Genomic DNA, 132,528 nt, shown 5'->3' with positions numbered 1-132,528 from the left:
TTTATTTCACCTTTATTTAACCAGGTAGGCAAGTTGAGAACAAGTTCTCATTTACAATTGCGACCTGGCCAAGATAAAGCAAAGCAGTTTGACAACATACAACAACACAAAATAAATAAAATAAATAAATACAGTAGGGGAAGAGGTAGTAGTTTGGGCTAAATTATAGATGGGCTATGTACAGGTGCAGTGATCTGTGAGCTGCTCTGACAGCTGGTGCTTAAAGCTAGTGAGGGAGATAAGTGTTTCCAGTTTCAGAGATTTTTGTAGTTCGTTCCAGTCATTGGCAGCAGAGAACTGGAAGGAGAGACGACCAAAGGAGGAGTTGGCTTTAGGGGTGACCAGAGAGATATACCTGCTGGAGCGCGTGCTACAGGTGGGTGCTGCTATGGTGACCAGTGAGCGGAGATAAGATAAGATAAGGGGGAAATCTCTAATATCAAAATACTTCTCTGCAGCTGCCAGAGATCTACGTTCCATTTCTGCAGTACAGTTGATAACCATTGCCATGAACGCTAAGAAGCCAACCTTATTGAAGAATATATCACTCGTTGGCCTATCCCTCTGTGCTGGCACAGATCTACTATTCACATGGATCCTCTCATGATCCCTCACACTTGACCCATCCTCCTCTACTTTCTTCACTGCCTCAGCATACGACACCTTCTGCACAACTACTCTAGCCACCTCAAACTGCCTCTCTCGCACCGGACACTTCCGATCCCCAGCAACATGGAATTTCAGTTGACAAGCACAACTTTATCCACTGAAACAACACAATTCTCTATCCAGACAAATGGATCCGCCAAAAGGCAAGAATCCACTTTCTTCAAAAATCTTACTCCTACTTGACCAAATTGTTCTTTATCATGCCCATTGATGGCAGGCATCGGTTCCGAGCTCTTCACCACACATAACACCTGACTTAACTCGCCCTCATTCACTTTCATTTCACCTCCAGAACTCGGTCTGGCGCACTACTCACTCTGTTTGCGCTTGACACCAATCTTCTTCGACACCCCATCTCCATTTTTATCTTCCTCAAATTCAAATCCAAACTCTGCTTTCCTCATTCTCTTCGACCTCTTCTTCTCAACTCCATCTCATAATCGTCCTGCTCACCTCGGAAACATGTCTTCTCTGGGCCCAGACATTTCGAGAGCATGAGCAGTGGCCATACAGAAAAAAAGTATTCTCAAATTCCTTTCCTCACTAGTTAGTTAAACGTGGAAAAGCGTTGAATAGCCTATGCAAACCATTTAATGGGGGTTTCCACTAGATAGCGTAGCCAAGGTCAAACTTGGCTAGGCTCTATCGTAAAAATGTATGTAAACAAAAATGTGCTATTTGGTCTTAATTTAAGGTTAGGGTTTATGCATAAGGTTTAGTGTGGTTAAGGTTAGGGTTAAAGTTAAGTAAGTTTAAGATCACATTTTAAAAAGATAAATAGTAGTAATAGACAGGGTTTATGACTTTGTGGCTATGGTAACTACCAACCCAAAGATTGTGCTGTATCGCCTTAGTGGAAACCAAGACTGTTCTCAGGGCAGGTCTGCCGGTTTCAACCAACAGAAGCGACTTTTCGTAGCAGGTTAGGAGGAGACGGTTCTAGCCTTTTAGGGGCCCTAAGTGAGATTTGGTTGGGGAGCCCCCCCCACCTCTCTGCAAAACATGATCACATGATGACTGAATTGCGCATCGCAAAGTTTTAACCAAGACTTTGAACAAAACTTTTTAAAATACCTGGTTTGAATACCCATTGTTGTCTTAGTTAGCATTTACAGATAAATATCACAAGTTGAAACGTCTTTCCTACCCTACCGGCTACCGATGTCATTCAATTCTGTAAGCTGCTCCATGCTACAACCAGTTGAGATCTGCTAGCTTTTGCTGCCTTATTCTGCAGAAATTTGTAAGGCGTTATACGTGCCTATATCTAGATGTAATATTCAACTAACAACTGATAAGGCAATGCCGCCATAGAGTGATTATTGGAAGAATCAAACCATTCATGCAACGAGAACTGGAAGCACCAACTGCTAGGAAAGCAACCTGGTCTCAGAGCATTTCGTATTATTCTGTACATAAGTCCGAGCCACTTTATTTAGTAATATGCAGTATGTTACGTTTTGTATGGTTACACAAGACAGATGATTACTTAAGGCAAAAAACAAAAGGAGGATGGTTGGTCGGTGTATAACGCATACGTCTAGCAACCCAAAGGTTGCGAGTTCAAATCTCATCACTGACAACTATAGAATTTTTGATAATTAGCAACTTTTCAACTACTTACAGTTAGGGAAAAAAGTATTTGATCCCCTGCTGATTTTGTACGTTTGCCCACTGACAAAGAAATTAAAAGTCTATAATTTTAATGGTAGGTTTATTTGAACAGTGAGAGACAGAATAACAACAACAAAATCCAGAAAAACGCATGTCAAAAATGTTATAAATTGATTTGCATTTTAATGAGGGAAATAAGTATTTGACCCCTCTGCAAAACATGACTTAGTACTTGGTGGCAAAACCCTTGTTGGCAATCACAGAGGTCTGTCTCTCACTGTTCAAATAAACCTACCATTAAAATTATAGACTGATCATTTCTTTGTCTGTGGGCAAACGTACAAAATCAGCAAGGGATCACAAACTTTTTTCCCTCACTGTATGCGCAAAGCAAGATACAGGTCTTTCCCAAAGTTGCGTCACAAGGAGTGCCTGCTCCCTCTGATCTGAAGAAACAAACAAAAATCACAAGTCCACTTCAGGTTACCTTCACCGACTCAACAGCACCCACCATCTTTTTCACTCAACCTGAAACCACCCATGGATCAGCCAAACGGCCTGTTTCCACCCTCTTCTTCTCACTCCCACTGGACCAAACGTATCATTATCAGAATCATGTCCATCAACGCAAGGCTTGTGCTCCGAGCTCCTCACAACACCGTCTACCCATCCATTTCACCTCCAGAGCTCGAACTAGCATCCGGCTCACTCTGTTTGAGATTGACACCAATCTTCCTCAAACATACCCTGTCTCTTGTTACCCTCTCTCTTGTTAACAGATTCAAACCCATCCTCTGCCTCCCTTAGTCTTTTCAACCTCCTGTTTCCTCCAATCATCCTCCCTTAACCAATTACCCGACTCCTGAAAATATTCAACTTTTCCAAGCCGAAATCTCCTTTTAGCCTCCACTTCAAACTCAAGCCATCAGAATCTTCGTTGCACCACCATCCACGCAACCTTCCATAGCAGCCTGGTCTCATAGACTAGATGTAACATAGTCAACTTTAAACTGGGACACTGAAATTAGTATGATATGTTAAGTTTAGTATGGTTACATAAGCCAGATGGTTACGGTTGGCTTATAACCTGAACGTCTAGCAACCCAAAGGTTGTGAGTTCGAATCTCATCATGGACAACTTCAGCATTTTAGCTAATTATCCAGTTTAACTACTTACTACTCTTTAGCTACTTTGCAACTACTTAGCATGTTAGCCAACCCTTCCCCTAACCCCAATCTTAACTATTTTAGCTAACCCTGACCTTAACCCTTTAACCTAACTCCTAAACTTAACCCCAACCCCTAAGCCTAACCCCTAGCCTAGTTAACGATAGTCAGCTAGCTAACATTAGCCACCAGCTAGAATTAGTAACATATCATGTCACGTCTGCTCCCCCTCTTCCCCCCCTGGCGCTCGAGGGCACCAGGCTGCTCTACATCACGCACTCCTGCCATCAATTACGCATACCTGCCTTCCCTCGTCACTCACATCAGCGATATTGGACTCACCTGGACTCACTCAAATCACATGTTTATTACCTCCTCTACATTTGTCAGTTCCCCAGCTCTGTTCCCCGCTGCTGCATTAATTGTTACTTGTCTTCTGACTCTGTTCCTGTCTCGTTCCATGTCCGTTCCATATTAAATGTTTGACTCTCCAACCTGCTCCACCTCTCCAGCGTCATCCCCTGTGACATATCATACGTTTAGAAAATTCGTAACATATTGTACGTTTTGCAAATTCTTAATATATAATACGAATTGTAATTTGTAACATCTCATACGAAATGGGTGATGGACATCCACAAATTAATACCGTACAAAACGTAACATAAACTAAGTGGAATGTCTAGGATTTGCCTACAGAATCATTTGAAATGCTCTGAGACCAGGTTTTCCATAGCAGTCTGGGCTGTAGTTAAATATTGTGCCCCCCTCTCCCTCTCATACTAGTTGCTAGAATGAGAGGGAGAGAAAGAATGAATCTGAGGAATAACTTAGCCTCACATGGTATCTGATTATCACAATACTGTAATTTATGCATGGAAACATGTCATGACATATTCTTCTAATGAGATATAGCTAAGTTGACAGTTGTGTGTCTGTCTGTGTTATATCTTTATAGTGGCAGATACCTGAGCTGATTCCAGACCAGCTGGACAGGACATACTCCAATCAAACTTCCAGGGGAACCCTTTAGCTTTTGTCAGTTTACACACACAAGGTTACAACATGCCTCTGCATCATAAATTACAGTGTGTTCCCCAGCCCGGTCTAGTGACCACCATCCTCTGGACTCATCCTTCCTAAACAGACAGGTATACCCATCACTGGGACATTGTCATTATATCATCATGACGGACATTACCACCTTATGTAATGGTGGATGTGTACTGTTGAGAAGAGCCCATGAGTAAGTATTTCACTGCAACGCTTAGCCTACTGATATTCAGTACAAATCTTGATTTCCATCTTTCCAGACACAATACTAATTGTATTGTGTCTGTATCTATGTTGTGTAGCACCAGATTAGTATCCAGTGAGCCGATGTGAGATTGACAACATAAGAAGAGGTGTGCTTAAGGAGGATGGAACATGGAGGAAGTTCAACATGAGGGCCATTTCCACAGGAGATACACACACACACACACACACACACACACACACACACACAGTTTACTGGGTTGACACAGAAAGGTTACAGTACTAATGATTTGAGTCACGTGTGTGTGTGTGTGTGTGTGTGTGTGTGTGTGTGTGTGTGTGTGTGTGTGTGTGTGTGTGCTTGATTAAAGAGGAAGAAGCTGCTGACACTTGATGAGCTGCGGGTCGTATTAATGATGTGTTATTGTTATATTCTTTAATCACTTCTTCGATTTCGGTTTTAATTATTTCGGTTGAATACTGTAACACAGAATTAAACAATTAATGAAAGTCCCATGATGGTAATGACTGCCCATTACTGCTTCATCACTTATTAAACATTTATTAACATTACTTTAATAAAATATTTCAGTTGTTGTGTATATTACATTTGTTTTATTTGATGACTTTTTTATTTAATTCCAAGTCAACATCTCACCTCTATAGAGCTGCTGCCTATGTTTTCTGACAAAATCACTATTTTGTAGTTCTTCAAAGTAAATAAGGCATACTTTTTTGACTGCTGAATTCCAACTATCAATCAGTTAGATCATGTATTTTCAGGTAGAGATACCTCAGGAAGCAAGCTCTCTATATCCCCTCACAATCGTGCATTCTTCTGCCTCTTCTGTAGCAACACAGAAGAAGCACAGACATCGGGCAAGTAGATGCGCAATGGATTATGGTCATTGTAGTTAATTACCTCATTTTATACCCTAAACTATTGGTTAAAAGCTCAGCACGAACAAGTGGAATACTTAATCACCTGCAAACTGCATCCAGAATAGCTGCCAGGGTAGGAATAATTAGGTACTGAGATTACCTCAATCATCTAAACTGGAACAACCATCCCAGTAACGGGTGCAATAAATTAAACTATTACCAGATTTAATTAGTTTAGAAAAATGTATCTTATTTATCTTTGTGTAGCATAAAATTAATTAACAAATCAATACAGATATTAAAACAAACAATTTTGAAAATCCTTCTGCAATAGAGCACGCTGGGATATAAAATATATATATGGCTCAATTTAGAACCCTTTTCGCCTTCCAAAGAATCCTTCTTGGCTTCCAAAAAAGACAACAAAGAACCATTTCTTCCAAAAACGGTTCTTAGGATGCTAAAAGTTATAGGTAGAACCCTTTGCCTTACAAAGAACACTTTTGGAACCCTTTTTTCAGAGAGTGCATAGATTCAACATTTGGCTAGCCTGATCCCAGATCTGTTTATGCTGTTTTGCAAAGTCCTACTGTCTGATTGTTACTATAGGAGTTTTTTACCTAGGTAAATGTTTTGGGAAAGCCTGGCTTCTCTTGGCATCCATGAATACACACCATTGGTAGGCAGAGACGAATAGAGAGAGATGGGAATAGTATGTGCTTCAGTAAAGTGGGTTTCTTAGCATCCAAAGCCATGTTTGTCAACTGTACTGAAGAAATGGAACGTAAGTCACAGAAAATAGAGGTTCTGGTGGCAGCTGCAGAGAAGATCTTGGGATTGCGAGGTTTTACTGCAGAGGAGTTGCAGGGGGTGTTGAGTGGTAGTGTTCTGTCCTCCAATACCTAATCCTACTCCAGACAGGGTTAAATCATTTAATGGGTGGTGATTTTTGTGTGAGGGCTAATAGTTGGCAAGGTCATTTTCTTTGTTCACAATTTTGTCTTACCGGAATGTAATGTAGGTCAGTGGAGGCTGCTGGGGGATGATGGCTCATAATAATGTCTGAAACAGAGCAAATGGAATGGCATCAAACACATGGAAACCATATATTTGATACCATTCCACTTATTCTGCTCCAGCCGTTACCGCGAGCCAGTCGTCCCCAATTAAGGTACCACCAACCTGTGATGTAGGTAGGCCGTGACTAGCCTCACACTCCAGTACAGTAGATGGCGTGTATGCAACAAAAAGTTGGATGCAATTCGCCAACCAAATCCCAAAGAAGAAGAAAGACGGTGAGGGCAGGTGTTTAGTAGACGGGAGCGAAGGACACAGTGTTTTACCTGATTCAGCTAGTCCTAAGGAGGACTCCGGTACACAGCAGGCGGGGGCGACGCCGTGTGCTAGTACTGCTTTCTAGTTAGCACACCATGTCGCCCCAGCCTCCCGCCTGCTGTGCTAGCGGGAGGCCGGGACTACCGGTTGACAGTGTCCTTCGCCCCACCTGTCGAGCATGATTTTCTCCGGTACACAGCAGGCAGCAAGCTCGTTAGCACACGGTGTCACCCCAGTCTTCCGCCTGCTGTGCTAGTTCATGAGGGAACCAATGGGATGCTCGAGTGGGGGCATTCCTGCAGATGCAAGAATGCTCACATGCAGGAATGCCCCGAATTGCAGGCTGCAGTTCCACACTATTGGATTGTCACGCCACTCTGCTCCTGTGTCCCTTTGCCCAAGGCTTTTGTACCTTGGCAGTCTAGGTTTTGTGTTTATAACTAGCAAAATAATTTAGCAAATATATCTTTCTTTTTATAATGGTAACACCTGTGAGAATATGTTCATGACAACAGTTTTGAAAAAAGAACTAAGAAAATATCCAGAGAAAACATCAGTGAGTTTACACAGCCAGAGCTGGCTACAATTTTGGCTAACTAGCTACACAACTACATTTTTATCTGAGGAGAGTTAGTTAGCTATCGATCTATTTATAAAATTAGATAGCTATCTGAGTGTTTAGCTTTTAACGCTACCTGTGTTTGGTCTGATTTTACTCAACCCATCCTGCCAAATCATCAGCAGTACATCAGGGGTGTATCGATTACGGCGATTCTGTTGCAAAACATTTCGTCTGTTGCAGAAACCGTTTACTCCAAATGGTAAACGCAAACGAGAGTTTCTATTAGACAAATTCAGGTAGGTCCCTCCCTGTTTTGTTCTGTTTGCTACTGTTTAACTTAATGTAGCAGGCTTAAAAGAAAAGCCTGAAACTAGATCCCCTTCATCAGCATTTCACAAACTCTGTGCATGTTTTGATTTTTGCCCTAACACTACACAGCTGTTTCAAATGATCAAAGCTTGATGATTAGTTTTTAGCAAAAAACAAAACGTGCACCCTCGGGGTCCCAATGACCGTCTTTGGGAAACCCTGCCCTACATTACAACCCAAAGATTCCTTGATGCCCTTCCAGACTCCCTCTGCCTACCCAAGGACGTCAGAGGACAAGAATCAGTTAACCACCTAACCGAGGAACTCAATTTAACCTTGCGCAATACCCTAGATGCAGTTGCACCCCTAAAAATTAAAAACATCTGTCATAAGAAACTAGCTCCCTGGTATACAGAAAATACACGAGCTCTGAAGCAAGCTTCCAGAAAATTGGAACGGAAATGGCGCCACACTAAACTGGAAGTCTTCCGACTAGCTTGGAAAGACAGTACCGTGCAGTATCGAAGAGCCCTCACTGCTGCACGATCATCCTATTTTTCCAACTTAATTGAGGAAAATAAGAACAATCCGAAATTTCTTTTTGACACTGTCGCAAAGCTAACTAAAAAGCAGCATTCGCAAATGGAGGATGGCTTTCACTTCAGCAGTAATAAATTTATGAACTTCTTTGAGGAAAAGATCATGATCATTAGAAAGCAAATTACGGACTCCTCTTTAAATCTGGGTATTCCTCCAGGGCTCCATTGTCCTGAGTCTGCACAACTCTGCCAGGACCTAGGATCAAGGGAGATACTAAAGTGTTTTAGTACTATATCTCTTGACATAATGATGAAAATAATCATGGCCTCCAAACCCTCAAGCTGCATACTGGACCCTATTCCAACTAAACTACTGAAAGAGCTGCTTCCTGTGCTTGGCCCTCCTATGTTGAACATAATAAATGGCTCTCTATCCACCGGATGTGTACCAAGCTCACTAAAAGTGGCAGTAATAAAGCCTCTCTTGAAAAAGCCGAATCTTGACCCAGAAATTATAAAAAAAACTATCGGCCTATATCGAATCTTCCATTCCTCTCAAAACTTTTAGAAAAAGTTGTTGCGCAGCAACTCACTGCCTTCCTGAAGACAAACAATGTATATGAAACGCTTCAGTCTGGTTTTAGACCCCATCATAGCACTGAGACTGCACTTGTGAAGGTGGTAAATGACCTTTTAATGACGTCAGACCGAGGCTCTGCATCTGTCCTCATGCTCCTAGATCTTAGTGCCGCTTTTGATACCATCGATCACCACATTCTTTTGGAGAGATTGGAAACCCAAATTGGTCTACATGGACAAGTTCTGGCCTGGTTTAGATCTTATCTGTCGGAAAGATATCAGTTTGTCTCTGTGAATGGTTCATCCTCTGACAAATCAATTGTAAATTTCGGTGTTCCTCAAGGTTCCGTTCTAGGACCACTATTGTTTTCACTATATATTTTACCTCTTGGGGATGTCATTCGAAAACATAATGTTAAATTTCACTGCTATGCGGACGACACACAGCTGTACATTTCAATGAAACATGGTGAAGCCCCAAAATTGCCCTTGCTAGAAGCCTGTGTTTCAGACATAAGGAAGTGGATGGCTGCAAATTTTCTACTTTTAAACTCGGACAAAACAGAGATGCTTGTCCTAGGTCCCAAGAAACAAAGAGATCTTCTGTTGAATCTGACAATTAATCTGGATGGTTGTACAGTCGTCTCAAATAAAACTGTGAAGGACCTCGGCGTTACTCTGGACCCTGATCTCTCTTTTGAAGAACATATCAAGACTGCTTCAAGGACAGCTTTTTTCCATCTACGTAACATTGCAAAAATCAGCAACTTTCTGTCCAAAAATGACGCAGAAAAATTAATCCATGCTTTTGTTACTTCTAGGCTCGACTACTGCAATGCTCTACTTTCCGGCTACCCGGATAAAGCACTAAACAAACTTCAGTTAGTGCTAAATACGGCTGCTAGAATCCTGACTAGAACCAAAAAGTTTGATCATATTACTCCAGTGCTAGCCTCCCTACACTGGCTTCCTGTTAAGGCAAGGGCTGATTTCAAGGTTTTACTGCTAACCTACAAAGCATTACATGGGCTTGCTCCTACCTATCTTTCCGATTTGGTCCTGCCGTACATACCTACACGTACGCTACGGTCACAAGACGCAGGCCTCCTAATTGTCCCTAGAATTTCTAAGCAAACGGCTGGAGGTAGGGCTTTCTCCTATAGAGCTCCATTTTTATGGAATGGTCTGCCTACCCATGTGAGAGACGCAGACTCAGTCTCAACCTTTAAGTCTTTACTGAAGACTTATCTCTTCAGTAGGTCCTATGATTAAGTATAGTCTGGCCCAGGAGTGTGAAGGTGAACGGAAAGGCTGGAGCAACGAACCACCCTTGCTGTCTCTGCCTTGTCGGTTCCCCTCTTCCCACTGGGATTCTCTGCCTCTAACCCTTTTACAGGGGCTGAGTCACTGACTTACTGGTGTTCTTCCATGCCGTCCATGGGAGGGGTGCGTCACTTGAGTAGGTTGAGCCACTGACGTGGTCTTCCTGTCTGGGTTGGCGCCCCCCCCTTGGGTTGTGCCGTGGCGGAGTTCTTTGTGGGCTATACTCGGCCTTGTCTTCGGACGGTAAGTTGGAGGTTGTAGATATCCCTCTAGTGGTGTGGGGGCTGTGCTTTGGCATAGTGGGTGGGGTTATATCCTGCCTGTTTGGCCCTGTCCGGGGGTATCATCGGGTGGGGCCACAGTGTCTTCTGATCCCTCCTGTCTCAGCCTCCAGTATTTATGCTGCAGTAGTTTATGTGTCGGGGGGCTAGGGTCAGTCTGTTACATCTGGAGTATTCTCTTGTCTTATCCGGTGTCCTGTGTGAATGTAAATATGCTCTCTCTAATTCTCTCTTTCTCTCTTTCTTTCTTTCTCTCGGAGGACCTGAGCCCTAGGACCATGCCTCAGGACTACCTGGCATGATGACTCCTTGCTGTCCCCAGTCCACCTGGCCATGCTGCTGCTCCAGTTTCAACTGTTCTGCCTGCGGCTACGGAACCCTGACCTGTTCACCGGACGTGCTTGTTGCACCCTCGACAACTACTATGATTATTATTATTTGACCATGCTGGTCATTTACGAACATTTTAACATCTTGACCATGTTCTGTTATAATATCCACCCGGCACAGCCAGAAGAGGACTGGCCACCCCTCATAGCCTGGTTCCTCTCTAGGTTTCTTCCTAGGTTTTTGGCCTTTCTCAGGAGTTTTTCCTAGGGAGTTTTTCCCAGCCACCGTGCTTCTTTCACATGCATTGCTTGCTGTTTGGGGTTTTAGGCTGGGTTTCTGTACAGCACTTTGAGATTTCAGCTGATGTACGAAGGGCTATATAAATAAATTTGATTTTGATTTGATTTGATTACATACTGGTCTTGATGAGAAGAAAAAAAGCTGTCCGTCGAGGTTCTCTTCTGCACTCTTCAACCAATTCAATGATGTATAAACTCTGGAATGCTGATGCTATGTTTTGGCCATGGAGAGGATTTGAAGCCACCGGTTGGCGATATTGGCACTCTTCAGAAAAGCAGTCCTCCATAGGAATGAATTGAATTCTTCAGTTTTTCATTCAGATGTTTCAAGGAAAAAATGACATGTATTTAAGTATTTTTCTGTTGTTGTAGGAAAATATTTTTATAGAATTCTTGAATTTGAATTTGTTATGTTCAGCTCACATAACATAATATAAAAGTATGCATTAAGGTGTCTGTAATAGAATAAATGTGGCAAAAAAAAATGTAGACATTAATAAATGCATTTCTATAGCTTCCAAAATATTTTTTACAATGGTGGGGGAGTGCCAAGATGGAGGCGTGGTGGCTTCTAAACAGCGCCCATCATTCATCTAGTGTATATAAACCATTAAACCAATCCAATAAATGTGGAGGAGGAGTTACACCTTGAATACACTGACAGTCATTGTGTTTTGGTACACCGACAGAGTCATTGTGTTTTGGTACACCAGAAGTACATTCATTTCCAATGGAACGCTGCAAGGCAGCATCGTTACAGAGGCAGTTGCAGTGCGTTCTGTGTGGCACATACGTTGGATTTATCGAACATATGCATCAAATTGTATGTGTATATAGACGGCTTAAAAAAATAAAACAGAAATGTAGATTTTTGAAATTGGCTTGTTTAAGATACATTTCAACCCTGTTACATTATTTGGCACCTAGGCCTTGCAGTCCACCTTTTTGGTATTTTGTACCAGTTTTTGTTTCTGTACAAAGGCATGGTCTTCAAGCTATGGAAGATGTCAAAACATGTAATAATAACTGATTGGACTTACATGGATGCCACTTTTCTAGACACCCAAATCTCTTTACAGTGTAAGGGGAAACTCACCACCCTAATCCTACTTACATACTCTTTATTTGTATTTATTTTATTGGCCCATCAACCTCACTCTTCGGAGGACAAAAGTAACATAGTTTTACATTTTTTACATTTAAAAAATATATATTTTGTTACTTAGAATTATTCATACACTTTACATACATGGTACTTTTATACACAGTATTACATGATAGGAATACAGTTTGAAATACTGTACACTGAGAGTACAAAACATGCTCTTTCCATGAGACTGACCAGGTGAATCCAGGTGAAAGCTATGATCCCTTGATGTCACTTGTTATAAAACGCATCTAGACATTATCTCACTTTTTTTTTAGACTAACATTTCGTTTTCAACAGTAGAGATTTGTATAAACCTGGATTTCTGTCTCTCTGACATTTGCAACATTGTTTCAATATTCAAATTCGATCTCCAGCTGTCCCATAGTAATGAATGTGTCGGAAGTCGGGATGAGACAGTCAGACAGGCATGCAGTTTTTCTCAGCCTCTCTAAATCATGAATCAGCTGGCATCATTTTTATGGATATATACAAGGAATGTAAATTGAAAAAAGGTCAAACGAAACGAAGTGCAGCTAGTTTGCAGTCTTTCCAGCTTTAGTTTGACGTGATTGTGTTAACTGTGTTGTTGGCCAACTCCTCTCAACAGTGTCCTGACAAGTGAGCACATTTTCTATGCCAGGTGAAATGGTGCCTCATAGGCTCATGGTTATGGATATATCCATATAAATGTCAATGGAAAACAGCATAAACAAATGCAAATGCGGCTACTTTGCTGTTATTCTGGCTTTTTGACGTGACTGTAAGTTAGTCGTAGTTGACTAGCTAGCAAGCAATGTATAAGAACGTTGCCAGCCAGTATGGCAGTGGAACATTTAGAACGAACGTCTGGGTCGCATCCATAGATGCAGAACAAAAAAGACTAAACGACTGGGTTGCATCTCTAGCAACCGAACCGATAGAACGAACAACCAGCCAGCTTGGGTAGCAACCCTAGATTTGTGTCTGGACTATATCTTGTGGAAGGATGAAATAGTATGAATAAATTCCTCAAAATCAGTGGTGTAAAGTACTTAAAAATACTTTAAGGTGGATTCCACGAGTGTTAGCTGGCTGTACTACAGACACTTGTACTCGTCGTGGGAAAGACTCATTGTTATATTTTCGTAAAACAACTGGTTGCAGTAAAGAGCCAACCTGGATACTAAGGAGATCCTGAGGGAAATCGACGAGTACCAACAGCTTTACGCTATGGAGGAACAACATACTCCATCATGGAAAGATCCGACTACCTCACAAAATAACTTTAACCAAACAAAAAAAAGAAAAATAGATTAATCTACTGACACAGACGATTTACTTACCGTTGAAGTAGAGGCTAGTGCTCTGGCTGGAATCCATACCACACTGTAAAAGTTGTGTGAGGAGGTAGCAGGGCTGAGGGGGATTTTGGAGTTTAGCCAGAATGAAATTCTCATGCCCCAAGGAGAGAACAAGGCACTCACAGCCAAGTTAAAAATCCACGATTCCAACATGGATTGTCTACTCAGGGAAAACAGGGTGAGGAAGGAGTCGCTACTAGACATACAAAGTCGTAGCATGCGTGAAAATATATATTTTTTCTGGGATTCCTGAGGACGCATCCAATAATCCAGAGGGCGTGATCAGAGAATTCATGCAATCCACCTTGAAACTTCCTATAGAGACCGTAAACAAGGTGGCTTTCCACCGAGTACACGGACTTGGAGCTCGGAGTGACAAGACCAAGGGTATCTGACCGATCATCGCAAAATGTGAACACTACCAACAAAAGGAGCTGATAAAAAGCAAGGGAAGGGAGCTTAAAGGGACCAAATTCGGTCTCAATGACCAATTTCCAAGGGAGATAAATAAACATTATAAGAGACTGTATCCGGTACAGAGGCAACAGAGGGAGAAGGGTAAGCGTGCCTTTCTCATTGTGGACAAACTCTTTATAGATGGACAGCTATTCAGAGACAGCTCCATAACACCATGGCTGTATTAAATTCTACAGGGACTTCAGGTTACAAAAAAAAGAAAGTATGGGAACTGTAAAAATATCTGAACACTATGAAGGGATATGAACACACACATACTCAATTACATGCTCACTTAAACATACGGACTTATACATATACATACACACCTGATCTCGCTCTCTTTTCTCACTCTCTCTTTCTCTTTTCTCTTCTCTTCTCTCTCACCTCTCTCTATTGTCCAGAACTGTTTTATAATTTAATGTTTCTTGTTTGTCTATCTTTTTTATGTATTTGTCTATATGTTTATATATGTTTACAACAAGCAAGGGGAAGATGAATGGCTGAAAATGCATAGAATTGATCTAAAATTGACCCTAGAAATAGTACTGTTAGGAGATCTGGAGAGGCTGGGTCAGTCGATCGCTAATATACTAATACTCTTAGTAAAAGTTTTTATCTTCAACTCGCAATCTGTGGATTCTCTTTGATTAGATAGATTGAAATTGTACGTTTAACATCACAGCATAGTTGAAAGATATACACTACCGTTCAAAAGTTTGAGGTCACTTAGAAATGTCCTTGTTTTTGAAAGAAAAGCTCATTTTTGGTCTATTAAAATAACATAAAATTCATCAGAAATACAGTGTAGACATTGTTAATGTTGTAAATGACTATTGTAGCTGGAAACGGCTAATTGATAATTAAAAAACCCTTTTGCAATTAGCACAGCTGAAACAGTTGTTCTGATTAAAGAAGCAATAAAACTGGCCTTCTTTAGATTAGTTGAGTATCTTGGCTAAACAACAGTTTCAGCTGTGCTAATTGCAAAAGGGGTTTCTAATGATCAATTAGCCTTTTCAAATGATAAACTTGGATTAGCTAACACAACCTGCCATTGGAACACAGGAGTGATGATTGCTGATAATGGGCCTCTGTATGCCTATGTAAATATTTCATTAAACATCAGCAATATCCACAGCCACAATAGTCATTTACAATATTAACAATGTCTACACTGTAGAAGTTGTCTATTAATGGACAAAAAATGTGCTTTTCTTTCAAAAACAAGGACATTTCTAAGTGACCCCAAACTTTTGAACGGTAGTGTATGTTGTGTAGAAATCCGAAGAGGGTGGCCAGCAGAGATAGGTGGGATGGGCTGATGGAAGCTGAGGATTGAGATGTGGAATTGGAGACAAGTTGGAGTGGAGTTGCTGTGCGGGAGATAGAATGATGGTCAAAGAAAAAAGTTAAAAATGAAGTAAAAATTAAACATAATAAAAACTAAGTTTGAATGACAGAGGGGAATTATTTTTTACAGCTAATGCCGGTTTGCCTGAGGCTGATGCCATGCAGGTGTTTGTACACATACATATGCACACACTCTCATTGAAATACACGCATACACGGACACACACATATGTAATAGTGCCAGACATGCACTCAAACATATACAGTTGCCATTGCTGTTATGATTTTAGTTGTCCTTGATGTCCTCTTTTTTTTGCATTGTTGTTTGCTGTTTTTTGCTGTCTTTTTTTCTTTCTCATTAGTTAATTTTCATGGTTGTTGGTGCATTGGGGGTTTCTTGGGGGTGGGGAATGGAATTAATTGTATTATTATTATTTCTTTTTTCTTGGGGGGGCTGTGGGAGGCGTCTCGTATGGTTGAGGGACAGCTATTGGGGAACTGTGGGGGGATCTTGGAAGGTTTGGGTTCACGTTTTTTGACCTGGTGGGAGATCTGTCAACGTGCCCTTGAGCAGGAGAGAGAATACAGTAGACGGCACGCGTCAAACATTTGATTTATGACCCTATGGCCGGATGACGTGTGCATGCCCAAATTTGGGCATCCGGACAGGACATCCTGGCGAGAAGTTATCACGTGGTTATGCCCATATAAGGGCATCCTGTTCCTGTTGTCACGTGTTAGAGTGTGTGTTAATTTATGCATAAATTGCATCTATTCCTTTGAAGTTGTCATGATGATTGATGTGTAGGCACCTCGTTGAACTGGGGGGTATGTGTTTGAACATTTAATTTGAACACACCCCCTATTTTATTGCCCTTAGGGCTGTTGTCTATGAAGCAGGAATGTCCAAGGGTATTGTAGGGGGCAGATGCATTATAAATAAGACCCAGAACAACACATGCGGCCCCAGAACACTAAACAAGATTTTAAAAATAAACCCAGAACATTAAACAGAAAATGATTTCTCCTAGGCCAATTCTGGGGGTACTATGCGCCTCTTATCAAGAACCCAATGATAAAAGCATCGAGGACATTTTGTGTGAGGCCCCTGAATGTTTTAAAGGAGTTTTGGATACGAGTGATGGACATATGACTTACATATTCCAACCTGAGGATTCAACTGTGAAGATTTTCACAGACAGTGGTCCCAACCCCCTTTATCATGCAAAACCCGGGAGTTTTTCTCCTGCGCTGCGTATGAGAGAATGGCTTAAGATACGGCTAGCGTTATGTCAAATTGAACAGGCCCTGAGTGGTACATCCCTACCTGGCTATGCTATGGAAGAGCTGGTGTGCGGGCGTGATGATTTGAAAGCCATAAGAATCTCTTCAATGGCGTATAGCCCCAACTCCAAAGTCTGTCAGTTCATATGTATTTTCCAACGCCTGCAAGGATGTAAACTTTTTTATGCCAGTGTTTAGCTTTAAATGGCGTATTTACCATATATTCATAACCATGATGAAAAAGCTGGACAGTCTTTTCCAAAATCGTGAACAATTACGTCGCTGGCCGCTTCTATCCTTAAGACATACCCAGGGTCTACATGCAAGACGTTTGATGTATCCATGGAGTGAAAACTTACGGAACCATGCTGGAGCGAGCAAGAGAGCCTGTCTTGACGACGGGGAATTGGAAACTGACGTCGATCATTAAAGACCCCGAAGAATTTTTGGAATTTGTTTTTTCGGACCAATACGAAATTTCACATTTTTCATTCTTGAGTCAAGACATTGCCCTGGTACAATGGAGACGTAACGAGAAGTGGGTTCTACCCCCGGGTAATGTAAATGTGTTTCTTGCAGCATTTACCACGGCCTATGTCCGACTTGAACTGTACGCCCTCATGGAGCAGCTTCAGAGGCAGGTTCTTTACCACGACACAGACTCTGTGGTCTATGTAAGCAAACAGGGTGATAGCAACTATCTGGGTGGTTTAACGAGTGAACTCGAAGATGGTGACCATATCACAGAATGGTCCTCCTGTGGTCCCAAAAGCTATGCTTTTAGGACTAAAGACAATCACGTGGTGTTGAAACTATGAAAATGCCCCGCGTGTAAACTTGGAATCAATCAGACGCTTGGTCGAGGGGTTCATAAACGACCGGAATAGTGACTTCGAGATTTTGAGCTCTTACAAAACAATTGTTTGGGATAAAAAGGGCTTCCATCTAAGGAATGCCCCACTTACTAAAAGATTCAGGGTAGTCTATGACAAGAGATTGCTTTTACCTGACAGGACCACATTGTCCTTTGGTTACTGACTTATGTTACAAGCCCCATGTGTCTTAAAGCTTAAGATATAATGGCTGCTGTAGACGGTTTTGATCCCCGGTTGCAACTACCATTTACGGCCTTAATCGCAGGCCCATCCAATAGCGGTAAAACTTGTTTTGTAAAAAGTATTTTAGAGAATTCTGAACATGTATTATCTCAGAAACCTGACAATATTGTGTGGTGTTATTCGTGTTATCAACCTTTGTTTGATGAACTGTTGAAGAAAATAAAAATCACGTTTGTTGAAGGAATACCAGAATCCCTGTCTGATGATGAACTTCTCCCTCCTCATAAAAACAATATGCTGGTTTTGGACGATATGCTATTTGCAGGTAGCGAACATCCTGAAATTGTATGAGCTTTTACCCAATATAGTCATCATAGAAATCTGTCCGTGCTTAACTTGGTACAGAATTTGTTTCACCAAGGTAAAAATAGCCGTACCATTAGTTTGAACACCAATTACATGGTTTTGTTCAAAAACCCTAGAGACAAACTACAAATTAACACTCTAGCTCAGCAGATGTACCCGGGAAGGAAATCCTACTTTATGGAGAGCTATGAGGACGCTACCAAAGCGGCATTTTCTTATTTAATCGTGGATTTAAAATCAAATACTCCAGAACACCTGAGGCTCTGAACCGGCGTGTTCCCGTGGGAGTGGCCGGCTGCATACATTCCTAAAAAGTAACCGCTATGTCTCTGAGTTTAAAAATAAACCTGCCCCTCTTGAGAAGCCTAGTTGGGGCTACCTCTAAAGAACGGAAGGCCATCTTGGGTCACTGTTCTTCAGATCTCATATTATCCCTATGTGAGATTGCTTTGAATCTTCTCAAAGGACGCATTCCACTCACCCTGACCAATACAAAAAATTAAAGAGACAAAAGACCGCGAGCAAACTCTTTGCCAATAAAAGGGCCAGTCTTCAAAAGAAAAGACATAGCATACAACAGTCTGGGGTTTTCTTCTGCCTTTGTTAACTATAGCTGTGCCCTTCATCACCAGCCTTATTGCTGCCAGACGTGGGGGTTGATGACAAATAAAATGTACTTGGTGCCTCAACAAGAGTTGGATAGACTTAAAAAACAAATGCAGGGTCCTGAAAATATCAGACAATGATTTGGATATGGCCATGAAGGATATTTTGAACCGAAAAGGATTGAACCCCTATGGTAAGGTCCAAAAATACACAAACCTCTTGCAAAGGTATTTGGCCTTGGTAAAACAAGGTGAGAGAGAGACCAACCATTTAACGCTTTCCCTACCGGAAACTTTAAAAGATGACACGCCTAGAGAGAGCCAAGCCCCTGTAATGCCTGTACCTGCGATCTTACCGGCTGAAGATCAAATGCCTGTTGAAGATAAAGTTATGCATGACATGTTGTCACATGTTCCGGCCCGTAACAGGAAAAATGTTAGATACATTATGAACAAGATAAAAGACTCAAAGGGGACCGCTACTTGGAATGACAAAGGAGAGTTTATCATTCATTGCGCTGTTGTCAAGGGTTCACATATGCTTGACTTGCTTAAAAGTACCACGGCAGCCCACAAGGTTGCTGATGACAGAAGACCTCCAGGCCACCAGTTTCTTAAGGCCCTGGCAATCCTCAACATTCCCCTCTCGGGTGTACCCAACTATAAGCTTCATCAACAGATTCAAACTTTAAAACAAAAACCTTCAACGAGCTACAGCACCCCTAAAGATGTCACAACAACCCCTCCCCCCTTTGAAAGGGATGATGATAACTAATTTACCCCCCTGAACGTCTCCGGACCTTTTCCTAATCCCGATCTCTCAGGGTGGTTAGACTTTTGAATGACTTTTGAATGACTATGATTAAATTCAATACATTCTAAGCAAACGGCTGGAGGTAGGGCTTTCTCCTATAGAGCTCCATTTTTATGGAATGGTCTGCCTACCCATGTGAGAGACGCAGACTCAGTCTCAACCTTTAAGTCTTTACTGAAGACTTATCTCTTCAGTAGGTCCTATGATTAAGTATAGTCTGGCCCAGGAGTGTGAAGGTGAACGGAAAGGCTGGAGCAACGAACCGCCCTTGCTGTCTCTGCCTGCCTCTAACCCTTTTACAGGGGCTGAGTCACTGACTTACTGGTGTTCTTCCATGCCGTCCATGGGAGGGGTGCGTCACTTGAGTAGGTTGAGCCACTGACGTGGTCTTCCTGTCTGGGTTGGCGCCCCCCCCTTGGGTTGTGCCGTGGCGGAGATCTTTGTGGGCTATACTCGGCCTTGTCTTCGGACGGTAAGTTGGTGGTTGTAGATATCCCTCTAGTGGTGTGGGGGCTGTGCTTTGGCAAAGTGGGTGGGGTTATATCCTGCCTGTTTGGCCCTGTCCGGGGGTATCATCGGATGGGGCCACAGTGTCTTCTGATCCCTCCTGTCTCAGCCTCCAGTATTTATGCTGCAGTAGTTTATGTGTCGGGGGGCTAGGGTCAGTCTGTTACATCTGGAGTATTCTCTTGTCTTATCCGGTGTCCTGTGTGAATGTAAATATGCTCTCTCTAATTCTCTCTTTCTCTCTTTCTTTCTTTCTCTCGGAGGACCTGAGCCCTAGGACCATGCCTCAGGACTACCTGGCATGATGACTCCTTGCTGTCCCCAGTCCACCTGGCCATGCTGCTGCTCCAGTTTCAACTGTTCTGCCTGCGGCTACGGAACCCTGACCTGTTCACCGGACGTGCTTGTTGCACCCTCGACAACTACTATGATTATTATTATTTGACCATGCTGGTCATTTACGAACATTTTAACATCTTGACCATGTTCTGTTATAATATCCACCCGGCACAGCCAGAAGAGGACTGGCCACCCCTCATAGCCTGGTTCCTCTCTAGGTTTCTTCCTAGGTTTTTGGCCTTTCTCAGGAGTTTTTCCTAGGGAGTTTTTCCCAGCCACCGTGCTTCTTTCACATGCATTGCTTGCTGTTTGGGGTTTTAGGCTGGGTTTCTGTACAGCACTTTGAGATTTCAGCTGATGTACGAAGGGCTATATAAATAAATTTGATTTGATTTGATTTGAAAAATTAAGCAAATTAACATTTGTGGCATTCTTGAAACATTTGACGTGAGCACACACCTTGATTACACGGTCTTAAAGGACACATATTTGAACACTTTTGATATTTTCTAACAAAACAAGCTAAAATGTTATCATTACTTCTTAAATTATCATTATAAAGAGCCATACCATCTTCAAAAGAAACTCCCCGGGCTCTTTGGCATAGGTAGAATACACAGTGTTGACCACATGTAGTGGAAAGGTTATCTTGTACTTGTTTGATGCTGTAGTAGATCTTTGATCCGTTTTTGGTCAAAAACTCTTTAATAAGTAAACGTTCTTGAAAGAAAATGTCAGAGTGTATAGGCGCTAGCAGATGAAACTCTCGAGATTCGGCACAGTAGCGAGCACGTGCCTCCAGTCCTTTGTTTGCACCGGTGGAAGGGTTTATCGATTCCATAGAGACTCCTGCTGTATCCTTGCTAAACAGCCCGGCGCTGAATTGTGTCTTAAGAGTGGCTGCTGCCAACATACTGGCTCAATTCCAGCCACTTTAAAAATGGAAAAATTGATGGTATCAATTTATCACTAGCCACTTTATATAATGTTCTCATACCCTACATTACTCATCTCATATGTATATACTGTACTCTATAACATCTACTGCATCTTGCCATCTTGATGTAACGTATCACTAGCCACTATTAAACAATGCCGCTTTATGTGTTTCATACCCTACATTACTCATCTCATATGTATATACTGTACTCTTACCATCTACTGCATCTTGCCTATGCCGTATAGGTGAGGGTCCGGGTGGGCATCTACCCTTGGTGGCGGCTCCGGTTCGGGGCGTAGCCCCCACTACGCCCGCTGATCCCTCCGCTTTTGTATTGCCGGACCATGGATCGTCGTCGGAGGAACCGGACCACTGATCAGCGCCGGAAGCACTGGACTGCAGACCGCCGCTGGAGACTCTGGGCTGCAGACCGCCGCTGGAGACTCTGGGCTGCAGACCGCCGCTGGAGACTCTGGGCTGCAGACCGCCGCTGGAGACTCTGGGCTGCAGACCGCCGCTGGAGACTCTGGGCTGCAGACCGCCGCTGGAGACTCTGGGCTGCAGACCGCCGCTGGAGACTCTGGGCTGCAGACCGTCGCTGAAGACTCTGGGCTGCAGACCGTCGCTGAAGACTCTGGGCTGCAGACCGTCGCTGAAGACTCTGGGCTGCAGACCGTCGCTGAAGACTCTGGGCTGCAGACCGTCGCTGAAGACTCTGGGCTGCAGACCGTCGCTGAAGACTCTGGGCTGCAGACCGTCGCTGAAGACTCTGGGCTGCAGACCGTCGCTGAAGACTTTGGGCTGCAGACCGTCGCTGAAGACTCTGGACTGCAGACCGTCGCTGAAGACTCTGGACTGCAGACCGTCTCAGGTGGTTCCGGACTGCGGGCCATCTCAGGTGGTTCCGGACTGTGGACCGTCTCATGTGGTTCCGGACTGTGGACCGTCTCATGTGGTTCTGGACTGTGGACCGTCTCAGAAGGTTCCGGACTGTGGACCGTCTCAGGAGGTTCTGGACTGTAGACCGTCTCAGGAGGCTCCGTGCCATGGATCATCACTACAGGTTCCGCGCCATGGATCATCACTGGAGGCTTCTTGCCATGGATCATCACTGGAGGCTTCGGACCATAGATCATCACTGGAGGCTTCGTGCCATGGATCATCACTGGAGGTCTGGAGCGTAGGGCTGGCACAACCCATCCTGGCTGGATCCTTACTTTAGCCCGGCAAGTGTGGGGTGAGGGCACAGGACGAACTGGGCTGTGCAGGCACACTAGCGACACAGTGCATAGAGCTGGCGCAGGATATCCTGGACCGAAGAGACGCACCGGAGACCAGGAACGCTGAGCCGGCACAATCCTTCCTAGCTGAACGCTCAGTTTAGCCCGGTAAATGCGGGGCGCAGGCACATAGCGCACTGTGATATGAATGCGCGCCGGAGATACGGTGCGCATCACCGCATAACATGGTGACTGACTGTTCACCTGCTCCCCACGGTAAGCACGGGGTGTTGGCTCAGGTCTCCACCCTAACTTCGCCCTGACTTCGCCAATCTCCCCGTGTGTTTTTTTTTGAGCTGCCTCTCGGGCTTCCGTTGTTGCCATGCTAGTTCCTAATAGCATCGCCGTTCTGCTCTCGCTGCCTCTATTTCCTCCTTCGGACGGCGATACTCCCCGTCCTGCCTCCAGGGTCCATTCCCGTGTAGGATTTCCTCCCAGGTCCATTCATCCTGACCACGCTGCTTGGTCCTTTGGGGGTGGGTAGTTCTATAATGACTGAAGTTAGAAGAAGGGGACCAAAGCGCAGAGTGGTAAGTGTTCATAATTATTTAATACTGAGAACACTAGAACAAAAATAACAATGAAAAGCCAACAGTTCTGTCAGGTAACAGATAACAAAACAGAAAACAACTACCCACAAACACAGGTGGGAAAAGGCTGCCTGATTATGATTCCTAATCAGAGACAACGATAGACAGCTGCCTCTGATTAGGAACCATACTCGGCCAAAACAAAGATATACAATACATAGAATGCCCACCCCATATCACACCCTGACCTAACTAAACAGAGAAAAACGGCTCTCTCAGGTCAGGGCGTGACAGATCCAAGCATGCAACACCCTGTATATTTGGTTTAGATTTACAGGCTTGTGTCGCTGAATTTTTAAAACACACACATCCGCTATTTAAGTATATAAACAACAAATATGATACATGTTACAATTAAACGGTGTTTCAAACAAATAAAGTAAAATCTTAGACAAGGTTGTTTCTAGTTGTTCAGAATCATCCACAAGACGGGATACCAGTTGTGTCCATTGTAGGCTCTCCCCCATATGTCGTACATGATTCATGATTTGCTCCATTTTTAGCACACGCTCTGCATTAGCCCAGGTATTGTGTGTTGTGTAGAACGATACATTGTTCACTTTATTTCAATAATTTGCTGCATAACATTTGTAAGTTCTCTCAAAAGAAAAAATGTATTTATTCTCTCTAACATCGTATGCATATAGTTACCCATTGCTTTACATCTAAATTAAAATATGCATTGTTACTCGGTCTCTTGCGGTTTATTGAGCCAGAAAGTCATCACATTAGCCACCACAGCTTCCTTGTATTTGCTGTCGTCCACCAGGGTGTGTCGGATTTCTTTGAGTTTCTCGTGGATGTAGATCGCCTCCTTCAGTTCATATAGGAAAGCCTCGGTTACCCCGTAAACTCTGGGAATAGAAGCCACAAGACCCATAGACTCCAGGGCTCTGACCAGCGAAGGTATAAACGCTGGAACACAGTCTTTTCACCAACTCCTCAAAATGGTTGAAGAAGTAGTACCTTGGGGGTTCATATAAACACTGATGACGTCATTGGCTGGGGGGATTGATCTCACAACCGATGCATTTTTCTCTTATATACTCTCCAATCACCACATCTAAAAGTGCGGCTACAGAGGCCTTGATGGTGTCCATAAAAATAGTACTGACCACCGCATCAAACACATCCTCAGGCTGTGTACATGTAGGGGGTGTCGGGGGTCTTGCCTGGGGGGAGTAGAATGGTGGGCTGCGAGGCATAGAGTCCTTAGGGTCTGGCACCCATGACGTATCGGACTCCTGGTATGTTGTATGAATATCCATGGTATATGCTGAAATGAAGAACCGGAGGCTTTATGGGCACTCCTTTTATTGTTGAACCAGTCCTTTGGTATCAGGGCGTGGTTAACGCAGCCACGTACTTAGTGATCTACTGGGGCTGACACTTCTGAGGATGACCCTTCTTGGGGTTCCTTTGAATCATAATCCTCAGGATTCGTAAATATTATGCACTTCCTTAGCCGAACAATGCTCTGCCGCTGTTGGCTCTGTACAAAAAGAGAGTCCAACAACTCTAACATTTTCAATTCCATTAGATCCCAACTTTTAAAAGGAATAAGTATGCACAACCTAAAATCACCAGTCAGGCCACCATCACGAATGTTTTGGTTGCGGATTTCCTCGTTGCTGATATAGAACTCCACGCACCCACATGGAAGGCCATTCTTTCTTTGTATTTTCACCCTCTTCCTGAGGAGTCAGGGGTACCTTCCCAACGGGTCTCGTAGCCCGTGAACACGCTATACCCCTTTGTGATAACTCTCAGTTCGGGACACACCACCTTGCAAAAAACCTGCCAGTCTACAAGCCCGTAGTCCACTCCTAAAGTCTGGTCTGTATTTTCTTCTCCTTCAGCTACAGTATAGAGTTTCACTCTACAGGCTGAGTAATCAAACTGATAACCCCATTGCTGTCCATTAGACATCATCACTTGATCTTTCAGCGCAGTTGCGGGCAGTATATGGGTTCTATACATATTTAGAAATTTGTTAAAGTCATCACTGCTGTATCACTGATCACAAAATCCATGTTTAATTTCTTTAGTGGTTTATCATGGACGCATGTGTTGTTCTGGGTCTTATTTATAATGCGTCTGCCCCCTACAATACCCCCGGACATTCCTGCTTCATAGACAACAGCCCTAAGGGCAATAAAATAGGGGGTGTGGGGCCATCCTCTTTGAAATGTTCAAACACATACCCCCCAGTTCAACGAGGTCCCTACACATTAATCATCATGACAACTTCAAAGGAATAGATGCAATATATGCATAAATTAACACACACTCTAACACGTGACAACAGGAACAGGATGCCCTTATATGGGCATAACCACGTGATAACTTCCCACCGGGATGTCCTGACCGGATGCCCAAATATGGGCATGCACACGTCATCCGGACATAGGGTCATAAATCAAACGTTTGACGCGTGCCATCTACTGTATTCTCTCTAGCAGGGTATTGACCCTGGATGCTTCTGTGTGTCGCTCTGAATAGGAGTCTGTTGGATAACTGGTGTGGTGTAGTTCACTGCAAGTATATTGTATGTTTCGGATATTCAATAAAAAATGTAAAAAATACTTTCAAGTACTTTAGTCGTTTTTTGGGGTATCTGTACTTTCTTTTACTATTTGTATTTTTGACAACTTTTACTTCACTACATCCCTAAAGAAAATAATGTACTTTTTACTCCATACATTTTCCCTAACACCCAAAAGTACTCGTTACATTTTGACAGGAAAATAGTCAAATTCACACACTTATCAAGAGAACATTGCCGGTCATCCCTACTGCCTCTGATCTGGCAGACTACCTAAACACAAATGCTTCATTTGTAAAAGTCACGGAATTCTAGGACCAGTGGAGATGCGGAATCAGGCGCAGGAGACAGAGGCCCGGAGCAACAGTGTTTTAATGCCATGGTAAACAAAACACAATAGCCGAAAGGCACAGGGCGCTTAAATAGATCCGCCCGGGAAACACATTCCCAAAAGAAAACACGAAGAAAAGCTCACGGGGCGCAGCCCGGCAATAAATCGTACACAGGCCAGCGAAACAGGCCAAACACACAACTGTCCTGAGTGGACAATAAACAATCCCGCACGAGAACCCAAACTGAAAATACACACTAAATAACCCCCCACTAATGACAGACACGAAACAGGTGCGGGATAGACAGACAAAACCAAAAGACACAGAAACATAAATCGGTGGCAGCTAATAGGCCGGCGACGACGACCGCCGAGCGCCGCCCGACCGAGGAGGGGCGCCACCTTCGTTGGATACTGTGACAGTAAATTAATGTCTGAGTGGTTATCCATAAATAAATAAAAATATCAAAATTGTGCTGTCTGGTTTTCATAATATAAGGAATGTGAAATTAATAATACTTTTACTTTTGATACTTAAGTATTTTTTAGCAATTTAATTTATTTTTGATACTTACAGTTGAAGTCGGAAGTATACATACACCTTAGCCAAATACATTTAAACACAGTTTTTCACAATTCCTGACATTTAATCAGATAAAAAATTCCCTGTCTTAGGTCAGTTAGGATCACCACTTCAACCCAAACAAGGGCACTGCGTTCATCCACCTCTGGCCTGCTTGCCTCCCTACCTCTGAGGAAGCACAGTTCCCGCTCAGCCCAGTCAAAACTGTTCGCTGCTCTGGCACCCCAATGGTGGAACAAGCTCCCTCACGACGCCAGGACAGCGGAGTCAATCGCCACCTTCCGGAGACACCTGAAACCCCACCTCTTTAAGGAATACCTGGGATAGGATAAAGTAATCCTTCTAACCCCCCCCCCCCCCCCTTAAAAGATTTAGATGCACTATTGTAAAGTGGTTGTTCCACTGGATATCATAAGGTGAACGCACCAATTTGTAAGTCGCTCTGGATAAGGGCGTCTGCTAAATGACTTAAATGTAAATGTAAATGTAATGTCAGAATAATAGTAGAGACAATAATTTAGTTCAGCTTTTATTTCTTTCATCAACCTTAAAAATCTAAATGACAATGATTCAAATCTAAAAGATAAAATTCAACCAGAGTGCCCTTAGATCATGTGAAAAGGCTGCACAATGACCGTTGCACTTGAATCGTTCCCACTGTGAATGGTAAGGCTCGCTATGCTATGAAACCACACACTGTTGCAGAGACTTTGATATTACCGGCCACAATTAATATGGTGAAAACAATGTGTGGGAAGGCAGAGGCACAGAAACTCACGTCAACACATTTGTCAGATAACACTATTAAACAAAGAATGTATGCTATTGCCAGCAATCAAGAGGAAACTCTGACTGAAGTACTCAAACTCCCCAGCTTATGCTCTCCAAATGGACATTCGCTGTGAGGGGCGAGATGCCCATGCATTGACTTTTGTTTTCTATACATATCAGGGGATGCTATTTACATGGACACATTGTTCTGTTTCACGATTCCCGAGCATGAAACGGAAAACAGATTCCATGGGATCGAATGGTGGGCTTTGGCACAGATGGGGCTCCATCTGTGGTGGGATGGTTGGCAGGCATCTGCACTAGTTATGAATGTGTCTCCCTATGCCATATGGACACATTGTATGATACACTGAGAGCAACTGGCGGCAAAAGAGTTGAGCACAGAACTCTGAGATATACTGCTGCAGGTAACTTTGATTGTAAACTACATAAAAACACATCCACTGCACGCAAGTGTCTTGGTGGTTATCGAGGGGGAGATTTTTTGCTTCGAGAGAGGAACTGTTGACATTCACAATGGATGAAAAAAAATTGTCTTGGTTGACTTTCGGTGTAATAAAAATGTGTCTGTCACGACTCCTCCGCAGTCTGCAGGGCCGTAGGGAGACCGGGCAACGGGAGGAGACGGCAGGACTTTGAAAACCGATCCACAACAACCAGGACCGTAGTGCTCCCCTGAGACGGGGGGAGATCTGTCAGGAAATCTACTGACAGGTGAGACCATGGCCGTTGTGGAACGGGGAGGGGCTGTGACTTCCCTCTCGGGAGATGCCTAGGAGCCTTACTCTGGGCGCACACCGAACAGGAAGAGACGTAGAACCTCACGTCCTTAGCCAAGGTGGGCCACCAGTATTTCCCCCTGAGACCCCGCACTGTCCTCGCCACACCAGGATGACCCGAAGAGGGTAGTGTGTGGGCCCACCGAATCAATTGATCACGGACACCGAGCGGCACGTAAATGCGACCCACGGGACACTGTGAAGGCGCAGGTTCCACCCTTAACGCCCGCTCGATGTCCGAGTCCACCTCCCATACCACCGGTGCCACCAGCCTAGAAGCTGGAATGATGGGAGTAGGATCGATGGGCCGGTCCTCAGTGTCATAGAGACGGGACAGCGCGTCGGCCCTCGTGTTCAGGGAGCCTGGTCTATAGGAAATAGTAAACCTGAAACGGGTGAAGAACATGGCCCACCTTGCCTGACGCGGATTCAGTCTCCTAGCTGCCCGGATATACTCCAGATTCTGATGGTCGGTCCAGATGAGAAAGGGGTGCTTAGCCCCCTCAAGCCATTGTCTCCACACCCTCAAGGCTTTTACCACCGCTAGCAACTCCCTGTCCCCAACATCATAGTTGCGCTCCGCCGAACTCAGCTTCTTCGAAAAGAAAGAGCAGGGGCGGAGTTTCGGTGGCGTACCCGAGCGCTGTGATAGCATGGCACCCACCCCAGCCTCGGATGCGTCCACCTCCACTATGAACCTTTTGAAGGCTCCGTCCGCCTCAGTCGACCATCGCAAACGCACCGGCCCCCCCTTCAGCAGTGAGGTAATGGGAGCCGCTACCTGGCCAAAACCCCGGATAAACCTCCGGTAGTAAATGGCAAACCCTAAGAACCGCTGCACCTCCTTCACCGTGGTTGGAGTCAGCCAATTACGCACAGCCTTAACGCGGTCACACTCCATCACCACCACCGTGGTGGAAATGCGATAACCCAGGAAGGAGACGGCTCGTTTGGAGAACACACACTTCTCAGCCTTGACGTATAGGTCATGCTCCAGCAGTCTCCCAAGCACCTTGCGCACCAGGGACACATGCGCAGCGCGGGTGGCGGAATATATCAGAATATCATCGATATAGACAACCACGCCTTGCCCGTGCAGGTCCCTGAGAATCTAGTCTACAAAGGATTGAAAGACGGCTGGAGCATTCTTTAACCCATACGGCATGACGAGGTACTCATAATGGCCCGATGTGGTACTAAATGCGGTTTTCCACTCGTCTCCATCCTTAATACGCACCAGGTTATACGCGCTCCTGAGGTCCAGTTTTGTGAAGAATCTTGCTCCGTGAAAGGATTCCACCGCCGTGGCGATGAGAGGTAGCGGGTAACTAAACCCCACCGTGATAGCATTTAGACCTCTGTGATCAATGCACGGACGCAGACCTCCCTCCTTTTTCTTCACAAAAAATAAACTTGAGGAGACGGGTGAAATGGAGGGCCGAATGTACCCCTGTCCCAGAGATTCCGGGACATATGTCTCCATAGCCACCATCTCCTCCTGTGACAATGGGTACACGTGACTCTTGGGAAGCGCAGCGTTAACCTGGAGATCTATCGCACAATCCCCCTGTCGATGAGGTGGTAATTTGGTCGCCCTCTTTTTACAAAAAGCGATCGCCAAATCGGCGTATTCAGGGGGAATGCGCACGGTGGAAACCTGGTCTGGACTCTCCACCGACGTGGCACCTATGGAAACTCCTATACACCTCCCTGAACACTCCTCTGGCCACCCCTGGAGAACCCCCTGTTTCCACGAAATCCGGGGATTGTGATCAGCCAGCCAGGGATCCCCAGCACCACCGGAAACGCAGGCGAATCGATAAGGAAGAGACGAATTCGTTCCTTATGATTCCCCTGCGTCTCCATGTCCAGTGGAACCGTGGCCTCCCTGACCAGCCCTGACCCTAATGGCCGGCTATCTAGGGAGTGCACAGGGAAGGGGGGATCTATCGCACTAGTGGAATGCCCAGCTTGATGGCGAGTCCGCGATCCATAAAGTTCCCAGCTGCACCTGAATCGACTAGCGCCTTATGCTGGGAAGAGGGAGAAAAATCAGAAAACAAAATTAATACGAACATGTGACCAATAGGGGGTTCTGGGTGAGTTTGGTGCTGACTCACCTGGGGGGACCGAGAAGTGTTCTGCCTGCCCTCTCGACTCCCAGACTGACTCCTCCAGCACTGGTCGGCCGTGTGTCCTCTCCGACCACAGCTGGTGCAGGAGGAGCCACCTCCTCCGGTAGATTGTCCAGTCGGATAGACATGTCGATCAACTTGTCGAGGGAGAGAGCGGTGTCCCGACAAGCTAGCTCCCTGCGGACGTCCGCCCGGAGACTGCAGACTGCTCCCCCTGCTGCTCGGGTGGCACTCGGCGGTCGTCGTCACCGGCCGACTAGCTGCCACTGATTCCCTTTTGTTTTCCCCCTTTCCGTTATTGTTTGCACCTGTTCTGTGTTGGGGTGATTAGCGGGGCTATATTAGCCAGTAGGACCGCCTGATCTTTGTGCGGGATTGTTTCTCTTTTGTATTGCTTGTGTACACGCTGTTGGTGTTTTGCGCTAGTGCGTGTTTTTGTGCCGACTGTATTTAATCCCCTGTGTTTGGGCACTTTGTTTTGTGTGCGCTCATATTGCTATTTGGGGTGGCTTGTGTTTTCGCCATTGGGCTCATTAAAAGCCATTACCCTATATCGCTGCTTCCTGCATCTGATTCCTCTCCCACAATGCTCAAGCCTTACAGCGTCTCCTTGCCTATGTAACAGACATACAGTTTTTGGGAAACTGAACGACCTGAATGCAAGCATGCAGTGGAAATACAAAAACATTCTACAGATGAGTGACCGAATCAGTAGATTCAGACTAAATAATTCTTATTGTAAATACTTTTTTGAAGCTTCCCTTGGCTGTGTATGTTTCTAACAGAAAACCGCACCAGTAAGTGTCCCACATGAGTGATGACTGCTCATGTCCAACACTTGGAAGAGCACTTTGGGACCTATTTCTCAATCCGTTTGACTGTGATCCTGGCGCAGTTGGCATACGGGTAAGTGAAATAGAACAGCTGATCAAGCTGTCATGTGACCGAATGCATTCACGGGTCACTACGGATGAGTTTTGGTTCCTTCCATCTCCCTCTGAGCATTAATGCCGCGTTCAAAGCAACTGGGAACTCGGAAGTCTCCAACTTCAATTAGTTCAAGACAACTGGGAAGTGTGAAAAAACTAGCTTTGACTGGGAAGAATAGTTTAGAGCGGTCATCCAACTCGGAATTCCAGCTCGGGGACTCTGGCCTCTTTCCGGAGCCCCGACTTTCCAACCTAAAGATCACTGATGTCATGATTTGACCTCATATTCCTCTGAGTGTCCCAGTTGTCTTTAAAGCCCCAGAAAACTAATTTTACCCTTCGCCAGATCATATCTCTGTGAATCTGGATTCAGTGCTCTCGTCTGCATTAAAACCAAATATCGATCCAGGTTGGACGTGACATCAGCGATGAGGTGCGCTCTCGACCACGACCCCTGACTTTGAAAAGCTCTGATGGGACAACAAGGGCAGAGCACGCCCCCATTCACATCAACGGGGCTGTAGTGGAGTGGGTCCACATCACTAAGGATCTATCATGGTCCACACACACCAACTCGTTACTGGTACCTCATGTAAATAGCCAAGTTATCGTTACTCATTGTGTATTTATTTTTACTTTTATTATTACGTGTTATTACTTTTCTATTATTTCTCGATTTTCTTGCTCTCTGCCTTGTTTTGAAGGGCCCGGAAGTAAACATTTTACTGATAGTCTACAACTGCTAATGAAGCATGTGACACATTCCATGACACATTCCAGGGGTTGGAGCACTATTTTTTTTGTTTCGTTCCACTGTTCCGACCAGTAAAATAAAGTTATGAACCGGTTCTAACCAAAATGAAGTACAGTTTATGTTGTTCCTTTCTGTTCCTTTTTTAACCCGTGAAATCAACAGTTGTTTACTTAATTACTTAACTAATCAGTGCGGATAGAGCAGGCAAGCTTGTTGTTTACATGCGTGATATACAGACAAGTGTGACTGACAATTTTTACATTTATTTTACCCCTTTTTTTCTCCCCAATTCCGTGGTATCCAATTGGTAGTTACAGTCTCGTCTCATCGCTGCAACTCCCGTACGGACTCGGGAGAGGCGAAGGACAAGAGCCGTGCGTCTCCTGAAACACAACCCAACTAAGCCACACTGCTTCTTGACACAATGCCCGCTTAACTCAGAAGCCAACTGCACCAATGTGTCAGATGAAACATTGTGCACCTGGCGACCGTGTCAGCATGCACTGCGCCCGGCCCGCCACAGGAGTCGCTAGTGTGCGATGGGACAAGGACATCCCTGCCGGCCAAACCCTTCCCTAACCCAGACGATGCTCTGCCAATTGTGCGCCGCCCCATGGGTCTCCCGGTCACAGCCGGCATCGACAGAGCCTGGACTTGAACCCAGAAACTCTAGTAGCACAGCTAGCACTGCGATGCAGTGCCTTAGACCACTGCACCATTCGAGAGGCATGACTGACATTTTGCGGTTGGGGAGAGAAAGGCTTTAGGAGGAGGCTTAAAGCACTGGGCACCTTGTTACGACATGTGTTATCTGAATTAGGTCCACAGAATTAAACCTAAGAGGAGCGGCTTCTATGGATCTTCTTTGAATGTCCTTTGAGTTAGCCAGCTAACAAGCATGTGTGTAGAGCTTCACCAGAATTAAAAACACATCTCATTTTTTTGTAGTTGTTAAATCCAACGTGATAACTAGGCCTATAGAATCCTTATCTAGCATTGAAAAAGTTGATCCATTATTTTCTAGTTAATAAAAAATCTCTCCCCATCTTCTCAATCAAGCTTGTAACATCAGTACAGTAGCCTATGCTTCGTAGGAGGGAGGGGCAGGTAGCCTAAACATGCACATGCACAGGCAAAGATTTTGCAGGCAGACACTACTAAGTTTCTGAGTGACAGAGTGAGCATTTCGTGTTTTGTCGTGGGACTAGAAAAAAATGCCTGGAACATAAAATAACGTTATTAACCGGTTCCCATGCTTTTAAAATAATGTTACTGTTCCAGAACAGTAGATATCACTTTCATTCCATGTTCAGTTTCTGTTCCTTGAAAAATTGTATACTGCTCAAAAAAATAAAGGGAACACTTAAACAACACAATGTAACTCCAAGTCAATCACACTTCTGTGAAATCAAACTGTCCACTTAGGAAGCAACACTGATTGACAATACATTTCACATGCTGTTGTAAAAATGGAATAGACAACAGGTGGAAATTATAGGCAATTAGCAAGACACCCCCAATAAAGGAGTGGTTCTGCAGGTGGTGACCACAGACCACTTCTCAGTTCCTATGCTTCCTGGCTGATGTTTTGGTCACTTTTGAATGCTGGCGGTGCTTTCACTCTAGTGGTAGCATGAGACGGAGTCTACAACCCACACAAGTGGCTCAGGTAGTGCAGCTCATCCAGGATGGCACATCAATGCGAGCTGTGGCAAGAAGGTTTGCTGTGTCTGTCAGCGTAGTGTCCAGAGCATGGAGGCGCTACCAGGAGACAGGCCAGTACATCAGGAGACGTGGAGGAGGCCGTAGGAGGGCAACAACCCAGCAGCAGGACCGCTACCTCCGCCTTTGTGCAAGGAGGAGCAGGAGGAGCACTGCCAGAGCCCTGCAAAATGACCTCTAGCAGGCCACAAATGTGCATGTGTCTGCTCAAACGGTCAGAAACAGACTCCATGAGGGTGGTATGAGGGCCTGACGTCCACAGGTGGGGGTTGTGCTTACAGCCCAACACCGTGCAGGACGTTTGGCATTTGCTAGAGAACACCAAGATTGGCAAATTCGCCACTGGAGCCCTGTGCGCTTCACAGATGAAAGCAGGTTCACACTGAACACATGTGACAGACGTGACAGTCTGGAGACGCCGTGGAGAACGTTCTGCTGCCTGCAACATCCTCCAGCATGACCGGTTTGGCGGTGGGTCAGTCATGGTGTGGGGTGGCATTTCTTTGGGGGGCCGCACAGCCCTCCATGTGCTCGCCAGAGGTAGCCTGACTGCCATTAGGTACCGAGATGAGATCCTCAGACCCCTTGTGAGACCATATGCTTTTATTTTTCCCTTTATTTTTTTGAGCAGTGTATTTTCAGTTTTCGGTTATGTTCCCTGAACCGGTTCCAACCCCTGATTTGAACTATGGTGTCACGTCCTGACCAGTGTAGAACCTAGTCTGCAGTCGCTTTGAACGTGTACAAAAGTTTATCCTGGCTTGCAATACGTTTTTGGAAGCATTCGGAACTTAAAGAAATAATCCACTCAAACTATCTTTTGGTATTTTTTTTAATTAGTCCACTATTGATACAGTCCCAAAATGTTTTTCATGCCAGCAATCAAGTTTTCAAAACAAAAAAATGTATTCAGAGCTTGAAAATGTCATTTTCAGGCATTCATTGTGCTGCTTAATTGGTCTTTATATTTCTGCCTGACAAAGTAACTGACAAACATTTCATGTCTGTTACAGAGATGCATGCAGAGGCTGCACCTCAACAGGACAAGAGGAACAGGAATTTCCGTTTGACTATCTGGAGCAACTGCAGTACAAGCATATGTTCTGGCTGTACCACCGCAGTACTCAGTAAGTCTTCACCCATATGCAAGAACAGGTTTAGAACCTTAACCATGTCTGAAGAACCACAGAATACCTCAGTGAGGCTTTATATCAATCATTTTATCTGTCTGTTTATTGATACTGGCATTACTGCACAAGAAAATGTTCCAGGAGTATAGCATATTGTTTTCTACCTCTGTGTCATAGGCTTGATTTTGAGTACCTGAAAGATATCCCCATCTTGGTCCTGGATATTAATGATGACTTCAAGAATGGTCGAATTGAACAAGAAGTTGGGGTGGACAAGGTAAATGCTGGTTTGTACTTCCTTCAAGATATTGCCAATGTCAGACAAATTAAAGTTTGTCTGACATACCCCAAAAGACTGTTCAGTTGAGGCTTATAACATATTGGACAACTATCCCATCAGGATGTAATGAAAACGCATTCCAAAATGTCAGGGGTGCTGTCCTAAAGTCTGAAATGTTTCAACATGCTATAAGTTCTTACCACATGGTAAAATAAAAAAATGATCCATGTCTCCACACAGGTCAGAGAATTCCTCAGCACATTGTGACCTGGAAATGATACCTATGCTACGACTGCACCAGTTCACTGGCCTTTCATGCCTTAAAGCTTATACCAACTACCATGCTGTCAAAATTACACCAGCTCACTGGTCCTTATGGCCTTAGACAACACTGGTCCCTTATGCTTTCTAGCAAGGATATATCTAACTCCTGAGTCCTGGAGAGCTATACTGGGTTTGCAAGCTTTTATTCTAGCTCAGCACATTTTTTTTATTTAACCAGGCAAGTCAGTTAAGAACAAATTCTAATTTACAATGACGGCCTACCTCGGCATAACCCTAACCTGGATGACGTTGGGCCAATTGTGCACCGGCCTATTGGAATCCCAGTCACGGCCGGTTGTGATACAGCCTGGAATCGAACCAGGGTCTGTAGTGACGCCTCTAGCACTGAAATGCAGTGCCTTAGACCGCTGCACCACTCGGGACCCCTGATTCCAATATTGAGGTTCTAGAAATCAGTTCTGGGGTGGAACAAAAGCCTGCATTCCACAGTAGCTCTTCAGGACTGAAGTTGGAGACCTCTGCATTAGTCTACACCAGCTCACTTGTCCTCTTGTGTCATTCAGACTATTGGCACCATAACGTGCATGTCCAGAGATTAACAGGGATTGTAAATGTATTTACCTGCTAATGACAGTCAGTATACTTAGAAAATATATATTTTAGGGTTGCCAGATTTAGGTGGAGGGGGGTAGATCTTCTGAATTCCTAGTGAAATTTGAATATGTGTATATTTTAAATGTAGCGTGTGTAAAATATGCTCTGTGTTTGTTTTTAATGTAGTCAGTTTAGACTTGTACGTATTTATATTTTGGCACTTACATATTTTTACACATGCTTAACTTGTGTAAATACATGATTTGCTGGGCAGATTAAGGCTAGTCCTTAAATGTTATTTCAAAGGAGATTCTCAATTGAGCATGAGTTACATTCAAAATTGTTAGATCAAATCTGTTTCCCTTTGCATTATGTTTTTTTGTGTGTGTAATATAGAGAAATAACATTGCTGTGATGAAATATACCCCTTACTTACAATTAATATAAGTTGTTTAATGGCAGTTACATATTTGTTCCTGAAATAAATGGTCAAACATGATTGTGAATGCTATTCATATGGCCCTCTTTGAAAAAAAGATCAGCCTCAAGTATGATTGAAAATGGGTTTGTGGTAGAGGAAAGTGTGAAACCATGGCACTGACTGGTGTTTTTGGGGGAGTGGCTTGACTGAGAATACTCAATAGTCCCCATCCATTTTTTGGTCTTTTATTTTTATTGCAGAAACACCAGTATACATACAATAAGTATTATAACAGAGAATGATAACATATGCTAGGGGTACAACAAATTACAGATTATACAAAGACCATAAAAGATACACACGTATTGATTGTTTTAACAGCTTTCTCATGGAAAGAATGTAGAATGGTCTTAATGTACTGCTCGAATTCCTTATAGAAAACATGGAAGAGGGTTTTTTTAGTAGTGAATTTTCATTTATGAATATGACATTTTTCCATTAGCACAATTTGATTGAGGTAAACATTTTTTCTTTATCATTATTATAGTTAAGGAAACCGAGCAGCACGTTCTCCTTATATTAAACAAAAGTCATCAAAAATATTAACAATTATAAAACTATAAATATCTTGCCATAATTTCTTTACATGTAGACAATGCCAAAAATAAATGCTAAACTGTTTCTGGATGCTCAACACAAAAAGTACAGTTAATGTTAATGTCTTTTTTGAGTTTCTTCAGGTAATGATCGGCAGGGTAATACTTATGGCTCATTCTGAAAGAGACCTCTTTGACCTTGTTAAAGCAGGTGTTTGTGTAATAGTGCCCATCCAGCACAGATGATAATGCATACCAGTGACACATTCTGCATATGCTTACAGTCACCAACATTTGTTCCATGAGACTGTTATATGGAATATCCCGTTTGATCTTTTCCTGCCCCACAAGCCTCAGCCGCGACCCATATGCCAACCTCACCAGAGGCGTTGGAAAAGGGCTTGCTTTTATGGTCTATTAAAAGTGTCATGCTTCAGAGAGTTTGAGTGAACAGTGGACAGACAAATGCATTAATTGGTAGCAGTGACTGACATGAAAATGGAACAAAGTAACCACTTATTATTGCATTGGCTATATACCCATGAGAAGTCTGTGGGCAATACATTTACTAACACAGTGCACTGTTTTATTGATAGGTGCAATGATTGGCGTATCACGAAAGTTTGACTTTTTAATACAGTGCAAGGGTCCAATCATCTTCCAAATATTCAGTTTTAAGGCGTTAAATAGCAAAGCCTTTTCGTAAACCTACCTTGACGTCGCGTGCGTTACTCTGACAAACCGTATCCAACCACATTCTATCCAACCATATGTCGGTATTATATTTTCCTGACCAATAATATGCATGATTCTGAATAGAGGCGGGGTAAGAAACAACTTGATCAAAGTAGTTAGGTTGTTAGAAAGTTAATGGCTAGGGGAAAAGAGATTCTCTTCTCGATTCAGGAGAGTTTCTGGATTTTTCTGAAGTATAAACATAATTACTAAAATAGCAACAACCCCAAAGAAAGTTTAAGACAATATTGCGTTAATTAGAATACAAAATACTAAGGGAAGTATGCAGGATGCAGTAGCCGGGGCGGCAATGCTGACGGACGGCTTCGAGGACGAGATTGACTCGGTGACTCCGCGATCCTCTGGAATGGGGCTTGGAACCACACCAGGAGCCAGACTCGGGGGCCTAGGGATTGGTGTTGGTGGAAAGAAAGTCCGCTTATTTGGAGAGGCTGGTGGGCCTGCAGCTGACAGGCTTGATTTCAAACTCGCTGCGGCCGCCGTGCTTTCCTCTGGCCCCGGATCTGGCAGCGACGATGATGAAGTATCTGAGGTAAGCCACTCATGCTAGCTAACCCAGCGAAACTGGGCAAGAAGATAAATGTTAGTCAACGTTCCATACGAAAAGCCCGTTCCTTTCGACGATATTATTAACCCTCCTTACTTTCTTCTATCAGCTAAAATAGTATCAGTCAGATTTTTATTGTGTTTTGGCTGATAGTTTGCAGAGTCTATTGGCTACCAAGCTTGCGACATGTTTTGTATTTTGACGTGATATGAGCAATATTTTGGCGGAGGCTTCGACCTAGGCCTAACGTAGTACTGTGGCAGCACACACACAGCGCCATCAACTGCTAGCTAACTAGCTAGCAAATGATTGAAATGTAGCTAGCTAAGATTAGGTACACGTTTGTTAGCGTGTTTGTCAAACTAGACAATTGTTTTGAACAGGTAAGTGAAGACAAGTCGTGTTAGCTCCTGTTAGATATAATAACTGGCATGCAATCATACATCCGCTTATTCACTGTCACCCCAGTTGTCTATTTAGTTCCAACGTTAGCTGGCAAGGCACATTTTCCCTCCTCTCAGAATAGCACGCTAAGTAGTTACAGTAACAAGTCCTCATGACTTAACACGTAGTTTTATTAATTTTTACAGGTACCTCGCTAGGGTTGATGGCACACTTGCCAAACTCAACACAGCCTGATATGTTTGCTACAAGCTTGATGTTGAGCTGTCAGTGAAGATGTTAACTCGAGTGGTGGTGATGCAACATCACTCAGTAACTTCAGGGGTTAGAAATGCCCCAGTGATCAAATCAAACGTGACATTTTAGAGTTAGCAAATTATTTCCTCTACCTATTCTGGTCTCTAACCATTTTCATGTTGACATGTTATTGTTTAGGTTTTGTAATTAAAATAACGAATCTCATATGTATGATCAATTAATGTGAAACATATTTATTTGTAGGTTCAAGGCAACACACTCGCACATTGGAATGGGTACCTTTTCATGTGATGAGCAAAAATGAACTACAGAATTGCCAGAATTTTTGATTTGTGTACACTTAATAATAATTTTGTCGGTGTTTATTTTACCTGTTTCACACTTGTACAAGTGTGTGTTATACGCATGTGTTAATTGGAAAGTTTTTTTGTTTGTTGCATATCCCAACTGGTCATGAGACACCCTTGGAGAGTGGTGTCACGGCCAGGGTCAGCCATTATCAACGGTGACCCTGGATCAATTAGGGTTAAGTTACTTGCTGAAGGGTTGTGACTTGAGGGAGTACAGGTACGACTGGAAGTGGCTTCTCGTAGCAGGTTAGGAGAGCATTTTAGCTAACCCTAACTGTTTTCCTAACCTGCCACGTTAATTATCCTAACATGCTGCATAAATTGTCCAAACCTGCTACGAAAAAGTAACTTCTGGTCGTAGCTGTACCTTCTCAAGTCAGAACCTTGCTCAAGGGCACATCAAATGCTTATCTCTCTCGTTATTGGTAATGGTGAGGAGTAAGCATGTCTTGGGGGTTATGGTCTTTTTGCCTCTAACTTTGTCACTCATCGTTATTCTCAATTAATTCAGGATAATCCGTAATCATGGTAGCAGCCACTTTAATGTAGAAGATTTTAGAAACATATTATATTCATATTAAAGTGACTCCAATGACAGTACATTATTTACAAAAAGTATGTATTTACAAAATGCACAAAAAGTGCTCTAATTTCTAAAAGGTTCACCCGATATGAATGCCCTCAAATTAATGTTGACAGTCTGCACTTTAACCTCATAGCAGGGTCCAATGCTAACTTTTTTTCTCACTGGCCCAGTCAGGCCAGTTGGCCAAAGATCTACTGGCCGGATCAGAATTTCTACATGGGGTAGTTTGTAAATGCATTAGGGTCATGCAGGGCCTAGGTTTACATGCATTCTATATGTGTATATATACTGCTCAAAAAAATAAAGGGAACACTTAAACAACACATCCTAGATCTGAATGAAAGAAATAATCTTATTAAATACTTTTTTCTTTACATAGTTGAATGTGTTGACAACAAAATAACACAAAAATAATCAATGGAAATCCAATTTATCAACCCATGGAGGTCTGGATTTGGAGTCACACTCAAAATTAAAGTGCAAAACCACACTACAGGCTGATCCAACTTTGATGTAATGTCCTTAAAACAAGTCAAAATGAGGCTCAGTAGTGTGTGTGGCCTCCACGTGCTTGTATGACCTCCCTACAACGCCTGGGCATGCTGATGAGGTGGCGGATGGTCTCCTGAGGGATCTCCTCCCAGACCTGGACTAAAGCATCCGCCAACTCCTGGACAGTCTGTGGTGCAACGTGGCGTTGGTGGATGGAGTGAGACATGATGTCCCAGATGTGCTCAATTGGATTCAGGTCTGGGGAACGGGCGGGCCAGTCCATAGCATCAATGCCTTCGTCTTGCAGGAACTGCTGACACACTCCAGCCACATGAGGTCTAGCATTGTCTTGCATTAGGAGGAACCCAGGGCCAACCGCACCAGCATATGGTCTCACAAAAGGTCTGAGGATCTCATCTCGGTACCTAATGGCAGTCAGGCTACCTCTGGCGAGCACACGGAGGGCTGTGCGGCCCCCCAAAGGAATGCCACCCCACACCATGACTGACCCACCGCCAAACCGGTCATGCTGGAGGATGTTGCAGGCAGCAGAGCGTTCTCCACGGCGTCTCCAGACTCTGTCACGTCTGTCACATGTGCTCAGTGTGAACCTGCTTTCATCTGTGAAGAGCACAGGGCGCCAGTGGCGAATTTGCCAATCTTGGTGTTTTCTGGCAAATGTCCTGCACGGTGTTGGGCTGTAAGCACAACCCCCACCTGTGGACGTCGGGCCCTCATACCACCCTCATGGAGTCTGTTTCTGACCGTTTGAGCAGACACATGCACATTTGTGGCCTGCTGGAGGTCATTTTGCAGGGCTCTGGCAGTGCTTCTCCTGCTCCTCCTTGCACAAAGGCGGAGGTAGCGGTCCTGCTGCTGGGTTGTTGCCCTCCTACGGCCTCCTCCACGTCTCCTGATGTACTGGCCTGTCTCCTGGTAGCGCCTCCATGCTCTGGACACTACGCTGACAGACACAGCAAACCTTCTTGCCACAGCTCGCATTGATGTGCCATCCTGGATGAGCTGCACTACCTGAGCAACTTGTGTGGGTTGTAGACTCCGTCTCATGCTGCCACTAGAGTGAAAGCACAGCCAGCATTCAAAAGTGACCAAAACATCAGCCAGGAAGCATAGGAACTGAGAAGTGGTCTGTGGTCACCACCTGCAGAACCACTCCTTTATTGGGGGTGTCTTGCTAATTGCCTATAATTTCCACCTGTTGTCTATTCCATTTGCACAACAGCATGTGAAATGTATTGTCAATCAGTGTTGCTTCCTATGTGGACAGTTTGATTTCACAGAAGTGTGATTGACTTGGAGTTACATTGTTGTTTTAAGTGTTCCCTTTATTTTTTTGAGCAGTGTGTGTGTGTGTATATATATATATATATATATATATATATATATATATATATATATATATATATATATATATATATATATATATATATATATATATATATATATATATATATAGTAATAGGTGACGTTTGGTTATGGTATGTATTAAAAAGCTGTGTATTATAATTTATCAATGTAAGACCATTATTTCAAATGTTATTATATTAATTGCATTCAATTAACTTTTGTTTCTGAGGTATGTCACATTTTTTGTACATCCCAAAATAGGTTGTTGACCCTTTTAAGAAAGGTCTATTTCAAAAGAGATATCCATCTGGCTAGTGGCTACAGTATCAACAGTATGTTCAGAATTGAAGGTTTATTTTTGTAAGTCACTTTCCCTATAATAAATAAGCTTAGCAAGTGGATTGATGAGTGCTTCTTTTTACTCTGGACAGCTCATGTGGGCTGTGTGAATGCATCAATTCATGTACTGCTCGAGTGCTAAAGATGTGAGTTGCGACGAGAGTGGTTGAATTAACGGCCAATCGTACTGCTCAAGTACAAATAGCATGACTTTTCTGCGTGTAGTCTTCAATGGCAGACTGCAATAGAGCAGGTAAATGTCAAACTGAAATATCAAAATGGGCTGAGTACCTGCTTGGTCGGGCCAGTGACAGACGAGATTAGAGGTCGACCGATTATGATTTTTCAATACCGATAATTGGAGGACCCAAAAAAGCCGATGCCGATTTTTATTTATTTATTTTTACAAATAATTTTTTTTTTTTTATTTTTTTTTTTTTTTAAATGCTAAAAATTATTATTATATATTTTTTTGTAATAATGACAATTACAACGATACTGAATGAACACTTATTTTAACTTAATATAATACGTCAATAAAATCAATTTAGCCTCAAATAAATAATGAAACATGTTTGGTTTAAATAATGCAAAAACAAAGTGATGGAGAAGAAAGTAAAAGTGCAATATGTGCCATGTAAGAAAGCTAACGTTTAAGTGCCTTGCTCAGAACATGGGAACATATGAAATCTGGTGGTTCCTTTTAACATGAATCTTCAATATTCCCAGGTAAGAAGTTTTAGGTTGTTGTTATTATAGGAATTATAGGACTATTTCTCTCTATACGATTTGTATTTCATATACCTTTGAGTATTGGATGTTCTTATAGGCACTTTAGTATTGCCAGTGTAACAGTATAGCTTCTGTCACTCTCCTCGCTCCTACCTGGGCTCGAACCAGGAACACATCGACAGCAGCGACCCTCGAAGCAGCGTTACCCATGCAGAGCAAGGGGAACAACTACTCCAAGTCTCGAGTGACGTTTGAAACACTATTAGCGCGCACCCGCTAACTAGCTAGCCATTTTACATCGGTTACACCAGCCTAATCTTGGGAGTTGATAGGCTTGAAGTCATAAACAGCACAATGCATTGCGAAGAGCTGCTGGCAAATGCAGGAAAGTGCTGTTTGAATGAATGCTAACGAGCCTGCTGGTGCCTACCACCGCTCAGTCAGCCTGCTCTATCAAATCATAGACTTAATTATAATATAATAAACACACAGAAATACAAGGCTTAGGTCATTAATATGGTCGAATCCGGAAACTATCATCTCGAAAACAAAACGTTTTTCTTTCAGTGAAATACGGAACCGTTCCGTATTTTATCTGACGGGTGGCATCCCTAAGTCTAAATATTGCTGTTACATTGCACAACCTTCAATGTTATGTCATAAATACGTAGAATTCTGTCAAATTAGTTCGCAACGAGCCAGGCGGCCCAAACTGTTGCATATACCCTGACTCTGCGTGCAATGAACGCAAGAGAAGTGACACAATATCATGTTAGCAGGCAATATTAACTAAATATGCAGGTTTAAAAATATATACTTGTGTATTGATTTTAAAGAAAGGCATTGATGTTTATGGTTAGGTACATTGGTGCAACGACAGTGCTTTTTTCGCAAATGCGCTTGTAAAATCATCACCTGTTTGTCGAAGTAGGCTGTGATTCGATTATATGCAACGCAGGACACGTTAGATAAACTAGTAATATCATCAACCATGTGTAGTTAACTAGTGATTATGTTAAGATAAGTTTAATGCTAGCTGGCAACTTACCTTTGCTTCTTGCTGCCCTCACGTAACAGGTAGTCAGCCAGCCATGCAAGCTCCTCGTGGAGTGCAATGTAAGGCAGGTGGTTAGAGCATTGGACTAGTAACCGGAAGGTTGCAAAAATGAATCCCCGAATCCCCCCTGAACAAGACAGTTAACCTCCGTTCCTAGGCCGTCATTGAAAATAAGAATGTGTTCTTAATCTGACTTGCCTAGTTAAATGAAGGTGTAAAAATTTTTGGGGGGCAAATCGGTGGCCAAAAATACCGATTGTTATATGAACTTGAAATCGGCCCTAATTAATTGGACATTCCGATTAATCTGTCGACCTCTAGACGAGATCCACTAGCACAACACGTGGTTTTACTGGCCCCAGGTCAGCGGGCCATCATTAATGTCAGACCCTACTCAGTCATTGTATCATTTCAAATCCAGTGCTGGAGTACAGAGCCAAAATAACAAAAAATGTCATTGTCCAAATATTTTTGGACCTCACTTTATACCCATTTTACCCATTTTCTCATTTTCCTTTTCCACATTTTGATATTTCATGCAGGTTCGTTGACTTCTAGCCAGGGAAAACATTTTGAGAAATAATTATTTTAGTCAGCTGTTAAAGGGTTTCTATGAACTTTCTGACTTTTGTAAAAAAAACAACAATTATATAAATGGAAAGCCGCAAAATTAAACTGTTGCCGGCCAAAATGACCAGGAGAAAAGAATCCTGTTGCAAAATGTTTTTTAGTCATTGATGTAAATACCAGTTGATGTAAATACATTTGACCGTCATGCTTATCGGCCTATAGTATAATTTAATTTGCATAATTTTGTGGAGTTATATTGTGTGTATTTTCGTTAGTTATCCAACATAACTGTCGAACGCTCGCAGCATACAGATCCTATTTTGAGCGGGATTTCTCCTGCTCAAACCTCAGCTGGTTGCTGCTGGAGTAAAACGTGATTTTATAAGCCCATTTATTGTGCAACAATTCTAAATACAATCGGTGTTAACAGTTTTGGTGCACAACTGAAGAGCAACAATTATTTTTTTTCTCAACTGGTAATTGACGCGAGCCTCCCATTCAAGTTCAGCCAACAGGCTATCAAGCACATCACCCACCACTTTACAATGTGAGCTGGAGGCAGTATGCAATTTAAAACCATACTTAATTGTTTTAAACCTGAATGTTTTATTTCATATTATGAGGCATGTCTTACCTTGCTTCAAAGTAGCCTATATGCAGAATCCGACCATGGAAACATAGAGGCAATTATTTTATGACTTCATAGTCGGCATGTGAGTTTCAAGTTTGGGGAAGCTTAAAATTTATCCTACCATTTCTACCGTTCTGCGTGCCAGTTATGATTTTTATATGCGCATTTTTGTGGAAAAGTTTCATTTCAATAATAACTTTATCAAAATTAGAATCAACTAATGTTAGATCACCAGTCTCTGCCATATGGACACACTGATATACTGGGATCCATTGGCGACTAAAGAAAAGAGCGCATGGAACTCATAGCCTATAGGCCAATGCAGCAGTAGGCCTATACAGTGCAAAGTATTCATACCGCTTGACTTATTCCAAATGTTGTGTTACAGTCTGAATTCAAAATGTATTTTTCTCACCCATCTACACACTGTTGTTTCTCTTTGCTTATTTGAGCTGTTCTTGGCATAATATGGACTTGGTCTTTTACTAAATCAAATCTTGTGACATACACGTATTTAGTAGATGTTATTGCGGGTGTAGCGAAATGCTTGTGTTTCTAGCTCTAACAGTGCAGTAATATCTAACAATTTCACAACAATACACACACCTAATGGAATTAAGAATATATAAATATTGGGCGAGCAATGTCAGTGGCATAGACTTAGATAGTTTATACATATGAGATGAGTAATGCATTATATGTAAACATTAAAGTGGCCAGTGATTCCAAGTCTGTATATAGGGCAGCAGCCTCTAATGTGCTGGTGATGGCTATTTAACAGTCTGATGGCCTTGAGAAAAAAGCAGTTTTTCAGTCCCAGCTTTGATGAGAGCCCACAGTCCTTGGTGGCACTGTGTTATTCTAAAAGCAGGCAAAGAAGGTGATTAGCTTGTCCGGAAGCAAGATGTCGGTGTCTGCAACGTGGCTGGTTTTCCCTTTGTAGTCCGTGATTGTCTGTAGACCCTGCCACATACGTCTCGTGTCTGAGCCGTTGAATTGCGACTCCACTTTGTCTCTATACAGACGTTTTGCCTGTTTGAGTGATTGCCTTTACTGAGGAAATAACTACACTGTTTGTTTTTTGCCATATTCCCAGTCACCTTGCTTGGTTAAATGCAATGGTTCACGCTTTCAGTTTTGAGCGAGTGCTGCCATCTATCCACGGTTTCTGGTTAGGGTAGGTTTCAAAAGTCACTTTCTGATAAACTCAGTCACCGTATCAGTATATATGTTATTATTCTCGGAGGCTACCCAGAACATTTCCCAGTCTGCGTGGTCAAAACAATCTTGAAGAGTGGATTCCGATTGGTCAGACCAGTGTTGAATTGTCCTTAGCACGGGTTCTTTTTGTTTGAGTTTCTGCCTAATAGGAAGGGAGGAACCAAATGGAGTCGTGATCAGATTTGCGGAAGAGAGGGCGGGGGAGGGCCTTGTAGGCATCCCGGAAGTTGGAGTAGCAGTGGTTGAGTGTTTTTAGCAGCGCGAGAACTACACTCAATGTGTTGATAGAATTTCGGTGTTCTTTTCCTTGTTTGCTTTGTTAAAATCCCCAGCTACAATAAATGTGGCCTCAGGATATGTGGGTTCCAGTGTGCATAAAGTCTAGTGAAGTTCTTTGAGGGGTATCGGCTTGGGGGGGATATACATGGCTGTGACTATAACCGAAGAGAATTCTCTTTGGGAGGTAATACAGTTGGGATTTGATTGAGGTATTCTAGTTCAGGTGAACAAAAGGACTTGAGTTCCTGTATGTTATCTCAATTACATCATAAGTCGTTAATCAGAGATATTTATTCCTGTCTGCGCGATGAACTGAGAACCCAACAGTATATCCCAAGAGAAGCATGTTTCCGTGAAACAGAGTATGTTACAGTTAGAGGTCGACCGATTATGATTTTTCAACGCCGATACCCGTACCGATTATTGGAGGACCAAAAAAGCCGATACCGATTTAATCAGCCGATTTTTATATTATTATATATGTAATAATAACCATTACAACAATACTGAATGAACACTTTTATTTTAACTTAATATAATACATCAATAGGGCTATCTTCTGTATAGCACCCCTACCTTGTCACAACAGAACTGATTGGCTCAAATGCATTAAGAAGGAAATAAATTCCACAAATTAACTTTTAACAAGGCACACCTGTTAATTGAAATACATTCCGGGAGACTACCTCATGAAGCTGGTTGAAAGAATGCCAAGAGTGTGCAAAGGGTGACTACTTTGAAGAATCTCAAATATAAAATATATTTGGATTTAACTTGTTTTGGTTACTTTTTCCATATGTGTTATTTTGATGTCTTCACTATTACTTCACAGTGTAGAAAATGGTCAAAATAAAGAAACTCTTGAATGAGTAGGTGTCCAAACAGTATACTGTGTCTCTTGAATATATTTTCGATATTTCGATATTTTGGAGATTTCGTTTTCAAATAACCGAAAGTGAAAAAGGCCATTCGTGAACATGGGGTGAGACATTTTTACTAATCTGGAAGCGAACCAGTTCGGATTTAAGTATAACTTTTGTATGACTGGCACATTTAGTGAGAGGTCTAATGCTTTAATATTTAATAATTTCTGCCCTCCAAATTCATATTCATTATATAAATAGGCCTGTTTTTAATTGCTTGCTGTTCCAAATAAAATTGAATATTTTTTTGCTCATATAATTAAAAAAAAAACGGTCGCTATGTGTAGACAGGACCATAAGCAAATAGGTAAACTGGGATATGACTAAAGAGTTAATCAGGGTGACTTTTCCACAAATAGACAGGTATTTTCCTTTCCATGATAAGAAAAACAAATCAATTTTTTTGCTAACTTTCTATGAAAATTTATTTGGACTGATAATTTCTTTGTTTCGGGATACGTATACTAGAGGTCGACCGATTTAATCGGAAGGGCCGATTTCAAAATTTCATAACAATCGGTAATCGGCATTTTTGGACCCCGATTATGGCCGATTTACATTGCACTCCACAAGGAGACTGTGTGGCAGGCTGACTACCTGTGCAGCAAGGAGCCAAGGTAAGTTGCTTGCTAGCATTAAACTTATCTTATTAAAAAAAATCTATCTTAACATAATCACTAGTTTACTACACATGGTTTATGATATTACTAGTTTATCTAGCTTGTCCTGTGTTGCATATAATCGATGCGGTGCCTGTTAATTTATCATTGAATCACAGCCTACTTTGCCAAACGGGTGAAGATATAACAAGTGCATTCGCGAAAAAAAGCACTGTCGTTGCACCAATGTGTACCTAAACATAAACATCAATGCCTTTCTTAAAATCAATACACAAGAATATATTTTTAAAAATGCATATTTAGTTAATATTGCCTGCTAACATGAATTTCTTTTAACTAAGGAAATTGTCACTTCTCTTGCGTTCTGTGCATGCGGAGTCAGGGTATATGCAGCAGTTTGGGCTGCCTGGTTCGTTGCGAACTCTGTGTAGACCATTTCTTCCTAACAAAGACTGTAATTAATTTGTCAGAATTGTACATAATTATGACATTGAAGGTTGTGCAATGTAACAGCAATATTTACACTTAGGGATGCCACCCGTTAGATAAAATACGGACCGCTTCCGTATTTCACTGAAAGAAAAAAAAGTTTTGTTTTCGAAATGATAGTTTCCGGATTTGACCATATTAATGACCTAAGGCTCGTATTTCTGTGTGTTTATTATATTATAATTAAGTCTATGATTTGATAGAGCAGTCTGACTGAGCGGTGGTAGGCACCAGCAGGCTCGTAAGCATTCATTCAAACAGCACTTTCGTGTGTTTTGCCAGCAGCTCTTCGCAATGCATTGCGCTGTTTATGACTTCAAGCCTATCAACTCCCGAGATTAGGCTGGTGTAACCGATGTTTAAATGGCTAGCTAGTTAGCGGGTGCGCGCTAATAGCGTTTCAAACGTCACTCGCTCTGAGACTTGGTAGTGGTTGTTCCCCTTGCTCTACATGGGTAACGCTGCTTCGTGGGTGGCTGTTGTCTGTGTTCCTGGTTCGAGCCCAGGTAGGAGTGAGGAGAGTGACGGAAGCTATACTGTTACACTGGCAATACTAAAGTGCCTATAAGAACATCCAATACTCAAAGGTATATGAAATACAAATCGTATAGAGAGAAATAGTCCTATAATTCCTATAATAACAACAACCTAAAACTTCTTACCTGGGAATATTGAAGATTCATGTTAATAGGAACCACCAGCTTTCATATGTTCCCATGTTCTGAGCAAGGAGGGGGGGAAAAAATCGACCAATTAATCGGTATCGGCTTTTGTGATCCTCCAATAATCGGTATCGGTATTGGCGTTGAAAAATCATAATCGGTCGACCTCTAACGTATACCGACTATGTCCATCACCGTCAAACCATTTTATTGGTAAACTACACGGTAATGTTGAAATTGTATTTAGTGATCCAATACGTGATCTGGTGCATTTATCATTTGTTTGTAATCCAGAGAGGTTAGAAAAAACATGGAGATCCTCTGAGGCTGTGGAGGGATCGAAATTGTGGATTTAAAAGAAAGCATGTATCCTCAGCTTACAATGACACCTTTTGTTTTGAAGCCCTTGATTTCTAACCCCTTGATATTATTGTTGGATCTGATTTTAATAGTTAACATTTCGTTGGCCATAATAAATATATATGCCGATATTTTACTCCTCATGACAGTTTAAAACTTTCTGAGATGTAGCCATTATTGACTATTTTACACCTAGGGATACTACATAACTTCAACCCATTTTTATAAGAGATTCTCCAAAATTGAAATATTCCAGGCATTTATACAGTGCATTCGCCAAGTGTTAAGACCCCTTGACTTTTTCCACTTTTGTTACATTACAGCTTTATTGTCATTGATAGAATTGGTTTTCTTCCTCATCAATATAAACAACGGATGACAAAGCAAAAAACAGGTTTTTAGAATTGTTTTCAAATGTATACAAAATAAAAACTGATATGACCTTTACATAAGTATTCAGACCCTTTACTCAGTACCTTTCAGCAGTGATTATAGCCTCGAGTCTTCTTGGGTATGATGCTACAAGCTTGGCACACCTGTATTTGGGGAGTTTCTCCCATTCTTCTCTGCAGATCCTCTCAAGCTCTGTCAGGTTGGATGGGGAGTGTTGCTACAGAGCTATTTTTAGGTCTCTGCAGAGATTTTCGATAGGGGTTTTGTCTGGCCTCTGGCTGACATTCTGAGACTTGTCCCGAAGCCACTCCTGCTTTGTCTTGGCTGTGTGCTTAGGGTTGTTGTCCTATTGGAAGGTGAACCCCGACCCAGTCTGAGGTCCAGAGAGCTCTGGAGCAGGTTTTCATCAAGGATCGCCGCTGTTCTGTGCTCCGTTTATCTTTCCCTCGATCCTGACTAGTCACCCTGTCCCTGCCACTGGAAAAACATCCCCACAGCATGATGCTGCAACCACCATGCTTCACCGTAGGGATGGTGCCAGGTTTGATGCTTGGCATTCAGGCCAAAGAGTTCCATCTTGTTTTCATCAGACCAGAGAAACTTGTTTCTCATGGTCTGAGAGTCCTTTAGGTGCCATTTGGCAAACTCCAAGCGGGCAATCGTGGGCCTTGTACTGAGGAGTGACTTCCGTCTGGACACTCTACCATAAAGGCCTGATTGGTGGAGTGCTGCAGAGATGGTTGTCCTTCTGGAAGGTTCTCCCATCTCCACAAAGGAACTCTGGAGCTCTGTCAGAGGGACCATTGGGGTCATGGTCACCTTCCTGACCAAGGCCCTTCTCGCCTGATTGCTCATTTTGGCCGGGCAGCCAGCTCTAAGGAGAGTCTTGGTGGTTCCAAGCTTCTTCCATTTAAGAATGATGTTCTTGGACTTTTTTAAAGCTGCATTAATGTTTTGGTACTCTTCCCCAGATCTGTGCCTCGACACAATCCTGTCTCTACGGACAATTCCTTCGATCTCATAGCTTGGTTTTTGCTCGGACATGCACTGTCAACTGTAGCACCTTTTTATATAGACAGGTGTGTGCCTTTCTATATCATGTCCAATCAATTGAAATCACCACAGGTGGACTCCAATCAAGTTGTAGACGCATCTCAAGGATGATCAATGGAAACTGGATACATCTGAGCTCAATTTTGAGTCTCATAGCAAAGGGTGTGAATACTTTTATGTGCCTTTTTTTGGGGGGGGGGGGATTTTGTGTTGATTGAGTTTTATTTAATCCATTTTAGAATAAGGTTGTAATGTAACAACGTGGAAATAGTCAAAGGGTCTGAATACTTTGCGAATGAACTGTAAGTATTGAAATATATGCCTAAGTAAGTTATGGTATTAAGACTAAACAGGATGCGCTCTAACCCTGCAGCTCGATTGGTTATACAAGGCTGCTATACTAAGCCTCCTAATGATAATGGCATTAGTTATTATTATAATGATCATAATAGTAGTAATAAAAATTAGAAGATCAAGAAAAATGAGTTATTGTTATTATAAAAACAAAATACAATTGAACAATTTGGAACAGTGTAAACACTAAATAAATTATAATTAATTTCAGAGTGTCTGTTCTAATGAAAGTGTAAAACCTTTATTACAGCATAGCAAATATTAAAAAGACACATTTGTGAAATTGTTTATCAGTTAGCCTATATATTGTAGACCTAATTAAGTTGGTTTCCTCTCCTCACTTTTCTATGACCATTAAGGCAAGGGCTATTTCTCATCTCCTAACTCTGATGCTGTCTCCGCCACATTGTTCTCAACACGAATAAATGAAATCACATTTTATTTGTAACATACGCCAAATACAGCAGGTGCAGACCTTACTGTGAAATGTTTACTTACAAGCCCCTAACCATAAAGAGAGAAAAAAAGTAACAATAACGAGGCCATATACAGGGGTTACCTGTACCGAGTCAATGTGCTAGGGTACAGGTTAATCGAGGTAATATGTACATGTAGGTAGGGTATAGTGACTGCATAGATAATAAACAGTGAGTAGCAGTAGCGTAATATGCAGCTGAACTTTGCTATTATAGCAACATGGTCTAGGAAAAGGGCTGGAACAGAGCGCTGATGTTTCAGAACCACGGACAGCGACCGCTCTCCAATGTGGGAGAAAGCGCTTTCGTTATAAAATAATATAATTTTTAATTATTGTTGCACCATTGTTCTTATGTAATAGAACCATATACAATTTCAGTAACACATGTCATCGAGTGATGGACTGTGCCATCCCCACAATGATTTAGTCCACTGAGATGGCGCAAATCACCCAGTGTCTTGTACGCCATGGAAAAAATATATTTTAACGCTATATTTGACTTTTTGTAGCAGGTTAGCAGAACTAGAGCACAAGGGTAGGATAATTAAGAGAATTATGTTAAGGTTAGGAAAAGGGTTCGGGTTAGCTAAAATGCAATGTGTGACGTTAATTTGACAAGCTGGATCCCTTCTAGCAATGGCCGGGCCGGCCCGCCCCACTTCTCATACCCGCTGCAATTCAGCACCACAGCAGTGGAAGGAGGACACTCTTAAGTGGCCACAAAATGAAGAAATTCTAAAACTGATGTTGGACAATCAAATACGTTATCTAAATAAACGTAATTCGTTAATGTTGGTTCATTGAGCGAGAGCTTATTTTACAATGCTTTTGTGAAACGAGGCTTGCGCCATGCATTTATGAAAGCACTTGTTTCCAACGCTCAAATTCTCACGGTTTTTACATTTCTACTTGATGTTAGTAAATGTTATGTATATTGTAACTTGAAATATGGTGGGGTCGTGGCTTGTGTCGTGATAGATGGAGAGAGATTATATATATATATATTGCTCAAAAAAATAAAGGGAACACTTAAACAACACAATGTAACTCCAAGTCAATCACACTTCTGTGAAATCAAACTGTCCACTTGGGAAGCAACACTGATTGACAATAAATTTCACATGCTGTTGTGCAAATGGAATAGACAACAGGTGGAAATTATAGGCAATTAGCAAGACCCCCCCAATAAAGGAGTGGTTCTGCAGGTGGGGACCACAGACCACTTTTCAGTTCCTATGCTTCCTGGCTGATGTTTTGGTCACTTTTGAATGCTGGCGGTGCTTTCACTCTAGTGGTAGCATGAGACGGAGTCTACAACCCACACAAGTGGCTCAAGTAGTGCAGCTCATCCAGGATGGCACATCAATGCGAGCTGTGGCAAGAAGGTTTGCTGTGTCTGTCAGCGTAGTGTCCAGAGCATGGAGGCGCTACCAGGAGACAGGCCAGTAAATCAGGAGACGTAGAGGAGGCCGTAGGAGGGCAACAACCCAGCAGCAGGACCGCTACCTCCGCCTTTGTGCAAGGAGGAGCAGGAGAAGCACTGCCAGAGCCCTGCAAAATGACCTCCAGCAGGCCACAAATGTGCATGTGTCTGCTCAAACGGTCAGAAACAGACTCCATGAGGGTGGTATGAGGGCCCGACGTCCACAGGTGGGGGTTGTGCTTACAGCCCAACACCGTGCAGGACGTTTGGCATTTGCCAGAGAACACCAAGATTGGCAAATTCGCCACTGGCGTCCTGTGCTCTTCACAGATGAAAGCACTGGTTCACACTGAGCACGTGACAGACGTTACAGAGTCTGGAGACGCCGTGGAGAACGTTCTGCTGCCTGCAACATCCTCCAGCATGACCGGTTTGGCGGTGGGTCAGTCATGGTGTGGGGTGGCATTTCTTTGGGGGGCCGCACAGCCCTCCATGTGCTCGCCAGAGGTAGCCTGACTGCCATTAGGTACCGAGATGAGATCCTCAGACCCCTTGTGAGACCATATGCTGGTGCGGTTGGCCCTGGGTTCCTCCTAATGCAAGACAATGCTAGACCTCATGTGCCTGGAGTGTGTCAGCAGTTCCTGCAAGAGGAAGGCATTGATGCTATGGACTGGCCCGCCCGTTCCCCAGACCTGAATCCAATTGAGCACATCTGGGACATGTCTCTCTCCATCCACCAACGCCACGTTGCACCACAGACTGTCCCTCAGGAGACCATCCACCACCTCATCAGGAGCATGCCCAGGCGTTGTAGGGAGGTCATACAGGCACGTGGAGGCCACACACACTACTGAGCCTCATTTTGACTTGTTTTAAGGACATTACATCAAAGTTGGATCAGCCTGTAGTGTGGTTTTCCACTTTAATTTCGAGTGTGACTCCAAATCCAGACCTCCATGGGTTGATAAATTGGATTTCCATTGATTATTTTTGTGTGATTTTGTTGTCAGCACATTCAACTATGTAAAGAAAAACGTATTTAATAAGATTATTTCTTTCATTCAGATCTAGGATGCGTTGTTTAAGTGTTCCCTTTATTTTTTTGAGCTGTGTGTGTGTGTGTGTGTGTGTGTGTGTGTGTGTGTGTGTGTGTGTATATATGATTGTGGTTTATTGATAACTCTGTTTCTTACTACAGGCAGTTGGCTACCTAGTGATTGTAACGCTCTGATGTGAATTATTTGTTTCCAAGTGCTACTGAATAAGCTCAAGTTAAATGCATTATTAGTCTATCAATCCATTCAATCACAGTATTCATACTATACATGACACGGGCGACATGTGGATCTTGCCTAGGGCGGCAGCAGAACTACTAGGACCGGACCTGCCGAACACAATTTGCCTCGATTTTACTCTTTTGGGAAAAGAATCCCCTATCGGCGGGCCCACTGGAAACGGGGATAATCAATCTTCACCAACTTTGCCCAGTCGGGGTACACTTAGCTTAAGTCCCTTATGAGGACTTTGCGTCTTTTGCTTTCAAGCGCACACACACCGGACACTAATTTCCAAGCAGTTTTAACATTTATTAGCCTATGAAATATATTTGGAGCACATCAACTGGTATTTCCATCAATGAATAAAAAGCATTATTTTGGAATGGACATTTGGGGACCAGCAATTTTATTTATCAGCTTAAAAAAATTAAATGCTGCCAAAAGCCACCGTTTACCAGCTAACGGAAACCATGTCATAAAAATATCTATGTAAAAATTATTATAAGAAATCTCTTGATTTTACAGTGATGTTGGAGGGTAAAGGCAGATGTTGTTACTGGAGAACTAGTGCTTCACATTGAGTGGTTTATTCAAGGTTCCTTGACCACAGGATGTTCTAGTCTTTCATTCCCTGTGAATGTATTAGTTAGCGCTCCCAAAATGTAGACCGACGCACATGCACACACATTTGTGTTGAAGCCTCGAGTACTGGACCATGTTAGTGTCCGCCCTGAGATTTGAAGGTTGGGACTTCGATCCCTGGCCGAGTCTTACCAAAGACTGTAAAAATGGCACCCAGTGCGAGCGTCTCTCTGCTTGGCACTTGGCATTAACAAGATAGAATGGAGTTAAGGCCCTGCGACAGACTATTGTCCTATCCAGGGGGTGTACTTGTACATCAAGCTGACTCACGCTACAGAAACTGACAAACTACTGACTGCAACTACTGCTCTGGTCTGCACCAGTTCTGGTCAGGCTCCTGCTCCTAAGAGCTGCTCCAGTTTGCAAAAGCCACCACTCGTGCAAGGCTACTTACTTTGATTACTCTAGCAGCTCAGCACTGTACTGTATTGTCAGTGTGTGGCTGAGGGTCAGGGGTCGACTAGACTATTGGACAGGAAACTTTTAATTACAGAAAGGACCAGTGTCATGTACAACTGTAGGTCATCACTACACTAAGTTATGTGTATGTTTTTTTGTGGCCACTGACTTGCAGGTAATCTTTTGTGCGCAGTACTTGTTGTTTTTCATTGTCATAAGGTTCACATGGTGGCGAGTCAGATATTAGATGGCATATGTAAGTACCGGTTAATGCCCGAGCTTAACATTATGCATTTGGCAAAACAGTGTACCCTGTAGATTGATTGTGTGGGAATGATGCCAATATTTAGACCTTTTTTCATTATTCTAACATCTTAGAAATGATTGTAACTAATAACCTTAGCAAACATGAGTTTATTGTTGGAATGTCATTGTCACATTCAATGTCGTTTTTCCTCATTGTGCTCCGGCTGAGAGATGTTCTCAGAAGTGCAGGATAATTTTGCAGAAGAGGGATTTGACCAAGGAAGCTTTGCCAGATTGTTGGGAGCAATGATGTCATGTTTCTTGACGATTATTAATCGTCTTCTATTTTAACTCAGCATTCTCTGATTGAGTTTCTCCTTACCAGTGCCCATTACCCGCAATTTCCTTGCAGACTAAGTGTAATATAAGATAACGTAATGTAAGATAATTTACAGGCTCCATCTCTCTCTGCTGCTCCCTGCATTAGTGTCTCTCTCACACACTTGCGCAGACAGACGTGCATGGACGAGGTAATGAGTCACTTTTTTGGACGTGGTCTCTTGTCTTGCGCTCTCGTTCACACACCCCCTGAGACAGATGCTTCCCTGAGTTGAAGCACAGCGCACAACAGTTCCAGCTGTACCGCAGCCTCGGCAGTGAGAAATGCCCCAGTATGGTTTCAATTACAGTCACCAGTTTGATAATTTTTCTCTGAGAGCGACATTCGTGGAAGAAAACTTGAAGTGCTTACCATACCCTCCCTCTCTCCTTCCGACTTGGTTCCGTTCATTGGGTCAGTTTTTTTGGCAGAACCTCTGCTTTTCAGGTCCCTTTGCGCCAGGGACGCTTGTTGATATCATACAGCTATGGAGTTGTCGGTTGTCCAGTCTGTAAAGAACATTGTAGGGATAGTGTACGATTGGGTGTGTTTGTGTTAGTAAACAGATTGTGCTACATGAGCGGCTTTCAGTCTGCTGGAATTCTCGTGATCCAACACACAGCTGTGTCCCTGAATGGTGACCGTGATGTATTAGCTCTGCTCTGCTGTGCTCTCCCCTGTAGACCATGAAATGACAGATGGACAGAGCCAGCCTGCTGGGTGTCCTGTCCAGTGCAGGACGTCCTGCCCTGACGGCCGTTAGGCAGGTGTATGGAGGTCAAGGTCGCAGGGAGGGGAATCGCGCTGATCAGTTCATGTAATTCCACCAAGGCTCAGGTCCTAAGCACTGTACTGCTCCGTCTCCAGGCAACATGCTCGAGGGGGTGGAGCTTGGGGATTCTTTTTACTGGTGCCCTCGTGCCAATTGCTAGACTATACCTGCCTGTGTCATCATGAAATGGGCCTGCCCATACCTTCCTTAGAATATGCAGAAGTGTTTTTTAAATTTTATTTCTGGTGGTCATAAGATTTACAGTACTGTACTGTATGATAGGAATCACTATTGTAATAATAACTATTTTTAATTGAGGCGATGGGTTTCTCCCAGCAACTGTATAGGGCAAAATGAGCATCAGCATTCCTCCTGTCCTGACTATCTCTTGTTTCTCCTTGTCTCTAGGTGGAGTCCTTCATATTAGACCAGGAAGACCTGGACAACCCCATGCTAAAGACTGCGTCGGAGCTGCTCCTGTCCAGCGCTGCCGAAGGAGCTGACCTCAGAACAGTGGACCCAGAAACACAAGCCAGACTGGAGGCTCTGTTAGAAGCAGCCGGTACGTATAGTACAGGGTAATGGCTGGCTTTTGGCCCCCTTGAACAGAAAAGCAGATTAGATAGAATTGTTGCCCAAATTGACCGGGAGAAAAAACAATCCCTTTGCAAAATAATGCTTTTTATTCATTGATGGAAATATCAGTCGATGTAAATGCATTTGACCGTCATGCTTATCGGTCTATAGGTTCATTTTCAAAATTTAGTGGAATTAAATTGGGCTGTGTGTATTCGTTAGAGGTCATGTATCTCATTCATCGCACAGCATACAGAGCCTAATTTGAGCAGAATATCCCTTGTCAGATAGCGCTAGAGCTGCTGCTGGAGTGAAAATTGCATTTACATCCCAAGTCATTGCTCAACAGTTATTAAAGCAATCGCATGTTAAGCCTTTTCATATCAGCTGTCTTTTTCTGTCCAGAAACCAAAGGCCCAATCCTAGTCATATTAACAACCCATCCTAGTTGTTGCATCTTTAGATTCCCCCTCGTTTCTAACAGAGATTTTCATCTGTCACATGGAACCGCTCGTATCAGGTGTGCTGTTTAGAACTGTGTTTTCCCGGTAATTGCATGATGTTTTATTGGCTGCTTCATTACGGGAGTTGCATGTTCTGTTAAGATGAATTACCATGATGTTAATGTGATTTCTGTCATTTTGAGCACTGTGGGTGGATGTCGTAATGGGTTACGCACCCAAATGCACATGGGTCCGGTAAATTTCTCAAATGGCCAGTAAATTTAAAATCCTTCCGGACACATTGTCCGGTGCCACATTTTCCTAACGGAAACCCTGGTACAGTAGCACCATGATCTGACTCCTTCACCTAGTTTTATTAATGCCCCTGTTTTCAGACCTGCCCACATTTCGCCCTCTGCCATGCCCACTATGCATTTGAAACCATGTTAAATTACAACAACGTTACATGGTAAGCCTGCCCAGTCGTATTCTCGTTATTGAATAGGACTGCTGGTCTTTTTTGATTGTTTGAATGCCGAAACCTGCTTGAATTTCCGCCCAATAGAGTATAAATTTAAGCCTACAATTTTGCTGCAATTTAGTTAGCAGGCCTGTGTCTGGTGCTTGTGTTTCTGTTCCTGCCACTGTGTTGGGACATGGCCCTGTAGGTGTGTGGAGTCGGCACGCTGCCAGGGAGAAATACCAACATCACAAACGCTAGTGCTCAACAACAAAAAAGATTCTACACTACACCCCTGCGTTTTATTTTTACTTTGCTTTGCATCCGGTTGTTTTTATGGGTTCTGTAGTTCACCTTGTTGGACTGTCTATGGAGGGGGGGAAAAATTCTAAATGATATGATCAATTACAGTAATCAGTAAAGTTCGGGCGGCAGGTAGCCTAGTGTTTAGAGCGTTGGGCCAGTAACCAAAAGGTTGCTGGATCGAATCCCCGAGCTGACAAGGTAAAAATCTGTCGTTCTGCCCCTGAACAAGACAGTTAACCCACTCTTCCTAGGCCGTCATTGTGAATAAGAATTTGTTCTTAACTGACTTGCCTAGTTAAATAAATAAAAGTTGACTATAGGGTGCTCACAGGCTAAGTGTCACAAGGCAATTATCAGACAGGCCACAACTGTCTCTGTCTGGCCTCAGTTGAGCTAAGCTGAATCAGACCGTCAAAGCACTTAACCTGGGTCTGTCTGTATAGAGCCACAGTCATTGCTGCCTCTTTAGAGAAAGAAAAGCTTTCTGAAACAATTAAAGAAGTTAATTGGTCTGATTTGATATGCATGAAGCTGTGGATGGCATGGTGTGGTGTGCAGACAGGCAGCGCGTTAGCTGGTCCCCAGCAAGCCAGCCAGTCAGTTAGTGCATGGCGAGCTGGTACAGGCTAGCCCAGCCCATGAGATGGGAGGTAGCTATGTTCGCTGGGACACCACGGGGGAGATTAACATGAACAATGGATTTCCATACAGCAGCAACAGCTCCCATCATGACTCAGCACTGGCCTTTAGTAGACTCTGTTGTTTCCGTACGTGTGTCTGCCTCCTGTCTATCTTTGTGTGTCTGTGTGTATGTGTCTTGGTGATTGTTTGTTCCTGTGTTTTTGTCAGTTCCTCTCTGTGTGGTGTGCGTGTCTGAACTGCTGCACATCTGTGTAACCAACCACGTGACACGTGCAGTGGTTTTTGCATACCATAGGCAATATTGGGCTCATTCTTCTGTTGATAAAGCCTCAACGTTGGCTGATCACCAGGCTCTGTTCCATTGATTCAGTGTATATTATGCACACACTTAGTCATGTGTTCAGTTTCCCCAATTGATATTATCAGTCACTATTTCTCCAATAGAAATCCCAGATCACACTTGTAGGCGATGTCATGTCGATGTCATGTCGATGTCGGCTAGCTAAGCTCATCCGCAGAAACGCGTCATTGGGTCTAACGGTCATCTCACTCCGAACTGCAGATATGCAGGCCATCAAATCAAAGGCACAACTTCGATATAAACTGTTTTTGATGAGAATGAAACATAACATGTTCAACTACTTAAGACATTGGCTCGAATCTAGGTTGTGCCTTTTAGATTTTGAGAAAATGAACAACTAAGGAATAATATTTCACTTCTCAAACCCCAAACCCCGGCCTGATCTGCTTTGTTCCGCAAGCGTACCCGGAAGTCTCGCGATGTTGCGCCTCTTGGTTTAAAAACTCTGATGTTATGTTTCCTCAACACTGTTCAGCACTTGATAATACAGACAATGTGTTATTTGCACTGTGTCTTTGAACATGTTGCATGGTTGGAACATGGGCTAACTTATGCCTGTTTTGTGTGTGTTTTTATTTTGCCCGGCACTAACTGTGGATGCGTTTGTGGTCACTGCGGCTGTGCTGTGAATGCTGGTGACCCTCTGCACGGCCCTGTGCCTATGAAGGCATTGGTAAACTGTCCACTGCCGATGGTAAAGCCTTTGCAGATCCAGAGGTGCTACGCCGCTTGACGTCGTCCGTGAGCTGTGCGCTGGATGAGGCTGCGGCTGCTCTCACACGCATGAGGGCTGAAAACACACTCAACACCAGCCAGGCAGACAAGTATGTATCTCTTCTGCTCTAGTAGTCTCATACCACAAAGGTGCAGCACACCAGTAGAAATATGTTCTTGTCTAGGCCATATGTTTCCTTTGTGCTTTCTTCAAGTTAGCGTTTCCCCTCTTCATGAACAGTTGACAATTCCTTAGATGAAAACATAACTGTGCTTGTATTCTGAATAGTTCACATTATTCATAGACGTTACCTTGTTCTCACAAATTCGATCAAACTTCTACTGTTTTACTGAAACGCTTTAAGGCACCATATTGGGCCAAATGCAGTTCACGAAATGCATGTACAGCTCTGCCCCAAGTGAGGCCTTTTTGTTTTCAACACTCTAACCTTGTTTTCTGACCTGCTGTTGATTTGCCCTGTGCAGCCACAGTCCCAGTAATTGTAGCAGTCTGGTTATTTTCAGCCGTAGCTTGGCGGAGGCGTGCTCGGACGGGGATGTCAATGCCGTGAGGAAGCTGCTGGATGAGGGGCGGAGCGTCAACGAACACACGGAGGAGGGAGAGAGTCTGCTCTGCCTCGCCTGCTCCGCCGGATACTATGAACTCGCACAGGTAGAGTACACACACACACACACACTTTAAATACTTTATTGAATCCCCTATTCACATTACATGACAAAGGACTCAACAATTTCAAGGGCCGTTGACCCAAGGAGACTCACAGGAACAAAAAGCACCTTCTCCTCCACACAGCTAGGCTGCCCATAACCGCCAGGACAGAGCAGTACTGAGGCAACTGCCTTGCCCTGGTCTTAGGAAGGCCTGCAGTCTGGAGACCATGTACAGTAAGCCTATGTACGTGGCTGAGACTGCCAAATATCAGTGCCACCAACCTGCGTCTTTATCCCAGGTTGTGTAGGAGTGATATGAGAGGCTGGTATTTTAGGAGCATGTCTGCAAAAGCCTGCTCCTATCTAACAGTCGAATGAGCAGCCCACTTCCAGAATCAGCACCTCCCTCTGGCCTCCCCCACAGCAACAATCTCTGGCTCATTCAGCATACAAGAAAACACATTATCATCAAACCAGGCTCCACTGACACACACACTGTCTCATCTTTGTATTTTGAACTACTCACGTAATACAGCTAGCATTGCCCTGCCTTGCTTTTAATCCGTAGTTCCATCTAGTTCTGTAATCCAATACAGTTGTATTCAAATTAGGGCTAACCCCAATTATTCGACTGTTGGTTGTTAGGCTGTTGTGTGTGTGTGTGTGTGTGTATATACACACACACACATACATTTTTATATATATATATATATATACACATACACATACACGCATATGTATACAGTGAGGGGGAAAAAGTATTTGATCCCCTGCTGATTTTGTACGTTTGCCCACTGACAAAGAAATGATCAGTCTATAATTTTAATGGTAGGTTTATTTGATCAGTGAGAGACAGAATAACAACAAAAATATCCAGAAAAACGCATGTCAAAAATGTTATAAATTGATTTGCATTTTAATGAGGGAAATAAGTATTTGACCCCTCTGCAAAACATGACTTAGTACTTGGTGGCAAAACCCTTGTTGGCAATCACAGAGGTCAGACGTTTCTTGTAGTTAGCCACCAGGTTTGCACACATCTCAGGAGGGATTTTGTCCCACTCCTCTTTGCAGATCTTCTCCAAGTCATTAAGGTTTCGAGGCTGACGTTTGGCAACTCGAACCTTCAGCTCCCTCCACAGATTTTCTATGGGATTAAGGTCTGGAGACTGACTAGGCCACTCCAGGAACTTAATGTGCTTCTTCTTGAGCCACTCCTTTGTTGCCTTGGCCGTGTGTTTTGGGTCATTGTCATGCTGGAATACCCATTCACGACCCATTTTCAATGCCCTGGCTGAGGGAAGGAGGTTCTCACCCAAGATTTGACGGTACATGGGCCCCGTCCATCGTCCCTTTGATGCGGTGAAGTTGTCCTGTCCCCTTAGCAGAAAAACACCCCCAAAGCATAATGTTTCCACCTCCATGTTTGACGGTGGGGATGGTGTTCTTGTGGTTATAGGCAGCATTCCTCCTCCTCCAAACACGGCAAGTTGAGTTGATGCCATAGAGCTCCATTTTGGTCTCATCTGACCACAACACTTTCACCCAGTTGTCCTCTGAATCATTCAGATGTTCATTGGCAAACTTCAGACGGGCATGTATAAGTGCTTTCTTGAGCAGGGGGACCTTGCGGGCGCTGCAGGATTTCAGTCCTTCACGGCGTAGTGTGTTACCAATTGTTTTCTTGGTGACTATGGTCCCAGCTGCCTTGAGATCATTGACAAGATCCTCCCGTGTAGTTCTGGGCTGATTCCGCACCGTTCTCATGATCATTGCAACTCCACAAGGTGAGATCTTGCATGGAGCCCCAGGCCGAGGGATATTGACAGTTATTTTGTGTTTCTTCCATTTGCGAATAATCGTACCAACTGTTGTCACCTTCTCACCAAGCTGCTTGGCGATGGTCTTGTAGCCCATTCCAGCCTTGTGTAGGTCTACAATCTTGTCCTTGACATCCTTGGAGAGCTCTTTGGTCTTGGCCATGGTGGAGAGTTTGGAATCTGATTGCTTCTGTGGACAGTTGTCTTTAATACAGGTAACAAGCTAAGATTAGGAGCACTCCCTTTAAGAGCGTGCTCCTAATCTCAGCTTGTTACCTGTATAAAAGACACCTGGGAGCCAGAAATCTTTCTGATTGAGAGGGGGTCAAATACTTATTTCCCTCATTAAAATGCAAATGAATTTATAACATTTTTAACATGTGTTTTTCTGGATTTTTTTGTTGTTATTCTGTCTCTCACTGTTCAAATTAACCTACCATTAAAATTATAGACTGATAATTTCTTTGTCAGTGGGCAAACGTACAAAATCAGCAGGGGATCAAATGCTTTTTTCCCTCACTGTATGTATGTATATATATATATATATATATATATATATATGACCAAGAAAAGCTCAAGTAAGCTAAGAGAACTATAAAGTACCAGTCACAAGTTTGGACACACCTTCTCATTCAAGGGTTTTTATTTTTACTATTTTCTACATTGTAGAATAATAGTGAAGACATCAAAACTATGAAATAACACATATGGAATCATGTTTGGGTTTGTTCCTTGGTCCTTGTCAATCATTGGCTCATTGCTGAAATTAGCATTATGACTGTCTTTAATTAAATCATTCAAAAACCTGTATTAATGCAATTGCAGACAGAAGTTTACAATCAGGAACATAGCACGCATGTTTCCGAGTAAGTTCTGCATCAAAGAAAAGGTCCCATGTTATTTTATCAAACCCGAAGTCCAGCCCTAGTGATGTCACTGCCTACGTCATTACCTTTTACTCATGAGACCAAAACCATGCCTACACAGCTATATAAACAAGGCTTTTAGTGTGTTATCTAAAAGCTTAGCAGTAAATGTCCAAGTTGATTTATAGTGGAATGTCTAACTTGTCTTGTCTCCTACACTCCCCTGCAGAGTTCTGTCTCAGTCACACATTTCTCAGAGGGGTCTCTTTATAAGAGGCAGAGAGAGAGAGAACTAGAAAACATCTATGGAACAATAATATACTGCTCAAAAAAATAAAGGGAACACTAAAATAACTTAACACATCCTAGATCTGAATGAATGATCTTATTAAATACTTTTTTCTTTACATAGTTGAATGTGCTGACAACAAAATCACACAAAAATAATCAATGGAAATCCAATTTGTCAAATCATGGAGGTCTGGATTTGGAGTCACACTCAAAATGAAAGTGGAAAACCACACTAAAGGCTGATGTAATGTCCTTAAAACAAGTCAAAAGGAGGCTCAGTAGTGTGTGTGTGGCCTCCACGTGCCTGTATGACCTCCCTACAACGCCTGGGCATGCTCCTGATGAGGTGGCGGATGGTCTCCTGAGGGATCTCCTCCCAGACCTGGACTAAAGCATCCGCCAACTCCTGGACAGTCTGTGGTGCAACGTGGCGTTGGTGGATGGAGTGAGACATGATGTCCCAGATGTGCTCAATTGGATTCAGGTCTGGGGAACGGGCGGGCCAGTCCATAGCATCAATGCCTTCGTCTTGCAGGAACTGCTGACACACTCCAGCCACATGAGGTCTAGCATTGTCTTGCATTAGGAGGAACCCAGGGCCAACCGCACCAGCATATGGTCTCACAAGGGGTCTGAGGATCTCATCTCGGTACCTAATGGCAGTCAGGCTACCTCTGGCGAGCACATGGAGGGCTGTGCGGCCCCCCAAAGAAATGCCACCCCACACCATGACTGACCCACCGCCAAACCGGTCATGCTGGAGGATGTTGCAGGCAGCAGAACGTTCTCCACGGCGTCTCCAGACTCTGTAACGTCTGTCACGTGCTCAGTGTGAACCTGCTTTCATCTGTGAAGAGCACAGGGCGCCAGTGGCAAATTTGCCAATCTTGGTGTTCTCTGGCAAATGCCAAACGTCCTGCACGGTGTTGGGCTGTAAGCACAACCCCCACCTGTGGACGTCGGGCCCTCATACCACCCTCATGGAGTCTGTTTCTGATCGTTTGAGCAGACACATGCACATTTGTGGCCTGCTGGAGGTCATTTTGCAGGGCTCTGGCAGTGCACCTCCTGCCACCTCCTTGCACAAAGGCGGAGGTAGCGGTCCTGCTGCTGGGTTGTTGCCCTCCTACGGCGGCCTCCACGTCTCCTGATGTCTCCTGGTAGCACCTCCATGCTCTGGACACTACGCTGACAGACGCAGCAAACCTTCTTGCCACAGCTCGCATTGATGTGCTATCCTGGATGAGCTGCACTACTTGAGCCACTTGTGTGGGTTGTAGACTCCGTCTCATGCTACCACTAGAGTGAAAGCACCGCCAGCATTCAAAAGTGACCAAAACATTAGCCAGGAAGCATAGGAACTGAGAAGTGGTCTGTGGTCACCACCTGCAGAACCACTCCTTTATTGGGGGTGTCTTGCTAATTGCCTATAATTTCCACCTGTTGTCTATTCCATTTGCACAACAGCATGTGAAATTTATTGTCAATCAGTGTTGCTTCCTAAGTGGACAGTTTGGAGTTACATTGTGTTGTTTAAGTGTTCCCTTTATTTTTTTGAGCAGTGTATATAACCTCAGAATGTATATATGTTGTTAATCTGTAGTCTAGGACCTTATAAATGTAAGGAGGGAGTGGTCTTATAACCCTTCCCCTTCTATTAATACAACATAAGCATAATCAATTATTTGGTACAGCCCCAATCATGACCCCTAGGTGAACCTCTAACATTGTAACCAAAAAAGAGACGTGTTCAGCAAATCAAAATGTTATATTTGAGATTCTTCAAAGCAGCCACCCTTTACTGTGATGACAGGAAGTCATCTGGAATGCATTTCAATTAAAGGTGTGCCTTGTTAAAAGTTTATTTGTGGAATTTCTTTCCTTAATGTGTTTAAGCCAATCAGTTGTGTTGTGACAAGGTAGGGGTGGTATACAGACGATAGCCCTATTTGGTAAAATACCAAGTCCATATTATGGCAAGAACAGCACAAATAAGCAGAGAAACGACAGTCCATTATTACTTTAAGGCATTAAGGCCAGTCAATCATTTGATTACTACATGATTCCATATGTGTTCTAGTTTTGATGTCTTACTCTACAATGTAGAAAATAGTAAAAATAAAATCCCTTGAGCAGGTGTCCAAATTTTGATTAACCACATGACAATCATTTTGAGATATGCAGACTTATTATAAATTAAATTTAAACTCTTCCTCAAATGTGCATAGGAAAACTAACTGGCACTCAGATCGGTAGAAATGGTGAGATAAATTGGCATTCCACATGAGAAAGTTTGCTGACTCCTCGTGTAGCCTATTACCGGCCAATTCAGGAGAGTAATAGCAGAATCTCCGAAAGGCAGTAGGAGCCGAGGAGAATGGTCGGGACAGGTTTTGTTTTTTCCGGTTATCTTGATCTCTGGCTCCCTCTTGAGTCATTTGTGTCTTATTTAATAAAACAGTGCGCTTAATGCTTCAGACAAACTCAATGCGTATAGTGGATTTTATTCAAACATATATGGTGTCTGTGTATGAAAAATGACAATCGGTTGGTTGAAAGAACAGAATAGATCATTAAAATGTTCTACTGCTAACCTGGGGCTTTGTGGTTGTGCCTGGGTATCTGTTGCAAGCACTGATGTTGTCTGTTCTCCTGCAGGTCTTGCTGGCCATGCACGCTAACGTTGAAGATCGGGGCATCAAGGGCGACATCACGCCCCTCATGGCAGCAGCCAGCGGCGGCTACGTAGACATTGTCAAACTGCTCCTGGTACATGGGGCTGACGTCAACGCACAATCCTCCACAGGTAAATACAACAAGTCACATTCGCTCAATCCAGACAGTCTCATACCCTGACTACACCGCTCGCGTCGCAAAATAAATGTAGAAATCTATGTTATTCAATTATTGCACCCACACTGCTCTCGCGCGTCAACGAGTGTCTGCGTTGCCAAGGGCTAAAATAGAAGTCCTTTCTATTTCTGACGCAGATCGCGCTGCAAGTCCTGCCTCTCCCATCTCCTCATTGGTTTATAGAAGCAGGTCCCATGTGCCATCTCCTCATTGGTTATACCCATGTGGGTGATTGAAAGACGAACTGTGTTGCCAGTCATCGTGGTAATACTAGGAAAGTTTAGATGCCAATCACCATACAAGTTCAAAGATGAAAAAGCCTGGAAGGAGGAGAGATCACTAGAAACAATTCGGTTGACCGTTTTATGTGTGGATTAATTGTCGGAGTAGAGGACCTTCTGTATTTCAGGTAAAATAACAACTCAATGTTTATATCCCAGGGAAAATTAGCTAGCAACAGCAAGCTAGCTAAATAGGACAAATAACTAGCTAAATTGCCATAAATGTTTAATGCTTTTTGACCTGTCCCCAAATTAATGTAATTGGTTGAGTTTGTTTTGATATTTTAACCTGCGTGTCGTGATCACGTTTGGTGTAGGGGGACAAAATACATATGCACGAAGGCGCTCGCGCGCAGCCGATTTGGGTTCCATGTCATACTTTCCCACCACATGCAGTTATATACATCTGCTATGAATGTCCACACACACTAACACTCTGTCCTTGTTCTTGTCAGGTAACACAGCGCTGACGTATGCGTGTGCGGGCGGCTTCCTGGACGTGGTGAAGGTGCTGCTGAAGGAAGGCGCCAACATTGAGGACCACAATGAAAATGGCCACACCCCCCTGATGGAGGCGGCCAGCGCGGGACACGTGGAGGTCGCCCGTGTGCTCCTGGAGTACGGTGCTGGAATCAACACACACTCCAACGAGTTCAAGGAAAGTGCTCTTACGCTGGCCTGCTATAAAGGTACGTCCTGGACAATGAACCCTTTACCCATGCATCAGAGCGATCGGGAGTCTTTGTCTAGAAATCCGTGACTGAAGTGATCTAATGTTGTCACATATGTTGAAAAAGTATAAATGTTAAACAGGAATTGTAATTGTAGGGAAGAAGCACCCAAAGCATTGTTCCTCTTGATCCCACACACAGGGCACCTGGACATGGTGCGCTTCTTGTTAGAGGCTGGGGCCGACCAAGAGCACAAGACAGACGAGATGCACACAGCACTCATGGAGGCTTGTATGGTGAATTGACACAGACACATGAACACATTTAGGTTGTGCAGCACTATTAAATTGGACAAGGTGCAGTATGGCTGTGCACGTTGGTGAACCCTGTTGTCTCTGCCTCTCTTCAGGACGGGCATGTGGAGGTGGCGCGGCTGCTGTTGGACAGCGGGGCGCAGGTGAATATGCCTGCTGACTCGTTTGAGTCTCCGCTGACGCTGGCGGCCTGTGGGGGGCATGTAGAGCTCGCTGCCCTGCTGATCGAGAGGGGCGCCAACCTGGAAGAGGTTAATGATGAGGGATACACTCCACTCATGGAGGCTGCACGAGAGGGCCACGAGGAGATGGTAGCGCTGCTTTTGGCACAAGGTATGGCCTTCTCTCTCTTTGACATAAACTAGTGCTTCGGTTTAGAGATTTTTCCCTACTACAGATGTAGGATCTTTATTTGATCACCTTTTGTTGCTGAGAATTTTCCGACACTGCAAAAAATGCAGAAGAGCTTTGTGATTGACATAAATCCACTGAAAACCCACACTAGCACAGTTATATTAACACTATTGCACTTTTAGGTATCCTTCTTTTGGCCAGCTAATAGCCTAAACACAGATCAAGCAACATTATGGACTTAAACGTTTAAATCCTGTTGCTGTAACAATATACTGAGTGTACAGAACATTAGGAACTCCTGCTCTTTCCATGAAACTGACCAGGTGAAGCTATGCTCCATTATTGATGTCACTTGTTAAAGCCATTTCCATCACTGTAGATGACAGGTTAAAGAAGGATTTTTAAGCCATGAGACATTTGTAACGTGGATTGTACATGTGTGCCATTGAGGGTGAATGGGCAAGACAAGATTTAAATGCCTTTGAACGGGGTATGGTAGTAGGTGCCAGGCACACTGGTTTGAGTGCTGCGTTTTTCATGCAACGTTGCAGTTTCCCGTGTTTCCCGTGTGTATAAAGAATGGACATCCAGGCAACTTGACAAACTGTGGAAAGCATTGCAGTCAACATGGGCCAGCATCCCTGTGGAATTCTTTCGACACCTTGTAGAGTCCATGCCCCAACGAATTGAGGCTGTTCTGAGGGCAGAAGGGAGTGTGACTCAAGATTGGGAAGGTGTTCCTAATGTTTTGTGGACTCGGTGTAGGTCAAATTAAGATCCTACATCTGTATATTGTCCGTCCAAGCTTAGTGTTGAGGCAAAATGCAGAAGTCCTCTTTTGGAAATAAAATGAAGGAATGTAATCCGAGTGATATGAGTTTTAAGCTAATTTTCTTACGGAGTTGATGCAAAAGGGACAAGCTGGCTTTTCTAAAACAAATCGAGCAAAGAAAATTCTGGGGTCAATATCCAACAGTAGGAATAGATTAGTACTCCTTTAAAATTTGTTCCAGGCCAAATCATCTGATGAATCCTTGTCCCTCTGTCTATGTTGTCTCTGTTGTCTGCAGGTGCCAACATCAACGCTCAGACAGAGGAGACCCAGGAGACGGCCCTGACGCTCGCCTGCTGTGGGGGCTTCCTGGAGGTGGCTGACTTCCTCATCAAGGCCGGTGCCGACATCGAGCTGGGCTGCTCCACGCCTCTCATGGAGGCTGCACAAGAGGGACACCTGGAGCTGGTCAAATACCTGCTGGCTGCAGGTGAGCAGAACCTCTCCTAAGAAGGACAGCCTGTCTCTCTCAAACCAAACTCTACCAACCTCATTATTGAAATTGACTTGGCTATAAAAACAATAATTTTCTCAAGGTTTTCTTTATCCTGATCTCACACACAACCCTCAGTGTGTAATTTGACACTTGTGCTCTTGTCTTCAGGCGCAAATGTCCACGCCACCACGGCGACGGGAGACACGGCACTGACGTACGCCTGTGAGAACGGACACACAGACGTGGCTGACGTGCTGCTGCAGACGGGGGCTGACCTGGTGAGACCTCTCTCCGACCCTCCGTCCTGCCCTCATCTATGGGAAACACAGTTCATGTCAATACATAGCGTTTGCATAAGTGTGGGTGTGCTTCCCGAATGGCATCCTACAATATTCCCTTCATAGGAAATGCATTTGGGATGCAGCCAGGGTGTTTTTTAGATGCTGTATACATTGCTGCTTGAATAGGCTCATGTGTTTCTGTGTGCCCACTTGACTCACTTCTGTCTTTCTGTTTGTCTTGCAGGAACATGAATCAGAGGGGGGCAGGACCCCTCTGATGAAAGCAGCCAGAGCGGGACACCTGTGTACTGTACAGTTCCTAATCAGCAAAGGTGTGCCTCTGCCTCCACCCTGTATAACAACCACACATTTGAACTTGAGCTGCAGACAGACACAACGATACATTCGTCTTAACACGTCGTAGTGTTGCTACTTTTTGCGGGTGTGCTTAGGTTGACCCTGCCCTTTGTCTCCCTCCCTCCACCAGGTGCTAATGTTAACAGGGCGACGGCCAACAATGATCACACTGTGGTGTCTCTGTCCTGCGCTGGGGGTCACCTGGCCGTGGTGGAGCTGCTGCTGGCCCATGGGGCCGACCCCACACACAGACTGAAGGTGAGTTCGCCTGTCCCAAGCTCCTGGGCGGAAAGGTCTCAGGAGAGAAATCTAATGTTAAGAATGCCGCACTGCAAGCATTATAATGGACTCCTGTAAAGACAAACCTTTCTGAAACTCCTATGAACACAATTGTTTCTTTATCTTTTTTAGTTGTCTTGAGATAAATTGTAACTTCACCCAAGAACCTGAGACTAATGGTAACGTGTGTTTTGTACATTTTTCACATAGGATGGCTCCACCATGCTGATTGAAGCTGCTAAGGGTGGACACACCATCGTGGTGTCCTACCTCCTCGACTACCCCAACAACATCCTGTCGGTCCCCACGCCTGACATGTCTCAGCTCACACCCACCTCCCATGACACCTCTCAGGTAGACTGCTGACTTGCCTATAGACAAACATCTACTATTACAAACATGTTATTTGTCTGGATGCTGTGTTGATACCAAATTACACTTTTATGTTATCTTACACTTTACCTTACCCAAACAGGCTCCACGAGTTCCATTCCAAGCCCTGGCCATGGTGGTGCCTCCTCAAGAGCCAGACAGGGTCCCCTCTAACATCACAACGCCTCCACCTGTCATCACAAAAGGTCAGTTCATACAACGTGTGTTAACAACAAATACGTGTCTAACTTTGTTAATTCCCTGGCCAAGAAGCCCACTAGACACCAGTTGACTGCACAGGGCATCAAAATGTTACAGGTAATATTACTGTAATACTGAATGGTACAACCTCGTAGCTAACTGGTTGTGTTCTCCTGTGCGGTTATCTCAGGCAGCTCCAAGCAGAGGCTGAGCCCCCACCTGGGTACCCCCGTCGCTGCAGGCAGTCCAGATGCAGATCTGCTGCCCCCCTTCCACCCATACCAGCCCCTGGAATGCATTGTGGAGGAGACGGAGGGCAAGCTGAACGAGCTGGGCCAGAGGATCTCTGCCATAGAGAAGGCCCAGCTGCAGTCTCTAGAGCTGATCCAGGGAGAGCCGCTCACCAAAGACAAGATCGAGGAGCTGAAGAAGAGCCGCGAGGAGCAGGTGCAGAAGAAGAAGAAGATCCTCAAGGAGCTGCAGAAGGTGGAGCGCCAGCTGCAGCTCAAGACGCAGCAGCAGTTCACCAAAGAGTACCTGGAGGCCAAAGGCCTGAAGGATGACCCGGGGCAGCCGGGTCAGGTGGCAGGGGTGGAGAAGCTCGGCACCCCCCTGCCAATGCAGGCTGCACAGCCGGGCTTCAACACCGAGGGGGACGGGGAGGGTAACCACCACCACGATGGGCAGCTCCACCCCGCCGATGAGGAACAGGAGGATGACGATGATGAGGAAGAGGACGAGGAGGATGAAGAGGTGGACTACGCCAAGCTGCCCCAGGTGGACACCATCCTGTACAGAGAGGCCCAACAGCCCCCGCCAACCTCTCCTCCTCAGACCCAAGGCCTGCAGGCCAGCTTCGTACCCGTCCAGTCCCTGGCCACCCAGCAATCCACAGACTTCAGCACAGCAGACTACCTCGACAGCCCTGACCTGCAGAGGGCGATGGTGAGCCAGCAGCAGATGCTGGGGCAGCATTTGACAGGCCTGGGACCGGGCCTTCTCACCCAGGCCCCTGACGGACTCATGGTAGCCACACCCGCACAGACGCTCACAGACACGTTGGACGATATCATGGCAGGTGTGTGAGCAGTTACTGTAGACTCTGGTTCATCTCTTTCCTTAGTTCTTCTAATAACTATAAATAGTGACGGTGTTCCCTCCCCTATCCATTTCCTTAATACTCAACATAGTTTCAGTACATTTTAAACAGAATTCACAAATGGTCTTGATCCTTAAATTCTGTGATACAATTTGGTTATAATTTGAAAGTTTTGTCTTATTAAAACCTCTTCAGACTACAGTGCCTGAAATCAGGCACTAGAATTACTGATATTATGTTTATATTATGGGGAGTGCTTACGCCTCGATCACACCGATAGCTTTATTGCGTTTTGGTACACCAGAAGTACATCCATTTCCAATGGAAATCTGCGTTTGCTTTGCAGCATTGTGTTGCAGTTGCAGTGCGTTCTGTGTGGTGCGTATGTTGGATTTATTGAACGTATCCGTGAAACTGTACACGTTGACGGCCTGACAGAAATGGTAGCAAAAGGTGAATGTCTAACGTTTGTTGCACACATATCCAGATGATGCTGCATACCATTTTGCGCAATGACACTGTAGATGTGAACAAGGCATCAGAAAATTCTGGTACATCGCAGAGCGATATGAGAGCGCTCGTTGCATTCGTCTCGAGCACACAAATCTGTATATATAACTTGTATAGCTCTACGATAAAGAATGAAACCTACAGACTTCCTTAAACCTAAAATAGGTACAGAAGTCATTTTGTGTGGAAATCAAAAGTTTCGTTTCGTCGGAGGCAAACACAAAACATATTCTCAGAACGAAGAAAAATCCCTTTTCACTGTGCTTTTCCCGTTGTTGATAAGGAAGACGCATGCTGTTTAAATGTCCAAAAATGTTAAGATGTTCACAAATGTAGCACATTTTGAATATCACTAATGTCTTGATATGTTTGGTGAAGTAATAAAGAAGGTGAAATCTTTTGGGTAGGTGTTTCTAAAACTAATTAACCATATATGGACATATAAAGCATAAAAAGGCTTATTCATTCACATGTCATGGAGGGGGGTGGATACTACAACATTTGAAAATATTGCCCTCTTGCTACCATAGCAAAACAGTACAAAAGGGCTGTCAGCTCGAGAGGTTTTAACAACTCTCTCCCTCAGCAGCAGTGAGCAGCAGAGTGCCTATGTTGAACACTACAACCTCGCCCACACCCACAGCACAGACGCCGATCGACGCAGATTCCCCACCCTCCATGCTCCCCCTCTACCCCTCTGTGGACATCGACGCGCACGTACGTCACACCACTTATCTAATAATACACTGTGATAATACACACTGCTTAAGCTAATAGTAGTAATACGTGTTGTTTCTGATCAGGAAAATAACGCTGACTGTATCTCTTCTCAGACGGAGAGCAATCATGACACCGCTCTGACGCTGGCCTGTGCAGGCGGCCATGAGGAGCTGGTGTCGGTGCTCATCGCTCGCGGGGCTAACATCGAGCACCGGGATAAGAAAGGTACACACTCCATACTTTGTCTTTTATATGTTAGTTGTAGCTTTAGTTTTGTAAACGTGTCAATTTTAAGAGAACTTGATCATTTGTCTGTGGGAGTCCATATCTGTGTATGATGTTGGAGAGTAATCGAAGTGTCTGTCCCTCTCTGTCCCCAGGTTTCACCCCTCTGATCCTGTCTGCTACAGCGGGTCATGTTGGCGTGGTGGAGATCCTGCTGGATAAAGGAGGGGACATCGAAGCCCAGTCAGAGAGAACCAAAGACACACCTCTCTCCCTGGCCTGCTCTGGAGGAAGACAAGAGGTGCTGCTCTGCATTCAACACCACATCAGTGACTTGTTATAGGATCAGAGACCAAGTAAAATGGCTGAACTATGGGCTCTTAACTGGCCCAAACTGCTGGTTGCTAAACTAATACAAGGGAGCTGCTGGATGAAATCAAGTTCAGAAGTGTTCAGTAGTGTGATCAGAACTGGCATCTCTCAGACCATAGACAGCCTGATTTGAACCACCCCATAGAGAAACAACAGTCCAGACAACCAGATAGACAACCAGACACCAACTTCCTGTCTGGACCAGTTTAACACGCCATACATTTAGAAAAACAATGTGTTCTGTGGATTGAATAACTTGTGGTCCATTCCTTCCAGGTGGTAGAGCTGTTGCTGCTGCGCGGGGCCAACAAGGAGCACCGTAACGTTTCAGACTACACTCCTCTCAGCCTAGCCGCCTCAGGAGGCTACGTCAACATAATCAAGATCCTCCTCAACGCTGGTGCTGAAATCAACTCCAGGTAACCACAACCAGTCCTCCCTGCCACAGTTTGTTTCCATGTGCAGGCTGCACCTCTGCCTTCATCCCAATCTCAAAGTGGAACGGACAGGATTTTAGCAACATGAAATCTTATTAAATCAGTTGAAATACACCCCCAGGAAGAATATGACACCTTTCCTTTACATTTTATGACAAGCGAGCACTTAAATGGTCATTTTCATGTTTTTATAAATGCATAGAATGTTTGGGAATGACGTATAGTAAGGCATTTGTTAGCCGTCGTGCGTTTGGACAATTAATAGACACTGCAGTAAATAAAACCGAAAAACTGTCCAGGTCCGGATTCTACGCACACTGGTGCGCCATAGCCAATCAGAGCTACAGTAGGCCTATATGCAAATAAGCCATTTGCCACACAGGCCTGCCGTCATTCACTTAGAACTGGACTGTGTGTTTACAGGCAGTAACAATAGCGTGACTTTAGATCTTTAGAACACATTCACTAAAAGCCACAAAGACCAGAATGGATTTCTGCAAATATGTAACTAACATGAGAGTTTGACATTTTGGAACTTCACAATCTTATTGATCAAACAACCATGAAAAGGTAGGCTCTCTTTCCCTCATTGGTCTTTGCACATCAACAACAAGATCAACAACTAATGCTAGCCAGAGCAAGATGAGTTAAAATCTAACATTCGATAAACCCTCAACTTTTTCACCTAGATGTCTGTCAAAATTGCGCTCATAAATAATGGGTAATGGTAGCCTGCTCGTCTTTCTGTAGCTTACCTGTCATTGCATGCTTGTCCCAACCTATGTTTTGACAAATGAATGTGAACTTGCCTGCCTGCCCACATGTTTGATCAATGCCAAATATATTTGATTGACAACTAAGAGATATGCTAACTGTGAATAAGTCGTTCAAGTTCAGTATAGCTAGCTAGCTACCAAAGTGATTCACATTTCTTGCTAGCTAACCAAATGACACCTGCAGCATCTCTAGCTGTAGCCACCGGAAAATTATATGGGGGGAGAAGACGGTCACTCCTCCAATGACATGGCATCCTCCCAGCACCTAGCTAGCTAGCGTTAGGTGCCGTGTTTTTAGCTAGCTATATAAATAGATACGCTCGCCCAGGGGTGTCAAACTCAATCAGTGCACGGACCATATTGAAAAAACACAATTTCGTGAGCCAGACATAGCCTATTTGATTTTGCAAAACAATTTGCGTGCAACTGCGACCCAAACTAGCCATTGTTTTATTAGAAAAAACATGGCCCTTTTATTAATGTCTGCTGATGTACATAGGATGCTGTATATAGTGTTTTAACATATTAAAACAAAAGATAAATATTTGTCCTGCCTTTGCTACTATACTTGCAGATGTGCATAATATGCTGCAACCCTAATTAAGAAATATTTAACTCCAAATAACAAAAATGTAGCTATAGGTTGTTGTAACATTTAAACTTAACATATATACACTTCCCATTCAAAAGTTTGGGGTCATTTAGAAATGTCCTTGTTTTTGAAAGAAAAGCACTTTTTTTTTTTGGTCCATTTTTAAAATAACATCAAATTGATCAGAAATACAGTGTAGACAATGTTGTAAATGACTATTGTAGCTGGAAACGGCAGATTTTTAATGGAATATTTGATCATTAGAAAACCCCTTTGCAATTATGTTAGCACAGCCGAAAACTGTTGTTCTTATTAAAGAAGCCATAAAACTGGCCTTCTTTAGACTAGTTGAGTATCTGGAGCATCAGCATTTGTGGGTTCGATTACAGGCTCAAAATGGCCAGAAACAAAACTTAATTCTGAAACTCGTCAGCCTATTCTTGTTCTGAGAAATGAAGGCTATTCCATGTGAGAAATTGCCAAGAAACTGAAGATCTCGTACAACGCTGTGTACTACTCCCTTCACAGAACAGCGCAAACTGGCTCTAACCAGAATAGAAAGAGGAGTGGGAGGCCCCGGTGCACAACTGAGCAAGAGGTCAAGTACATTAGTGTCTAGTTTGAGAAACAGACGCCTCACAAGTCCTCAACTGGCAGCTTCATTAAATAGTACCCGCAAAACACCAGTCTCAACAACAGTGAAGAGGCAACTCCGGGATGCTGGCCTAAGTGACCCCAAACTTTTGAACGGTAGTGTGTGTGTGTGTGTGTGTGTGTGTGTGTGTGAGATAGATAGATAGATAGATATATATATAGCACTGAATGAATTACTGGTGCGGTTGTATGCTGCATTGCTGTATGGCGCACGCAAAATATAGCTATCGTAGTTGACGAGCCAACCTAGACTACCGGTACTGCTCAAATGTTGCTGTAATAGGCCTAAATGTTTCTCTTTTGCATGGTGTTTTGTTGCAGATTTCATTTTTTGGTTATTGTCAAGTTTTAAAAACCGAAGCCAGACTGCATCATTTTAGTAGACTAGCTCGGACTGTGGCATGTACACTGTCCCTCCGCTGCTCGTTGTAAACGGGACACACGAAAGCAGCGCAATTGATGTTGAATTCACTGATGCGAGCGCATCTGGCTGTAATTTCATAAAGTAGATGACTCAACTGTTGATTCATTTATACTCGCTTTTGTGTCCTATTCGGCCCACGGGCCTTGTTTGACACGTGCGCTAGCCTATTAGTCACCATATGACCGACTTGTGATCTTTGCCCTTGCTAGTTTGATTGTATTGACATTCCCAGGCTTAGTCTGTTTTTGTTCTAAATATTCAGTCATTGAAACAGTGCATCCCGAAAGGATTGTGGTAGCAAACAATGTTCCAGACCAGTTGTGATTTACAAGCTGATAAATCTTTTTTCGACTACCAAGAAATGTATTGGTGAATTATATGAATCATGCATTGAACTGCTTCCATCTATTCTGCTCACAAAGCCTTAATGAACGTCATGTAATTTTGTCAAAAGTAACCTATTTTTAAAACCTCTTAAAGCTGGTTTTGAAGCATATTTTTGACTGATATTATGATTGTTTGTTTCATATCTGCAAAGTAGTTAAAACACTGTCAGTTCCACTTGAACTGTTTGTGTTATCAGCCCTTATCGCTTGCTTTCCCTGCTCCCTGTCTGTTTCTCTCTCATTGTGTATCTGTTTCCTTCAGGACTGGGAGTAAGCTCGGTATCTCTCCTCTGATGCTGGCGGCCATGAACGGCCACGTCCCTGCGGTCAAGCTGCTGTTGGACATGGGCTCGGACATCAACGCTCAGATTGAGACCAACCGCAACACGGCACTGACCCTGGCCTGCTTCCAGGGACGGGCGGAGGTTGTCAGTCTGCTGCTGGACCGCAAGGCCAACGTGGAGCACCGCGCCAAGGTGAGAGCAGCTGCTATCGGCTGAGCATGACATGTCGTTATGTGAGCTGGAGTCAAAGACATTAGGAATGAGGTTTGGTGCTAGACAGTGTGTTGTCTGTTTGGTGGAGTATGCCACTGACTCATACATTCTCTCTTAGACTGGTCTGACTCCCCTCATGGAGGCTGCGTCGGGTGGCTATGCTGAGGTGGGACGCGTGCTGCTGGACAAGAGTGCTGACGTCAACGCCCCACCTGTCCCCTCCTCCAGAGACACGGCGCTCACCATTGCTGCAGACAAGGGCCACTACAAGTTCTGTGAGCTCCTCATCAACAGGTAATTACTGATACAGTCCTATGGCTACAATATGAGATTGAGCATGACATTTCAGTCAGAATATCATTCTTCTACTCACCCTGTCGTCTTCATCCTCACAGAGGTGCTCACATCGACGTGCGTAATAAGAAGGGGAACACTCCCTTGTGGCTGGCAGCCAACGGTGGGCATTTTGACGTGGTGCAGCTTCAAGTGCAGGCCGGGGCTGATGTCGATGCAGCAGACAACCGCAAGATCACACCGCTCATGGCTGCCTTTCGCAAGGTACAACACTGACCCCCCCACCACCACCACCACACAAATGAAACTATACTGTGATAAAACACTCGTGTGACATGCTCCTTTATGTATATTTGCTCTATTGACTTATAGTCAAATATCTCATATCTGACACTTTGGCACTCTAGGACGTGCTCCCCTTTCCTGCACCTAGATATTGACCCTGGTGGTGCGTAAATGGAAGTGTGTGTGTGTATAAGAATCCTGGGAGGTTGACCTCTGACCTCTTTCTTACAGGGCCATGTCAAGGTGGTGCAGTACCTGGTGAAGGAGGTCAACCAGTTCCCCTCGGACATCGAGTGCATGAGATACATTGCCACCATCGCAGACAAGGTGAGAGAAAACAGGCAAGGCAACAAATTAATTGAAAATGAGAAAAAGATAAACATGGGTAAAACACTACGGCGCTCTGAAAGTGTGGGCGAACTCCCAACGGCAAAGCTTGTTTTATACTCCTCCTAGGACCTGCTGAAGAAATGTCACCAGTGCATGGAGACCATTGTCAAAGCCAAAGATCAGCAGGCAGCAGAGGCCAACAAGAACGCCAGCATTCTGCTGAAGGAGCTGGACTTGGAGAAGGTGAGTAACTTTTACCTTTTTATCAAACAAAAGCTATTGCATCCCAAATGCCACCCTATTCCCAATATGGATGATTACACAGAAGTGGTGCTATTTGTAGTCCCACCCCAGAAAATTATATATATATAAAAAAAGAATAACTGTTGTCTTCAAACTTAGGACATTTATTTACATCATTATACAGTATGTTCTAATTCAATCCAAAGCTAGAACAAACATATTAAATTAATATAGTACAAAATCATTTTTTATACACATTTCTATTGAGGTGGCTGTCCCAAACCATGACTCCTAAACTTCATGTTTTAAAGTTAAGCAGGTAATGATTTTAGTAATTCTTGTAACACTATTTCAATAGAACATCTTGAATTTTCTATGATTACATTGAAAGATACTGATATAATTAGTAGTTTTGTTTATTTTTTTAACATCCTAAAAAAAAAATTGCTGCCCCACCTTTTGATGTCACTGCCGAAACACACACATTAAAAGACTGTAGAATGAACGTGCCATACTCCACTCCCCTACAAATATCACCAGGTGGTGTGATTTCACCCTTCTCCAGCATGGCCACGTGGTGAGTAGTCTGTCTGCAAACATTTTGGAGAAAATTAGTGAGCAAGTTGGTCAATCTTCATTTATTTTTAGGAAGTGTCACTACCGAACATCTAATATATCAAATATGTAACATTTTGGGATTCAAATATGTTTTCTGGGATGTACATCTGTCCAAATGAAAGATAGCCAGCCATATGTTAGCTATGGGGATTCTTTAAAGTCACGTAAATGGTCGCAACTCAAACGACACCATAGAGCTATATAGAGGTCTCACCTTTGTATCTGTGCCATTATGGCAGCGCCATTGAGGCTATCTCCATTTGAAAGTTGCATGTGCCATGCTCTACCAACTGAATTACATTGGACCACCATGTAGGCAGTGGACAAGTGCACACTTCAGGAAAAAGTGTAGCATATTGAGATGCATTGAGTCTCCAACCCTCCAAGAGCTTTTTGGCCAAAACATAGATGTCTATAATGTACTGTGCTCTACTGTACTGCACTCACGTTTACTCGACTTAAGTTTCTTACCATTGAACAAAGGGCCCATGGACTCTTGATCGAATGGTCTTGAGACGACTCATGACCACATAAATTACGGTCTTTAAAGACATGCTCGGGAACTTAGGCGACTACTAAGTATTTCTTTAATCTCCCATTTTAAGGTTTGATGTTTCAATGTGTAGTTCATGTATGCATAATCTTAATTTTTTTTTTATATATGCATAATCTATGAGCAGAATTGCTGTTTTACCTCAATTAGCCACAAAATCCCCAGTTTAAAAGCAACTGTTTTTCTGGAAACTGTGCTGCGCCATTTTCCCCTACTTGGGCTTTTGGTTTACAAAGCATAGGCAACCTAATTTGAAGACAACACTGATCATTGGTAGATCACTCCCAACCCATTTAAATCCCCACCCAGTTGGCTAATTTTAAATGGTGGAAGCCCTCAAGGGCAATATCTATACTAAAACGAGTTATATCCATCTAGAGTCCTCCCATTTATCTGAAACTTGACACAGACATCTGTTATTTTTGCCAAAATAAAGGTGGGTAAAGTGATAATTTAAACATTAAACAACATAATTGGAGGTATGAATACTTCAGTCAACAAGTTTCAGATTCATACATTGAACATTTTACAGAGAACAATAAAGATTCTATTTCTCAATGTTATTTACAGGTTTTGAAAATCCCATTCAAAATCCTGTTTTACTATTTAGTCAATTTGGTATGTAAATACATGTTCTAAAATGTGTCTTAATAGAAGGTTAATCAAAATGATCACTCCTGTGCATGGTTCTCTTTATTGCAACTTTTTCACAATGTTTTGGTAGTGATACCTTTTAGTGGGGTGGTAAGGAATTCAGGTAAATATGCAATACAAAGAAGGTGTGTGTATTATATGGGCCTTTCTATAAATAAAGGGGCCAAGGTGTGACAGAGTAAACAATTTGTTTTTAATATATATTTCATTATGTATTTGTGTAGTTACAGGAATAAAAGTATAGATATGCACAATGAGACCAGAAAGCCACCTTGCAACAACAAAACATCTACATGTTACTCAAAATGTCACATGAAACATGGCACCGCATGTTTAGTTGTAGCCAAGTCTATTTGTGCTTTAGTTAATTTCCCGATCATTTATAGCCATGCTAACCATTCCTGAAGAAAGAAAAAAATAAACAGTAATTCAATATACAGTGGCAAGAAAAAGTATGTGAACCCTTTGGAAGTACCTGGATTTCTGCATAAATTGGTCATACAATTTGATCTGATCTTCATCTAGGTCACAACAATTGACAAACACGGTCTGCTTAAACTAATAACACACACACAATTATACATTTTCACGTCTTTATTGAACACACCATGTAAACATTCACAGTGCAGGATGGAAAAAGTATGTGAACCCTTGGATTTAATAACTGGTTGACCCTCCTTTGGCAGCAATAACCACAACCAAACGTTTTCTGGAGTTGCGGATCAGACCTGCACAACGGTCAGGAGGAATTTTGGACCATTCCTCTTCACAAAACTGTTTCAGTTCAGCAATATTCTTGGGATGTCTGGTGTGAACTGCTCTCTTTGAGGTCATGCCACAGCATCTCAATCGAGTTGAGGACAGGACTCTGACTGGGCCAGTCCAGAAGGCATATTTTCTTCTGTTGAAGCCATTCTGTTGTTGATTTACTTCAGTGTTTTGGATCGTTGTCCTGTTGCATCACCTAACTTCTGAGCTTCAATTGGTGGACAGATAGCCTTACATTCTCCTGCAAAATGTCTTGATAAACTTGGGAATTCATTTTTCCGGAAATGAAAGCAAGCAGTCCAGGCCCTGAGGCAGCAAAGCAGCCCCAAACCATGATGCTCCCTCCACCATACTTTACAGTTGGGATGAGGTTTCTGATGTTGGTTTGCTGTGTCTTTTTTTTCTCCACACATAGTGTTGTGTGTTCCTTCCAAACAACTCAACTGTAGTATCATCTGTAAACAGAATATTTTGCCAGTAGTGCTGTGGAACATCCAGGTGCAGTTTTGCCAACTTCAGACGTGCAGCAATGTTTTTTTTGGACAGCAGTGGCTTCTTCCGTGGTGTCCTCCCATGAACACCATTCTTGTTTAGTGTTTTACGTATCGTAGAATCGTCAATAGAGATGTTAGCATGTTTCAGAGATTTCTGTAAGGCTTTAGCTGACACTCTAGGATTCTTCTTAACCTCATTGAGCATTCTGTGCTGTGCTATTGCAGTCATCTTTGCAGGACGGCCACTCCTAGGGAGAGTAGCAACAGTGCTGAACTTTCTCCATTTATAGACAGTTTGTCTTACAACTCAAGGCTTTTAGAGATACTTTTGTAACCCTTTCCAGCTTTATGCAAGTCAACAATTCTTAATCTTAGGTCTTCTGAGATCTCTTTTGTTCAAGGCATGGCACACATCAGGCAATGCTTCTTGTGAATAGCAAACGTGAATTTAAGAGTTTTTTTAATAGGGCAAGGAAGCTCTAACCAACATCTCCACTCTCGTCTAATTGATTGGACTCCGGGTTAGCTGACTGACTCCAATTAGCTATTGGAGAAGCCATTAGCCTAGGGGTTCACATACTTTTCCCAACCTACACTGTGAATGTTTAAATGATGTATTCATTATAGACAAGAAAAACACAATCATTTGTGTTACATGTTTAAGCACACTGTCTATTGTTGTGACTTAGATGAAGATCAGATCAAATTTGATAACCAATTTATGCAGAAATCCTGGTAATTCCAAAGGGTTCACATACTTTTTCTTGCCATTGTAGTTGATATAATAATACAAAACAATGGCTTCTGTCAAGAAAATCATTGATAAAAAGAATGAAATTCATTTAATCAATAAACTATTCAAGCAGTGTCTCTTACACTGTATATCCTATTACACTGTATACCCTATTTTCACTTGCAGCATGTTCTCTGGATTTATGACATTAGATCTCTTTATCACCACTACCATCAATACTCCTCCAGCACTGTGTGGATGTGTTGATGCTGTCATCCATCTGGTCTCGGGTATATCTTTCAAAGTTCTGGTATGGAAACAAAGAATTACATGAGGTTATTGAAATTAGTCATTTAATATGAAACAAGATTTACATAATGTAAGCGATGTGTTACTTACCATGCAGACTATGAAGTTTCACCTCCATTGCTCAACATATATTCTCACAAACTCCAATCCCATGGAGTCAATCACAGAAGCAGCTGTGGTTTCTGGTTGCCACTACCCAGTTTGTTTTTGATGCAATGCAACTTTGTGCTGCCAGGCACTTGCTTCACACTACGGTGACTTGTGTTTCTTTCAGTGTCCTCACTGGGAATGAAGAACATGGTACAGAGGTAATGGGTACAGGTATCTGGAGATGCTTCCTTTGTCAGATTGTCTCTGCTGTAGTTGTAGAGCTCCTTTGCGTTTCTGATCAGGGCTCGGCCAACCTTCACTGCTGTGGTTGCAAGGCTCTTTATTACTTCACTTTTCCCCATCACTGGCACCTTTACTGTGTCTGGATCCAGAATAGTTACGTTATAAGGGGGAAACCAAAATCAGACACAGCATAGCTAACATTAGATATTGTCCCTTGTGATGTGTAGTGTGCACCACAGCTGTCAGAGTATCTGTACAACTTGTTGAGCTTCAGATTTCTTTTGGTTTTTCAGATGATCAATAGCTGCAGTTTGAAATGCATTGACCACATGGTAGTCATGCTTGAGGTCATCTGATATCATTATACAACTTTCTGTGATGGTCATTGGACATTTTCCACATTTGTAGTACATTACCAAGGGGTGCCGTGTCGCACTCTCTTGGGTACAGTAAGCCCCCTGGGCCTCATACTGATACCTGCAAGTGTAGTTTTCTGCAAAGTCCAGGATGCCCAGTGCTGTGTGTTCTGGGAGGTTGGCTTTCACTTTTGCAAGTTGGTTGTTCTGCCAGTCCTTGATAAATAAGTGTTTGGAAAAAACTTGAGCCGCTTGTTCATCAGTAAGCATCTCCATAGATTCACGCTTACAGACCAGTGATTGTTTTTTTTTTTATGGTGTACTCTTGTTTCCCATTTTGTTACTTTTTTTGTCTGACAATCTCCCATCAGTGTCCTTTTTTTTGTTGGGGGCAATAAATGGATCTTGTCTATGGACACCAATCCTTGCACTGCCATTTGACACTTAGGATGGTGGAAATCCCCTGTAGTTTTCTCACGCATAGTGACACTGCTGAATGCATGCACACCTTTTATGGTTGATAAATATTTGCTCACCAGGTGGCCATTCATTGTGTAATTTCTGTTTGCTATTTTCACAGTATTCGGAGAGGCAAGCAACCCACATGTTTAGCACTTTTCTGTGGTTTAATGGTTATTTTTCTTAATCTGTAAAACACAGCAGCTCCTATTGAGTTACATGGGTTGGCTTTGAGAAGTTCTTGGTACAGGTGAGCAATGGAGCGCTCTAGGACGCTGGCTGTGCTCCCAGTCTTCTTGCTCACCTTTTCCTTATTTGGCACTTTGAGAGAGACTGCCTCATATAATTTTTCCACTGCTGAGACTATGTCAGTTGTCACCACCCTTTTGAGTCAATCAGTTTGAGTCAAAATCCAAGCCAAGATCTACCTTTCGGACTTAAAAAACATAAGCCTATGCAACATTAACCTATTAAAAACAGTACAGTAGTAATGAGGTTTATGCATTAGCCTGTAGGCCCAAAACATTATCACCACCTATTGATTTTGCTTGAATTGCCCTGCCAATGCATTGTTCTTTTCAGACTGTTTTTTAAAATTGTATTTCAACATTTGATGTAGACTATAATAATCACACTGGTAATAGACCAGTTGTTGTATTACTTGTGAGTAGGGCTGACCCCAATTAGTCGACTGGTCGATTGTTTGGTCGTTAGGCTGTTGGTCGTCCAAGGTTGTTTTAGTCGAGCAGAAACAAATATATTTAAAAAAAATTAATGGTTTTTCTTTGTTTTTACTATTTTCTACATTGTAGAATAATAGTGAAGACATCAAAACTATGAAATAACACATGTAATCATGTAGTAATAAAAAAGTGTTAAACAAATCAAAATTTGAGCTTCTTCAAAGTAGCCATCCTTTGTCTTGACAGCTTTTCACACTCTTGGCAATCTCAATCAGCTTCACCTGGAATGCTTTTCCAACTGTCTTGAAGGAGTTCCCACAGATGCTGAGCAGTTGTTGGCTGCTTTTCCTTCACTCTGTGGTCCAACTCATCCCAAACCATCTCAATTGGGTTGATGTTGGGTGATTGTAGAGGCCAGGTCATCCGATGCCGCACTCCATCACTCTCCTTGGTAAAATAGGCCTTACACAACCTGGAGGTGTGTTGGGTCATGGGATGGTGTATTGCTGCAGAGTGCTATGGTAGCCATGCTATGAGTGCTATGGTAGCCATTCAAGTGTGGCTTGAATGCTAAATAAATCAGTGTCACCAGCAATGCACCATCACACCACCTCCAACATGCTTCACGGTGGGAACCACACATGCAGAGACCTATTCTGTGGCAGTTGGAACAAAAAATCTTCAATTTGGACTCCAGACCAAAAGACCGATTCCCGCTGGTCTAATGTCCGTTGCTTGTGTTTCTTGGACCAAGCAAGTCTCTTCTTATTATTGGTATTCTTTAGTATCGGTTTCTTTGCAGCAATTCAACGATGAAGGCCTGATTCAAGCAGTCTCTTATGAGCAGTTGATGTTGATGTGTCTGATATTTGAACTCTGAAGCATTTATTTGGGCTGCAATTTCTGAGGCTGGTAACTGTAACGAACTTATCCTCTGCAGCAGAGTTAACTCTGGGTCTTCCGTTCCTGTGGCGGTCCTCATGAGAGCAAGTTTCATCATAGAGCTTGATGGTTTTTGTGACTGCATTTGAAGAAACTTTGGAAGTTCTTGAAGTTTTCCACATTGACTGACCTTCATGTCTTAAAGTAATGATGGGCTGTCGTTTCTCTTTGCTAATTTGAGCTGTTCTTGGTATTTTATCAAATAGGGCTATCTTCTGAATACCTTGTCATAACACAACTGATTGTCTCAAATGCATTAACAGAGAAAGACATTTCACAAATTAACAAGGCACACCTGTTAATTGAAATGCATTCCAGGTGACTACCTCATGAAGCTGGTTGAGAGAATGCCAAGAGTGTGCAAAGCTGTCATCAAGGCAAAGTGTGGCTACTTTGAAGAATCTCAAATATATTTTTTGTTCATCACTTTTTTGGCTACTACATGATTCCATATGTGTTTTTTCATAGTTTTGTCTTCACTATTATTCTACAATGTAGAAAATATTCAATAAAAAATCCCTGGAATGAGTAATGTGTCAACGTTTGACTGGTACTGTATGTATATTTGCACCCATCAAAATGGATTAGTTCACTGAGGAGGCCTAGAATAAAAGCCAATTTATGCTTGATTCAAAAATGTGGTGGGAGGCTCCATATGGAGGGTGTGACGCAATTGCGCAGCCTCCAGAGGCATGCGGAGGCCAAATTGAGCTCTGTACCGCATCGCCATGCGCCTCCCAAATGTTGTAACAATGCGGAGGGCTCTGTATAGCTCCGCATTGACATCAAACTGTTAGCTTTAAGCATCAGACAAGCTCATTGCGTATAGCTGATTTTATTAAAACACACAGGGTGTCTTAATATGAAAAAATAAACGTAATTTCCCCCCCCCCCCGACCAATCGATTGAAAGAACAGACGACTTTCGGTCTACCAAGATTTTATTTTAGTTGGGGAGAGCCCAACTTGAGGCACAGCTGAGTGAGCATATGTTTTAATAATTTGCTTTTTTATTTTATTTTACTGGGCTGATGGATCTTGAATCTGATGGTCAGTCTCAGCAGAGGGAGAGGGCAGCAGACTGAGGGTCTGACTCTTAACATCTCTTCCTTTCCTGCGCTGACTCTGACCAAAAAGGGGCACAGTCTTCCAGCTGATGGCAACTCGAGTTGCACTGCATTTTCTGCTTCATGCACAAATTCATTTTATTCCTATGACCAGAGAAAGTAAAATATTATTCCTTAATATTAAAAAAGACACAAGCCGCTAATAATAACGCAAGCCTATCGATACACTTCCCTACTCATTCATTGCAGCTGCAGTGCTGGTTGTAGATCAAGTGGAAGAAGGGAGAACCCACATTTTATGGTTTATTAAAGTGTTGACAGTGCTGAGTAAAAATTTCAACATGAACTCACTCATAAAAACAGCAGTTCTTTGCTGTATTTGTCTCTCTAGTCATGGTTTTAAAACTTTAGAAATGTCAGTATCAAATTTGCTGTAGTTTTCTTTTATGCCTGTTACGTTACTGCTGACACAGTAATCTGAGCCATACGATTGGCCAGTGGTAGGTCTATAGTGCACTTGATTTGCTCTCCCTGGGAAGGCAGAGTTTGTACCTCCAGACATATAAAATGGTTCACGCATGGCAGCTGAATCGGGTGCGCCAACACCAACAGCACGAGACAAAGAAACAAAACAAAATAGGAACTCAAGGCTTATCGTTCGTTTTTTTTACAGAAATGTTTGCTGATCATCTAGGAATGCCTTGGAGATCAACCAGTGGATCGCGATTGACCGGTTGGTGACCACTGATCTATGTCGACCTCCTGGGTTTTTTGTTGTTGCTTGCCTTAAAAGTTTTCTGCTGACCCCAAATCTTTTTGCAAACTGTTTCTATAGTTTTATTTCTTATTCATATTCAGTGAACAAGCCAAAGCCTTCCTAGTTGCAGATTGTCTGGACTTTTCATAGGCCTTTGGCTAATTCTTCAACAACTGTCACTTCCAAATTCCCGTCTGTTTCTGATCTTCTGACAGAAAATGACTGCCTTCCTCGGTGAGGCCTTGTCAATGAAGTCCACGGTAGCAGTGACATACTGTGTTGCCTGTTTTGGCATACAGGCTTTAGCCTTTTTAAAGTTATTCTTTCTGGCAGATGGAAGCCCAACACCAGCACTGCTGTCAGCAAGGCTCTTTTAGAATGGTCAAGTTGCTTTCTCTGTTATTCTAATTTATCCTCTAGTTCCTTGAGATTAATTATCTTTGCCTCCAATTTCTGTTGTCCTTTCACCTGCTTTGCCTTTTCGTTGTCCTGACAATATTTTTCAACATTTAAATTTCTTTCATGCTCCTCTTTTGACCTAGCTGCTCTCTGTTCAAGTTTATTGAAAGCCAGCTTTGCCTTCTTCTTTTTCTATAATTCTGTTCTTGTTACTGTTTTTTCTGCGCATCGGCAGGACAGAGCAGCTACATCTAAGACCGCACTCAACGAGCTATTTAAGGCCATAAGCAAACAAGAAAATGCCCATCAAAAGCGGCGCTCTTAGTGGCTGGTGACTAATGCAGGCAAACACATCCATTTTCCCTCATTTCTGCGGTGCTACCAGAGGGGGGAAAAAAACTCGAGACCACCTTTTATTCCACACACAGAGAAGCATGCAAAGCTCTCCCTCGCCCTCCATTTGGCAAATCTGACCATAATTATATCTTCCTGATTCCCGCTTACAAGCAAAAACTAAAGCAGGAAGTACCAGTTACTCACTCAATACGGAAGTGGTCAGATGACGTAAATGCTACGCTACAGGACTGCTAACACAGACTGGAATATGTTCCGGGATTCATCAAATGGCATTGAGGAGTATACCACCTGTCACCGGCTTCATCAATGTGCATCGACGACGTCGTCCCTACAGTGACCGTACATACATATCCCAACAAGAAGCCATGTATTACAGGCAACATCCGCACCGAGCTAAAGGCTTCAACTGCCGCTTTCAAGGAGCAAGCTGAAGGCTAGAACTGCCGCTATGCCCTCAGACGAACCATCAACCAACCACCATTCTGTGATCACGCTTTCTGTAGCCGATGTTAGCAAGACCTTTAAACAGATCAACATTCACAAAGCCGCAGGGCCAGATGGATTACCAGGACGTGTAATCAAAGTGTGCGCGGACCAACTGGTAAGTGTCTTCACTGACATTTTCAACCTCTCCATGACCATGCCTGTAATACCTACATGTTTCAAACAGACCACCGTAGTCCCTGTCCCAAGAAAGTGAAGTACTCATGTCGGTAGCCATGAAGTGCTTTGAAAGGCTGGTCATGGCTCACACCAACACCATCATGCCGGAAATGCTAGACCCACTCCAATTCGCATACCGCCCCAACAGATCCACAGATGACTCAGTCCACACTGCCCTTTCCCACCTGGAGAAAAGGAACACCTATGAGAGAATGCTGTTCATTGACTACAGCTCAGCATTCAAATACCATAGTACCCACAAAGCTCATCACTAAGCTAAGGACCCTGGGACTAAACTCCTTCCTCTGCAAATGGATCCTGGACTTCCTGATGGGCCGCCCCTAGGTGGTAAGGGTAGGTAACATCTGCCACGGTGATCCTCAGGGGTGCATGCTTAGTCCCCTCCTATACTACCTGTTCACCCATGACTGCGTGGCCAAGGACCACTCCAACACCATCATTAAGTTTGCAGACGACACAACAGTGGTAGGTCTGATCACCGTCAACGATTAGACCACCTTTAGGGAGGAGGTCAGGCCAGGACAAGAACCTATCCATCAATGTGAGCAAGACAAAGGAGCTGATTGTGGACTATTGGTAAAAGGATGGCCAATCAGGCTCTCATTAACATCGACGGCTGTAGTGGAGCGGGTCCACATCACCAACAAACTATCATGGTCCAAACACACTGAGACAGAGTGCACGACAACGCCTATTCCCCCTCAGGAGATTGAAAAGATATGGCATGGGTCCCCAGTTCCTCAAAGTTCTACAACTATACCATCGAGAGCAACCTGACCAGTTGCATCACAGCCTGGTATGGCAACTGTGTGGCATCTGACCGCAAGGCACTACAGAGGGTAGTGCGTACGGTCCAGTACATTACTGGGTCCAAGTTTCCTGACATTCAGGACCTATATACTAGGCGTGTCAGAGGAAGCCCAAAAAAATGTGTCCGACTCCAGTCACCCAAGTCATAGACTGTTCCCTCTGCTACCGCATGGCAAGCGGTACCAGAGCGCCAAGTCTAGGTCCAAAAGGCTCCTTGACAGCTTCAACCCCAAGCCGTAAGACTGCTGAACAATTAAACGAATGGCCACCCGTACTATTTTACTTAGTTTTTACACTGCTTTAATTATCTACGGTATGCATAGTCACTTTACAAATTACCTCGACTAACCTGTAACCCCCGTACATTGACTCGGTACCGGTATCTCCTGTATATAGCTCATTATTATGTTCTTGTTACTTTTTTCTTTTATTAGTTTATTTGGTAAATATTTTCTTAACCAACAATGCAGTTCAAGAAATAGAGTTAAGGGCTCGTAAGAATTTCCCGGTAAGGTTGTACCTGTTGTATTCTAACATTTTATTTTCTTGACACTCTCTGCTTTTTCTCTCGGCTTTGCTCTCAACTTCCGCATTCTCTGGGAAGCACTGGCATTATATATTTTTTTCCGCTGCTGCCGTCTCCCTCTGCTTGAAATGTTCCTCGTTTTTAGGATACTATCAGCAAGGGACATCTCATGTCTATATTTTGTTTCATCCTTTGACACAATTGACACAAACCATCCTGATTTCATTCTACAAGGTATGCTTTCTTTGCGGTCAACATTTAATTGTGAATTTTTTGGGCAAGCTTTTAGAAATGTATGTTTTGTATGCTCATGACACATGTTGCGCATGGTGATGGCTCTACGTACATAAGACTGTCACAAGTCAGCTAGTGTTCCACATTACTTTTTCCACATTTTGTGTTACAGCCTGAATTACATAATTTTTTTTGGTCTCTGGCCTGAACATAATACCCCATAATGTCAAAGTGGAATTATGTTTTTTAAAATATTTTTTGACAAATTAATGAAAAGCTGAAATGTCTTGAGTCAATAAGTATTCCACCCCTTTGTTATGGCAATTGTAAATAAGTTCAGGAGTAAAAATGTGCTTCACACCCACTCCCGTTGCCTGCTGCACTGCTGCTTGGAATCCACATGGTGATCTGTTCACCGTCTGCCCTGGCTTGTCGCCCTATGTCTTGTACAGGTACCCGCACCACACTACCCCCTCTTTTCGCTCGCCTCCAGCACACAGGCACTGTTGGGGCGATTGACTCTGAACTTACAATGGCTAGCCCCAAGTTGTTATATATTTTTTCTTGTGCATTTTGCTATTTGCCTCATGACTCCTGCATGCTTTGTTGACTATGAACTTTATTGTTTACCCAACCATGGGACTCAGACTCTCTATTGGTTACACTAACTTTTGGCCCCCATCCTATTTGAATCACCTCTCGCCGGCTTTGTATTCATGTTAACTGATGAACTTGCTGTGCAACATGATCTTGTTGCCATTCTAATGCACATTCAAATGTCATAAATCAGCACTGCAGAGCTCTCCCTGTCCTGTGCCGTGCTTTGATTGTATTACTGTTGATGATATCTGAAAATGTGCATGTACACGCTGGCCCATCTACTGTTGCTAGCCCCAATTCTGACTTGTGCTCTGATATCTGCTTCACTGACTTCTGCTCCCGTAAAAGCCTGGGTTTTCTGCACGTTAACACTACAAGCTTATTACCTTAAATGGATCAATTGAAAGTGTGGGTTCACAGCTCCAATCCAGATGTGTTGGTTAAGGAAGAGTGTTTTGAATACTGATAACCTTTCTGGTTATAACCCGATACAGTCTTATACTCAGCTGCTCCCTCCCAGGATTTTGTGTTAAACCCTCTACAACAAAGCTTTTTTAGTGTCCAACAAGCTTTCCCTGCCCTTAACCTTGTTCTGAACACCTCCAAAACAAAGGTCATGTGGTTTGGTTAGAAGAATGCCCCTCTCCCCACGGGTCTGATAACTACCTCTGAGGGTTTAGAGCTTGAGGTAGTCACCTCATACAAGTACGTGGGAGTATGGCTAGACTGTACACTGTCCTTCTCTCAGCACATATGAAAGCTGCAGGCTAAAGTTAAATCTAGACTTGCTTTCCTCTATCGTAATCGCTCCTCTTTCACCCCAGCTGCCAAACTAACCCTGATTCAGATGACCATCCTACCCATGCTAGATTACAGAGACGTAATTTATAGATTGGCAGGTAAGGGTGCTCCTTTACCATTCGGCCATCAGATTTGCCACCAATCCTGCTTGTAGGACACATCACTGCGCTCTATACTCCTCTGTAAACTGGTCATCTCTGTATACCCGTTGCAACCCCCCCCCCCCCCCCCATTCTGTTAAAGGTCCCCAAAGCACACGCATCCTTGGGTCACTCGTCTTTACAGTTTGCTGCAGCTAGCAACTGGAACAAGCTGCAACGAACACTCAAACTGGACAGTTTTATCTCAATCACTTCATTCAAAGACTTAATCATGGACACTTACTGACAGATGTGGCTGCTTTGCGTGATGTATTGTTGTCTCTACCTTCTTACCCTTTGTGCTATTGTCTGTGCCCAATAATGTTTGACCCTGTTTTGTGCTGCTAACATGTTGTGTTGCTGCCATGTTGTGTTGCTATCATGTTGTCATTTTGTGTTCCTACCATCCTGTGTTGCTGCCATGCTATGTTGTTGTCTTAGGTCTCTGTAGTGTTGTGTGTTTTGTCCTGTATTTTCATTTTTAATCCCAGTCCCCGCAGCAGGCCTTTTGCCTTTTGGTTGGCCGTCATTGAATTTGTCCTTAACTAACTTGCCTAGTTAAATAAAGGTTAAATAAAATAAAGTTAAATGGATTCTCTGTTTGCAGCAATAGGGTTGAATATGATTTTTTTTTTTTTAATGACAACCTCATCTCTGTACCCCACATACAATTACAGTTGAAGTCTGAAGTTTACATACACTTAGGTTGTTGTATAATTAAAACTCATTTTTCAACCACTTCACAAATTTCTTGTTAAGAAACTATAGTTTTGGCAAGTCGGTTAGGACATCTACTTTGTGCATGACACAAGTCATTTTTCCAACAATTGTTTACAGACAGATTATTTCACTTATAATTCACTGTATCACAATTCCAGTGGGTCAGAAGTTTACATTCACTAAGTTGACTGTGCCTTTAAACAGCTTGGAAAATTCCAAAAAAGGATGTCATGGTTTTAGAAGCTTCTGATAGGCTAATTGATATAATTTGACTCAATTGGAGGTGTACCTGTGGATGAATTTCAAGGCCTACCATCAAACTCAGTGCCTCTTTTCTTGACATCATGGGAAAATCAAAAGAAATCAGCCAAGACCTCAGGAAATAATGGTAGACCTCCACAAGTCTGGTTCATCCTTGGGAGCAATTTCCAAATGCCTGAAGGTACCACGTTCTTCTGTACAAACAATAGTACGCAAGTATAAACACCATGGGACCACGCAGCCATCATACCGCTCAGGAAGAAGTCATGTTCTGTCTCCTAGAGATGAACGTACTTTGGTGCAAGAAGTGCAAATCAATCCCAGAACAGCAGCAAAGGACCTTGTGGAGATGCTAGAGGAAACCGGTACAAAAGTATCTATATCCACAGTAAAACGAGTCCTATATCAACATAACCTGAAAGGCCGCTCAACAAGGAAGAAGCCACTGCTCCAAAACTGCCATAAAAAAGCCAGACTACGGTTTGCAACTGCACATGGGTACAAAGATTGCACTTTTTGGAGAAATGTCCTCTGGTCTGATGAAACAAAAATAGAACTGTTTGGCTATAATGACCATCAATATGTTAGGAGGAAAAAGGGGGAGGCTTGCAAGCCGAAGAACACTATCCCAACCGTGAAGCACGGGGGAGGCAGCATCATGTTGTGGGGGTGCTTTGCTGCAGGAGGGACTGGTGCACTTCACAAAATAGATGGCATCATGAGGAAAGAAAATTATGTGGATATATTGAAGTAACATCTCAAGACATCAGTCAGGAAGTTAAAGCTTGGTCGCAAATGGGTCTTCCAAATGGACAATGACCCCAAGCATACTTCCAAAGTTGTGGCAAAATGGCTTAAGGACAACAAAGTCAAGGTATTGGAGTGGCCATCACAAAGCCCTGACCTCAATCCCATAGAATATTTGTGGGCAGAACTGAAAAAGCGTGTTTGAGCAAGGAAGCCTACAAACCTGACTCAGTTACACCAGCTCTGTCAGGAGGAATGGGCCAAAATTCACCCAACTTATTGTGGGAAGCTTGTGGAAGGCTACCTGAAATGTTTGACCCAAGTTAAACAATTTAAAGGCAATGCTACCAAATACTAATTGAGTGTATGTAAACTTCTGACCCACTGGGAATGTGATGAAAGAAATAAAAGCTGAAATAAATCATTCAACTATTATTCTGACATTTCACATTCTTAAAATAAAGTGGTGATCCTAACTGACCTAAGACAGGGAATTTTTACTAGGATTAAATGTCAGGAATTATGAAAAACTGAGTTTAAATGTATTTGGCTAAGGTGTATGTAAACTTCCGACTTCAACTGTATCTGTAAGGTCCCTCAGTCGAGCAGTGAATTTAAAACACAAATTCAACCACGAAGACCAGGGATGTTTTCTAATGCCTCACAAAGAAGGTCACCTATTGGTAGATGGATATAAAAATTTAAAAAAGCAGACATTGAATATCCCTTAGAGCATGATGGTGAAGTTATTAATTATACTTGGGATGATGTGTCAATACACCCAGTCACTACAAAGATACAGACGCCCTTCCTAATTTCACCATGGGGCCAATGTTGACTTTAAAACAGAGTTTTTAATGGCTGTGATCGGAGAGCTCTATGGATGGTCTACAACATTGTAGTTACTCCACAATACTAACCTAATTGACAGAGTAAATAGGATGCCTGTACAGAATAATAATATTCCAAAACATGCATCCTGTTTACAACAAGGCATGTAAGTAATACTGCAAAAAAATGTGGCAAAGCAATTACTTTTTTTGTCCTGAATACAAGTGTTATGATTGGGGCCAATACAACCCATTACTGAGTACCACTCTCCATATTTTCAAGCATAGTGGTGGCTGCATCATGTTATGGGTATGCTTGTAATGAATGGTTAAGTACGGGGGAATTTTCAGGATAAAAATAAATAAAAATGGACTGGAGCTAAGCACAGGCATAATCCTAGAGGAAAAGCTTGTCTGCTTTCCACCAGACGCTGGGAGATTAATTCACCATTCAGCAGGACAATCTAAAACAATGCCAAATTTACACTAGTTGCTTACCAAGAAGACAATGAATGTTCCCGAATGGCCTAGTTACAGTTTTGACTTAAATCTACTTGAAGATCAACTGCCAATTTAAGAGGTTTAAGAATTTCGAAAATAAAAATGGGCAAATGTTGCACAATCCAGGTGTGGAAAGCTCTTAGAGACTTAACCAGAAAGACTCACTGCAGTAATCGCTGCCATAGGTGCTTCTAGTAAGTATTGACTCGGGTGGGAATAATTATGTATTTTAGATATTTCTGTATTTAATTTTCAATAAATGTGCACAAATGTCTAAAAACATGTTTTCACTTTGTCATTTGGGTATTGTGTGTAGAAGAGTGAGGGGAAAAAATAATATTTAATCAATTTTGAATTGACTGTAACACAAAGTGTGGAATAAGTCGAGGGGTATGAATACTTTCTGAATGCACTGGATATCTACCTGACATATGCTGAAGACATGCATGCTGAGTGTTTTGGAAAAATGTCCAACCTCAATTTGCAACAGTTCTGTAGAATGATCCACTACTTATGGGCCCTGGTCAATAATGCACTAAATAGGGAATAGGGGGTCATTTGGGACACGAACCTTCTGCTCCTCATTTATCTGTATGGATTTACAGGTCTCTGTAGATATTGTAATCATCTGTTTTTGCTTGGGGTGTACAGTCTAGGGAGGAAAGTAAGAAGCAAGCCCTGGCTGCTAAGCGTGAGAAGCGTAAGGAGAAACGCAAGAAGAAGAAGGAAGAGCAGAAGAGGAAGCTGGAGGAGGAAGAGGCCAAAGTAAAGGAGGAGGACCTGGAGTTACAGGACCAGGACCAAGACTCCTCCGAGGGTGAGCACCTATTTACCAACTCAACCTTTACAGCCTATAATAGCTTATTCCAGCTTCTGATATCAGCGTTGTATTGCTGTTTTAAGATTACCTTTTTCCTAGATAAACTATGTCTCTGTCTGTGTGACTGAAGGGATATTGAAGTCACATTTTAACAAGCTACTCATTTATTTACAGCCTGTTTTGTTTCCCTATTATAACTGAAAGAAGAATATACTGAACACTTATGTAAACGCAACATGCAACAATTTGAAAGATAGCTTTGCTGAGTTACAGTTCATGTGAGGAAACCAGTCAATTTAAGTAATTTCATTAGGCCCTAATCAATGGATTTCACATGCCTGGGAATACAGATATGCATATTTTGGTCACAGATACCTTAAAAAAATGGGCCTTGCATTGGTTCTCAGGATCCCGTCACGGGGTATTTCTGTGCATTCAAATTACCATATTTGAAATGCAATTGTGTTCGCTGTTTGTAGCTTATGCCTGCCCATACCTTAACCCCACCGCCACCATGGGGCACTCTGTTCACAACGTTGACATCAGCGAACTGCTCGCCCACACAACGCCATACACATGGTCTGTGGTTGTGAGGCCGGTTGGACGTACTGCCAAATTCTCTATAATAATGTTGGAGGAGGCTTATGGTAGAGAAATTAACATTCAGTTCTCTGGCAATAGCTCTGATGGACATTCCTGCAGCCAGCATGCCAATTTCTTTTTTCAGCTCATGATACATGGGACCAACACTTTACATGTTGTTTATTTTTTTGTTCAGTATACATCTCAACTGAGACAAAGCCACCCAGTGTCTTTCTAATGACCTTAAATTATTTTTTTAATGTTAATTTACAATTGTAAAATAAGGGTAAATAACATTTTCCTTCCTTGTCTCATGGTTTGCCTTCCCTGTGGCTCAGTTGGTAGAGCATGGTGTTTGCAACGCCAGCATGGTGTGTGCAACGCCAGGGTTGTGGGTTCGATTCCCACGGGGGGCCAGTACAAAAAAAATAAAAATGCATGAAATGAAGATGAAATGTATGTATTCACTACTGTAAGTCGCTCTGGATAAGAGCGTCTGCTAAATGACTAAAATGTAAATGTAAAATGTCTGTGTAGACGGCGATGTCCCCATTGACCCGCCCAGCGCTACCACAACCACCACCATTGGCATCTCTGCCACCTCCAGCACCTTCACCAACGCCTTCGGCAAGAAACGAGCCAATGTGACGACCACGCCCAGCACCAACCGCAAGAACAAGAAGAACAAGACCAAGGATTCCCCCAGCGAGCCCATCATCCTGCAAGACCCCCAGGTGGCGCTGGCTCAGCAGAAGGCTAACAAAAACAAGATCCACGGGGAGCCCAGGGGTGGCGGGGTGCCGGGTGGAAGCGACTCGGACAACTTGGACAGTACCGACTGCAACAGCGAGAGCAGCAGCGGAGGCAAGAGCCAGGAGCTGAACTACCTACCGGACCTGCCCTCTTCGTCTTCCTCCTGCTCTTCATCGTCTGCTCCCTCGGTGGTGAGCCAGCAGCCCCAGCCAGTCCCTGAGAAGAGGCAGTGCACATCACTGCACAGCTCCCGAGACGACAAGATCACTGTGTCCATCTCCAAACCACACCATAAGTAAGTGGCTAGTCTTTTTTGCTCAACTGCTGTGTATCCAAACTAAAAATATAACCTTTTGTTAGTCCTTTAACTAGTATACTGCTGTAGTGGTAAAAATAGAACCTTTATTAGTTTGTTTTCTCTGGCTTTAGTGCAAAATACAGAAAGGACACATGCAGGATTCTTCCATCTGAATTGTTTTAGGTACACCGCAGGGTTCTTTCAAGTTTATTATTCCGTATTCTTTCTTCTCAGAATCCATGACCGCATAAACGACTTGACGCCCAGTTCCCTTCCCTCTTCGTTCAGAACCATTTCACTGCCAGTCACCTCGCCCATCAGCAAGATGAACCTCACCAGCCCCAAGAGGGGCCAGAAGAGAGAAGAAGGCTGGAAGGAGGTGGTGCGAAGGTGGGTTGGCTCACAGGAATGTGCCTCAAATCAAACAGTCTCTACTGTAGTTACTGTTATGTATAAAGACAGTAGGAGTACAGTATGTCCCTGTTTAGCATCTCCATTGCTTTAGTTTGTAATGTATAACAATCAACTGCCACTGGTATCTACTACATAGTTGTGGAATGTAAAGACATATGACACATATATATTAATTGAATTGCTTGTGTGTGTTTTCTCAGGTCAAAGAAGCTGTCGGTGCCTGCCTCTGTGGTGTCTCGGATCATGGGCAGAGGTGGCTGTAATATCACTGCCATTCAGGACGTGACCGGTGCTCACATCGACGTGGACAAACAGAAGGACAAGAATGGAGAGAGGATGATCACAATCAGGTTAGACCAGCCCACTGTTTACTGCTTTCACAGAACAGGTAGTCTGTCAGTACATCATATCATAGTCATTTTTACTGTCTGACACACACCTGCTTTTCTTCCTTTCCCTCTGGTCTTTCAGAGGTGGCACAGAGTCGACTCGACACGCCGTGCAGCTGATCAGCGCCCTGATCCAGGACCCAGCCAAGGAGCTGGAAGACCTAATCCCCAGAAACCACATCCGCGCCCCTGGCACCAGCACCAAGATTGGTTCCACCTACACCACCTCCACAGGGGCCACCAACACTACGGCGGCTGGCTCCAAGGGCCTGGCATCAGTGTTGCCGTCGTCCGCTGTGTCCTTCCAGTCGTCCTCCGTCTCTCAACAGGGAGGGAAGATGGGGAAGAACCTGTCTCCTGGAGTGAGGCCCCCTTTTGTTTCACTTCCTCTGGCGTACTCCAACCCCCACCTGGCCCTGCTGGCCGCCCAGACCATGCACCACATCCGACACCCGCGTCTGCCCATGGCACAGTTCGGTGGCACCTTCTCTCCGTCGCCCAACACCTGGGGCCCGTTCCCAGTGCGTCCCGTCAGCCCCGCCAGCACTAACAGCTCTCCCAAGCACAACGGGACCACTGCTCCCCGGCCCTTGGCTGCCTCCGCTGCCCATCCAGAGTACACAGCCCCTACCTTTATAGCAGGCCCTGCAGCCACCGCCTCTCCCTCCAGATCTGCACCCTCTGGCACCCTCATGCCCTCCTCTGTCAGGAAGCAGCTCTTCTCTGGTGAATCAAAGACGGCCAGCATGGCAGTGGTCACCTCGATCATTAGTGGTGCGCCCGCTACGCAGGTGGCCGCTGCACCCCCCACCACGCCCTCTACCCCACCCTCCCCTCCTGTGCCTATCGCCCCACCTGCACAGCAGCTACTCATTTCCAAGCCAGAGCCTGCTGGCTGCGCCACGCCTGGTAAAGAGAAGTCCCTTCCAGACACAGCGGCACCTGTCCAAGGTGGAGCATCTGAAGGCTCCAACTCCACCGGCCCCATGCACTTCACAGCTCCCACTGCTCCACCACCACTGCCCTCCCAGCAGCCAGATAGCCGACAGCAGCAGCAGCCCCTCCCCTCCTCCTCCAGCACAGAGCCCAGCGTCCGGGCCGCCCAGCCTCCCTGCTCCCTCCTGCCCACGTCTCGCTCTGCACCAGCAGGGGGCAGCACGGTCACACACACCAGCAGCACTTTACCTCACTACGCATTGCCTGCTCCCTCACGCATGCAGCCCTCGGCCCAGTTCTACCCCATGGCAGCTGGGGCATCTCCACAGGAGCACCAGTCTGTATTTGTACCCTCTGGAGCATCCCAGGAGCAACGTCAGAAACCGCAGCAGCAGCATGCCAGCCAGGGCATGGCAACCCCCTCCATGCAGCAGCAGATGTCCTCCAACATGGGCATGATGAACGGCTCCCAGATGCACATCCACGGGGGCAAGGCCCAGCAGCTGCCCCCCAACTACGGCCCCACAGCCCTCTTCAACCATTTCAGCAGCATGTTTGACAGCAACCAGGTGGGCAACAACCAGGTGTGGGGAGCATGTCACCTGCCCGCCCGGACCCCTCCTGAGCAGCCTTACACCGCTCCGCCAGCCTATATAGGGGGCATGGGACAGATGGAGAACGTGGTGCCACCTCCTGATGGCTCCAAGGCACCAGGGTTCCGCTGTAACACCCAGAGGATTGTCACCAGTCCAATCGGTAAGCAACAAGGACCATAAAGACTCCACCACACAGACACACACACAGACATAACCCATAGCTCCATGGAGTCCAACTCCAAGACAATACTTTAGTTCCATAGAAACAAAAAATAAACTGATTCACAAAGCAGTACTCTACATACATGCATACATACATACATACATACATACATACATACAATGAATGAATGAATGAATGAATGAATGAATGAATGAACGAACGAACGAACGAACGAACGAACGAACGAACGAACGAACGAACGAACGAACGAACGAACGAACGAACGAACGAACGAACGAAATAAAGGAAACGGCAACATTAAAGTGTCTTAATAGGGCGTTGGACCACCACTAGCCGCCAGAACAGCATCAATGAGCCCTGGCATAGATTTTACAAGCGTCTGGAACTCTATTGGAGGGATGCGACACCATTCTTCCACAATAAATAATAGTTAGATGGTGGTGGTAAACACTGTCTCAGGCGCTGCTCCAGAATCTCCCATTAGTGTTCAATTGGGTTGGGATCTGGTGACTGAGACGGCCATGATGTAAGGTTTACATCGTTTTCATGCTCATCAAACCATTCAGTGACCACTTGTGCCCTGTGGATGGTTGCATTGTCATTTACCTTGCCCTTTAAGGGGTTGAGTGGACCTAACCCATGCAAGGAAAATGCACCCAACACCATAGGAACCAGAACCCTAATTTATTTACTCAACTGCTTCCTTTATTTTGGCAGTAACATGTATATAGACAGACTAGTTCAGTTTATTACAGTGGTTTGTGCCTACATCATTTAACCGGGTCAGTTGAACTCTTTGTTTCAGGAATGCACCCAATGGACCCTTCGGGAAACTCCATCTCTTCGTCTGCTGCTCTGACTAGCTTCGCCACCAGTATCTCTTGCAGTCCAGTGTACCTGCAGGGTCCGGCCTCCGTGGGCACGCCCTCCTTCAGCCGCCAGCACTTCTCTCCTCACCCCTGGAGCGCCTCCACCTCCTGTAAGAACACAACACAGGGAGAGGGAACAGGGCCGTTGCTTCATAGATGTTCTGTGCCCCCCCCCCCCTGTTTTTTGTTGTTTTGTAAACAAAGTACATTAGCTTCATTGTCTACTGTCAAGGTGGGACACAGAGACAGTCACTTGGTAAAAGAATGAAAGTAAATGTAGCCAAATCAAATGATTTAATCGGATTTTATCCTAAGTATTTGATTAATCTAACATTTGGAAAGTTAACAAGCCAAGCCTTTTCCCCTCCCTCAGGTGAGTCCCCAGTGCCCTCTGTGTCATCTGGGGGCTCGTCCCCTCTCTGTTCATCCATGGTGACCACGGCTCTGATTCAGGCTAAGCCCAGCAGCAATAGCCAGCAAGACCGCAAGGTGCCCCCTCCCATCGGCACCGAGCGCCTGGCACGTATCCGCCAGACGGGCTCTGTCAACCACGCCATGCTCACCGCCAGCTACACACCGCCTGTCGGACAGGGGGGCATCTGGTCCTTCGGAGTGGGCAGTGCTTCTGGTGAGTGTTCAGGGGGAAGGTGGATGGGGTTAGTGCACAATGGATAGATGTAGACCTGATCGTCTTTTAACTTCAGAGTCTTTTAAGATGTTTCTTGTAAGGTTTTGAACTATATTGTCAATGTCTTCTGTGTCTTCAAATGTTTTTTTTAACATGACGATTAACTCTCACACCATCCAAAATCTCAGTCCTCCCCTCCTCTTACCCTCCACCTTCAGAGGCGATGTCGGGCTGGTCTCAGCCCCTGATGCACCAGCAGATGCAGGAGCAGAGTGCTTTCTCCCAACACCAGGCCATGGAGCGGGACGACACGGGCATCGTGAACCCCTCCAACACCTTCCATCAGCCCATGCCCACCAACTTTATGGACTTCCCAAAGGTAACGGACACCGCTAAGTAGTTGGTGCAAAGATCTCCTGGTGCGAGTGATCCCCTGGTGCGAGTGATCCTATGTGATCTCACAAAAACAAAATGTTTACCACTTCTCTCTCTTATTGTCCTTTCGAGGGTTTGCCAATATCAATGTATGGCGGGACGATGATTCATCCCCACCCTCCTATGGAAGAGGCCCCCGGGGGCCCCGTGTACAATGGGCTCCATAACGCTGACCCTGCCTGGAACCCCATAATGAAGGTGGTCTCTAACTCTGCAGATAACTCGGACCCCCAGCAGGTAAGCACTCCCATAAACATTCTTCACTTATTTTCACCATTACTCAGTCCTCACTGTTGTGGTTTTGTAGCTAAGTGATGAAAACTTGTCGTTTTAGGTCTGGCCTGGGACTTGGGCCCCGCACGTTGGGAATGTGCACCTGAATCATGTCAACTAAACACGCGGCCATGAAAGCATAGGACCAGTAACAAGACTCATACACGTTTAAGAGAACCAGATAATTACATAATATTCAACGATATTAACCTAGGGTGTGTCCAGAAAGGAGGAATTGGATGGTTGGACACCATTTTGATGTGCCTAACTAAAAAGACAAATCCAGTGTGGACTGTAATGTGTTTACCAATGTCTATGAACAAACCGATTTGCCTGTTCAACAGGATCCATTCTCTGCGTAGTATAGCCATTATTTTGACTTTAAAAGCCCCACATGAATTGTTCTTGGTCTGCAGGGCTCTACAGGACTGTACGCTATTTATACTCAGCCCAAGAACTAGGTGATAACATAAAGAGATAAATCAGACCTTTTAGAGTGGTAAATACATGTATAATTGTTTACATACTAAAAAGGGTTCAAATGAGAGTACATTTCATGTCGTATAGTGGCTCTACTTTACGTAGCCTGTATTAATGTGAAATATTTACCTTAATATTCAATAAAAAAGACGGAACTGTACCATCTTCGCCTTTCTATTCTTATTGCATTAACGTCATGACAAACACCTCGTGATTCTCCATACACTTGTTGATTTGAAGTGCCCTTGGTCTGTCTTTATTTAAGTAGTAGACTTCAGTGTCATGTTTACTCATGATGATGTCATCACTCATTGACTGCATATTCTGGCAGGGGGTTCTGTTTATCGTCTTGTAACTGTCTTGCATGCATCAAGAAGTTTCCACAAGAGACTGCAATCTGGCAATTATTTTACATTCAATAGAGCCCCACCAGCAATAAATTGTCTACCCAGATAACACCCAAAAGCTCAGTATGTTTTGACAGATTACTACAGTATCTCGTTATCCTGTTTAAATGGATTATGGCTCATCTGCCTTGTTTTTGAATAAGATGTATTTTGATTGTAAGCAAGTAAGGCTGAGGATGTTTGAGTAACTTTTTTTTTTTTTTTTTTTTTTTTTCTCAAAACAACCAAGATTGACTGGGAATGACATTTAATGAGAGACCACTGTCACACAAGCTGAGAAAATAAAGCAATCTTGGATGATATAACACTTTGAATAACATTGTCACGACGTCACATAGACAAATAAATAGGTGACATCAAACTTTATTTCCTAGTCCTCATTTACACAGTACACAAAGATCTAAACGGTCCGCCAGCCCCATTAAATCATGAGACTTGGTTCATTTCCATTCATACTGAGTCAACAATGTTATTGTGAGCTGTAAAATGTATTTTAGCGCAGTTGTATCACAAGTAAGGTGTGATTGCGACACCGAAACTAAACCATGCCTCTCATCAGCAGCTTTTTCATAAACACCTGCACGTGGCTCTCGGCGCATATTGAGTATGTCAATCTTGACGTGGTGTGTGTGTCTCCCAGCGGTCCCGTGTTTCCAAACAAACTTTCGAGTTGGCGCAGCATTAGTTGACTATAGGCCAGAGTTGACATTGATCAGCAATAATTTGGCCAGGCTGTTTTTGTTTTGGAACTTTTAATTCCTTTTATATAACTTGTTTGTTTATTCATCGACTTTCTGCAATGTCTTCTAATTGTAACTGCAGCATAGGCCTTAACTGCCCTATTCCCAGTAGCTTTGAGCAGTCGAAAGACTGGTCTCAGCTGCCCGACTCCTACAGTCAGACGCCCGGAGGCACTCTGTTCTCCACGACACCTGGAGGTAAGTTATGCAACAGGGGCATCATATTGAGCAGGGGCATCATGCACCACAAAAATCCAAGGGGGGCACAAAGTAGGTAAGGATGGCTGGGGGGGGTTTGGAGATTTTTTTTTAACACCCGAAATGGACATAATCATATGCTTAATTCTATGTTAATGTCTTTCTGCATATCTAATCATACCTCTTGAACTATGTATCCTCCTGATTGGTGGTTCTATTTCAAAATAAACTAAATATGCTTTTCTGCTAAAATCTGAGTCGAAGATTGAATGTACTTTATTTAGTTAATGCTTGCTTTTCTAAATTTCTCTACCATAAGCTGCCTCCAATGTCACATCCAACCAGCCTCACATCCGCAGACCACGTGTAATTTCGCCAGCCCAGGACCTCCACATCTAGGGTGGGGGTGGGGGGGGTCAGAAGACTATTGCTGTCTGTGATAAAGCCATTTTGTGGCGCAAACTCATTCTGATTGGCTGGCCTGGCTCCCCAGTGGGTGGGCCTGACTGTCATGTGGGTGGGCCTATGCCCTCCAAGGTCCACCCATGGCTGCACCCCTGACCATTTATGTGAAATCCATAGATTAGGGCCTAATTTATTTATTTCAATTGACTGATTTCCTGAAATGACCTATAACTCAGTAAAATATTTCAAATTGTTGCATGTTGTGTTTTATTTTTTTGTTCAGTATAGTTATGAGATTGGTTCCCAATCCGGGCTAGTTCAAGCCATCTTCCTAAAATTGCTATGTGGCTAGTAGTATTACAGAGAAACAACGTTTGTTTAAACAGGACAAATCTGAGGGCCCCCTATGGGCATGATGCCTCTGATATTGAAAAACACACTGGAATGTACTGTAGCTACTAGTTTGGAGAATAAAGCGCCTTGCGCACCAGTACCTAAAAGATAGACCTCAGGAACTCTGTGCTGATTATTTGCCATTTTTAGGAACTTATGTACAGTACTTGCAGTCCTATTGCATTAAATGCACTTTTACCTGTTTCCATAATTTTAGCAGCATCCTTATTGTATGGATCAAGCAAAAACAGATAATTTAATCTGTCTCAGGATGAGTTCATCCGATATGTCAACATCTGTGGGAGTGTACATGTTATTTGTATGTATTTTTAACTGTTATTTTACCAGGTGTGTTGACTGGGAACACATTCTCGTTTACAGCAATGATCTGGGGCTATGTGTGTGAGGAGGATAAATCAGTCAGCAGCCTTTCCGAGAGAACTGAGGGAATGAACTGTATGACAACAGGTATATGTTGTCTACTCCCTACCCCCTCTCTTCAGGACACACTGCAGTCTCAAGTGTTGGGTTGCATAACATGTTTTCCCTGCCTTTTATGACCAGATACAGTGAGTGCCTTGAATCTATTCTATCGTGCCCGGAAACCTGCTCCTTTTACACTCTGTTCTGAACGTACTAGACGACCAGTTCTGATAGCCTTTAGCCGTACCCTTATCCTACTCCTCCTCTGATCCTCTGGTGATGTAGAGGTTAATTCAGGCCCTGCTGTGCCTAGCTTCACTCCTACTCCCCAGGTGCTCTCATTTGTTGACTTCTGTAACTGTAAAAGCCTTGGTTTCATGCATGTTAACATTAGAATCCTCCTCCCTAAGTTTGTTTTATTCACTGCTTTAGCACACTCTGCCAAACCCGGATGTCCTAGCCGTGTCTGAAACCTGGCTTAGGAAGACCACAAAACCCTGAAATGTCCATCCCTAACTATAACATTTTCCGACAAGATAGAACTGCCAAGGGGGGGTGTTGCAATCTACTGCAGAGAGAGCCTGCAGAGTTCTGTCCTACTATCCAGGTCTGTTCCCAAACAATTCGAGTTTCTATTTTTAAAAATCCACCTTTCCAGAAACAAGTCTCTCACTGTTGCCGCTTGCTATTAGACCACCCTCTGCCCCCAGCTGTGCCATGGACACCATATGTGAATTTATTGCCCCCCCATCTATCTTCAGAGCTCCTGCTGCTAGGTGACCTAAACTGGGACATGCTTAACACCCCGGCCATCCTACAATCTAAGCTTGATGCCCTCAATCTCACACAAATGATCAATGAACCCACCAGGTACAACCCCAAATCCGTAAACACGGGCACCCTCATAGATATCATCCTAACCAACATGCCCTCCAAATACACTTGCTGTTTTCAACCAAGATTTCAGCGATCACTGTCTCATTGCCTGCATCCGTAATGGGTCTGCGGTCAAACGACCACCCCTCATCACTGTTAAACGCTCCCTAAAACACTTAAGTGAGCAGGCCTTTCTAATCGACCTGGCCCGGGTATCCTGGAAGGATATTGACCTCATCCAGTCAGTAGAGGATGCCTGGTTATTCTTTAAAAGTGCCTTCCTCACCAACTTAAATGAGCATGCCCAATTCAAAAAATGTAGAACCAGGAACAGATATAGCCCTTGGCTCTCTCCAGACCTGACTGCACTTGCCATTCACAAATACATCCTGTGTCGTTCTGCATTAGCATAGAATAGCCCCCGTGATATGCAACTTTTCAGGGAAGTTAGGAACCAATATACACAGGCAGTTAGGAAAGCTAAGTCTAGCTTTTTTTAAGCAGAAATTTGCTTCCTGTAGCACTAACTCAAAAAAGTTCTGGGACACTGTAAAGTCCATGGAGAATAAGAGCACCTCCTCCCAGCTGCCCACTGCACTGAGGCTAGGAAACACTGTCACCACCGATAAATCCACTATAATTGAGAATTTCAGTAAGCATTTTTCTACGGCTGGCCATGCTTTCCACCTGGCTACCACTACCCTGATCAACAGCCCTCCACCCCCCACAGCAACTCGCCCAAGCCTCCCCCATTTCTCCTTCACTCATATCCAGATAACTGATGTTCTGAAAGAGCTGAAAAATCTGGACCCCTACAAATCAGCCGGGCTAGACAATCTGGACCCTCTATAAAATTATCTGCCGAAATTGTTGGCAACCCCTATTACTAGCCTATTCAACCTCTTTCGTATTGTCTGAGATTCCCAAAGATTGGAAAGCTGCCACGGTCATCCCCCTCTTCAAAGGGGGAGACACTCTAAACCCAAACTGCTACAGACCTAAATCCTACCCTGCCTTTCTAATGTCTTCGAAAGCCAAGTCGACAAACAGATTACTGACCATTTTGAATCCCACCTTACCTTCTCCCCTACGCAATCTGGTTTCAGAGCTGGTCATGGGTGCACCTCAGCCACGCTCAAGGTCCTAAACGATATCATAACCGCCATCGATAAGAGACAGTACTGTGCAGCCGTCTTCATCGACCTGGCCAAGGCTTTCGACTCTGTCAATCACCACATTCTTATCCGCAGACTCAATAGCCTCAGTTTCTCAAATGACTGCCTCGCCTGGTTCACCAACTACTTCTCAGATAGAGTTCAGTATGTCAAATCGGAGGGCCTGTTGTCCGGAACCTCTGGCAGTCTCTATGGGGGTCCCACAGGGTTCAATTCTCGGGCCGACTCTCTTCTCTGTATACATCAATGATGTCGCTCTTGCTGCTGGTGATTCTCTGATCCACCTCTACGCAGACGACATCATTCTGTATACCTCTGGCCCTTCTTTGGGCACTGTGTTAACAAACCTCCAGACGAGCTTCAATGCCATTCAACTCTCTTTCCGTGGCCTCCAACTGCTCTTAAATGCAAGTAAAACTAAATGCATGCTCTTCAACCGATCGCTGTCCGACCGTCCAGCATCACTACTCTGGACGGTTCTGACTTAGAATATGTGGACAACTACAAATACCTAGGTGTCTGGTTAGACTGTAAACTCTCCTTCCAGACTCCTATTAAGCACCTCCAATCCAAAATTAAATCTAGAATCGGCTTCCTATTTCGCAACAAAGCATCCTTCACTCATGCTACCAAAATCACTGAAGCTGGAGACTCATATCTCCCTCACTAGTTTTAAGCACCAGCTGTCAGAGCAGCTCACAGATCACTGCACCTGTACATAGCCCATCTCTAAATAGCCCATCCAACTACCTCATCCTCATGCTATATTTATTTATCTTGCTCCTTTGCAACCCAGTATCTCTACTTGCACATTCATCTTCTGCACATCTATCATTCCAGTGTTTAATTGCTATATTGTAATTACTTCGTCACCATGGCCTATTTATTGCTGTATATAGACGTTTTCTACTGTATGTTTGTTTATTCCATGTGTAACTCTGTGTTGTTGTGATGTGTCGAACTGCTTTGCTTTTTCTTGGCCAGACCGCAGTTGCAAATGAGAACTTGTTCTCATCTAGCCTACCTGGTTAAATAAAGGTGCAAAATGGGAAAAGTACAGACCTCGCACTTTTCTATGTAGCCTGCACTAACCCACCTTGGATAACTATTGTGCACAAGAATACCTCATGGTCTAGACACACTGCTGCACCTCGTGACTTTTGTAGAGTCTCCTGGTACTACTGTCCGTGTTTTTTCTCTGAGACAGACACTTTATGCCCTTTGTTGTTATCGCAGAAACCAGGATCATCTGACAAAGTTCCTGCCGGAGTGTCGGAATATACCAATCGCACGCACCCCCCCCATGCTGCCTTCCCCATATCCCAGGGGACACAGTGTTGGCCCTGCACCCTCTGGGAAAGCTGAGGGAGATGGATGAGAACAAAGACATCTCAGGTAAGCCCTTATACTAACAGTGACTACTGAATATCCCATGAGACCCACTAGCCTCTTGCCCTAGCCTGGCCTCTTGGTCACCTGCTCTCCCAAACACCTGACTCCTCGCCCACATGGCTTTGTAGCAGATATAGTATGTGCTTGGAACAGGTTCTCTCTTGTTTTGTTCTTAGAAGCGGTGCAAGGACAATAAATTAAGTAATTGCACTCATTCTGTCAAATAGTTCACAGTGAAGGGAAACAGAAAGCAGTTGCTTATGTCTAAAAGGCGGTTAGGAGAACTATACATTTGTTTCATGGTGCATTTGTTTATATCCTAAGATAAAAATACAGTATCTCCTTGTCATTAAGTCACTTGTCACTAGATTTACTCTATTGTGCATTCATATGTTCTGATGTCTCGCCTTCCTAACTTGCCTCATTTTACTGTCTCCTTAAATTTCACTAATAAAAGGGAGCGGACAGGTGGCTTGGTTCAGGCAGATGTCAATAAGGACTTTATTTCAGATAAGGAAGCAGGCTACTTAGGCCTGTTGTCATCAGTGCAGTGTGTATGAGGAGGCAAATGGCCATACTCTCACCTTGTGTGCAAACCAGTCAGTTTGTTTTTTTTCCAACTTTTTTTTGTACCAGCATTAGGGCAAGTTTCAAGGTGAACCGCTCCATGAGAAAAGCAAACATATGTCAAGCTGCTGGCCAAGCCTTGTGCTGCATATCTTCTGACCACCCGATTTAGGTTGCAGGCACCAGAAAGGGCTCTATCAGTGTGCATAGCTTCTTGGAAGTTCAGGAAAGGATATGTCCTCAAAGCTGACTTGTGTTCTCTCTTCTGTTCCTACAGCTGATGATGCCCAGTTTGTAATTGACATCTGAACCTACTCATCCAGACCAGCTCTGTTGGAGAAATTGTATTCCGTTCAGACCACTGGGTGGTCTCTACTGGTCAGCGGACAGAACACTCACTTTATATTCCCTTCTGTTTAATCCTGATGGATGATTCAAGAACCGTTAAAGGCTCAGTTTATCTGAGGCTAGAGGAAGAATTCTGGGTAAATTTTAAGGGTGGCTGTATTCAGTCTGCTAACTGTGCCAAAGAGAGTAACGCATTGTTCTGCTGCTTTTATCTGATGTACTTTTTATTCTGTACACTAGGTACTTTATACATTAATTAATCCTGTGAAAACATAATTAGAGTTTTGTTCATGGGAACAAATATTTTCAAGTTACATTTTTATATGTGGTGTGTGGGTTTGCAGCTGAGTATGAGGTGATCCAGAGATTACTTCAATTAATCTCTGGGCTCTTTGACAGTGTGTGCTGTTCAGCTGCAGAAAAAATAAATAAAAGAGAACTGAAAGAAAGAAAAAAGTTAAGGGTGCTTTGTGTGTTTTTAATCATCTAATTGTTTGAAAAGACATGGCAATAGCCCGAGAAGGGTGGTGTTCATGTGGTATGTTTTGAAGTAACTCATTGCCAATGTATAGAGAATTAGTTTAGAGTAGGGATCAACTAGATTCAGCTGCGGGACAATTTTGTTCGCACGAACAGACCTATTTGATTAAAACGTAATAATTTCAAACCTTGCTTACATTTGTATACGATCACATATTATGGGTGGGAATACTTTGAAACAGATTTTCAAAATTAAAATCACTTGCAGCTGATATGCTGGTGTTTTTAGTCTTATGTCCAACAATAAAACAAATATAATATATATACAGTACCAGTCAAAAGTTTGGACACACCTACTCATTCAAGGGTTTTTCTTTATTTTGACTATTTTTTACATTGTAGAATAATCGTGAAGACATCACGACTATAAAATAACACATGTAGTAACCAAAAAAGTGTTAAACAAATACATTTTAGATTCTTCAAAGTAGCCACCCTTTGCATTGAGGACAGCTTTGCATACTCTTGGCATTCTCTCAACCAGCTTTGTGAGGTAGTCATCTGGAATGCATTTTAATTAACATGTGTGCCTTAAAAGTTAATTTGTGGAATTTCTTCTTAATGTGTTTGAGCCAATCAGTTGTGTTGTGACAAGGTAGGGGTGGTATACAGAAGATAGCCCTATTTGGTAAAAGACCAAGTCCATAGTATGGCAAGAACAAGAAATAAGCAAAGACAAATGACAGTCCATCATTACTTTAAGACATGAAGGTCAGTTAATACACTGCATTTCAAAGTTTCTTCAAGTGCAATTGCAAAAACCATCAAGCGCTATGATGAAACTGGCTCTCATGAGGACCGCCACAGGAAAAGACTCGGGATAAATTCATTAGCGTTAACTGCATGTCAGATTATCGCCCAAATAAATGCTTCAGAGTTCAAGTAACAGACATCTCAACATCAACTGTTCAGAGGAGACTGCGTGAATCAGGCCATCATGGTCGCATTGCTGTAAAGAAACCACTACTAAAGGACACCAATAAGAAGAGACTTGCTTGAGCCAAAAAACATGAGCAATGGACATTAGACCGGTGGAAATCTGTCCTTTGGTATGATGAGTCCAAATTTGAGATTTTTAGTTCCAACCTCTGTATCTTTGTGAGACCCAGAGTAGGTGAACGGATGAGCTCCACATGTGTTGTTCCTATTGTGAAGCATGGAGGAGGAGGTGTGGGGGTGCTTTGCTGGTGACACTGTCAGTAATTTATTTTGAATTCAAAGCACACTGAACCAGCATGGCTACCACAGCATTCTGCAGCGATACGCCATCCCATTTGGTTTGTGCTTAGTGGGACTATCATTTTGTTTTTCAGCAGGACAATGACCCAAAACACACCTCCAGGCTGTGTAAGGGCTATTTGACCAAGAAGGAAAGTGATGGAGTGCTGAATCAGATGACCTGGCCTCACAATCACCTGACATCAACCCAATTGAGATGGTTTGGGATGAGTTGGACCACAGAGTGAAGGAAAAGCAGCCAACAAGTGCTCAGCATATGTGGGTACTCCTTCATGAAGCTGGTTGAGAGAATGCCAAGAGTGTGCAACGCTGTCAAGGCAAAGGGTGGCTTGAAAGCATCTACATTAATGGTAGCATCCACATTAATGTAGAAGTGTTTAGAAACAGTCTTATTTACAATAAAAGTGACTCCAAAATGAGACAATACATTATTCACCATTCATTTCTATTGGGCACAAAATAATCTGAAACACAACCAAAATGAACTGCAATGCATCCAACAAGTTTGTAGTCATAAGCTTGATGTAGTCATAAGCTTGATGTAGTCATTGCGTGCTAGGAATACTAATACTAAACTTTTTACTACTTTATAATAATCTTTAGGGGTGTCAATAATTTGACTTAAGTAAAATCTTTCTCAGAGCAGTTGTTTTAATATAAAATATTATTTCCCATTTTTTTTAGCAAACAATATAGCTCAGTATATGAACTATTTATTTTATATAGTCATTATTGCTTATCTTTATCAAGGGTGTCTGCCCTTGATAATGGTAAATATGATCGCTGGTTTTGTATTATTGTACATAGACAATTCAGATAATTCCAGTTTAGAAGTTTCTGAAGATGTGGGCCATGGATTTTCTGATGAACTGTGAATAATTGTTTAGTACTACTGCTGACATACTCATTATTAACACACTCATTATTTATAATTCACCCATTAATAAACTCTAAGGGCTCTATTTTCAAACGCACATTAAGGCCCATGTACACTAGCACAAGATGCCGTACGGTGAAACACCGCTTCCCATTCATTTCAATGGAAGGAAAGCGGTGAGAAGCGGACAGGGCGGGGACCTTTGGGCGGTGTGAAGGTGGCATGGGAGGTGGTGAAAAATAAACTTTTCCCAACTTTATGCAAATCACCAGCGGCGACCGCTGGGCGATGACCAATCGAGTGGTTCCCTTGACAAATTTGACGCTATGCGACCCAAGGCTGGAGACGTTCTTCAGCAAAGATGGCTGACAAATATACTAGGATGGAAGCAAATGTGATTATAACGTCATAATGAATCATGCAAAAAATGTACAGTTGACAGGAATATGTTAATGTAGAGACAAACGATTATGCATATTTTATCAGAAAGTTAATTTACGAAAATTGTGATTTAGCATGCTAGCTGGCTAGCTTTATGGGTGTTGTGACATGAGTATGAAATTGTAATTCTGGTTGTTTAGGGAATCCTGAAACAGCCAGCAAACCAAGCTGTCGTCTTGTGAAACAGTGGATGTAAAAAATCGAGCTAGCTAAAGCATTTGTATACTTCTGGCCCTTCTTTGGACACTGTGTTAACTAACCTCCAGAAGAGCTTCAATGCCATACAACTCTCCTTCCATGGCCTCCAACTGCTCTTAAATGCAAGTAAAACTAAATGCATGCTCTTCGACCGATCGCTGCCCGCACCTGTCCGCCCGTTCAGCATCACTACTCTGGACAGTTCTGACTTATGTGGAATATGTGGACAATATGTGGACTTATGTGGACAACTACAAATACCTAGGTGTCTGATTAGACTGTAAACTCACCTTCCAGACTCACATTAAGCATCTCCAATCCAAAATTAAATCTAGAATCGGCTTCCTACTTCGCAACAAAGCATCCTTCACTCATGCTACCAAACATACCCTCGTAAAACTGACTATCCTGCCAATCCTCGACTTCGGCGATGTCATTTACAAAATAGCCTCCAACACTCTACTCAGCAAATTGGATGCAGTCTATCACAGTGCCATCTGTTTTGTCACCAAAGCCCGATATACTACCCACCACTGCGACCTGTATGCTCTCGTTGGCTGGCCCTCGCTTCATATTCGTCGCCAAACCCACTGGCTCCAGATCATCTATAAGTCTTTGCTAGGTAAAGCCCCACTTTATCTCAGCTCACTGGTCACCATAGCAGCACCCACCCGTAGCACTCGCTCCAGCAGGTATATTTCACTGGTCACCCACAAAGCCAATTCCTCCTTTGGTCGCCTTTCCTTCCAGTTCTCTGCTGCCAATGACTGGAACAAATTGCAAAAATCACTGAAGCTGGAGACCCATATCTCCTTCAGTAACTTTAAGCACCAGCTGTCAGAGCAGCTCACAGATCACTGCACCTGTACATAGCCCATCTCTAAATAGCCCATCCAACTACCTCATCCCCATACTGTTTTTTTTTTAATTGCTCCTTTGCAACCCAGTATCTCTACTTGCACATTCATCTTTTGCACATCACTCCAGTGTTTAATTGCTAAATTGTAATTATTTCGCCACCATGGCCTATTTATTGCCTACCTCCCTTATCTTACCTCATTTGCACACACTGTATATAGACTTTTTCTCTATTGTGTTATTGACTGTATGTTTGTTTATTCCATGTGTAACTGTGTTGTTGTTTGTGTCGCACTGCTTTGCTTTATCTTGGCCAGGTCGTAGTTGGAAATGAGAACTTGTTTTCAACTAGCCTACCTGGTTAAATATAGGTGAAATAAAAAAAAATACTGCAAATTGAATGTACAATTGTGTAAGCTTACCTTGCTGATATTTGCCATGCAATGCACATGAAATGACGTAGCTAGCTAACTATTTTCTTGCTTATTGTGCAGTGGAGGATAAAATACCTGTATGCCTATGGATGTGTAGTTAGCTATGTCGCCGATCTATGTATGGACCCTAAAACGTTTGGTATACATATTAGTTCAGAACCTAGCTATGAACCTCAGCTATCATTGCCAGTTGTATCAACTTCAAAACAGTCTGAATGACATTAATGAAGCCTTTCTATTGAGTCGAATATAATATAACTTTGTGCCAAGGATGCAAGTTGTATATACATGTAGTTATTACCATGCATGAGATCTGTACATTTAATATATTCACTGATCATGTACTCATCCTTGACAAATAAAGGTGCAGTTCAGGTATGAATGTCTGAGATAATTTTTCAGTCATATCCAATACCAGGAGTATCAAATTACAGTCTTTGATGCTGTGTCTGCATGTATGTATTACAATTATACAATTCAACAGTGTTTACCAATCCTGGTCCTGGGACATCAATGGTTACACTAACTATGCAATAGACTAGAAACATGATTTAACTAGTTAAAGGCTGATTTGTAATTTATACATACAGAAATAGAATTTTAAAAAACAGTACACATCATGTAAATACTCTAAAACCAGTTAATTTCCTTCATCTGCATTGATCTGATAAACACAGGATAGGTGTAGTATTTACTCAAATGAGAGATTAATTTCAACCAGAAGAGAATGTGAAACGCTTTACTGAAAGAAGTTAATTATCCAAGTGTTATAAATATTATAAATACAAGTTCAATCTTTACTTCAATGCGCATCTGTTGTGCATTATAAAAACAGACGAAGAAAGAGGTGGCGAGAGAGGTGTAAAAGACAAAGACAAAGGGAAAGAGATAAGAACATACAGTGGGAGCAGGGAAGGCAGCATGTGATTAATGAATCACAGTGCTACCCTAATATTCTCTCAGTTCATCACAATTACATAAGTGTCTCTAGTGGTGTTTCCTTACCCGCCTTGGGCTCCCAGTCAGCCCAAAGGTTATCTTAAGAGCGGATGAGGTGGCGATGACGAGACTGGGGGTTGGCATCCTCTCTCACATCAAAACATACCTGCAGACGAGAGATAGAGAGAGCATGTTTATGCCTTGTTTTTTATAAATTCTAACTGTCAGTCATCAATCATCAGAGGAGGTGAAATGAAAAACGGACCTTGGATCATTAACTCTGGGACTACTGCATCTCTCTGTATTTCAATGTAAAGCATCTCTTTAATAATACTTCCTGTTGACCTGACCAAGTGACCTCTCACCTCTGATCATGCTGTGCCCTCTATGTAGCCAGTTCAGATGCGGGAGGGGTTCACCAACACAGCTGATTTAACCTAGAGGATTTAGGGAGAAAGGGATGAAGTGAAGGAGAGAGACTGTTATTGAGAAAATAAGGTAGTTAAAGAGTGTGTTCAACAGGAATCTGTGTGTGTGGCCTCACCTGGTGTCCACACTAAGTGGCTGCAGAGTACTTTATGCTGAAAAACATTCACCGACACACGAGGACAAACAATATAGCGTAGTTATAGAAATAATGAAGTGTCTTACAATTCTCCATGGTTGGCCCTTTTGCCTATTCTTTGAAGGTGGAAGGAGCCAGTTATACACCTGAGCCTGCTTACTGCACAATACAATCCATCAATCAGATTGTTACATGAGTGCGTAGGTGTCTAATTGTTCTACATTTTTCCAATATGGGTGACTTAAAATAGCCTGTTTTGTTTTTGTACATACAGTCGTGGCCAAAAGTTTGGAGAATGACACATTAATTTCCACAAAGTTTGCTGCTTCAGTGTCTTTAGTTATTTTTTGTCAGATGTTACTATGGAAAACTGAAGAATATTTACAAGCATTTTATAAGCGTCAAAGGATTTTATTGACACTTACATGAAGTTGATGCAAAGAGTCAATATTTGCAGTGTTGACCCTTCTTTTTCAAGACCTCTGCAATCCGCCCTGGCATGCTGTCAATTAACTTCTGGGCCACATCCTGACTGATGGCAGCCCATTCTTGCATAATCAATGCTTGGAGTTTGTCAGAATTTGTGGGGTTTTGTTTGTCCACCCGCCTCTTGAGGATTGACCACAAGTTCTCAATGGGATTAAGGTCTGGGGAGTTTCCTGGCCATGGACCCAAAATATCGATGTTTTGTTCCCCGGGCCACTTAGTTATCACTTTTGCCTTATGGCAAGGTGCTCAATCATGCTGGAAAAGGCATTGTTCATCACCAAACTGTTCCTGGATGGTTGGGAGAAGTTGCTCTCAGAGGATGTGTTGGTACCATTCTTTATTCATGGCTGTGTTCTTAGGAAAAATTGTGAGTGAGCCCACTCCCTTGGCTGAGAAGCAACCCCACACATGAATGGTCTCAGAATGCTTTACTGTTGGCATGACACAGGACTGATGGTAGCGCTCACCTTGTCTTCTCAGGACAAGCTTTTTTCCGGATGCCCCAAACAATCGGAAAGGGGATTCATCAGAGAAAATGACACTACCCCAGTCCCCAGCAGACCAATCCCTGTACCTTTTGCAGAATATCAGTCTGTCCCTGATGTTTTTCCTGGAGAGAAGTGGCTTCTTTGCTGCCCTTCTTGACATCAGGCGATCCTCCAAAAGTCTTCACCTCACTGTGCGTGCAGATGCACTCACACCTGCCTGCTGCCATTCCTGAGCAAGCTCTGTACGGGTGGTGCCCTGATCCCGCAGCTGAATCAACTTTAGGAGACGGTCCTAGCGCTTGCTGGACTTTCTTGGGCGCCCTGAAGTCTTCTTCACAACAATTGAACCGCTCTCCTTGAAGTTCTTGATGATCCGATAAATGGTTGATTTAGGTGCAATCTTACTGGCAGCAATATCCTTGTCTGTGAAGCCCTTTTTGTGCAAAGCAATGATGGCAGCACGTGTTTCCTTGCAGGTAACCATGGTTGACAGAGGAAGAAAAATGATTCCAAGCACCACCCTCCTTTTGAAACTTCCAGTCTGTTATTCAACTCAATCAGCATGACAGAGTGATCTCCAGCCTTGTCCTCGTCAACACTCACACCTGTGTTAACGAGAGAATCACTGACATGACAGGCAATGGCATGCTTAATCACTGGCATGCTTATAGAAAAGGGCACTCCACATGTACTGCACTGACACAAATGACTGGTTGAAAGAAATTGATGAGAAGATTGTGGGAGCTGTACTGTTAGTAAACTTAAGTGCTATGGCTTTTCAACCTCTGCCATATTGTGGATTCAGAGCTATCTATCTAATAGAACTCAAAGGGTTTTCTTTAATGGAAGCATCTCTAATGTCAAACATGTAAAGTGTGGTGTACCACAGGGCAGCTCTCTAGGCCATTTACTCTTTTCTATTTTTACCAATGACCTGCAACTGGCATTAAACAAAGCATGTGTGTCCATGTATGCTGATGATTCAACCATATATGCATCAGCAACCACAGCTAATGAAGTCACTGAAACCCTTAACAAAGAGTTGCAGTCTGTTTTAGAATGGGTGGCCAGTAATAAACTGGTCCTGAACATCTCTAAAACTAAGAGCATTGTATTTGGTACAAATCATTCCTTAAGTGCTAGACCTCAGCTGAATCTGGTAATGAATGGTGTGGCAATTCAACAAGTTGAGGAGACTAAATTACTTGGCGTTACTTTAGATTGTAAACTGTCATGGTCAAAACATATAGATTCAATGGTTGCAAAGATGGGAAGAGGTCTAGCCATAATAAAGAGATGCTCTGCTTTTTTGACACTTCACTCCAAAAAGCAAGTTCTGCAGGCTCTAGTTTTGTCTCATCTTGATTATTGTCCAGTCGTGTGGTCCAGTGCTGCAAGAAAAGACCTAGTTAAGCTGCAGCTGGCCCAGAACAGAGCGGCATGTTTTGCTCTTGATATAAATACTATGCATGCCAGTCTCTCTTGGCTAAGAGTTGAGGAGAGACTGACTGCATCACTTCTTCTTTTTATAAGAAACATTAATGTGTTGAAAATCCCAAATTGTTTGCATAGTCAACTTACACACAGCTCTGACACACACTTATCCCACCAGACATGCCACCAGGGGTCTTTTCATAGTCCTCAAATCCAGAACAAATTCAAGAAAACGTACAATATTATATAGAGCCCTTATTGCATGGAAATTCCTTCTATCTCATATTGCTCAAATAAACAGCAAACCTGGTTTCATAAAACAGATAAAGCAACCCCTCGTGGCACAACGCCTCTCCCCTATTTGACCTATAGTTTGTGTGTATGCATTGATATGTAGGCTATGCGTGCCTTTTTAAAAATGTATGTATTTCTGTCCTTGAGCTGTTCTTGTCTAATGATGTTCTGTATTATGTCATTATGTATTATGTTTCATGTTTCGTGTGGACCCTAGGAAGAGTCGCTGTTGCTTTTGCAACAGCTAATGGGGATCCTAATAAAATATCAAATACCAAAATGTAATCAAGTAGGTTAGTCAAGACCGTCTATAAAGTGTTTGGCTCGTGAGAGCGCTTGGAAATACATCTTAATCACCAAAGCTGTATTAAAATATCAAGTTTGAGAGGAGCAAAACAGGGAGCTGACATTCTCTTTTTATCTATGCATTGTCGGCAGGCCTACATTATTTTACACATTCTTTGGACGTCCATAAAACCCCCTCCATGGTATAAGCTAGATGTGGCCTTGCCCATCATAACACGAGAGATTATAACCTTTGTGAATACAGGTGGACCTTATATTTAGAGGTTATTTTACTGTAACAATTGTCTTCCGTTTCATATTCATAAAACCCAAGCCCTCCGTAGGCTACCCTTACCCTAGGCCTACTATAATGAAGGCTGTTTCAACAGCAAAGCGTAGTCTTTTTTTTATGCTGCCGATTTTCTATCATTACATTCCTTTTTCGTTGAGTTTTCTTAAAACCAAACTTATTAGAGTGATTCAATGTCCTGGTTTTAGGGTGAGCACGTCCGTGGCAAGCATGCAATGCAACTTCTGGAGAAGTGTGAAGGCGATCTGTAAGATGGTTCCAATATGTATATAAAACATTATATTTGCGAGCAGTATAACGGTGAGTGGATATTCTCCCTTTGTCTTTATATTGGATCTTTTTCCAGCTACTGTGAAAAGTTTGGATGTGCGTAAATAGTCTGCTTGGTTTTAATATGATATGCCCACGGGACGAAGTTATTGTATATAGTGTATTTAGACATTTAAAACAAGTTGTTTTGTTTAGAATTTGATTTGAATTATTCACTCTCTTTTTGAATTGAATCTTTCTTATTGACAACATTTGGAATGTTCATGCTCAGCCATAATGCATTTACAGTAGGCCTAACCCCTATATCAGTGCAAATGCTATGTATATATTTCCACATTGAAGTCATGCAATTAGGGTGACCACATTTAAAATACCCAAATACGGGACAACAGGATTATTTTGCGGGACAGTGTAGCCTACATGAATACAAACATTTGGCAGCCCCCCCACTAAATGTCCTAAAATCTCAAAAGAAATAAGAAATGAGGTGCTGTTTTTGGTATAACACAGTAACGTTATACTATGCTATTATATGTGGTTATGTAATGTATAATACAGTGGAGGACTATCCTCAGTGCAATTAAAAAAAAAAAAAAATGGTGAAACATTAAAAAAGTTATCCATTTTAGCTAAAACTATACTAAATATATTCACGTCACCAAATAATTGATTAAAACACACTGTTTTGCAATAAAGGTCTACAGTAACCTCAACAGTACTCCTCTAGGGTAGCACCATGATCTAGATGGAGGACAGCTAGTTTTCCTACTCCTCTGGGTACATTGACTTCAATACCAAACCTAGGAGGCTCCTGGTTCTCACCCCCTTCCATAGACTTACACAGTAATTATGACAACTTCCAGAGGACATCCTCCAGCCTATCAGAGCTCTTGCAGCATGAACTGACGTTTTCCACTCAATCAAAGGATCAGATAATAAATATAGTACTGAAAGCATAAGCTACAGCTAGCTAGACCTGCAGTGCATAAAATGTGGTGAGTAGTTGACTCAGAGAATGACAATTGCTGAACAGTTTTGAACAAATTAATTTCTTCAAAAATGAAGAAGGGAGAGAGAGCACTAGCAATATACACTGCTCCAAAAAATAAAGGGAACACTTAAACAACACAATGTAACTCCAAGTCAATCACACTTCTGTGAAATCAAACTGTCCACTTAGGAAGCAACACTGATTGACAATAAATGTCACATGCTGTTGTGCAAATGGAATAGACAACAGGTGGAAATTATAGGCAATTAGCAAGACACCCCCAATAAAGGAGTGGTTCTGCAGGTGGGGACCACAGACCACTTCTCAGTTCCTATGCTTCCTGGCTAATGTTTTGGTCACTTTTGAATGCTGGCGGTGCTTTCACTCTAGTGGTAGCATGAGACGGAGTCTACAACCCACACAAGTGGCTCAGGTAGTGCAGCTCATCCAGGATGGCACGTCAATGCGAGCTGTGGCAAGAAGGTTTGCTGTGTCTGTCAGCGTAGTGTCCAGAGCATGGAGGCGCTACCAGGAGACAGGCCAGTACATCAGGAGACGTGGAGGAGGCCGTAGGAGGGCAACAACCCAGCAGCAGGACCGCTACCTCCGCCTTTGTGCAAGGAGGAGCATGTGTCTGCTCAAACGGTCAGAAACAGACTCCATGAGGGTGGTATGAGGGCCCGACGTCCACAGGTGGGGGTGTGCTTACAGCCCAACACCGTGCAGGACGTTTGGCATTTGCCAGAGAACACCAAGATTGGCAAATTCGCCACTGGCGCTCTGTGCTCTTCACAGATGAAAGCAGGTTCACACTGAGCACGTGACAGACATGACAGACGTGACAGAGTCTGGAGACGCCGTGGAGAACGTTCTGCTGCCTGCAACATCCTCCAGCATGACCGGTTTGGCGGTGGGTCAGTCATGGTGTGGGGTGGCATTTCTTTGGGGGGCCGCACAGCCCTCCATGTGCTCGCCAGAGGTAGCCTGACTGCCATTAGGTACCGATATGAGATCCTCAGAACCCTTGTGAGACCATATGCTGGTGCGGTTGGCCCTGGGTTCCTCCTAATGCAAGACAATGCTAGACCTCATGTGGCTGGAGTGTGTCAGCAGTTCCTGCAAGAGGAAGGCATTGATGCTATGGACTGGTCCGCCCGTTCCCCAGACCTGAATCCAATTGAGCACATCTGGGACATCATGTCTCGCTCCATCCACCAACGCCACGTTGCACCACAGACTGTCCAGGAGTTGGCGGATGCTTTAGTCCAGGTCTGGGAGGAGATCCCTCAGGAGACCATCCGCCACCTCATCAGGAGCATTCCCAGGCGTTGTAGGGAGGTCATACAGGCACGTGGAGGCCACACACACTACTGAGCCTCATTTTGACTTGTTTTAAGGACATTACATCAAAGTTGGATCAGCCTGTAGTGTGGTTTTCCACTTTAATTTTGAGTGTGACTCCAAATCCAGACCTCCATGGGTTGATAAATTGGATTTCCATTGATTATTTTGGTGTGATTTTGTAGTCAGCACATTCAACTATGTAAAGAAAAAAAGTATTTAATAAGATTTCTTTCATTCAGATCTAGGATGTGTTGTTTAAGTGTTCCCTTTATTTTTTTGAGCAGTATATTTTTTTAATTTTTTAATTTTTATTTTACTTAGCTAGCAAATGCAGCTAGCTAGTTTAGCCTACTCAAACACTCAGCTCAAACAGAGAGGGGTGCTATGTTAAAAAGTAGCTGGCTATGGCTATCCAATACTGGAACTCTTCAAAGTCAAGGTAAGCTTTTGGTTTTATTAATGTTTTGACACCAAGGTCCGCCAGTGTAACTCCTAAACTCCTTGCTGACTGTACTGAATGATTATTAGCGGGTTTACTAATGTGTTAGTTCTAGTAGCTATGTTGACTAAGACAATATAGTATGGTGACAACGATGTAGGTGGTGTAGCGGTTATGATATGAAGATTTGGCTTGGAAAGGATTTTTTGCCTGGTCACAAACAGCTGATTTTGTTGTGCACTGAAGTCCACAAGTGAAGCGAAAAGGTGAGAGGAGGAGAGCGCGTAGATGCGAGAAGAAATTATATAACGATCAAAGGGATTGTACTGTTTTGTGTATGTATGTGGCTGCTATGAAAGTGAACTGTGTCTGCGTGTATTCATTCCGCAGATTCTGTTCAAATGTTTTTTAAACGGAAGCAAACGGAACAAAATGGGGATAAACATACATTAATTTGTCCTTGAGAAACACTTGTTTGCAACTGTTGGACTAATGATTATACCCTAGATCACCCAGATGCAGGCAAGTGTGTGTAAGGCGGTATTGAATGTGTCAATGTCTGTCACCTTGATTACAAATATGTCTCTCAACCTGTGCACCTAGCGTACTTTGCAAACTTTCATTCATAGGCTAGGAGGTAGCAACCTTATGATGTGTATAGGGAAAATTAGAGTATCATGTAGTAGCCTAAACCTATTGATGTCACATTGAGCTGGGTGAATGGAATATGAATGACAGTCATCCATTATGCTGTAATAGAAATAAGGCCATGCTCATAAAACAATATGTTGTCCTCCCTCATCTTAAACGGCACCGACCGCTACTGGTAGAATACTCATTAATCAGCTGTCTGCTGCACGAACAAGCAATTGAAGCCACCTAGTTTACCCTTTATGCCCCATAAACGTTTTGTGAGGCAGAAACGAGAGACTACATGTGTGGCCAAATTGGGGAATATTTTGCAAAGGAAACATTTCTGGTTGGTCTCAAGGAATGTAAAACAGTTAGTGAGTCTTTTAAAACGGGATTGAGTGAAGTAGCAGCAACTAATGAGCATGGAGAGCCCTACAAGTTTGACAAAATTACCTTTATCTTTCAGTCTTATATGGCTATTTACTTTTGTAGCTCTTCACGGGAAGCACGCTTTTTGTAATTAGTTAGGCCTATTGTTCTCTTCAAGTTTCCCTGGAATTTAGGCCGAAGGGATTTGAGAAATATAATTGGTTGACAGTAGGCCTATGACGATTTGCGCTGCGCAGAATACCAGATTCGAAAAGTGTTTAAAGTCGCCAGTAAATTTAGGCTACCACATCATTATGATATATATATTTTCACAAGCGCAGCATGACTTCAAGATATAGGTTGGAATGTCTGATTAAAATAAGGGACAAATCAACCTTTTTTTCTAAATTAGTGGTGCTTGAATTTGTTGATAAAATGCTGGACATGATTGTTTCGTTGCGGGACAAAGGGGGAAAATGCGTAACTGTCCCACACAATCCAGGACACGTGGCCTAAACGCAATTACTTAGAACAGTATGGACTGCAAACAGGTTCAAGTTAACATATTTAGGAAAGATGGGATAGGTCTAAAAAAAAAAAGTTTTTTTTTTTTCTGTAGGTTGTTTAACAAACGATAACGAACTAACATTGGAATTGGAGTTGATTCCAGAGCAATACATAAAAGACCCTCGAACCCGAAATGCGGAAGACACATTTCAGTTGAATGCATTGTTGTACAACTGACTAGGTATCCCCCTTTCCCTCTCCCTTATGTATAGCGCTAGCGCTTAGATTGACCATTGCGTTAGGTTTGATAAAGCATAGCCCTAAGAAACAACATCAAACACGCTACCGGTAAATTCACTGGGTTTCTGCTGACAATGAGAGGCACAGCCTCTGGATTGGTGTAAAACCCTGTCACTCAGTCCTCCCCCTTGAGCTACCCCAGTGGGAAACAGAGAGGACTGCTGCCATTAACCTTTCTGCCAATGAATTGGTCATCTGTTCCTAAATTGAGTGGTTTCTAGCTTTTCCCTACCCTTGTATAGTTAATTTCTGCCCAATATTCGTTAGTATTTATTGATCTGATATAAAATCTTCTTTCAGGATCTATGGAAATGTATGTTTTAATGACATACTGTGTAACAGCCAGACATGTGGGAGCTATACCATACAGGGGGGAGGAGGTATTGGCATTCTAATTATTGTTTATTTGGATCCCCATTAGCTTTTGCAGAAGCAGCAGGCACTCTCCTGGGGTCCAGTAACAAAACAGATACACAAGGACATTCCCACAAATTTAAAATAGAAAGAAATACCAATAATAGAAAAAAATACACATTATTTTAAGTTGTATTGTTTGTATGTTAGTGTATGTTTGTGCGTCCCTGCCGTTCCATTCATTTTAAGGTAATATTGCTGTTTGCTTGAGTAATTGTAGATGGAAGGGAGCTCCATGCGATCCTGGCTGTGTACAAAACTGTGCATTGCCAAAAACATGTCCAAAACGGGTTATGGGAAGGATCACCTTTTACTTTATCTGCCACCGATCACACTTTTCTCCACCACCACATGTGTCAGCGACTCATGTGCGTCGTCCACTTTGTCATCAGTTTGACGTTATTCTAGATAACAGAAAGATTGATCTTTTAAACAATCAGAATATTTGAAGTACAAGTAAAGACAAATTGCCCATGCATCTCTGTTATTGCAAGAACAGATCAAAGTGCATCTTTGAAGTGACCATTCCAAGTGTGCACAACAGACTCAAATGTGTCAGGATGCCACTCTAAGGCAGGGATTATCAACTTGATTCAGCCGCGGGAAGATTTTTTTCTTGAGCAAATGGTCAGGCCGGAACAAAATTACAAATAGTTTGTAGACTGCAAATTGATCGCAAGAAGCCCAAACAGATATAATATGACTAAAACATAATAATTTCATTATTCCATTACATTTCATGAATAATCTTACAAAGGCGTCTTCTGTACGGGGGACGTTTAAGAGCCTTGGCAATTGGTCTGAACATTAACACACATCGCTTGCATTACCGTTTTGGAAGCATAAGGACCTTATCTTCAACATTTAAAAAAAAAACATTCAATTGATACAAACCTTTATAGGGTTAGGGTTTGTGTTCCCACATGGCCATATCTCCATGTTACAGCTCATGTTAACGGAAGACAGACGGAAGACAGAGGAACCACCTGTGCTAATTAGCTATATAGCATGCACCGAACACCTGTGTGTAATGGAAGAAGGCCGGCAGAAACGTGTTGTCACTGAGAAAAATTGTTGGCTGCAACTGTGATAAAGCTGGTTAAAACAGTATACAGTAAGTATGCATTTTGTATTTGTGAAATTATTTTGACTTGATATGAAAGTAAAGGGCTTTACGTTTCAAGAACCGTATCGCAATTCAGAATCAATTCACATTTAGATGGAGTAATTGGCTGTTTTGTTTTGGCTGAAAATAACATAAGCTCCTTGGACCTCAAGGGGTAACGTTAAGCTCCTTAAGAGTACCTCTTGGGCTAAATCAAATCACACCTTGCTTACATTTGCATACGATCCAATATCTCTATGCGTGGGAATACTTTGGAAAAGATTTCCAAAATTAAAATAACTTGGACCTGATTAGCTGGTGTTTTGACAGTCATGTACGAAAAAATTTATTAAAATAATTCTCATTTTTGCTCAAACTTGGGGGCCAAAGAAAATCACCCGCGGGCCAAATTCGGCCGCAGGCCGCTAATTGGGGATGCCTGCTCTAAGGAATGTGACACCCCCACCACTCTGTTGACTCTCCTAAATATGATACTCATGCTAAAATGGATAGTAAACCAGAAAGCCCACTTTTAGCCCATACCACAAATTCAAATAGTTGATGTATCTTGTATCATAATGCTGAATTAGTACTGTTGGCTATCATGACATCATTATTGACCAGTGAAATCATAATGTGATATAGAACTGCCATTTAGTGGTAGCTATGGGTTGCTAGGCATAAATAGCCAATACAAAACTTCCTCTTTATATATTTGTGGTTCCAATCCCGATGTTTAAAATTTGGGGTAGTTGATGGAGTTGTATGGTTGTATTTATTGTGGGGGAAAATGCTGGGATATAAATACGGTGATTATGAGGTAAAGGCAAAGGGTTTACGTGAAGGTAGATAACTTAGTGAGATGGGACGATTTAACAAGCTAGCCTTTGCCATTGCTTAAATTAGCTAGCTAATGACGGAAGCTAGCTAACTAGTGCAACAATTTTAGCCAGATTTTAGCTAGGTTAGTTTTGCTACAAATGTGTGAATGCACCTGCTAGCTAGCCCTATAAATGCAGAGCGTACTGTAGGGCTACTGCTAGCTTGCTGTCCCAGCTACAGTAGTTAGGGTTATAATAGTGGTGATTAGTGTCGAAATTAATGGCATCAATATATTAGATAAGAAATGTAACAACAATTGTGTCAGAGAAATTAACTGGAATTTTAACCCTGCTGCAATTTTTGATGTGAAATGGCAGAGTGCGTGGACTAATCCACATAAATATTTGATAACTAATAAGTAAAACAAGTCTCTTAGAAGATCCTTCACATATATTATCCTTGTAATAGTCGTATTTCTAATATGTAATTAATGTAGAAAATGAATGTAACTTTTGTGAATCGGAAAATGAGACTAGAGAATTAATTTTGTGATTGTTTAGCGAAATATTTTGGACAGGTATGAAAATATATATTAGTGATAAGATGGGTAAACCTATAAGCATTACTGCATTTAATATTATTTTGATATTTTACATGCACACACAGTGACTGCCACTACATTGTGAATTTGTTTATTTTATTGGGTAAATGTTTCATCCATAAAAGGAAATTCATGGGTAAAAAAAAAAAACTTTCAATATTTTTCTACTTGATTTACAATATTATATAACATCCTTAAAAAATATAAATACCAAATTATCAAAGAAGTGTCTACAGTATTTGTGAATGTAACTTGTCTACAGCGTAATATACTTTTTATGTGTCTCTCTGGATTTATTTATTATATTTTTGGAGATCTTTGTGTGATATTTGTAAATTGTTTTGTATAATGTTTGTGTAACGCAGTGGCGATTTTAGCATGTAAATCTTGGTGGGGCAAACTCAATTTCTTTTTTTAGATGCATGCCACAAAGCCACTTCACAAAACAATACATGACTTGCACTATAACAGTGACAAACGGTGCCCATAAACTGTTAGGGCCAACATAAAACTGTCCCAACAGCAGAGCTTTTTTTTTCAGCACGTGAATCCTTACCACTGCTACACCTGGCTATCAGGGAAGCCTTGTCTGGCAGCGAAACAGTTCATTCTGCCTCATTTACCGCACTATTAAAAAACATAGCTGATATGGCTGACTTGCAACCTGTTGAGGACAGACGTTCCGCAAGCGGAACGCCTCGCCAATATCCAATGGAAGAACGTGGCGCGAAATACAAAAACCTCAAAAATGCAATAATTTCAATTTTTCAAACATACGACTATTTTACACCATTTTAAAGACAAGACTCTCGTTAATCTAACCACATTGTCCGATTTCAAAAAGGCTTTACAGCGAAAGCAAAACATTAGATTATGTTAGGAGAGTATATGTCACAAAAACCCAAAACACAGCTAAATGGAGCACTACCCTTTGATGATCTTCATCAGATGACACTCCTAGGACATTATGTTATACAATACATGCATGTTTTGTTCAATCAAGTTCATATTTATATACTAAAACAGTTTTTTATATTGGCATGTGATGTTCAGAACATGCATTCCCACCCAAAACTTCCGGTGAATTTACTAAATTACTCATCATAAACGTTGACAAAATACATAACAATTATTTTAAGAATTATAGATACAGAACTCCTTTATGCAATCGCGGTGTCAGATTTTAAAATAGCTTTTCGGCGAAAGCACATTTTGCAATATTCTGAGTACATAGCTCAGCCATCACGGCTAGCTATTTTGACACCCGCCAAGTTCGGAGCTCACTAAACTCAGAATTACTATTAGAACAATTGTATTACCTTTGCTGATCTTCGTCAGAATGCACTCCCAGGACTGCTACTTCCACAAGAAATGTTGTTTTTGTTCCAAATAATCCATAGTTATGTCCAAATACCTCTGTTTTGTTCGTGCGTTCAGGTCACTATCCAAAGAGTAACGCGCGAGCGCATTTCGAGACAAAAAAATTCTAAATGTTCCTTTACTGTACTTAGAAGCATGTCAAACGCTGTTTAAAATACATTTTTATGGTATTTTTCTTGTAAAATAGCGATAATATTCCAACCGGACAATAGTGTATTCATTCAAAGAGGAAAAGAAAAAACAGCATGGTCGTGTGAACGCGCATATCCAATCTCTTTGTCACCGGGCAGACTACTGACAAACTGAGCTACTATACTCTGCCCAGAGACAGAAGACGCCTCAATCCGCTTTCTGAAGGCTTTAGAGAGCCAATGGAAGCCTTAGAAAGTGCTACGTAACCCCACAGATACTGTAGTTTCGAAAGGGACTAGAAAGAAGAACTACAAATTCTCAGACAGGCCACTTCCTGCTTGGAATCTTCTCAGGTTTTTGCCTGCCATATGAGTTCTGTTATACTCACAGACACCATTCAAACAGTTTTAGAAACTTCAGAGTGGTTTTTATCCAAATCTACTAATACGATGCATATTCTCGCTTCTGGGCAAGAGTAGTAACCAGTTTAAATTGGGTACATTTTTTTCATCCGGCCGTGAAAATACTGCCCCCTATCCCAAACAGGTTTTAACATGTGGTTTCTACTGATAATTGCGATGTACAAACTATGACATAAGAGGACGAAGAGCGGATAAGAGGGAATCCGTAATTTCGATTAAGACATTAATGAGCGAGCGACGACGGACGTGGTCAATATAACTATTTGTTCAGCACTTTTGAAATGTACAGCGACAGAATTCAGAACACGGGCCGTTCTTACAGTGTACTCCCTGTACAACAAGTCAGAACCGTAGGATAAATAAAGGGGGCATATAAACAAACAATGAAAGCTTTTACAATATTCGATGATTACATTTCTATAAAACAGGTTATAGGCTACATGTGCACCACCAATTTAAAACAGTAGGTGAAATTAAGAGGTGAAAATAGACCAAATTATTAGGGTGAGGCACATTGAATGCCGTTTGGGATTTTACGTGTCAAAAAAGATACTGGTAAGCTTTTAATTTGACATGTCAAATAACACAATTCTATTATAGAATGTTGTGTGCGCTGAATTTGCACGTGCAAGCCAAGCACCACCCCTACTATCAGTAGCACTGTCAAAGCTGTACAAATAAAGTTTGCAAACAAGCACACACCGGCCACGAACGATGTGTTTACAATACCGCGTTGGTGAAAATAGACCAAATTTTAGGGTGAGGCACATGGGCTACTAACAGCTTACTACACAACATACACTTAGTATTACTTTCTTAGCTACAGTATACATATCTCCCTTGCATAATACATAATTTATGCAGCAGCATACAATACATTTTTGGACTCACCTTGTGAAGGTGGTCCTTTGTGGGCAAATTTTGTCATCAAACTTTGTCATCAAAGTCTGGCATTCTCTGGATTTATGGTGGGAACTCGGAAAAAAAACACAGCCATTCCATTGAATAGGAGGCTAGAGGATGCTTTGCAATGTTTGCAGTTAGCCACTGATTCCAAACCACTCATTGTTGAATTTGACATTTCCAACTTGTTGTGCAATCTTTATGTCCAATGGTAGATGAGCGCCGATACGTTTTATCTATAATTTCTCTTCATTATTTCTCTTCATATGACACGGATTAAAAATGATTTGCCAGTAGATTGTCAACTTCATTCATGATGATGCCTGCTAGCTAGACTTTGAAGATGTTGACATGAACAGTCCAATCAAAGCTGTACATATAACATGATTTGACGTCATTTTATCTCTGGCCAATGACCTTGCGCCTTCTTGGAAGGGCACTTGCAATATAACTCTAAGAGCTGAAATATTGGATGTCTACCCTTACTTAGGACCTAAACTTGGCGATGACGTAGTGTCCCCATGAGTGACAGAACACTGAGCCAATCACTCCACACACAGAGACGCATACAATGCTCATCAATAAGCTAAGGACCCTGGGACTAAACACCTCCCTCGGCAACTGGATCCTGGATTTACTGACGGGCCGCTCCCAGGTGGTAAGGGTAATCCCTGTTCACGGCCAGGCATGACTCCAACACAATCATTAAGTTTGCCGATGACACAACAGTGGTAGGCCTGATCACCGACAATGACAAGACAGCATATAGGGAGGAGGTCAGAGACCTGGCCGTGTGGTGCCAGGATAACAACCTCTCCCTCAATGTGATCAAAACAAAGGAGATGAATGTGGACTACAGGAAAAAGAGGACCGAGCACGTCCCCATTCTCATCGACAGGGCTATAGTGGAGCAGGTTGAGAGCTTCAAGTTCCTTGGTGTCCACATCACCAACAAAGTAACATGGTCCAAGCACAACAAGACAGTCGAGAAGAGGGCATGACAAAACCTATTCCCCCTCAGGAGACTGGAAAGATTTGGCATGGGTCCTCAGATCCTCAAAAGGTTCTACAGTTGCACCATCGAGAGCATCCTGACTGATTGCATCACTGCCTGGTATGGCAACTGTTCGGCCTCCGACCGCAAGGCATTACAGAGGGTAGTGCGTGTAGCCCAGTACATCACTGGGGCAAAGCTTCCTGCCATCCAGGACCTCTATAACAGGCGGTGTCAGAGGGAAGACCCTAAAAATTGTCAAAGACTCCAGCCACCCTAGTCATAGACTGTTCTCTCTGCTACCGCACGGCAAGCGGTGCTGAAGCCCCAAGTCTAGGTCCAAGATGCTTACAGCTTCTACCCCAAGCCATAAGTCTCCTGAAGATCTAATCAAATGGCTACCCAGACTATTTGCATTGCCCCCCCCCTTTTACACCGCTGCTACTCTCTGTTGTTATCACTTTAATAACTCTACCTACACGTACATATTACCTCAATTACCCCGACTAACCGGTGCCCCGCACATTGACTCTGTACCGGTACCCCCCTGTATATAGTCTCGCTATTGTTATTTTACTGCTGCTCTTAATTATTTGTTACTTTTATTTCTTATTCTTATTATATATTTTATATTATATTATAGTGTTATATATATATTTTTTTTTATTAAACTGCATTGTTGGTTAGGGGCTCGTAAGTAAGTACCTGTTGTATTCGACGCATGTGACTAATTCAATTTAATTTGATTTGATCACGGCGCAATGCTCCTATTTTCTGCTGGCTCGCCCCACCACCACAGAAAGCACCGAGTTAGGCTGAAACACTAGCATTTTGGAGCTGCCTTACTAAAGAAAACAGAAAAGAGACCATGTTTTGTATTCGGCTTTATTAACTCAATGATATATATATATATTTTACATTGTCTGTAAACTGATATGTGACACGTATCAATGCAAAAATAACATGCAAAACAGGCAAGTGTCCCCCCCCCACAGCATTTTTGGGGGGCTAAAAATGTGGGGCTCAAAACAGGTGACTCTGCCCCACCTGCCCCGAATGACGGGTTGCCACTGATTGTTATACTTGAGTAAAAGTAAAGATACCTTAATAAAAAATGACTAAAGTGAAAGTCACCGAGCTAAAATATTCTTAAGTATCTAAAGTAAAAGTATAAGCATAAATCATTTCAAATTCCTTAAATTAA

The 132,528-nt window shown here is 43.1% G+C and overlaps 1 protein-coding gene and 1 long non-coding RNA gene across 7 annotated transcripts; both read left to right on the top strand.

Annotated features, from left to right (window-relative positions):
* The first annotated feature begins 37,954 nt into the window (after positions 1-37,954).
* LOC115148458 (ankyrin repeat and KH domain-containing protein 1) lies at positions 37,955-103,543 on the top strand. Of its 6 annotated transcripts, none has more exons than XM_029690366.1 (34): positions 37,955-38,392; positions 57,574-57,727; positions 60,654-60,777; positions 61,193-61,340; positions 66,975-67,122; positions 67,906-68,139; positions 68,323-68,417; positions 68,531-68,768; positions 69,860-70,051; positions 70,226-70,335; positions 70,583-70,670; positions 70,826-70,953; positions 71,185-71,328; positions 71,450-71,552; positions 71,738-72,625; positions 73,746-73,873; positions 73,990-74,101; positions 74,257-74,402; positions 74,750-74,892; positions 78,005-78,218; positions 78,358-78,533; positions 78,635-78,797; positions 79,050-79,145; positions 79,275-79,391; positions 96,378-96,543; positions 97,666-98,176; positions 98,414-98,569; positions 98,794-98,943; positions 99,065-100,674; positions 101,504-101,677; positions 101,941-102,195; positions 102,384-102,574; positions 102,703-102,867; positions 102,965-103,543. In XM_029690366.1, exons 1-34 carry the CDS (start codon positions 38,123-38,125, stop codon positions 103,022-103,024), a joined length of 7,797 nt encoding a protein of 2,598 aa, XP_029546226.1. In that variant the 5' UTR covers positions 37,955-38,122; the 3' UTR covers positions 103,025-103,543. The 6 variants fall into 6 exon arrangements, with proteins under 6 accessions (XP_029546226.1, XP_029546225.1, XP_029546227.1 ...); XM_029690365.1 differs by having other exon boundaries at positions 61,178-61,340; XM_029690367.1 differs by having other exon boundaries at positions 60,621-60,777; positions 102,414-102,574.
* A 5,649-nt stretch (positions 103,544-109,192) lies between these two features.
* LOC115148460 (uncharacterized) lies at positions 109,193-110,746 on the top strand. The gene is made up of 2 exons (XR_003866680.1): positions 109,193-109,395; positions 110,237-110,746. It is a non-coding gene; the product is annotated as an uncharacterized LOC115148460 (long non-coding RNA).
* Positions 110,747-132,528: the final 21,782 nt, after the last annotated feature.

This window comes from Salmo trutta, chromosome 15, assembly GCF_901001165.1.
Source record: "Salmo trutta chromosome 15, fSalTru1.1, whole genome shotgun sequence".
Classification (NCBI taxonomy): Eukaryota; Metazoa; Chordata; class Actinopteri; order Salmoniformes; family Salmonidae; genus Salmo; species Salmo trutta.
Note: the sequence above shows the minus strand (reverse complement) of the source record. Positions and strands in the feature narration are given on the sequence as shown.

Coding starts and splice junctions, on each gene's coding strand:
- LOC115148458 (XM_029690362.1), top strand. CDS start 38,123: ATGCAGGATGCAGTAGCCGGGGCGGCAATGCTGACGGACGGCTTCGAG. Junction 78,219..78,357: donor ACGTGGAGCACCGCGCCAAG/GTGAGAGCAGCT, acceptor ATTCTCTCTTAG/ACTGGTCTGACTCCCCTCAT. Junction 102,196..102,383: donor CGGAGTGGGCAGTGCTTCTG/GTGAGTGTTCAG, acceptor CCAAAATCTCAG/TCCTCCCCTCCTCTTACCCT.